The sequence below is a fragment of the Furipterus horrens genome, unplaced genomic scaffold (assembly GCF_987537825.1).
Source record: "Furipterus horrens unplaced genomic scaffold, mFurHor1.1.pri manual_scaffold_20, whole genome shotgun sequence".
NCBI classification, from domain to species: domain Eukaryota; kingdom Metazoa; phylum Chordata; class Mammalia; order Chiroptera; family Furipteridae; genus Furipterus; species Furipterus horrens.
In genome coordinates this window covers 2624015-2744758 of record NW_028327190.1, presented here as the reverse complement: position 1 = coordinate 2744758, position 120744 = coordinate 2624015, and the positions used below count along the sequence as shown (strand labels likewise).

At 42.5% G+C, this 120744-nt stretch overlaps 1 protein-coding gene across 1 annotated transcript; it reads left to right on the top strand.

Moving 5' to 3' along the window:
- Positions 1-14593: 14593 nt before the first annotated feature.
- Positions 14594-101496, top strand: LOC149990255 (A-kinase anchor protein 4-like). Its single transcript, XM_090265509.1, has 6 exons — positions 14594-14653; positions 93211-93306; positions 94599-94649; positions 95176-95277; positions 98454-100589; positions 101225-101496. The coding sequence occupies exons 1-6, from the start codon at positions 14594-14596 to the stop codon at positions 101378-101380; spliced, it is 2601 nt and encodes an 866-aa protein (XP_090121635.1). The 3' UTR covers positions 101381-101496.
- The last annotated feature ends 19248 nt before the right edge of the window (positions 101497-120744 follow it).

Genomic DNA, 120744 nt, shown 5'->3' with positions numbered 1-120744 from the left:
AGAAAAAAAAAGTCGTGTTTCTTAATCAGATATATCTGAGGCAAAAGAGGGGAGTGGGTCTAAATCCAAGGATTAGTGATACAGTGTTGGGCTTGGGTCTATATCTGACCTTAGGTAATTTTCTGAGCACCCAAGACATAAAGATATAACTCATGTCCAAATCTCTAAGTAATATGGTTTGTCCATTATGATCCAGAGGTTTGCCACCTGTGGACCCCCTGTTTCTGCCACATTACACATATAACTTGATAATCTCCCCTCTAATCCCGAGGGTACGGTTTTCTCGGTCTTTGTCAGGAATTTGCAGATGGACTACTGTGCTGCAGGAGCTCAGCTCCAGGCAGGTTAACTTTGGATTAAGTGAGACCAAAAAGTGACAGTGGAGTGTTTGAGAGGGAATTCATTCCAAGTTTATTTATTTATTTTTAAGTATATTTTATTAATTATATTGTTACAATAGCTCCAATTTTCCCCCTTTGCTCCCCTCTACCCAGCAGCACCCCTCCCCCAGCAACCCCCCCAACCCAGTCCATGCCAATGGGTCGTACATACAAGTTCTGGCTTCATCCTTTCCTATATTGTTCTTTTTTAAAATTAATTAATTAATCAATTAATTAATTATTCTAACAATAAAAAATAACAATCCCCCCTCTCAGACTTAAGACCCTTTATAATCTTATAAAGGACAATGGGTGACGGTCTGGAGCTCCTCTAGCTGCTTCTGGACATGGCCGTCGGCCTACCTACCCTTGGGTCCAGACATCGCTAATAAGAATGGGGGTGTGGAGGGGAGGGTGGTCTTTTCACATGGGGAAGGGTCTTGCAGACTCCAGGTCCGTTGGTTGTCCCCGGACAATGGCGTGCTTGGTTTAACGGGCTGGCATCCTTGTTGTATTCTCGGGACAACAGTTTTGGCAACAGGGTTAAAAGACATCATTCAATCCATAACCACTAGATGACAAAAGGCAGGTATTAATTTTTCAATGTCCCACATTAGAGGAACAAAAGGGTTTCTTTGGAGGAAGGTGCCAAGTTGATTTTTTTAATTAAGTATATTTTATTGATTATGCTGTTACAGTTGTCCCAATTTCTTTTCTCTTTGCTCCCCTCCACCCAGTATCCTTCTTCCTTCCAGCAGTCCCACCCCCCTTAGTTCATGTCCATTGGTTGTGCATACCAGTTCTTCAGCTTCACCCTTTCCTATATTATTCTTAATGTCCCCCTGCCTATTTTGTACCTACTAATTATGCTCCTTAATCCCTGCACTACTTCTCCTCCTTCCCCTTCCCAGCCGATAACCCTCCAAATGATCCCTATGCCTATGATTCTGTTCCTATTCTGGTTGCCTGTTTACTTTTATTGGTTTGTTTTTATTTTTTAGGTTCTGTTGTTGATAGTTGTGACTTTGTTGTCATTTTAATGTTCATAGTTTTGACCCTCTTTCTCTTAAATAAGTGCCTTTAACGTTTCATATAATAAGGGCTTGGTGATGATGAACTCCTTTAACTTCACATTGTCTGGGGAGCACTTTATCTGCCCTTCCATTCTAAATGATAGCTTTCCTGGATAGAGTAATCTTGGTTGTAAATCCTTGTTTTTCATCACTTTGAATACTTCTTACCAGTCCCTTCTTGCCTGCAAAGTTTCTTTTGAGAAATCAGCTGATAGTCTTACAGGCACCCCTTTGTAGGTAACTCTGCTTTTCTCTTGCTGCTTTGAAGATTCTCTATCTTTGACCTTGGGCATTTTAATTGTGATGTGTCTTGGTGTGGTCCTCTTTGGGTCTAGTTTGTTTGGGACTCTGTGCTTCCTGGACGTGTATGTCTCTTCCCTTTGCCAAAGTTGGCATTATTTATTTATTTATTTATTTATTTATTTTTACATAAGGTTCAATTTCTTGCTCTTCCTCTTCTCTTTCTGGCACTCCTATGATTCAGATGACGGCACGTTTCAAGTTGTCCCAGAGGTTCCTAAGCCTGTCCTCATTCTTTTTTTTCAATTCTTGTTTCCTCCTTCTACAATGGTTGACTGTTTATTTCTTCCTTATGTCCCAAGTCATTGATTTGAACCCAGACTTCCTTCCCTTTACTATTGGTTTTGTGTGGATTGTCCTTGGTTTCACTTAACTTAGCCTTCACTTGTTCCCTTCTGCATTTGCCACACTCCAGCATATCTGTCACATCTGTGAGCATCTTTATCACCAGTGGTTTGAACTCTCAGTCTGTTAGGTTGCCTATCTCCTCATCGCTTAGTTCTTCCACTGGAACCTTGATCCGTTCTCTCTTTTGGGCCATACTTCTCTGTCTCATTAACTTGAGAGGCTTCTGTGTTTGCCTCTGTGTTAGTAGAGCTGTCACAACTGCTACATTGTGAGGGGCAGAGCCTTAGGTCTTCGTTAGTATGGGGCGACCCATTTTGCCACGTTGTGGTGCCATATGAGGGAGAGGAGTCTGAGAGGGAACAAAGCTGCTTGCTCAACCCTCGCCCCTTTTCCAGGCACTTCTCCCACTTCCTGTGTGGAACTGGCTGTCTCTAGCTATTTCTCTGGCTGTGGTTCCCAGAATGGGTGGGTTTGTGGCATTCTAGGACTATGAGGGCCTCTAAACAAAGGAACTCTGCTGAGAGACCAGCAGCTTCTACCCATGCCCCAACCCCCACTGGCTTTCAGTCACGAGCAATGGGTTTTATTTTCCCTGGTGCTGGAACTGTGAGCTGCACTGTCTGGTCTGGTGCTGAGAGCTCTCCCCAGGTGTTCCTCCCTACTTTTTTTAAAGGTGTGACTGCGTTTTCCACTGGTCTGCCACTGCCGATGCCACAGCTGCCACTGCCACCTCACTGCTTCCTCTCTGCCCCGGCTCCATCCCTCCTGCCTCTCTGGATGAGTTTTTCTTCTTTAAATCTGTGTTTGTTGAACTTCCATGCAGCTCGACTTTCTGGAACTTCTGGGTGTCTCCAGTTTTGAGGTAGTTGTATTCCTTTTCAGTTGTGGAAGGAGATGCAGCGTGTCTACCTATGTCTCCATTTTGGCCAGAAGTCCCAAGTTTATTCTTGTGGCAGCAGGTGAGACAGGAACAAAGGATCCACGCTCTCCATGGTAAGCCGGTGGCAATTCTGCTTGGCGTCTCTGTGCTGACACTGCATGCCAAGGCATTTGCCACCTCAGCAAAGGGTGTATGCCCAGTCCATGTACACATTGCTACAGACTGACCCTAAGGGTGATTTTAAAAATAGGTTTTAGTGGTACTAACAAGGGTAGGTCTTGCTCGTCCGGTAGGCTGCATGCTAAAGAGATATCTTGAGATAACACAATAGCAGGTATCAGGTCCCTCCCTGGTTTTGTATACCACACCTTTACTCCCCTCCCCAGGGTAGTTTCTGTTGGGTCTGAATAACTACTACAGTGCAGTTTGTAGGACCAAATCCCTTATTCTCGCTGTGAACCCTTCTTCATCCAGGCCATGAGTTTTCAAATTACAGTATAAATAGCATCCTTCAGTCCCAGTTCTCCTAATAGCTGCTGTAACCCAGTATACAACTGCCACCTGCTGGACGTAGATGGAAGATCTCCTGGGTTCGGCCACGTAATGCGATCAGCTGCCTTGATCCAATCTAACAGGGAATGATTGCCTGGAGTCTCGTGTGCATTCTGCAGCTGCTGCCTCAGCACTGGGTGCGTGGGGTTGGATACAAGCTTACCCATTCCCTGGCCAGGAAGTAAAATGCCACCCGCCCCTACATCCCATAATCTTAGCAACCAAGCCGCCAAAGATTCTGACGCCTTTTGCCAGAAGCAGCTCCCCAAATCCACCAGCTCTGCTTGCAAGTACGGATGCACTGTGGAGTGCTCTGTGACTGGCAGAGGGGGCTGGCTTGACCCTCAGTCATTCAAGGACATTTAGTCTTAATCTTCTGCATTACCACCACCGCCACCCCAGGCATGGCTGAAATGGGTGAGGTCTAGCCCTCCCCAACATCCTCCTCCTCATCCTCATCCTCCGAGGAGTCTATGACCTGTACCTCTGATCCTGTCACAAAACCAGTCCTGATCCAGGCCCTCAGGGTGGCCACTTCCACCTCTAATAGCTCCCATGTTTTCTCCCAGGCAGCCCTCAATTCCTGCTCCTGAGACAGGTCCTCTTTCAACTCTCGGACCTGGGCTTCCAATTCAAGCAACTCCCTGAATGCTTTATGCAGAACAGAGAAATAGCCAGCCTACAGCACCAGCCCCTACCCAGGCACTTTTCTTCCCTAGAGAGCCCCCTATCTTCAGCAGAGCCTCTTCTCTCACCTCAGGAGTCACTTCTACCCTCTCCCAATCTTGCAGGGGCACCGAAGCCTCCAACACGGTCACCACCATGAACCACATATCCATGCAGGCCAACCCGATAGCCCACCCTGAGTGGCCGTGCCCCGTGGCTGACCCCTGCTCCATAGCTTTCGTTTGTGGCAAGTCCTGCTGACTGTACCAAGTGCCGCAGGAGCTCAGCTCCAGGCAGGTTAACTTTGGATTCAGTGAGACTGCAAAATGACAGTGGGGCATTGCAGAAGGAATTCACACCAACTTTATTCTCGTGGCGGCAGGCAAGACAGTAACAAATTATCCATACTGCCTGGACAACAGGGACTCATATATATAAGAAATTAAACAGAAGTAGCACAGGGACTTCTACCAACAAGAACTGTGAGATAGTGTGGCACCTGCATACTAAGGCACTCTTTTATGTAAGGATAAGCTGGAGAAATACATGGATGTTGAGGCAGGGTTCTTGACTACAGTCATCATGACAGGACAGCTAGCTTAGACAAAAAAAAATTGATAGGTATATTACTCAAGGACATTGTGACCACTTGCCACATGCACGCGCGCGCTCGCGCACGCCCCCCCCCCCCCACACACACACACACTCCATATCAACTGCATGTGGCTATTTAGTACTTACTATTTAGCCATGGCTATTTAGTATTTACTGACTGAACTACAATGTGTTCTGATCCTCCCCCCTGTGTGAATAAAGTTTCCTTATAAGTCATTTCCTTCAATTGATGAGATTTCCTTGTCTTCTACCAGTCTGAAAGGAAATTTTTCTGAGAATAAACTACAGAATGGTAAATTCCTCATAGCCATGCTATGCGAATTCCATTGAGACTAGCACTAAGTTCCTAGATTTGTTGTATGCTTCTCAGAAGTCAATTATAATGCTAGAATTCATTGCAGATCAGATGAGATCAAGATAGTGGTTTCGACCCTGTGGTCCTCTACTAGCTAGTTTGCTGTGGCATACCTTAGCACCTTTGAGGTGCGAGTGGCTTTGTAGAACAAGCACAAGATGTGGCATCCTTCTGAATTCAAAAGTCAAAGCTTTTGCCTCTTACTAGCTACGTGGCCTTACAGAGTCACCTAGACTGTAAGCCTGTTTATTCACGTGTAAAATGTAGCCAGAAATTACCCTCACTGTTTAAGCTGGAGGAATGGATGTGATGCTTTGCACAAGGTGAATCTTATAAATGTGGCTATGTGAAGGAAGCTGTATGTCTCAAAGCCCATCCTAACACATTTGCAAGTGTTCTTGATATATTTTAAAATAAAAACAAAATTCTCTGACAATGTAACCTAGAGAGACACTTTACGGGGTGAGGGGTGGGGGATAAGAGGCATGGAGGCAAACTTTACCTTCACAGTGCCTGGACCTGTCAGAAGGAAAGGCAGGCCCCTTTAAAGCAGAACCTTTAAAGCTCCGCAACTCAAATGAAAGCTAGTCAAATCTTTTGCAGTCCCATCCCACCCCATGAAGAGCTTTGGAGTTGAGCCACTACAGATCCTTGTCTCTGTCCTTAGGAAAATCCTTAATAAACAAGTTACAGGGCCAGGGCTGCATTTCTGATGACTCAGATCTCCCTGAGCATAACTGGGGCCCATAGTAGTTTACTTCCTTGATTAACTTGGCTCTTGACTTGCTCCTGATTTTTATTATGAGGCAGCCTTAGGGATTCCTGGGACTGTGGAGATACAGCACAGGAAGTTATATGTGCTGTTAAGTGGAAGGCATTGGGGTAAGATTCTCCTTGAGGGCTTTTTTACTTCTGATATTTCAGGATTATAAGAGTTTCTTTTCCATATTTTCTCAGGGAAACCTGTGTAGATGAGGTAAGATCAGGGTGAGGAAACTTGATTTTTGCCAGAACTAATTGACAAACTCCAAGAGAGAAAAGAATGCTTTGGGCCTCAAAGGGCCCTGGCAAGTGTCTGGAACAGCTCTGCAGTCTTGAGGTTTATCCCTGGAGGGTGGGACCCTGGCCTTTCACCTCTATAAATTGAGAAGTGCTCCCCGGCACCATATTAGCAATGCGGCCTTCCTCAGTGCCAACAGTTGGAAATGGGCAAAGATTTCTGCTGAGCCGCGAACCCAACGTGTAAAAAGGGAAGACAGGAGAAGAAGGAGGGGAAAATCACGATTATCTCCTGATAGGTGGTGTAATTAATTGGTTTGCTATCTCTGACAGTTTTAGTCTATCTGAGCATCAGGCATCCATTGTAAAAGGAAGTTGTGAGCATAACTCATCTAGAAGGTTACTGCAGGTCTAGGGCTGTGTTGAGGTGAAGTGTTAGAAGCACTTGCTTCAGGGTCACATTTTAAGGGGGTACCAGAAAACTCAGTAATCAAGATAAATAATATTTCAATGTACTATTTTTATTTTAATATGCTTTCAGTTTTTTAATTTTTAATTTTATTGTTGTTCAACTACAGTTGTCCTAATCCTTTTCCCATTGCTCTCCCCTGCCCCGCCCACCCCCACTCCCACATTCATAGTCAGTTCTTACCTTTTGCTCATGACCATGGGTCCTTTATACTTGTTCCTTGACTCGACCCTTCCCTTTCTTTCCCCCATTACTCCCCTTCCCCTTCCCCTTCCCCTTTGGTCGCTGTCAGTCTGCTCTTTGTTTATATATCACTGGCTCTATTTTGCTCATTTGTCTGTTTTATTCATTAGGTTCCTGTATTAGGTGAGATCGTATAGTATTTGCCTTTCACCGCTAGCTGATTTCATTAAGCATAATATTCTCCAGGTCCACTCATGCTCTTGTGAAGGGCGAGAGTTCCTTCTTTCGTTCTGCTGTGTAGTATTGCACTGTGTAAATGCATCACAGTTTTTGATCCACTCACTTATTGATGGGCACTTAGGCTGTTTCCAGCCCTTAGCTAATGTAAATAACACTGCTATGAACATTGAGGTACATAGGTTCTTTTGAATTGGTGTTTCAGGGTTCTTAGGGTATAATCCCAGCGGTGGAATCAATGTGTAAAAAGGCAGTTCCATTTTTAGTTTTTTGAGGAAATTCCATACTGTGTAATGTTTTTTTAAGTCAAAATTAATAGCAGTCAGAGAAAGACAAGTACCATATGATTTCACTCATATGTGGAATCTAATGAACAAAATAAACAAACAAAACAGGTAGAGAACAGACTGACAACTGTCACAAGGGAGGGAGGTTGAGAGGCTGTGTGGAAAAGGTGAAGAAATTAAGCCAAAAAAGAAAAAGGAAAAAAAAACCCACCTCATAGACATAGACAACAGTATGGTGATTACCAAAGGGAAAAGGAATTGGGGGAGGCAGAGGATAAAGGGGAGAAAAATGGTGATGGAAGGGTGAGAAACGCTCACAATAAATCACTGGTACACAGGACTTGAGCAGCAAAGCGAGGCATTTATTCGTGAGTCTGCGGAGCTGGGCGCACCACCAGCCAGGAGCATGTGCGCGCAAAGTAGACAAAGTAAACTGGTTTTATACTAAGGCGATGAGCTCTCCTCCCCTCTCCTTCTCCCCGGTTTCTCCACTACTGGTTAATCCGGGTTCACAATCTATTCTAATGTGATTAACTACTTAACTCAGGGTGTGATTAACTAAGGGTAATCTAGTTATAGGTCTATGTCCAACTTACTGTACTTGCCAAGTTATCTAGCTACATCTTCCCATTTCTCTGTGTTTGGTGACAACAGTCTTTCTCCTTTTGAGCCCAGAGATATGTGTGAGGAGCTGCAGAATGTCGTTCCCTCGCCCCTTTTCCATGATTCATCTGTTAATTTTCTCCTGCTGGTTTGAGAGTCACTGGCTTGCTTCTTTATCCCTAACAGAAGGAGATATGACTAGGGGTGGTGAACACACAATACAATATACAGAAGGCTTATTATAGAACTGTACGCCTGAAACCTATAGATTGTAATTTTATTAACCAATGTCACCCCAACAAATTCAATAAAAAATTAATGCAAAAAATTCCTTGATTGTGATACAGAAGATACAGTAACAGTGCCATGCCAAACCATAATGGAACTTGAGGAAAAGCAAAAATGGGTAGGCATTATATTGCCAAGGCAGTACTTAGAGAACGTCTTGTCCTAAAAACGTGTATCAGTACAAAAGAAGCCAATGCATTGGCTCCTGCTTAAAGAACGTAGGGAACAAATCAAACAAGTTTAGGAAAGGGGAAATAAAACTTGGAGCAAGGAAAAAGCAGAGAAATCAAAGTTTCACTGAAACCTTACAAATATCAGGGAGAAGGAGAAGGATGTCTGTAGTGTTTCCTCTCTTGCTTAACATAGGAGTACATCTTCCCAACAAAGCTCATATTGCATTAATTGTGCTTGAAAACAGGGACAACACAAAATCGACCTTTCAAAATTCTGCTTTAAAATAGTTCTAATACGGAAAAAAGACAAATAAAAATGCTACTTTTGCAAATGATATATATTTGTACATCCATGAAAATCACGTCCCCTAATACCAGAAGTAATAAGTGAACTTTGCAGAAGTATAAGATAGAAAATACTAGTGAGGTGTAAGAATTTGCCATCAACTAAAACAGTTCCAGATTCTTTCTCCCCAGCGACTCAGAAACATGTAAAAGGTTGAGCACTACCCCTGCACTAAAGTCTTTGTGCTGTCAGAACATGAAAAACATCTAAAAATTGATTGTGTTTCTATATCCTAGAGCCACCCAGTCAGAGAAAGACAATGACAATATTAAACACTGGCATATTAAGGAAGGCAAGAAATGGCATTTACAGAGCACTTACTGAGTGCCAGACACTACTAAGTGCTATAATTCTTCCTAAAACCTTGTGACGTGGTTTGTTATTAGCCATTTTTACCGATGAGAAACTAGAGGCTTAGGTTTAAAAGACTTTTGCAAGGTCATGTGATCAGTAAGTGGGAGAGTTGGTATTCAAATCCAAGTTTGCTTCTCTATGTTTCTTTCCATTCTTCTCACACTGTTTTCCTATTCATTCAGAACCCGTGTTTATTAAAAAAACAAAGCCATAAAACATGAACGAGGAAAATAGAGGAAAGCTGATAAATACAGAAACAGCCTATGCTTCTACTATAACTAAATAAAACAAAACAATATTCTCTAATTCAACACATAGGTCTCATACAATGCCAGTGTAAATCTTTATGGGATATCACTCCTCCCACAAAATATTTATTAATTACAAAGGGAAAAGGAGTAACTACAATAGATAAACCCCATCAGTCACATTTTAATTAGGTGATCAAGGTTAACATTGCCAGTAAAGACATTGACACCACCTACCTCCAGACATGATGTCAAGAGAAGGGCACATTACCTCTACGGCATTTTTGCAAAAAAAAAAAAAAAAAAAAAAAAAAAGCATGACTCCGGCGTAATCATGAAAATGATTCGGTAAACTCAAATCGAGGGACATTATACAAAATACCTCACAATAATTGACTGCAAAGATTCACAAGGGAATGTTTTAGGGTTATGGAAATGTCATCTATGCACCTTGATAATAACAGAGGGGGGTGGTTAGTGCAGGTTTATGTGTACATTTCTCAAGGCTCAGCAAACTATACACTTGAAATTAGTAAACATTATTCTATCTGAACATTATTCTATCTAAATTATATCTCAGTAAAGTTAATTGAAAAATATAGACTTAATAAATACTTGTAAGGAAAATGCCTTGCACTATTCACGAGTTTCTTTGCTTTTGTGCTTCTCCAGAAAGTCTCTAATTCTGACTTTAGGCCCTGAGCCACCCTTAACTTGCAGCCCTCCCTCCTGCTTCTTCCACTTGTCTGTGGAGGCCCAGAGCAGGAAGTTCCTTTCTGTGAGAACTTCCCTCCCAGATCCCAGTCACATATCAAATGTGAAAAGGGTTCCAAGCCCTGGCTGCTGTGGCTCAGTGGATTGAGCATCGGCCTGAGAATCAAGTGTCGCTGGTTCGATTCCCAGTCAGGGAACATTACCAGGTTGCACATCAGGTCCCCAGTTGCGGGCGCGAGTGAGAGGCAACCACACAGAAAAAAAAAAAAAAAAAGGAAAAGAAAAGAAAAGAAAAGGGTTCCAGCTTGTCTTCTTGTCATGAAAGTCTCCTCCTCAGAAAAGCCTTCCTTCCTTCACCGAACTCTCACAGTTATTCTTTAAACATCACCCTGTTTTATTTTCATCATACCAATTGATATGTCATTTATATTCTTATTTGTTTGGTTATTGACTGTTTATTCCCACTAGAATGTCAGTCTTGCTCACTACTGTATCCTCGGTGCTTAGCGCAATATCTGGTACATAGTAGCCATTTAATAAATTTTTATTGAATAAATAATGCTCCACCTATTTCAGTGTTCCCAGGTGGGGAAAATGACAGAAAATAGGGAGTCAAAAATGTGTCATTCACCACTGCCACTTAATGTCACTTAATCCCTTAATATAGCTGAGCATCAGTTTCTTCCCCTTGGAAATTGGCATGCTAATCAATGTCTTTCGTACCTACATTTGTGGAGGTGTTGAGCCACTCGAAAAGGCAAGCAAGGTAAAACTATTTGAAAATATGCTCAATGTGCCCATTAAAGCTTCGATATAAAATAATAAGAATAGTAACAATAGCAATAATAACATTTACTGAGCTTTTCCTATGTACCAGGCATTCTTCTAAGTGCTTTTCACTACTATGTCTTTTAATTTTCCCCAAAGCCCTATGAAGTACATATTAGTATTATCTGATTTTGCAGGTGAGGCAACTGAGGCCCAGAGAAGCTGAATACCCTGCTCAAGTTCAGAGAGTTAAGAAATGGTAGAGCTGGGATTCAAGGACAGATAGCTCTGGTTCCAAATCTCTCACTTTGTATTCTTTCATAGATACCAGGACATGTTCCTAATGCCACATGTCATGATAAGTCCTAGCGTACGTAGAGCTGGTAATACCGACAGAATGGATTGGGTGCCTTTAGGAGGCAACAGAAACCTCTCACGTGGGGTAGATAGATGGCTAGAAGGAAGCCAGGCTGGTGGATAGGCACAGGTTTCCAAAGAGTATTGCAGGCATAGGCCATGGCCCAAAAGAAGGCCAAAAGCTATCCTAAGACAACAGGCGTCTCAACAAGCAAACAGAGACAGCTCCTAGGACTCATAGAGCAGGCGGTATCCCCAAGTGCAAGCCAAGGTGATATCCAAATGAATGCTGGCTTGAACAAACTGGTAATTCCCATTTGCTCACAGTGCCTAGAGTTGCTACCATCGGGGTGGGGTATGAGAGCAAAAGAACAGTGTCGGACAAGCTGCCACACATGTGCCATAGGGGGAACGAGGGTGGACGCTGATGGTGTCCAGTCAGTGCTCCCGAGAGCCAGAACACTTCAGGTGCTCAGGGCATTTGCTAAGCAATATGAAAGTATTTTGATATTTTAACAGGCAGTAGGACTATGCCAGTGCCTAAAGTTCTAATGCCAGCATTAAATTGGAAATTATTTACTTTTCTCAAGCCTCAGGGCCTGGCTAAAAGTTGAATTTGAAGTAACACCTTTGATGAATGTAGCTGAGGGAAGGGTGCGAGGGAGGAAACCCACGAGTTGTTCCCTCTGGCTCACACAGCTCTATCCTCACTTTGATCACAACGTATGATAATGTCCTGTTTACATGTCTGCCTTTCCTCTAGGTGAGAAGTAGCATGGGATAAATGGACGTGACAGGCAGTCAGCCAATCATTGTTTGTTGAGGAACAGCTAACATGTATTGTGTGCTGACTTTGTGGCAGGCCTCTTATCTGATCCTTAAAGCACCTCTGTTGGTAGCCTCGTTTTGTCACTGAAGAAATGAAGGCAGAGAGGATCAGAGTCTTGCTCACGTCTGAGATTAAGGCCTGGTAGCCTGACTCTGGAGTCTGTACTCTTAACTACTGTGCTTGATTTCAGTGGCCATACAGATACAAAAGTGGTAACTGGAGTGTAGAGTGTGTGAAGAGAAGTGATGGGTGACAAAGCCAAACGTCAGCTAGTATCAGAAAGGCCTTGTGTGTCATTTACAATTTTGGACTCTTTTCTGAGGTCAATGGAAAACCACTTAAAAGGTCTGAGCCTGGCATTTTCAGGGTGAGATTTGTGTTCTGGAGCAGTTGCTCCGTCTGCTATGGGAAGAATGGATCAAATGGACCGTTGTCCTGACCAACTGTTCTTTACTTCCTTTGTTAACTTCTGTTTGTATCCTTCTTTCATTTTACATTTTTAAAAATGCCTCACTGAGCTCCACTGAAAGTGAAGAGGATTTATCCATACCTGGGTCCACACACGTCTTAGCGGGGCAAGTAAGAGCGAGAAAGGGTGCCCCTTATGACTGGGGCTGTAAAACCCCAGCTGTGATGGAGTCAATTGGTGAAGGAGTGGTAGGTTTTTACTTCCCTTCATCAAGTCTCACAGCTTGTATTTAACACTCTCACTACCACCCAATTCTAGGAGCCGTAGATTCCAGGCTCCATGATCCCCAACCGCTTCACTCTCAAATGTCAAACAGGAGTATTTTCTGTGACTCTGAGGTGGTTTTGTACACTGCCTCCCAAGAACTATAAATCCCGTCCCAGAATTCAGCAGGAGGAAGAAGCAAAGGAAACCCCCCTTAACTGCTAAACTTTCTCTCTGGGGCTTGATAGCATCTCTCTCCCAGAGACCTTGCTTTTTTTGGAAAAGAAATTTCTCCCGTCTGAGATATCAGGTGGCTCTGTCAGCCAGTCCCACGGCACATACTGGCAACTGGAAGGAAGAGAGGGCTGGCCAAGAAAATCTACTCTGGCATCAAATGACCCATTTCTGAACTGATGTAACAACTTAGTTTTCCTCATCCTGATGCAACTTCTAGAGCAGGCGCACCTAGAATGCCTTGTCATCTATCTCTATCCTCTTTTGAAGTATATACGTGCACTCCTGGCATTTCTACCATCTTACTTCCCTGGCCCTTCCTTGTTGATGTCTCATGGAATTCTCCTTGTCTGCCCATCTTAAAATACTGGAGTGCTCCCGAACATATCCTCAGTTCACTGCTCTTCTCACCACCCCCAATCCCTAGCTGCACCTGCTTTCAACATTGTCAAAAATAACTAGTGTCAAGGTTTAAGTTCTGAAGGAAATCCAGGACCAGAGGAGGCAGAGGCGGGTCTGAGATGCAGTTTCACAGGCGTGTTTCTTACTTGGGGCGCTAGGACTTTTAAAATGCAGATTCCCAAGTCCCACCCAGGAAAAGTCTTGATTCCTTGGTTTTGGACTACAGCAGAAGCACGTGTATTATGAAAAACATTCTTCAAGTGATGTTCTATTAGCCCTTTATATTTTGGGAAAAAATAAAACCCAAAGGAAAATCAGTACAATGAGTACTCATAGACCCTTTATCCAGTTTTACCCATTATTAATGTTTTGCCATCTTGCTTTATCTAAAATCTATCTAGCACCCAACTGACTAAACTTATGAATATGTAGTTATTATATAAAATAATCCTTATTTTGCTGAACCATTCGGAAGTTGGTTGCAGACACCATGATATTCAATCTTAAATACTTCAGTATGCATCTCCTAGGAACAAGGACATTCTTCCACATGCAATTCATATTCAATTTTCCTTAACTATCCCATAATGGCCTCTACTGCCACTCGTTTCTACCCTATCCACAATCCATATATTTCGTTTTGCCATCTTTTAGTCTCCTGCAATCTAGAACAGTTCCCCAGATTTTTTTATTGCTCTTTCATGATACTGACATTTTTTAGTAGTTTTGCTCTGTTTAAGAAATGAATGTGGGGTAAAATGAAATATCTATGGATAGAATGGGGGTGGAGGTGGGGGTGTATGGGGAGTGGTTAGGAGTGTAGTATCTTCTGGGAAAGGTCAGGTATGGAGTGAGGCTGATAAATCAGTTGGGGGCTGTTGAAATATCTGCCTTAGGGAAGAGGCCACATCAGGGGAGAAGGACCATGAGAAAAATAGGGGTAAGTAGGAGGGAGAAAATGCCAAGGGCCTCCTGGGTAAGGCAGAACAGACAGGTCTAGAGTAGATATGTTTGAGGTAGAGCAGTTACTGGAGTACTACGAGTATGTGGACTATAGTGCCATGAGTGTGTGTGTATATATTCTGTCTCTGGGTGGAAGGTGTTCAGAGTGGTAAGGTAGATTCACTGGCCCAGGGACTCAGATGCCACCTATCTTGTAGCTTCATGCTCCCTGATTTGTTGCCTTGGCCCACATGGACCAAGATGGTGCACCACTGTACCGTCACAGCCAGTGGGAAGAGAAGTATGGGAAGCCGTGGCATGCCCTGTTCCTCTGAGGTAGCGTTTGCCCACCTGGGCACAATTTACATTGGAAGCTGGGTAATTCTGTGTTTGGGGGGCTGTCCTGTGCATTGTAGGATATTTAGCAGCATCCCTGGGCTCTACCCACTACAGGTTACTAGCATCCTCCAGTTGTGACCATTAAAGATGTCCCAGGCATGGCCAAATGTCCCCTAGGGGCAAAGTCACCCCCCCCCCGTTGAGAACCACTTCTTTAAGGGTATTACCCAGAAGTCTCCAACAACACTTCTGCTTAAATTCCACTTGTGGCCAGAGCTTTGTCACTTGACCATCCTAAGGGTACTGGAGTCTTGGAAATGTCTGCTAGCCAGGTGCCCAGCTAAATGTTAAGCTAAAAAGAAGGCAAGAAGCTAGCAGATTCTCCCGCAAATTCTGTAGCTGATCGAGTAGGTGGCCCTGTTCTTTTTATGTTCCAGGCTAAGTTTTAGTCATTAATCATTTTAATTCACTTGCATGAAAATACTGGTGGTAGGGAACACTAGGCACAAAAAAGTGACAAGCCCTTTAGAAAAAGGATGGGCTTTTGTTACCCTAGAAAGCTGACCAGGGTGAGTGAGAAACTGCATTCTGAAATGGAGGCTGGAGAAGATTGAATTTTCGTCTGTGTTTCAGTGCCATCTTGTGGACATTTATAAATCCTACCATTCGTCACTCTCATCTGGCATTTTCTTTGATTTATTTTAGACACTAATTTCAAATTAAAAATAACCCTTATATGGGTTTTAGGAAGACTTTAAAAAGGTCCTTGCAGCCCTGGCTGGGTGGCCCAGTTGATGGAGTGTCTCCCCTGCACCAATAGGTTGCAGATTTGATTCCTGGTCGGGGTGCATACAGGAGGCAACCAATCAATCTCTCTCCTTCTCTCCCTCTCCCTCTCCTTCTCCGTCTCCCTCTCTCATCACTAAAAACATATCCTGGAGTGAGGATTTTAAAAAAGAAAAGGTCCTTGCAGATAAGGAACTCTTTAAAGCAGGGTTTCTCACCCTCAGCACTATTGACATTTGGGGACAGATCATTCTTCGTTGTGGAAGCTGCCCTGTGCATTGTAGGATGTTCAGCAAAATGGCCGAATCTCCCCTTGGCATGGAGGCAAAATTACTCCCAGTTGAGAACCATTTCTTTTAACAAAGCACCTAAAAATTCCACGCTCTATTAAGACCATATGCTAACAATGATCTCATATCAGCGTGTCCTGGGGGTGGACAGGTGTGTCCGGGAGAGCTAGGAGAAAACGAGGCTCCACCTGCAGCATGATATGCCCTCTTTTTTATACTCTGGAGAAGTCCCAGCAGCTGGAGATCAGATTGAGATATGCCAGAAGACCCGGCGAGAGGTTGTACAGCTTCTTGAAACCCCACGGCAAGGCAAGGAAATCTTCAGACACCGTTTCCTAAAGCAGGAAGTAGCACAGAATAATCCCAGACTGTGATACTGAGTGCCCAAAAGCCCCGTGGAGATGTACAGGTGTGGCTGATCCTGCCAGGTGGGCCTTTTAGAGCCCTCCGGGAGCCCTCTGCCACCTGAGTGTTGTAGAGAAGCGCTGGTTGGGAGCCCGTTCCCTGGCCTCGGTGATGTCGGTAGTGCTAACACTCCTGAGATTTTACTTTGAAACTGGGTAAAGGAAAGGTAAGTTTCCTAGGAGCATGCCCTCTCAGGCAGGGCTTTGGGTCGCTCGTTTCCCTTCCGTTTCACCTTCCTGGCAAACTCCTGTCCCGCCACCCAGACGCTCTTTCAGTGGACGACCTCACCTCCTACTGAAAAATTGAAGATGACCAGTTGCAGAATTTATCACTTCAAAATGTGTTGCCATCTGAACTCCGTAATGACCGTGCGTCTTGTTTTAGAAGAAGAGGGCTCTTGGCTTCTGCCTGGGCCAATCCATTCTTGTGTTCTTGGCATCCAAACCCACGCCCTCACACGCACCTTGCCCAATTACACACCTCTGTCTTACATCAGCACATGTCTTCTCCCCAGCCCCTTTTGCGTCTGCATCAATCTCGTCCAGGCTCTGATCTTGGCAATCGGTTTGGTCGACTTTTCATCTCCTGCACCTTACTCTTCTATTCTTCAACTTCTCTTTGTGGTCCTACTGCTGTAGAAAACGACCTACTTTGATTCCCTCGCCTTCTACAGCCACCTCCCCGAGGCTCTCTGCTGGCTTCTTCCTAGCTATTATCTGGCATTATTTGGCCTCTCTGCAATGTTTGATACTATTGGCCATGCCCTCTTTCTTTGCAATTACCCCACTTTCCCTCCCCAAGTTGCAAAAGTAACATGTGCTCTCTGCACAGAACAGATCACAAGAAGAAATACACAAATCTCAGAAACCAGGCACTTAAGCACAAAAGGAAACAAGACACAGTCCCATTACTGTAAAATACCGGCTCTTCATCTTTAGAGTATGTCCTTCCAGGTTTGTGTTATACTAATACATTTCAACACATACATGCCACTCTCTTGCTTATATACACACATATAAAACCAAAATGGGTTCTTGTTATAGATCCTTTTGTAACCGTTCCTCCAAACGCTGACTCAACAACGGAATTTAGTGTGCAGGATGTTTATTAAGGAATGACCTCGGGGCCAACACCTATGAAAGGGAAATGAAAGAAGCAGGACTGGGTAGACAGGATTTCTCAACTGCTGGCATATTGACCTAGATGGGTAATGCTTTACGGTGGGGCTGCTAATTGTGGACGTTTAGCAGCATCCCTGTCCTCTACCCTCTGGATGTCAGTAGCACCCACACACCACTCTCCTTCCCCAAGTTGTGACAACCAGAACTGTTTCCACATTGCCAAGTATGCGGCTGGGGGAGGGGGGCTGCAAAATCACCCCCAGTTGAGAAGCACTGGGCTAGAGAGAAGAGTTGAACTTGGATGTGGCCTAACAACAGCCTCTGTGGAACCCGCAGGCATCTCAGGAGCTAAAATGGCCTTTCTCAGTTGTCCAAGTTAGACTGAGATGTCAGGGCCTTTGTTCTCTCATAGGCAGCAGTCACTGGACAGGAGCCCCGGGAAGGGGGCATGGTGTTGGGTGAGGTGGCTTTCTGAGGCTGAAGCAAGTCCTTCAATGAAGGGGCATCTGAGCTATGCCCAGTGTTCATGACGTGTGTTACTCCACAATTGTCCATTTCCTTCTCAGCATCTTCTGTTCCATGGTAAAACTCCTGAGAACTGGGGCTATGCCTTATTTGGTTCTGTGTCTTTGAAACATAGCATACCACCTGGGAATGAACACTTGCTTAATGGCCCAATGAAATTAAATGGGATGATACTTGTGGTTCTTTGGATATTTGCAAACTTAAATACTCTAATGAGAGGCTTCATGATGCATTTTCTTGAACCACGGGAGACTCCAAAAAGATTAATCTGTATTTATGTTATTATATTAATTCATGAGTACTTTTTTTGGAAGTAACAAGTCAGTATCAGCAGATAAACAGTACTGACCTAATCGTTAACAGTATTTTGAATCTTCAGTAGATGAGATTCTTTACCGGTAACTTATAAAGATGAGTGAGGAATGGCGTGGGATGGAGCCAACTAATTTATGAAATATTACTCAGACTTCAAGTAATGAAAATTTCTGCCTAAATAGATGGAATTATAACACACCACATCTCTGCACAGCTCCACAAAGTGGTACCCATTTCCATCCAGCAGAGGGCACAGCTATACAGAGTTATTGCTGGAGAAACACTTTCAAAAGCAAATAGGAAGTGAATTCATCTCACAGCCATAGGCTGCAGTGACATATCATCACATGGAAATGAGTGTAACTACACATCTGAAGTTCCATAATGTGTTGTTTGGAGACTGCATTTCCAACTCGATTCTTTCACGTTGTTTTTTATGTTAATCTCTAAGTATTACCATACGATTTCACTCTTATGTGGAATGTAATGAACAAACTGAACTAACAAGCAAAATAGAGACAGACTCATAGATGGAGAGCAGGATGACAGCTGTCTGGGGGTGGTTGGGTGGCTGGGTAGAGGGACTGAGCAAATAGGAGAGAGGAAAAAACCTCATGGACACCAACAACAGTGTGATTTCCAAGGGGGAGAAGGTCTAGGGAGGTGGAGGAGGGCAAAGAGGGTACCTGGTGATGGAAGGAGACTTGACTTGGGGTGGTGAACACACAATACAGTGTACAGATGATGTGCTGTAGAACCGTGCGCCTGAGACCTGTATAATTTTGTTAACCAGTGTCACCCCAATATATTCAATGAAAAGGAAAAGAATAACACTGTTAATTTCAACTGACTAAAATTATTTGAGCCCAATAATGTGTAAGGGTGTTTTGGAGCATCATTTCACATATGGTATGTTTTCTGTTTTCACAAGATATTTTAAAAGTTATGATACAGAAGCAGACCTATATATATGGTACAGTGTGTCCCTCACAGTTAAAAAATCAGGTGAATAGTGCCCCCCCACCAATATTTTCAGATTTTGCTTGGCATGATGAGATCATGTGATGAAATGGACAACGGTTTGTTTTAGGGGATGAAACATTTGCCTTTGTCCCTTACTGGTTGTGACGCCTTGGTCAGGGAACCACTTCTCAGAGCTTCTCTGTGTTCTTCTGTTAGTAGAGGAATGCTAATGCCCACCGGGCCCCCTTCACAGGTGGGCAAGGAGTGTTCCCAGTATAAGAGCCGTGCATGTTGCCCATGAGGTGCATGGGGTCGTCGGGGCCACGGTACAGGACTAACTGAAGCAGTGTCACGAAGTGTCCGCCAGATGGTGGTAAGTACCTAGTTTTCTCTCAGTGAAGAATTTGAATGAATCCCCAGGATCTTGGGCAATGCAGAGCAGTGGGAGAACAGATCTCCAGGGGTTAGATTACTGCTAATCTTAGGAGGAGGGCTTTGATTAGTGTTTTGACCTTATTTTTACCACAGTCTTGTAAAGCTGGTCACTCTTCAGGTACGTTTCTTACTCTACCTTAGGTACATTTGTAATTCAGAACTACAAAAGCACATAATAGCTATATATGTATAGATGTTTATTTATTACACTAGTTCTTATGGATAATTAGTGAAGTTGGAAGCAATTTAGGAACATGGCAGCCATCAAAACGAAAATTGTGACTATTATGGAGGTACATGGAAAGATAAGTCTGGTGGATAGTAAATAAAATAAAAGCAGAATGAATTAAATATTGTGTTAGTAACTATGTCAAAATGGAAAGCACATGTGGCTGGAAAAGAAACGCAAGGAAGATGGAACTGTAATAACCCTGACAGAACTTGGAATCTCTGTCTCTCTGTATCTCTTTCTCTCTCTGTCTCTCCTTCCATTGCTGTAATGGTGACACTTCGTAGAACACGACACTTCTAAAGAGATTTTCATGCTTTGCTCGAAATACAGTAATGCCTAATGTATCCAGCATGTTACGGAGGATGTGGCATATTTAAATGACTTATTTAAATCATTTAAATAAGAATGGGTTTTTTGTTAAAAACTGTTAACTGGTTAAGAATTAAGATATCATTTCCCCCCATGATCTTCGCTCACTTAAACACAAAAACAACTGCAAAACGATGTTGGCTATAGATCTAAAGCATATTGCATACTTTTCTGCCCCCTCCAACAGTTTCCTGGGTGTATCTTACTCTTGGCTTTCTCAGTTTTGTCACCATGACTCAATCTCTCCCCATTAGAATACAATGTTGCCCTTACATGCAGTCCAACTATAGGGTTATTTGCCTCTACAAGGCATGATCAGATATCTGAGTTTTGATTCCTTGATTCTTGTTTTGTCAGGTTTTCTATCTTGTTGCTGTTGTTTGGTCTTTTTCTCTCTTGCTGTCTCTCAGGTGCCATTTCGTGGTTGCCAGTGTCTCAGGCTTTGGCAGCCTTATTCTTGCGAACCTCCTAACAAATGTGCTGCTTCTAACATGCCTCGTTAGAAACTCACACAGTTCAGTTTACGAGAATTACGTGCAGGGAGCTCTAAAGGGCTTACCACTTTATGTAAGGTTTTGGACAGTGGGGAAATGGCCATATCTATTTTGGATGCTCAGAAGTGTTCAGACTTATTTCCTAGCTCTTGACTGTTTCCTGGATACTTGAGGTCTCAGGGAAATGACCTATGCACGAGGGGCATGCTGCTGCACGGAAAATAAAATGCTCACTCTCAGAAACAAAGCATAATGGTAGTCAATCCAGTCGACCCCAACCAATCGATGGAAACTGAAAGCCAGAGTCAAGTAATCAACAGTCATCAAAAAACCCACGCTCACATCTGCACCATTCTTTTTCCTTGTCACTTCATCCTTTCCATTCATAGGCTTTATCCTGGTCTAAATTTCTCTCTAGTTTAGAAGGAGCAATGGAACAAGGAAAAGCAGAAATTAGAGAATAATCATTTGTGATGCAAGAATCATTTACCTCTGACAACCAAGAAATAGCACGTATTTTGAACACAAAAGCATATTTTAAACATAGACCAGGTTAATAGATGCAATGGAGACTCAAAAGAAGTAAGCATTTGTGCTCTCTGCCCTCATCTGTTTTAAATGAAAGAGTTAACTGCAGGATATAGTGGACCGTTTGTATAAGTAAAACAGAATTAAATGTAATTAAGTTACACATAACTCTCTGGGAATCTAGGTGTTAGATAAATTCAGATATTGCTGCTACCCAGAGTCAGTGCTATTTTGAGTTCTGGTGTCTAAAGTAAGGCTCCAATGTAATGGTAGCCATTACGGAAGTATAGACTCTTTTGAAGAGCATTTCTACCATAGCTTATTGAGCTCCATCCAACTCTTGAAAGGTATTTATAAACTTACAGGGCTGGGGAAAGGTTTTTATACTTCCCAGCCTTCTTCTTACTCCAAAAAAGCCCCAACAAAATGGGCAAAAACCACAAAACAGAATAAGCAAACCCACCCCTTAATCTTCAGAGTAGTGATTGAAAGATAACTTGTAACGGGACATAATTTTTGGTTTCTTTTGTTTAATTCTGAAGAACCTTGCAGATTCCATGGATCAGTATGTGAGAAATGACCTACATTTAGATGCGTGTTTGAGAAATGACCGTCTTCTAAGAATCAATGCAAATTGCTAGACAAGTTTTTGTCCAGTGTGATTAGAAAAGGTCATCGGTATTGGAGAAATGATCAGAACGCACACACTGTTTTATTGCTTATGTGCAGGTGTAGATTGCCCAGGGAAGGAAAAGAAGTATACTTGGAGTGAACAGCAGGGTTATGTTCATATTAGACAAGATTCCCTGGTCTTTGTGACAGAAAGCTCGCTGAGAAAAATGGTTATCATTTCCATAGTTTGAAGACTATCTTAACGAAAACCTATAAGGCCCTATTGTCATCTGAATAAATCACATATTAGAAACTGATGCATCTACTGAGTTCTAGATTATTCATGATAGTAGAGACAAGGTTAACTTTTAGAAAAAACCACTCAGTCAAACATATTGGAATAATAAAAAGAATGTTTAGAGCCTCAAAACCATTCTAAACCAGATTTTATCCAATAACTAAAATTTGTTTTTACGATGTTGTAAAAATTATGAAATAACAAATATCCTTTCCAAGATTTTTTGGTCATTTTCTATTGCAAATAATGATGGGAGGCTAGATGGCCCAAAGGTTAGGAACTAGAGAATACTTCCCTTCTGGCTATAGAATGCTATGGATGTCTACAAATTTGATGATCAGTAGCTCAATGGATGTTGAGAATAGTGTACATAGTCAGTTTATTAAGTAACCATTTGGTTTTCTATTAAGCTAAAGAAATATAATCAATTTAATATGCATAATTGATAAGGTTAGTTTAATTGTTTATAGCAGTGGTTCTTAGCTTTGGATTCATGCGGGCAACACATGGAGAGCTTTAAAAATCCCTAAACACTGGCCACATCCTAGACCAATTAAATGAGAATCTCCTGGGGCTGGGACTCATATCAGTATTTTTAAAGCTCCCTGGGACGTTATAATACACAGCTGAGTCTGGGAAACACTGCTTCATAGAATGTTCCTGCGTACTCTTAGTTAAGTTTAAGTACATTAGAGACTCTTTTTCTTAAAACAATCTTTGACAGTCTGTTTCTTTAACAGTCTTTAGGGACTACTTCTGTTCTCTTTCTTTTGCTTTAAACAAAAGCAAATCATTTGAAAAGAATCATCTTATTTATTTTCTTTTATTCCTCCTTTCTTTCTTTTTTTGGGGGGTGGTGGTGGAGGAGGCTCTTGTTTTTTCTGCCATATTGATTAATATGCCATAATATATGGCATCAAGTCATGCTAGGTTTGAATACAGGTTGGACTCTTTACTAGTTATCATTGATCGGCAACTTATTTAATCTCTAAACTAGCCCACTCCCATCTATAGCAGGGATTCTCAATGGGAGGTAATTTTACTCCCTAGGAGGCATTGGGCAATGTTGGAGACATTTTTGATTGTCACCACTTGGGGTTTGCTTTTGACATTTAGTGGGTAGAGGCCAGTGGTGTTGCTAAACATCCTACAGTGTACAGGAGGTCCTCCACAGCACAGGTATCTGGCTCCAAATGTCACTCGTGCTGGGGTTAAGGAACCTTGATGAACAGAGTGAGGCTCTGGAGTATGACAGTACGTGTTCATATTCTTGTTCCTCTACTTTCTAGCTGTGTAATCTTGAGCAACTTTTACTATTCCAGCGTGAACCCACCTGAAAATGTGACTATTGTCAGCACTCACCTTGGAGTTGATAATGATGTTTAAGTGGGTTAAGGCATGTGGAGCCTTAACAAAGTGCCAGGTAGCTATTTATCACCAGAATATGTCTCCTGTTCTGGAGCATTTGTAGCCTGTTGTCAGGGTCCTTGAGATCACATGTTTGACCACACTCTCAACAATCCCAGTGTTCATGACTTGGTGGTAGGAAGGTGATAAGGGTTGAAGGGTAGAGCTATCTTTGAATATACACCTGCTTTGGATAACAAGCAGAAATTCAGAGGCAGTCCTACACACACTGTTAATTTCCTTCCCCAACCTTTCATGTTCCTCTCCCAGTTTACAACTAGAGCTGGACACCTGTGTTGAAGTGGACTGTTCAAATAAGTAAACTTGGACTGGCTCAAATAAAAAGTCAAGAACATTCTTGTAAGTGCTGCTTCTAAGGGAAGAGGGCTTATTAGCAATCAACATGGTTTATTCATAAACTTTATATTTATTATTAACAAGGGACATATGGCTACAGGAATGTGAAACTCAGGAAAGAGTTCCATGCTGCAAATACATTTGGGAATTATTACAGAAGAAGTCAAAGTTCTGGGAGAGAATAGAAGTGAGAGGAAGGGTGTAGGGAGGAGAGAGAATTGGGCTCAGGATACAGCCCAAGAAATCCTGCTTGGCTAATATTTATTGCAGACCTACTGTGTGCTTGCCAGGCACCTTTCCAATCTGCTCACCTCCTACTCCCTTAGTCCTCATGCCCATGTGCTGTAAGTAAATGAAATAAATCTTTACCGAAGACAATTTTTCCATGTGCCACTTTAGGAAAAAGAAAAAGGCTTTTTTCACAGAGGGTGTGCAAGACACATCACACCTGTCCGGAGCCCTTTTGTCCACTGTACTAATTTTGGGCTGAGGGGAGTATTTTAGTCCCCCCCCCACACACACACCTCTGGGCCCTTTATGTCCAAGCCATTAGGATAGAAAAGAGAATCCAGTTTTAAAGTGAAGCCCGAAGACCACCCCATATTTCACCAACCCTTATAAGTTCTTTATATATTTTGGAGATCAAACCCTTGTCTGAGGTAACATTGGCAAGTATGTTTTCCCATATGGTTGGTTCACTTTTCATCTTGCTGATGTTTTCTTTTGCCGAGCAGAAACTCTTTAGTTTGATGTGCTCCCATTTGTTTCCTCTTTGCTCTAGGAAATATGTTGGTGAAAATGTTGCTACATTGAGTATCTGAGATTTCCCTGCCTATGTTTTCCTCTAGGACTTTTATGGTGTCACGGCTTACATTTAAGTCTTTGATCCATCCTGAGTTTATTCTCGTGTGTGGTGTAAGTTGGTGGTCTAGTTTCATATTTTTGTATGTCCCTGTCCAGTTCTCCCAGCACCATTTGTTGGAGAGGCTCTTTTCACTCCATTTTATGTTTCTTCCCCATATGTCAAATATTAGTTGACCATAGAGACGTGGGTTTATTTCTGGGCTCTCTATGTTCCACTGATTTATATTTCTGTTCTTATGCCAGTACCAGACTGTCGTGATCACCGTGGCTTTGTAGTACAGTTTGATATCAGGCATTGTGAGTCCTCCTACTGTGTTCTTCTTCCTCAAGATTGCTGCAACTATTTGTGGTCTTTTTTGGTTCCCTATAAATTTTAGAAGTAGTTATTCTAGGTGTGTGAAATATGTCGTTGATATTTTAATAGGGATTGTGTTAAATCTATAAATTGCTTTGGGTAGTATGGACATTTTAATGATGTTGATTCTTCCCATCCGTGAACATGGTATATGCTTCCATTTATCAGTATCTTCCTTAATTTCTTTCTTCAGTGTTCTGTAGTTTCCCGAGTACAGGTCTTTTACCTTCTTGGTTAAGTTTATTCCTAAGTACTTTATTTTCCTTGTTGCTATAGCAAATGGGTTTTTTTCTAGTTTCTATTTCTAACATTTTATTGTTGGTGTACAGAAATGCCTTTGATTTCTGAATATTGACTTTGTACCCTGCTATTTTGCCAAATTCACTTATTAGGCAGAGTAGTTTTTTGGTGGAATCTATAAGGCTTTCTATGTACACTATCATGTCATCTGCAAATAATGATAGCTTTACTTCCTCTTTTCCAGTTTGGATGCCTTTTATTTATTTTTCTTCTCTGATTGCTGTAACTTGGACTTCCAAAACTATGTTGAATAAGAGAGGAGAAAGTGGACATCCTTGTCTTGTTCCTGATCTTAGGGGGAATGTTTCAGTTTTTGCCCATTGAATACGATGTTGGCTTCAGGTTTCTCGTATACGGCCTTTATTTATGTCGAGGTATGCTCCCTCAATTCCCATTTTTCTGAGTGTCTTCATCAAAATGGGTGTTTTACTTTATCAAATGCTTTGTCAGCATCTATGGATATGATCATGTGATTTTTTTTTTTTTGTCTTTCGTTTTGTTTATGTGGTGCATTATGTTTATTGATTTGTGAATATTAAACTATCCTTGCATGCCTGGGATGAATCCCACTTGCTCGTGGTGGACGACCTTTTTAATGTGCTGCTGGATCCGGTTTGTCAATATTTTGTTGAGGATTTTAGCATCGATGTACATCAGCGATATTGGCCTGTAGTTTTCTTCCTTTGTTGTGTCTTGACCTGGTTTTGGAATTGGGGTAGTACTGGCTTCATAGAAAGATTTTGGGAGTCTTCCCTCTTCTTGGATTTTTGGGAGTAGTTTGAGAAGGATAGGAGTTAGTTCTCCCCTGAATGTGTTGTAAAACTTACCTGTAAAGCCATCCAGTCCAAGGCTTTTGTGTGCCGGGAGTTTTTGGATTACTGCTTCAATTTCACACTTGGTTATTGGTCTACTTAGGCTTCCTGTTTCTTCTTGATTCAGTTTTGGAAGATGATATGTTTCCGGACATTTGTCCATTTCATCCAGGTTTCATATCATTCCTATCTCTTTTCACATAGTTGTTTGTACTAATTTCTTATAATCTTTTGTATTTCTGTGGTATCAGTTGTGATTTTTCCTCTTTCAGTTTTGATTTTGTTCATTTGGGTTCTCTCTCTTTTTTTCTTGATGAGCCTGGTTAAAGGTTTGTCAATTTTGTTTGTCTTTTCAAAGAACCAGCTCCTGGTTTTATTGATGTTTTGAATTGTTTGTTGAGTCTTTATGTCATTTAATTCTGCTCTGGTCTTGATGTTTTCCTTCCTTCTTCTCACTCTGGGAATTGTTTGTTGTTGTTCCTCTACTTCTTATAGGTGTAGGGTTAGATTTTTTATTGGGGATTCCTCTGTCCTTTTTCGGTAAGCCTGTATTGCTATGAACTTCCCTCTCAGGACTGATTTTGCTGTGTCCCATAGGTTTGGGGCTGTTGTGTATTCATCATCATTTGTTTCCAGAAACTTCTTGATTTCTTCCTTGATGTCATTGTTAACCCATTCATTACTTAATATCATGTTATTCATTCTCCACGTGTTTAAGTGTTTTTGCGTTTTTCCCTTGAGGTTGATTTCCAATTTTAAGCCATTGTGATCTGAGAAGATGCTTGATATAATTTCAATTTTCTTGAATTTGTTGAGGCTTGTTTTGTGTCCTACCATGTGGTCTCTCTTTGAAAATGTTCCATGTGCACTTGACAAGAATGTATATTTTGCTTCTCTGGTGTGAAAGGCTCTATATATATCAACTAAGTTCATTTGACCTAGAGTGTTGTTCAATGCCTCAATATCCTTGGTGCTTCTTTGCTTGAAGATCTGTCCACTGGTGATAACAAGGTGTTAAAATTCTCTACTATGACTGTGTTGCTGTTGATACTCTCCTCATAGTCTTGCAAGATTTTCTTTATATATTTGGGTGGTCCTATGTTGGTGCATATATGTTTACCAGGGTTATATCTCCTTGATGTGTTGTTCCTTTAAGTATTATGAAATGTCCTTCTCTGTCTCTCTTTATGGCCTTTGTTGTGAAATCTATTTTGTCTGATATAAGTATTGCTATCCCCGCTTTTTTTTTTCATGTCTGTTTTCTTGAAATACTTTTTTCCATCCCTTCATTTTTAGTCTGTGTAGATCTTTTGTTCTGAGGTGGGTCTCTTGTAGACAGTATATATGTGGGTCATGTTTTCTTATCCACTCAGCTACCCTATGCCTTTTTATTGGAACATTTAATCTATTTACTTTTAAGGTTATTATAGATAGTTACTTATTCATTGTGCTCCCCCCCCCCTTTGTACCTTTCTTCTTCTCTCTTTCTCTTTTTCTTCACCTTCTTAAAGCAGTCTCTTTAGCATCTCTTGCAATGCCAGTTTGGTGGAAGTTTATTCTTTTAGTTTTCTTTTGCCTGGGAAACTCCTTATTTGACCTTCCATCTTGACTGAGAGCCTCGCTGGGTAGAGCAGTCTTGGTTGTAGGCCTTTTTTTTCATTGCTTGAAATATGTTTTGCCATCCCTTTCTGGCTTGTAGTGTTTCTGTTGAGAATTCCACTGATAGTCTTATTGGAGCTCCTTTGTGTGTTATTGACTGTTTCTCTCTTGCTGCCTTTAGGATTCTCTCTTTGCCTTTGAATGTTGCCATTTTAATTACGATGAGTCTTGGCGTGAGCCTCTTTGGGTTAATCTTCATTCGGACCATCTGTGCTTCTTGGACTTGCATGATGTCTTCCTCTCCTTAAGTCAGGGAAGTTTTCTGTCATTCCCTTTTTAAACACGCTTTCTATCCCTTGCTCCCCTTCTTCTCCCTCTGGTATCCCTATGATATGGATAGTGTTATGTTTCATGTTGTCCTGAAGCTCTCTTATACCTTCTTCATTCTTTTTCAGTGTTTTGTTGTTGTTGTTGTTGTTGTTGCCGTTGCACTGTCTGGGAATTTTTTTCTACCTTGTCCTCCAGCTCGCTGATCCAATCCTCTACTTCCTCTAGCCTGCTTTTGATTCCTTCTACTGTGTTCTTCAGTTCATAACTTGTATTCTTCATTTCCTCCTGGCTCTTATAACTAGTTTCTATGTCCTTTTTAATGCTGGCGTAGTTCTCAGTAAGTTCCTTATAGCTTCCCTGGAGTTCTTTATAGTTTCCCTGGAGTTTTTCTGCAATTCCCTTGGAGTTCGTTGTAGTTTTCTCTGAGTTTGTCAAGTTTATTGAGCTTCCTTATAACCATTCTTTTGAATTCCATGTCTGATAGTTTGCTCGCCTCTGTTTCATCTAGCTCTTTTTCTGGCTATTCCTCCTTTATTTGTTCCCATTGGGGGTTTGTTTCTTTGTCTCCCCATTTTAGGTGCCTCTTCTTGTTTGTTTTTATTTCTTAGATTTGTCTGCTTTGACTTCCTGCCTTCATGGTATGACCTTCTGTAATAGGAGACCTGGGGGATTCAGTGTTGCAGTCTCTTCGATCTCCTGAGCTTGATGCTCTTGGAATTCCCTTTATGCTGTGTGTTTAGGCTGTCTGGTGGTATTTCAGTGTTTGTGGTTGTTCTATTGCTCTTTTGGGGAACCTTTCCTCTCACTAGTTGAGAGTCACTCTTCCCACCACATGTTCAATTCTTTTGTGGAGATGATGTTAAAACACAAACAAACAACCCTGGCAAGAAACCCATGCCCTCAAAAGATCCCCCACCCATAATCACTGTAGCAGCAGCAAATGAGGTAGCATTAACATAGATGTAAAGAGATTAAGACTATTATACTAAAGGAAAAGCAGATAAGAGTTGGCTAACTGAAAGGAAGATGACTTTTGAGAGGGAAAGTGGAGGAGTAATAATAGTAGTGAGTAGGGACACGGCAATGTGAGACAGTAAGTAATATTTACATTGTATGTTGAAAAAGGGACAGAGAGGGTAGAATGAAGTGAGAGAGTGGAAGTGTATAGTATTACGTTTATACAGAAGTTATATGTTATATATTTAGTGCAAGAGGGAGCATGAACAAGGCAAACAAAAACCATAAAGAAGAATAAGAATAAGAGGGAGAGAAGGTAGGAAACAGACCAAAGAAAGAGCTTTCCCCCAGTACAACCTTTGGGCTATGGTTGATATAAGTGGGATGGGACTAAGAGGGTAAAAAGAAAGAAAGAAAAGTTTAAGAGATGCCCAAAGGTGAGGGAAGTGAATCTGAGATGATATACTAAGAATGAGGAGTGAAAACCAGGCTAAGAGAGGAAAATTTTTTTTTTTCATATTTAAGCTTACAGAATGAGAGAAATAGGAGAGAAGATAGAATTTAATACCAAAGTAAGAAGAGGAGATCGGAGGTTAAGGTGGGGTAATACAAGGGGGGAGCAACATATGATGTTTGGAATAAACTATAATATAACAACTGATATAGTGACTTAAAATGCATAAACTGAGAGGACAAAAAATAACTCACGAAAAATACCATGGTGGAATTTTCCCCAGTAATATCTGGTTTTTACTGCTTTCATCTCTTTCTGGATCTGGCCCTGGTCAGAGTTCCATGGGTTTCATATCTTCCTTTCCAGCTCTCTGTCTGTGAGGAGATATAGCTAAATTCTAGGGCTGCTATTCTCTCGCTCGTGAGTCTGCCACAGCTCTCTGCTATGACCTGCACTGAGTTGGGGTCTCCCCCTCCACTGGTTCTGTGGTACCCTGTAGTGCTCTTCATTTTTGTTTAGCAACTCTACTCTGCCGATGAGCTGGTGTGCATGCCCATAGTCCTTGCCCAGTCTTGGGCCTTTTTTCCTCTCCTTTTCCAAAAAAGTCTCTGTGTGGCTTCCAAAGTGCAGCACTGGTCTGTCTGTGTTTTTTCTGGCAGAACCTTTGTGTGTGCATGCTCGTGGGTACAGGGCTGCCAGACCATGGTCCCTACCAAATCCCAGGTTGTCCCTCAGGTTTCCCCCATGTGCATCCCTCTCTGTAGCTCAATTCTGCATTTGTGTCTGGCAGAGCCTCTGTGCGCATGCGCCCATGGGCGCAGGGCTGCCAGCCCCGGGGGTCCCTACCAAGTCTTAATCCACACAGTTCCTTGCAGTCAGGGCTGGCCTCTGTGTTCCTGTGCCTCCGACTGTTTCACCAAACCTTCTGGCTGACTCCATTCCCGGATGTCGCTGGTCAGGACGCCTACGGTGGTAGTGCAGTTTCCAAGCAGCTCCCGGCTAATGAGCCGGTCAGCAGCTGCCCCTTTTGGTACATCAGAGGTGCTGGGCTACGAAGCCCAGTGACTCTGCTTGGAGAGTGCAGGCCATGGTTACTGGCCTCTCCCACGCTGTTCCCACACTCCCATCCCTGTTCGCCCTCTCTGAAAGCTGCTCTCACTCACTCTCTGCTCCATGTGTATACTCCAAGTCCTTCCGCGATGGGAGCAGGCAGACCACACTGCTATTTACTCTGCCACCATCTTTCTCTTGTCTCTCCCACATCTTTTTTAAGAGATAAACTGGCACGACCTGCAAACCTGTTAAAATTTTGTTCATGGACATGAAGCTCCTCAGGGTCCTGCACTCCTAAGGTGGAGGGGTGTGGGATGAGCTGTGAGGTGGGGAGTTGGGGCTCTAGCTTCAGGCCCCTCTATTGACACCCCTCCTCGGTGAGACAGATGCTCAAGGTGGGTCTCTATTGTATATTTTTAGTTCAGCTCCCCTCCAGGATTTATTTTTGATTCTATCTTACATTTTCTGTTTCTTTTGAAAATTTCTCATTTTGTGTATCTTGTTTTCCTGAGTTTTAGTTATCTACCTGTGTTCTTTTGCTGCTCACTGAGCTCCTTTATAAGTATTGTTTTATTATTGAAGCAGTTCATGGGTCTCCATTTTAGTTTAGTATTGATTACAGGAGCTTCATTAATATTCTTAGGGCATTATGGTTGCCTGATGTTTGAGATCCAGGGAGCCTTATGCTGATGTAACTTTGAAAGAACTGAAACATCATCCAGTCTGCGCAGAATGATTGTAGCTGGCGAACACCTCTCTTGCTCAAAACTGAAGTGATTGCCTCCATAATTGCTGTCCCAGAGGACTGAAGCCTGTTCACAGGATTGCTTCATGTACAACCCTGTCTGAGGTCTACATCCCTGTTATGGGAACACCTATAGTTGTGATTTCTACTGGGTCTCTTGGGTGGTCCACTGTGCATACAGTATTGACTTGTGATTCTGAGAGAGTGCTATTACACTCAAGTTATGAACTGCTTTAATGAACATAGTTGGGTCCACGATTCTCAAGCCTATTACCGATGGTACAGATGGTCACGGCTCCTCCTGGTTGGCAAAGGGATCGCATAAGGGAAAAACTACACCTGAGTTAAGAGAAGGGTAGGACTTCTTTCTGTCCATAGCAGAGTCCATGGTTCGGCCTACCATTGCTGTGTGTTTTTCCCTTCAGAAAGCAGTCATCCTTAGTCTTGGGTTCCGCTGGGATTTCACAACCTTCTGCATAGATTTTAAAGCTACCACAAAGTCATTTTGGTCTATGGATGGCTGAGAAATATTTGTTTCTTTGGGGGATGCGGGCTGGTGATCTGCTATTCTGCCATCTTGGTGACATCACTCCTCAATTTTTAAAATTTTGCCTATGATGTAACTTATCAGAGATTTATTAAGTTTATCTTGTTTGGATTTCCCTAAACTTCTTTAGTCCGTAGACTTAAGTCTTTTAACAAATTTGGAGAATTTTCAAGCAATATTTTTTGAATGCTTTCCCAGATACTCTCCATTACTCTCCCTTTGAAGAAATAAGCCAAGTGCAAAAACATTAGATCTTTTATTACAGTCTTCCAGGTCCCTAAAAATCTGTTCGATTTCTAGAATATTTTTGGTGTAGTATTCAGATGGCTAATTTCTCTTGAGCCAATCTCAAACGAAAATATTTTAAAAATTCAACTAACACACAGGTAAGCAGAGGAGATTTAACAGAACAAAAAAGGAGCCAACTAAAAGAAAGGTAATAGTAAAGTGGCATAATTAAATCTTAAGTTATAAATAGTTGTATTTAATATAAATGGCCCATCTAACAGAGACTGTCAAATTAATACCAACCAAAATCATCCCATCTATATTCTATGAGAAATTTACTTCATAAATAATGATGTAGATATGTAAAAAATAAAATAGTAGAAAAAAGAATTCCATGCAAACTAAGAAGAATAAGCCTGATTTTGGACAAGACGGCAGAGTAGGTATACTATGAGCTCACCTCTTCCAATAAGCACATTGAAATTGCAACTAAATTATGGAAAAACAGACATTGAGAGCTACTTGAAGAGGAGCTGAACAGAACTCCTGTAACTAAGAATATTAAGAAGAAGCCATGTTGAAACTGGTAGTAGAGGCAAATATGTGGACCCTGCAGGTCCACACCCACAGGGTGGTGATTATAAAACAGGAGAGGAAGCTCAATAGTGAATCCCCCCCCCCCCACTGAGAAGTGGGGGATCCCAGGCCCACACCCAGCTCGCCAGTCCAGGTAACCAGTGACATGAAGAGGAATCCCCATAATATCTGTCTGTGAAAACCAGCAGAGATTGCATTTGAGAGACAAAAGCTGTGGGAGATAGATACGCTGCTCTTACAGGATCCAAGCACAAACTCACTCCTTCTAAGTTCCAGTGCAGCTCAAAAAGTGCCAGGAACATAGGAGGTAGACCTTAATTGAATGTCAAGGGGAGGACTTAAAGGCAGGGGTTGGGGCAAATCTCCGAGGAAGGAAGTTCTGGCATGTGTCATTGTTACTTGGTTGAATTCTCTTGCCACTCAGCTGGCCCTGCACAGGTGGGTACCAAACGTGTTCTCTCCACTAACCTGGTTAACACTTCTCCCTGCCCTGGCGACTCCCTGTGATTCTGCACCACCCTCCTTGCTCCCCTGGCCAAACATTTCATGGCAACTTCTCCAAACAAGCAACCTGCCTAGCCCATGAGGCGGACTTTCTCCCAAATTTACAAACCTCACACAAGTGGTGGCTGCCTACAGTTTGCACTGCAGACTTTCTCAGAAGTTTGCAAACCTCGCACAGATGATAGCTACCCTGGGCTCATGCTACAGTCTCTCAAAGATCCACAAATGCCACACAAGCAGTAGCCATTGCAGGTATTTTAGCTCCTGCCAAGTGTCCCAAAGCCCAGAACAGCCAACTACCAGTTTTAACCTGTATTGTAAATCCCATCAAGTAGCTCACAGCTTGTTGTAAGAGGCAGCCAGTCGTGGCCTGGAGTATAGTTCTAACCAAGCATATCTGAGCACATCACGACTGGCAGCTGGAGTCTTCTCGCATGGTAGTGTCCACTGAAGACTCTCAAGCCTGGCACAAATGCCAGCCCGTCTCGGTTCACGCTGCAGCTTCTCCCAAGAACTTCCAAACCTAGCCTAAGTGGCAACCAACTGAAGATTACTTTGTAGCATCTCCCAAGTGGCTCTGAAGTTTGGCATAACTGGTGGCTGCCATCAGCTAGTGCCTCAGACTCTCTTGAAGGTCGGCAAACCTCACACAAGTGGCAGCTGCATTTGGCTCACATTTCAGACTCTCTGAGAAGTCCAAAAGCCACAGACAAAGAGTGGCTGCCCTCAACTCATGCTAAAGAATCTCTCAAAGTTCCACAAACCCCCCACACAAATAGCAAAGTTCCACAAAACTTCCACACAAATAGTAGTCAGCCTCGATGTACATTGTAGCTCCAGCCAAGTGACCTCAAGCCCAGCACAAGCAGCGACCAAGCTTGATTTGCATTGTGAATCCCACCAAGTGGCCCCAAGCTTGGCATAAGTGGCAACCGGTCTTGTCCTTTAACAGCTTGAACTAAGCAACCACAAGACTAGGGAAAGTGGCAGCTGGCCTCAGCTTTTAGTGTATAGCCTCTTCCAAGTACCTCCAAGTCCAACACGAGTAGCAAGCAAACACAGATCACCTTTTAACTTGTACAAAGTGGTCGAAGCCTGCCAAAGTGCCAGCTAAGTTTGACCCGCACTGGAGATGCTCCAAAGAGTCTCCAGGCCCAACACACAGATGACCACTTTCAGACTGCACCAGAGCTTTAATCAACCAGTTCTGAAACCAACACGCCTGAAGGGTGGCATCAATGGCACCAGAGGATCACTAAAAATAGTCTTGCACTATAGATCAGCCCGTGCACAACAGCTCTTCTTTTGTACCACCTGGTTTTAGGACTTATTATATAGTTACATTAACACTTACAGTTAATAGTTATAGATATGAGACTCACTGTCAAGATCGTGTATATTGGCATAGGAACAAAAACCTAGCTCAATCAACCATAGTGGAAAGTTTAGAATATGTCTCAAACAAGTATAGCCAACAACTTTTGACAAAGGTGGAAAAGTAGTTTAATGAAGAAAGGATACTCATTTCTACGAATGATGTTCAGAAATTGGAACTCCATACATAAATTAATGAATCTTGACCTTAATATCTTATACTTTAAACAAAAATTAACTCAATATATAACTTTTAGAATAAAATAAAATCTTCAAAACTTGGGTTTAACAGTTTTCTTAAACATGATACCAAAATCATGATTCACAATTAAAAAAAAAATTACATCTCGTTAATGAGGCTGTTACAGTTGTCCCCATTTCTTTTCCCTTTGCTCCCCTCTGCCCAGTACCCCCCTTCCCTCCAGCAGTCCCAACGCTCTTAGTTCATGTCCATGGGTCATGCTTGTATGTTCTTTGTCTATTGCCTTTCCTATACGACTCTTAACATCCCCTGGCCTATTTTGTACCAACCATTTATGCTTCTTAATCCCGGCACCATTTCCCCATTTCTTCCCCTCCCCCTTCCCAGCTGATAACCCTCCAACTGATTCCCATATCTTCGATTATGTTCCTATTCTGGTTGTTTGCTTAGCTTGTTTTTGTTCTTATTTCTCAGATCCTGTTGTTGATAGTTGTGAGTTTGTTGCCATTTTAATGTTCATAGTTTTGATCTTCTTCTTTTTCTTAAATAAGTCTCTTTGACATTTACTATAATAATGGCTTGATGATGATGAACTCCTTTAGCTTTACCTTGTCTGGAAAGTACTGTATCTGCCCTTCCATTCTAAATGACAGCTTTGCTGGATAATCTTGGTTGTAGGTCCTTGCTTTTCATCACTTTGGATACTTCTTGCCAGTCCATTATTGCTCACAAAGTTTCTTTGGAGAAAACACCTGATAGTGTATAGGGACCCCTTTGTAGGTAACTATGTCCTTTTCTCTTGCTGCTTTTAAGATTCTCTCTTTATCTTTAACCTTTGACATTTTAATTATGATGCGTCTTGGTGTGGTCCTCTTTGGGCCTAGCTTGCTTGGGACTCTGTATGCTTCCTGGACTTGTATGTCCATTTCCTTCACCAAATGAGGAAAGTTTTCCTTCATTATTTTTTTTTCACATAAGTTTCCAATTTCTTGCTCTTCCTCTTCTGCTGCTGGCCCTCCTATGATTTGGATGTTGGCACGTTTGAAGTTGTCCCAGAGGTTCCTAAGCCCCTCCTCATTTTCAAAAATTGTTTCTTCATTCTGTACTGGTTGACTATTTATTTCTTCCTTATGTTCCAGATTGTTGCTTTGAACCCTGGTTTCCTTCCCTTCACCATTGATTTCATGCATATTTTAATTCATTTCACTTAGCCTAGTCCTCACTTCTTTCCTTCTGCATTTGCAATAGTCAAGCGTATTTGTCAAGTCTGTGAGCACCTTTTCTTTTTTAGAACTTTATTTATTTTTTATAATATTAATTAATGAATTAATTTTTCACAAGGGTGACTTTATTTATTTTATTTATCTGTTTTAGAGAGAGGGGAAAGGAGAAAGAGAGGGAGAGAAACATCAATGTGCGGTTGCCTCTCACGCATCCCCAGCTGGGGATCTGGCATGCAACCTAGTCATGTGCCCTGAATGGGACTCAAACCAGCGACACTTGGTCCGCAGGCCAATGCTCAATGTGAGCACCTTTATCACCAGTGTTTTCATCTCTGCGTCTGTTAGGTTGGCGATCTCCTCATCACTTAGTTCTCCCGCTAGAACCTTGATCTGCTCCCTCTTTTGGGCGATACCTCTGTGTTCTCAATTCACATCTTCCTGTGTTTGCTTCTGTGTTTTAGGTGGAGCTGTTGCACCTGTCACATTGTAAGAAGTGGAGCTTTAGGTATTTGTCAGTGACAGGCGACTTGTTTCACCGCATTGTGGTGTACGTGGGGGAGGTGTCTGCGTGGTAACAATGCCACTTGCTCAGCACTTGCCCCTTTTCCAGGCACTTGCCCTACTTCCTGTATGGGACTGGCACCCTTCTAGCTGTTGCTCTGGTTGTGGTTCCCAGAGTGGGTAGGTTTGTGGATATTCTAGGACCATGGAGGCCTTCTAAAGAAATGGAGTCTGCTGAGAGACCAGCAGTTTCTTCTGCCACCCCACCCCCCACTGCTTTGCACAGTCAGAAGCAATGAGGCTTTGTTTTCCCTGGAACCAGAACTGTGAGCTGTGCAGCCTTGTCTGGGGCTCGGACCGTTCCCCAGATGTCCCTCCCTACTTTTTTCTTAATGTGTGACTGTGCTTTCTGTCGGCCAGTCACAGCTGCTGTCACTGCTGCCAACACACCACATTCTCTCCACCCCAGCTCTGCCCCTCCTGCCTGTCTGAATGAGTATTTCTTCTTTATATCTTTGTTTGTTGGACTTCCATGCAGCTCGGATTTCTGGAACTTCTGGTTGTCTACAGTTTTGAGGTAGTTGTATTGCTTCTCAGTTGTGGAGGGAGACGCAGCGTGTCTGTCTACCTACACCTCCATCTTGGCTGGAAGTCCCGAAACATTTATTTATAACTACTCTTTTTTTCTTTTAAAATTATTTTTAAGTATATTTTATTGATTATGTTGTTCCAGTGGTCCCAATTTTTTCCCTTTGCTCCCCTCTGCCCAGTACCCCTTTCCCTCCAGCAATCCCACCCCCTTAGTTCATGTCCATGTGTCATACATATAAGTTCATTGTCTTCACCCTTTTCCATATTGTTCTTAACTTCCCCCTGTCTATTTTGTACCAAACAAGTATTCTTCTTAATCCTTCCACCATTTCCCCATTTATCCCCCTCCCCACTCCCAGCTAATAACCCTCCAAATAATCCCCATATCTTTGATTCTGTTCCTATTCTGGTTTGCTTAGTTGGATTTTGTTTTTACTTTTTAGATTCAGCTGTTAACAGTTGTGAGTTTGTGTCATTTTAACGTTCATAATTTTGACCCTTTTCTTAAGTAAGTCCCTTTGATATTTCATCTAATAAGAGCATGGTGGTGATGAGCTCCTTTAGTTTTAACTTGTCTGGGAAGCACTTTATCTGCCCTTTCATTCTAAATGATAGCTTTGCTGGATAGAGTAATCTTGGTTGTAAGTCCTTGCTTTTCATCACCTTGAATACATTTTGCCAGTCCCTTCTTGCCTGCAAAGTTCCTTTTGAGAAATCAGCCTATAGTCCTATAGGCACCCCCTTGTAGGAAACTCTTTGCTTTTCTCTTGCTGCTTTCAAGATTCTCTCTTTATCTTTAACCTTTGGCATTTAAATTATGATGTGTCTTGGTGTGGTCCTCTTTGGGACTAGTTTGTTTGGGACTCTGTATGCTTCCTGGACTTGTATGTCTGTTTCCTTTGCCAAATTTGGAGAGTTTTCCTTCATTATTTTCTCACATAAGTTTTAAAGTTTTTGCTCTTCCTCTTCTCCCTCCAGTACCCCTACGGTTTGGATGTTCACATGTTTAAAGTTGTCCCAGAGGTTCCTAAGCCTCTCCTCATTTTTTTTCTTAATTGTTTCCTCATTCTGTACTGGTTGACCGTTTTTCCCTTATGTTCCAAGTCATTGATTTGAACTTTGGTTTCCTTCCCTTCACCATTAGTTTTGTGTGGATTTTCCTTCACTTCATTTAGCATAGCCTTCACTTCTTCCCTTTTGCACTTGCTTGCCATACTTAAGTATATCTGTCAAACCAGTGAGTATCTTTATCACCACTGTTCTAAATTCTGATTCCATTAGGTTGGCTACCTCCCTCCTCGTTTGTTAGCTTGGCTATCTCCTCGTCACTTAGTTCTCCCACTAGAACCTTGATCCATTCCCTCTTCTGGGCCATACTTCTCTGTCTCCTCATCTTGGCAGGCTCCTGAGTTTGTTTGCCTCTGTGTCTTAGGTAGTGCTGTCACTTCTGTTATGTTATAAGGGGCGGAGCCTTAGGTATTTGTCAGTACAGGGCTACCCGTTTCACCACGTTGTGGTGCTGTTTGTGGGGGAGGGGTCTGAGAGGGAACAATGCCACTTGCTCAGCACTCGCCCCTTTTCCAGGCACTTCTCCCACTTTGTATGGGACCGGCGCCTCTCTAGCTGTTGCCCTGGCCATTGTTCCCAGAGTAGGTGGGTCTGTGGACGTTCTAGGATTGTGGGGACCCTTTCAACAAGTGTACTCTGCTGAGACACTGGCAGTTTCTTCCTCTGCCTCAATCCTCACTGGTTTGCAGAGTCAGAAGCAGTGAGGCTTTATTTTCCCCAGTGCTGGGACTGTGAGCTGTGTGGTCTGGTCTGGTGCTTGGAACGCTCCCCAGGTGCCCCTCCTGACTTTAAAAAATGTGTGACTGTGCTTTCTTCTGGCCTGCTGCTGCCGCCACCGCCGCCGCCGCCGCTGCCACGACACCGCATCCTCTCCACCCTGGCTCTGCCCCTCCTGTCTGGATGAGTATTTCTTCTTTATATCTTTGTTGGACTTCTATGCAGCTTGATTTTCTGAAACTTCTCATTGTGTTTAGTTTTGAGGTAGCTGTATTCCTTCTTAGTGGTGGAGGGAGATGCAGCGTGTTGGTCTAGGTCTCCACCTTGGCCAGAAGTCCCTATTTATAACTACTTTTAACCATCACTTGAGCTATTACTTAAAGATTGTTTTTAGCTAATCAATCACACATATTTAGTATCGCCCCTGGCTCAGTTAGATTTATAGGGCTACAGTATCGATTGTCCCTGTACTAATGATTGTTATGGAAGAGAAGGCATGCCTTTTTTATACTATATCCATTTCCATATAGCAAGGACTTTGTGTAATTCAGTAGAGAAAACAATGCTCATAGCTCAACTTTTAAATCTAAACCAAGCATTCTGAGCCCACAATGAAATATACTAGTTATACTACCGATTACAAGCCAAAATTTATCTCATACATTAAGTATTAAAATAAATAAATTCAATAGAACATTTCATAATTCAAAATTGTCCATCATATTAGAAAGTGTTACTAATTTGCATTTTTATAAACCACTGTGAAGTGAAGAGCCCCACATTAAGAGTTATTTTATTTTCTTTGTTATTGGTGAACTCAATATATTGATAAAAGCTGGTTCATAGGAGGCCACTATCATAAGTCCAATCGTTACATAGGAAGAAATCTTATGAAGAAACGAACTATTATATCATCACGTCCCAAACCACAATCCTGACTAAATGACTCAAAATTACAAGTTCATGGTGTAAAAAAAAATAATAATAATAATAATGAGGAGAATAAAAGCTAATAACTTAACATACATTCAACATTATATGCCTAAACATTTCATTATCATTATTACATATCACCTTCAGAATAATACTATTAAAACTACAATCATTGTTCTCTGTTTTTACAAATAAACTACAATAAATCTGTTAAGTAAACAGACTTAAACCGAGGGTTATAAATTTAGAAACCTTAATATCTTTCTTTTCAGTGCTAAGAGGTTTCTGATTCACGTGAATTCAAATGTGGGAGCATTTCTGAATCCATTGAGATATTGCTTCCTGGCCATCAATTTGGCTCAAATAAACTCTCCAAAAATTCTCTGTATTTTCAAATGTTTCTTACATCGATAACAACTTGACAGAGTCAGCAGGATTCCGAAGAATCTTACCCCGGACCACGTTGCAGACCCAGACTCATGCTATGTATCAGCAGAGGCCCATTGTGCCTCACTGGCTCTTCGTTTTCCAAAGGGTGAACTCGGGTGAGTTTCAACTGGAATTCCAGACCTCCCTGTTTTAAGGTATGAGACCCTGACTTTATCTGAGTTGTCTTTTTAAATCTTCAAAGTGGAACTAAGATTAAAGGTTGACAGAACCCAGGTTAAGGCAGGGCTGGAGGGGAAAAAATGAGTGGGTGGTTTTTTAATTTTGCTTTTCAATTCGTATTGCTTTCTGTGAATGTGAAGTACAGACTGTACAGATCTCAAAATCAAACTAAAATTAACATGGTAAACTGTGCCTCCAAAGCCAGAGAAACTCCCACCCCCCAGCCCTCATTAATACTCCTGGTAGAAAGCCTTGACTTGTACGTGCATTAAAGAAAGGGGAGGGTTTAACCAGAAGTGTTACCAACTTAAAATGGCCAAACTACAGTTTTCTTTTGGAGCCTAATTTTTTTTTGCATGCAAAATTAGAAAATACTGGCTCTAAAACTAAACTGAATGAATGAGAAGCTTATTGATTTAGAAATTAAAAGCCTCTAGGAGGAGCACAGATAACCTTTTCAAAGGTTAACAAGAAAATTTAGAGACTATCTCTGAGCTAAAGAAGACTTCTGAAGCTAATAAATGCCATCCCCTCACCTCGCGCCCACAACTCCAAAACCAAAGTTTGCCTTTGAAATGCAAATGCCTGGTGTCCAATAACTCTTATCTGGACTATCTTAATGTGCAAATTTCTGGAAGGTAAATCTTATGAAAAGTGTTGAAAAAAAAAAACTCTGAGCCACACCTGATCACCTTGATTTAATTTACTTCACCTATTCCTCTCTAAATTAGTGAATTTTGGTGAAAGTTATTGGATATCTAGATATTTTGAAATGCTAAAACGTTGATTGCTAGACAAGTCTTGGGTTTGCCTGCTTTGGCTTTTGTTGCAGAGGCTGTAGAATGGATTTGGAGCTGTTAATGAGTGCCTTGCTGATAAATGTCTTTGTTAGAGGTGTGATTCTTGAAAGCGAGTGTATTTGCCAATAGAAGAAACTATGTTTCTACAGGTTGTGAAATGTGTTCATAAGAGTCAAACTAGACTTCCCTCTGGTGCCAGCAGCCCTGGGCGCGTGCCCAGGTGAGGTGAGGTGACTTCAGCGGGGAAACAGAGGCAGAGGTGGACCTCCACCGGCCCCGGACACTGAAGGGGTGAGGGATGACGGGCCCGAAGGCCAAAAAGCACGTGGTGCTGCCCACTCGCCCAGCGGCCCCCACGGTGGAGCAGACCCTGGAGGATGTACACGGGGCGCCCGCTGAGGACCTGGTCTTTCACTGTCCTGGCCCTGGAAGACTCGTCAGACCCCCTAGGAGGGCTGAGAACCCTGAGGCCCAGTAGGAGCAGCTCTACCAGCACGGGCTGATCAAGTGTTTACTGCATGCTGAGATCTCATTTACTCACAGGTGGGCTATATGCAGATGATCCCTTCACTTGGTCTGGATTTCAGATTGCCTTTCCAAGAACCATCTGATGGTAGTGATAATATATAGAAAAAGATCTCTGTCATTGGTCTCACATCTCAGGGATGTTCCTGCCCCCTTCCCCCAAAGGAATACACATAGCAGGGGAAACTCAGGAGTTATATTGGGAAGGAATTCAATCGTTTATATGAATGTATCACAAAAAGAACGAGCAGCTCATGTGACGTTTCTGTAAAATACGTCTCAGAGTTTGAAAGCAATTGTTGCTTAGTACCTGTTACCAGGGCTCTTTCAGGTAGTGACAGAGTGTGTGTCTTATAAGAAAATACAAACTATATACGGTCAAAAGCAACTTTATTAAATGACCTGGAGAGTCACACATCTGAGCAAGCAGAGGCAAGTACAGGTGTCAGTGATATTTTAACAAATTAATTTGTGAACAAAAAATGATGAGGACCGTGCCACCCACAACTGCCAGAGAAAGATCTAAAACAAACTTATCACATTCTCGAATTTCCAGAATGTCTTTATGTGTGGTAAAGGATGGAGGGATCACACGTTTCGTGCAGTCGGGGTTTCTTACTAATGCTACGAGTGAGAGGTCTCTTGGCTAAGGTGTGGGTGCAGGGGGAGAGTTATTTCGCCTTGCTCACGATTGCCGATCTCTTTTTTATTTCCCTTAAGATATTTTTATCAAATAGTTCTTTTTCCCGGTAATGCACAGGTGGCCCTTGCAGGTACTTTACTTCTGCCTCCTTGTAATCTAGCCCATCAAGGGCAGCAATTGAACAAATTATGGCTTCTGGCAGAAGGACTTCCAGAACAAAACTTACTTTGTCATCCCTTGTCAGAGACAGCGCCTTCTTGTCTATTTGCTTGTAGAGCTCTTGTAAATGCCCTACCACGTCATCCAACTGGTCTTCATCCTCCAGGTATGTCTCAACGCAGATCACATATCTGGCTGATTTCATAAATGACACCAGCCACCTGGACTGTTTCCTGCCTTTGAGGATGTCCAGAAGATGGGAGTCGGCTCCCTTTCTCCTCACGATGAAGTCCACGAGCTTCTGGTTTTCTCGGTCCCAAGCAGCCCTCATCTGGTCAGGGAGCGTTTTCTTGCAGGGCCCCTTCCCGCCTGGGGAGCTCTCCTCCTCGGAATCTTCCAGGTCGGCGTAATTCACCTTCGGGAAATCAACCTCAAGATGCGCCTCTTGGATGGCTTTCCTAATTGGGTAGCTGATGTCAGCGGCATAGTAGTCCAGGAAAGAACCCACAAAAGACCCGTGACTGAGCTGTTCTCCGTAGTGGGAAATCAGGGAGAAGCACCAGTTCACACCATGCTCGTACACTTTCTTGGCTCTCTCCATTAGTTTCTCCTTCTCCTTACAATGCAGATGCTTTAACCTGCGAAGAGGCACTCGAATGCCGCTCCATGCTGCGCACATGTTTGCATCAATCAGAAGCACCCTTGCAGTCTTCTCTGGGTGGCTGACAGTCTTCACCACTGCTGGCCAAAACGGGTGGTTTTGAAATTTAAACCAGACCACCATTCCTCTTTCAATGGGGCCGAGCTCCTGTGGGACAGCCTTGCTTATCAGTTGTGGCACATCCTTGGCGCCATGCTTCCTCATAGCGGTGGTGGGGTTCAGAGCCTTTGAGTCAACAAAAGGTTGAGGTTCCTGCCGTGTTCTCTGAAACTCTGGTGCCCACCGCTTCCTTGGTTTGCATGCCAAACGGCGTGAACACCGCAGCTCTGGGTTAGGGGCACTGGAGGGTGCTGCCGCACCTTCAGAGCCTGGCTTCCAGGCACCCTGTGCAGGGTCCTTGATGTTCACGGAACAGTCAGAGGAGACAGTTGGGGTCTTTGGGCAGGTGCTACGTGATGCCTTTCTTTTCGGAGCCTTGGGCACAGTGACTATGGAACTGTGTGGCAGAGATGGAAGGATGGCTCCCCTTTCAGCCCCTGCACTGTTCTTCCTGACGATCGGTTGTCCCACATCCTCAGCAGCAACCTTCTTCATAGCGGTGGTGGGGTTCACAGCCTTTGAGTCAACAAATGGTTGAGGTTCCTGCTGTGTTCTCTGAAACTCTGGTGCCCACCGCTTCCTTTGTTTGCATGCCAAACGGCGTGAATACCGCAGCCCTGGGTTAGAGGCACTGGAGGGTGCTGCCACACCTTTGGAGCCTGGCTTCCAGGCACCCTCTCCAGGGTCCTCGATGTTCCCGGAGCAGTCAGAGGAGACAGCCGAGGTGTTTGGGCAGCTTCTGCATGGTGCCTTTCTTTTCAGAGCCTTGGGCACAGTGACGATGAAACTGGGTGGCCGACATGGAAGTACGCCTCCCCTTTTAGCACCTGCACCGTTCTTCCTGACTATCGGTTGTCCCACATCCTCGGCAACATCCTTCTTCATGGCGGTGGTGGGGTTCATAGCCTTTGAGTCAACAAGAGGTTGAGGTTCCTGCTGTGTTCTTTGAAACTCTGGTGCCCACCGCTTCCTTTGTTTGCATGCCAAACGGCGTGAATACCGCAGCCCTGGTTTAGAGGCACTGGAGGGTGCTGCCACACCTTTGGAGCCTGGCTTCCAGGCACCCTCTCCAGGGTCCTCGATGTTCCCGGAGCAGTCAGAGGAGACAGCCGAGGTGTTTGGGCAGCTTCTGCATGGTGCCTTTCTTTTCAGAGCCTTGGGCACAGTGACGATGAAACTGGGTGGCCGACATGGAAGCACGCCTCCCCTTTTAGCACCTGCACCGTTCTTCCTGACTGTGCAATTCCGGGACCTAGCTTTTGAGGTGTTTGTCTTTTCCTTGCCCTCTTTCTCATGGTTGTCTTCTGAAAGCAATGGGGAGTTTGAGCACATGCTGAAACTCTCTGAGGACTTTGTTTGCTTTTTTCTTGGAACAGGAGCGACACATGTGTGTACCTGTGATTTGTCACCATCAGGGGTGTCTTCATCCCCTGAATGTACCAACAGTGATCTGGGGGTTTTCCTTTGGCTAAGACATCTCAGTGAATGCCCTTTGGGCTTCCGAGATTTTTTATGAGACTGTAGCCATGGCCCCTTTGGAGACATTGTAATGGTCTCTGGATCATCTGATGCTCTGGATGGACCCAACTTTGCTCTCTTTTTCAGAATCTTCTGTGCCAATGTCAAAGCTCTCCTGTAGGCTGCTCGCTCTCCTGGTGGGACGCTGGCCTTTGGCTGGGCCACTATCGAAGAGAAGATGGATTCAACTTGAGACTCATTTAGGATCTTTACTTCCCTGCGTTTCACTTGAATATTTTTACCTACTGAGAGTATTTCAACTTGTAGATAACATGGCTTTTTCTTCTTATTTTTTGGTGAGCGTCCGGATCTGGACAAAACCCTTGCTGGCCAGAACTGGCCTTTCCAACTGCACAAGACATATTTGGAGTCCATTATGACTGGTCTTGGGTATTGAAAGGTAATTAACAGAAGTCTAGGGGTGCAGCTGTCCCACAGCTACAGCAGGATTGTCCTCAGGCAATGTGTTTCACCACATGTTTTTGCCTAGGACTTGAGAGGGATTATTGCTTGTGTGACCTGTTCTTCTCCACCTGAATCTCCCAGAAATGCTGGAACTTGTGTTTTGATAGACTGAACTGAAGAATACTGGAATATGGAAAAGGAAAAGAAGAAGAGTGTCAGAAAGAACTTTTTTGGTGTGTAACAGGCAGAGTTGGGGGAGGCCGAGTACAAGGCAACTATTTGGGAAAAAATATGAAAGATACCAGAAGAATTCCACAGCCCTCTGAACCCACTTTGTGTCCTGTTGTCACTACTGCATAATAAAGATCACTTGTGTGTGGAGGTTGGCGTCATGTCCAGGATCTCATTTGTGCCATTGGACATCCAGTGCCTTTTGTGCTCCTCGGGGCTCATCCTAGGGGAATGCTTCAGGGTCTCTTTTCTGGTGTGCGAGCATGGCCCTGTGCACCCAAGGAAGTCAGAGATGACCTCCGATCTACAGACATGGGTATCAGCATGATAGCATGTCCAAGAGTGGGAACATAGAAGCCAGGGGTTCATGAAGTTCTTGTGGGTGTTAGAGGTATTCCCGCTCATAAGGATCGCTGCAGGCACAGGCCACTGGCTGGGACACACACCTCTTTGCTTCTCCATGGTGGTTTAAATGGATCCCCACCCCCACCCTCAAGCACCAAATCAGTGTGAAGTAGTGACTGTGCAGTGAGGAGCAAAAATAAAACACATGCCAAATGTCAACATGAAACAAATGATTGCAGATGAGATGTGTAGTACAATGGGAAAGTCTTACCGAATGCCAGGTGGACTGTGGTAGGCGAGGTTCTGTGAGCAGGATCTGTTGAACTCCAACTGCTTGTGGGACAGGCCCTTTACCCTTCTCTGGGCTTCTGAAGTGCACTGCTCTTCCAGGGATAAAATGGTACCAAATGCACCTCTATATTAATCTAGGAAATCCAAGCGAGTTAGTTAAATGGGGAATGAGAGAAGAGGGTGTACTTCCAGCCAAGATGGCAGCACAGGTACACATGCTTCCCCTTCCTCCACAACCATAAGAAGGAATACAGCTACCTCAGAACTAAAAACACCCAGAACTACCAGAACATTGCACGGCATGGAAGTCCAACGAACAGATACACAGAAGTAATACTCATCCACACAGGTAGGAGGGGCAGAACTGGGGTGGAGAGCAGGTGGTGTGGTGGCGGTGGCAGAGGCAGCGATGGCAGTGGCAGCAAGGCAGTGGCTGTGGACGGCCAGCAGAAAGTGCAGTCACACATTATGAAAGTCTAGAGGACAACTGGGGAATATATCCCAGCTCCAGACCAGACCACACAGCTTACGGTTCCAGGGCTCGGGAAAATAAAGCATCGTTGCTTCTGACCGTGAGAACTAGTGGGGATTGGGGTGGAGGAAGAAGCCGCCAGTCTCTCAGCAGTCCTAGAACATCCACAAATCCACCCACCCTGGGAACGACGGCCAGGGAAACAGTTAGAGGTGTGCCAGTCCCATACAGGAAGTGGGAGAAGCTCCTGGAAAAGGGATGAGTGCTGAGCAAGCAGCATTGTTCCCTCTCAGACGCCTCCCCCATATACAGTGCCACAATGTGGTGAAACAGGTTGCCCTGTACTGAGAAACACCTAAGGCTCTGCCCCTTACCATGTAACAGGTACAACAGCTCTACCTAAGACACAGAGGCAAACACAGGAGCAGGTCAAGTTGGGGAGACAGAAATATGGCCCAAAAGAGGGAAGGGATCAAGGTTCCAGTGGGAAAACTAAGAGATGAGGAGATAGCCAACCTAAGAGATGCAGAGTTAGATACTGGTAATAACGATGCTCACAGACTGGAAAGACATGCTTGAGTATGACAAACTCTTAAGGGAAGAAGTGAAGACTATACAAAGTGAAATGCAGGAAAATCCACACAAAACCAATGGTGGAGGGAAGGAAACCAGGGTTCCAATCAATGGTTTGGAACATAAGGCTGAAATTAACAGTCAACCAGTGCAAAATGAAGAAAAAGAATAGAAGAAAACGAGGAGAGGCTTAGGAACCTCTGGGACAACTTTGAACGTGTCAACATCTGAATCATAGGGGTGCCAGAAGAAGTAGAAGAAGAAGAAGAAGAAGAAGAAGAAGAAGAAGAAGAAGAAGAAGAAGAAGAAGAAGAACAGCCAGAAATTGAAAATGTAGTGAAAAAATGGTGAAGAAAAACTTTCTTAATATGACAAAGGAAACAGACATACAAGTCCAGGAAGCACAGAGAGTCCCAAACAAGCTGGATCCAAAGAGTTCCACACCAAGACACGTAGTAGTTTAAATGCCAAAGGTGAAAGACAGAGAGACTCTTAAAAGCAGCAAGAGAAGAGATGAGTCTTCCACAAATGAGTTCCTATAACTCTGTCAGCCGATTTTCCAAAAGAAACTTTTCAGGCAGGAAGGAACTGGCAAGAAGTATTCAAAGTGATGCAGAGCAAGGACCTACAACCAAGATTACTCTATCCAGCAAAGCTATCATTTAGAACGGAAGGGGAGATACAGTGCTTCCCAGACAAGGTAAAGCTAAAGGAGTTCATCATCATCAAGCCATTATTATATGAAATGTTAAAGGGACTTATTTAAGAACAAGGAGATCCAGACTATGAATATTCAAATGACAACAAACTCATACCTATCAACACAGAATCTAAAAGCTAAGAACAAAAGCAAGCTAAGCAAATAACCAGAATAGGAGCATAATCGTCGGTCTGGGGATTAGTTGGAGGGTTATGAGCTGGGAGGGGGAAGAAGGAGAATGGTGGAAAAGGTGCAGGGATTAAGAAGCATAACTGATTGGTACAAAATAGACAGGGGGAAGTTAAGTATAATATAGGAAAGGGTGAAGCCAAAGAACTTACATGCACGACCCATGGACATGAAGTAAGGGGGGTGAGATAGCTGGAGGGAAAGGGGGTACTGGGTGGAGGGGAGCAAGGGGAAAAATAATTGGCACAACTATGACAGTATAATTAAAAATATATATTTAAAAGAATAAATGGGGATAGAGTCATCATTTTCCCTTCCCCAACCTTGGAACGCATGCCATTCTTAAACAGAAATGTTAGTTAAATCTTATTTATAATGTAGATGCCATGCTTCTTTTCTTCCTTTTTTGCATTTCAATCTATTTCCAACTGAAGCTACTCCATTGATGCCAGTCCCTCCTACTCCACAGGAGTGGGCACTACTGCTTTCATGACAGTCCTCCTTTTCCTTGGACTCATAGTCTTTCAGAGCAGCAGCATGTGTGTGCGTGGTGTGTGTGTGACACAAACATTGGGTCTGTAATGCTAGTGTGTGTTGTTTTGTCCATCTAAAGACACATCACATGGGCTTGTGGAGAATGTAAAACGTGCAGAGCAATGTATGCAGGAGATGACACATTGTAGATGCTCGCTCTCAGTATGATGGCGAATGGGCTTCCCACACATCTCCCGTGCACTCGTATGCACATACCTGCACCTATGACCTACCATTGCATTTCCTCACTCAAGAGCATCTTGATCACCGTTTCATGTGAGTGCCTACTTTCACACCATTCTTGTGAATCTCTTGACAATGTGGACCTTCCGAAATTTAAGAACTTGAAGTAAATTTCAGACATTTAGTTGTATGGGATGCACATGCAATCCTTTTCTTAATCCTCCTCTTCCCACCCAGAAGTACCATGTTCATAGGTTCTACTTTTCTGTATTCACTGTACAGATAGGCATTATAATTCACTTATAGATTTTAGCTCATCCGTTATCAGTCTCCAATGATGCTCTTTAGAAGATGGAATATGATTTCGGTAGTAAATGCCTGCATGTGCAGCTTTGTTCACACACACTCATAGATATATGAACTATACCGTGACTTAATGTGTATAATTTGGACATAACATGGTCATGCAGGTTTCAGGTTCTCTGCCTTAGAGAACTTAGTGTACCTGCTCTGAGCACAGAAAGAAAGGAGGAAGGAAAAACAGGTAACTCAGTCCTTGCAGCCTCTCTGCAACAAGACTTGCCAGCCTGTCACACAAAGCAGGAGTGCCTGGGTGACCTCAACTCCAACCAGAGAGCAGCCAGCATCCCAAGGCACATGTACATACACACACACACACACACACACACACACACACACACACACAAGCAAGCGCGCGCGCGCAATCACCCAGAATCACATTAGAGACACAGATGCCTGATATTGATACACGTAATCCTTGCTCTCTGCCTCCACACACGCATGCACATGTTTCTGCTTCTAGTATAGATGTTATTTGCAGTTTCTTTTAGTTCCTTATTTCAAAAACGCACATAGAAAACCCAAAATGATGTTTCAAATTAGAGAGTGGGACAAATACTAAGCGTCAATAATCTAATCTAACACCTAGGAATGCTTACTGCAAATGTGTAATGCATGGACTCGAGACATTTTATTCTGTTTATACATATATTATATAACATAGAAAACCACTTTTGAAATTGTAGAAACATTTTGAATATTCTCTCATATTCACATGTGTGTACATCTTTTCAAGTGTCAAACCCTTTAGTGGACCACTTTCAGGAGACAACCAAAATATCAGCCACAGTTAACTTTCCAACTAGTAAAACAACACCTCCTTAAGTGAGACAATCACCAAATGGAAGGGTGTTGAATGAAAACAGTAAATTGTCCTGCCATCGTATGCTTTGATCCATGGTTCAAACATCTTCCATTAAGGGTTGGTACATAATGTTGCAGATAATTTTCCTCTCCTATTTTGTACTAAGATTGCAACTCAATTCTCTCTCTAAAGGTGTGTGTGGGAAGTGGATACATGATTGGTAGATAGATAGACAGATAGAATAGTATGTAAATCTCGATCCTCTTTTGCACACCAGTCACAATGTGTTAAAACCAGAACTCTGAACAACACAAACTAACATTTAAAGTAACCCCAGGGCAAAAGTGGAGGTGTAGGTGGACACATCATACCTCCTTGCACAACCGTAAGGATTACATCTACCTCAAGACAAAGAACCACCTAGAACTGCAAGAGAATTGAACCGCATAGAAGCCCAACAAACAAATCTATAAAGAATTAATACTCATCCAGATGGTGGGAGGGGCGGAGACTAGGAGCTGGGGCGAGAGGATGAGGTGTAGCTGCAGCGGGGGCGGCAAAGCAGTGGCTGCAGCTGGCGAACCAGTGGTCATACATTATAGAAACTGAGAGGGACACCTGGGGAGCGACCCCACTCCCAGTTCAGACCGCAAAGCTCATGTCTCCAGCACCGGGAAAATAAAGCCTTTCTGTTTCTACTGTGAAAACCAGAGGGATTGGTGTGGCAGAAGAAACTGCTTGTCTCTCAGGAGAGTTCAGAGGGCCCCCACAGTGCTAGAATGTGTGCAAACCCACCCACTCTGGGAACCATCACCAGAGCCACGGCTACAAGGGTGCCGGTCACATATGGGAAGCAGGTGAAATGACTGGAAAAGTGGCAGGTGCTGGGCAAGCACCATTGTTCCCCCTCTGACTCCTTCCCCACATACAGCATCACAAGGCGTTGAAACAGGTCGCGCAGCACTGACGAAAACCTAAGGCTCCGCCCCTTAAAAGTAACAAGGTCAACAATTCTACCTAAAGTGCAGAGGCAAACAAAGGAGGCTGGCAAGTTGAGCAAACAGGAGTATGGCCCCAAAGAAAGAGTAGATCAAGGCTCCAGAGGGATAACTAAGCGAGGAAGACAGAGCCAACCTAATTGACACAGAGTTCAAAACACTACTAATAAGGATGCTCAGAGAAACAACTGAGTATGGCAAGTGCATAAGGGAAGAAGCGAAGGCTACACTATGTGGAATGAAGAAAAAGCCACATGAAACCAATAGTGAAGGGAAGGAAGCCAGGGTTAAAATCAATGTATTGAAACATAGGAAGAAATAACCAATCAACCAGTACAGAATGAAGAAACAAGAATATTAAAAAAAAAAAATGAGGAGAGGCTTAGGAACCTCTGGGTCAACTTTAAGCATATCAACATCTGAATCACAGAGGTGCCAGAAGGAGAAGAGGAAGAGCAAGAAATCGAAAGCTTATTTGAAAAAATGATGAAGGAAAACTTCCCTAATTTGGTGAAGGAACTAGATATACAAGTCCAGGAAGCACACAGAGTCACAAACAAGTTGGTCCCAAAGAGGACCACACCAAGATGCAAGATGTAGCAAGGCAGGGGAGACATCCCGAAAGTCCCCACAGCCCATGGTTGGAGGTTGGGGAAGTACTTTTAAGGTACTTTGCATGCCAATGGCAGGCTGGGAGCTAGATAATAGCTGTGCTGCTGCCTGGGTGAAAGGGCAGATGATAAGGCTTAAGATACTTTTCATAGCAATGATTTATGGTGGATAGGGTCAGCATTGAAAATTAGGGGAGCCGTCAGGAAGGGGGGCATGCTGTTTGAAAAGATGTAGAAGGGCCCCTCCATTGACCATGAGGTCTGGTGTGAAAGAAGGGGCCATGCGGTTTTGGGCTAAGAGCTGGAGTAAGAAGGAGCATGGAAGAGAAGTGTAAAGGAGTGCCTCATGACGTGGTGGAGCAGGTTGTAGGAGCCATGTGACAAGAAACAGCTGTGCAGTGTGCAGTCAGGAATCAGTCATGTGACCTGAACTAGTAAGGATGCAGGCATGCTGCTGCTTTGAAGGTGCCCGCTCCAGCTCACTCCGAAGCCACCAAGGACGCTGCCTTACAGACCCAGACTCTATATGGACTCCTGAAACTTGGGCATCCCAAGAGCGTCAGGCTCAGGAGATCGAAGAGACTATACCACTGAATCCCCAAGGACTCCTATAAAAAATCTTATACCACAAAGGCGGGAAATCGAAGCCATCAATTTTAATGAACAAAAACAAACAAGAAGACTCCAACATGGGGAGACACAGAAACATCCTCCCAATGAAAGGAAAGGAGGGATCCCCAGAAAAGAGAGAGAGATGGAATAGACATAAGCCAACTATCAGACACGGAATTCAAAAGAATGGTTATAAAGAAGCTCCATGTACTTGACAATCTCAAAGAAAACTACAAAAACCTCCAGGGAAATTACAAGGAACTCCAAGGAAACCACAAAGAATCTCAGGGAAGCTACAAGGAACTTACAGAGAACTACAACAGCATAAAAAAGGACATAGAAACTATTAATAAGAACCAGAAATAAATGAAGAATACAATTTCTGAACTGAAGAACACAGTAGAATCCATCAAAAGCATGCTAAATGAAGCAGAGGATCAGATCGGTGAGTTAGAGTACAATGTAGAAAAAAATTCCCAGACAATACAACAAAATGAAAAAAGATTCAAAAAGAATAAAGAGGGTTGAAGCGAACTGCAAGACAACATGGGACTAAAGAGCATTAGAATCATAGGGATACAAAAAGGAGAAGAGGAGGAGCAAGGGATAGACAACCTGAGAAAAAATAATGACAGACAATTTTCCTAACCTGATGAGAGAAAAAGTCATGCAAGTTCAGGAAGCACAGAGGGTCCCAATGAAGATGAACCCAAAAAGGCCCACTCCAAGGCACATCATAATTAAAATGGCAACATTCAAAGACAAAGCGAGAATCCTAAGAGCAACAAGAGAAAAACACCAAATAATATACAAGGGAGCTCCGATAAGGCTAGCAACCGATTTCTCAACAGAAACACTACAAGCCAGAAGGGAATGGCAAAAAATATTCCAAGCAATGAAAAACAAAGGCCTGCAACCGAGACTACTCTACCCAGCAAGGCTCTCCTTCGAAATGGAAGGTGGAAATAAGGAGTTTCCCAGACAAAGGAAGACTAAAAGAATATGTCTCCACCAAACCAGCATTGCAAGACATGCTAAAGGGAATGCTTTAAGAGAAAGAAGAAGGAGAGGGAGAGGAACACAGGTACAAAGGGAAATGAATACATACATGTCAATAATAACCTTAAATGTAAATGGATTAAATGCTCCAACCAAAAGGCATAGGGTCTGAAAAGGATACGAAAACATGACCCACATATATGATGCCTACAAGAGACACACGTCAAAACGAAAGATTTACACAGACTGAAAGTGAAGGGATGGAAAAAGTATTCCAAGCAAACGGACAGGAAAGAAAAAGCTGGGGTAGCAACACTTACATCAGACAAAACGGATTTCACAGCAAGGGCCATAAAAAGAGACAAAGAAAAACATTTCATAATACTTAAAAGAACAATCCATCAAGAAGATGTAACCCTGGTAAACATATATGCACCCAACGTAGGAGCACCCAAATATATAAGGAAAATTCTAGAAGACTACCAGAAGGATATCAACAGCGACACACTCAATAGACAGATCTCCGAAGCAAAGAAACACCAAGGATATTGAGGCATTGAACAACACACAAAACCAAATGGACTTAACTGTTATATAGAACTTTTCACCCCAAACAAGCAAAATATACATTCTTTTCAACGGCACATGGGACATTTTCAAAGATAGACCACATAATAAATAGGACACAAAACAATCCTCAACAAATTCAAGAAAATTGAAATCATATCAAGCATCTTTTCGACCACAATGCTTTGAAACTAGAAAGCAACCTCAAGGGAAAAAAATCAAAGACTTCCAAACTCATGGAGAATGAATAACAGGATATTAAGAAATGAATAGGTTAACAATGACAGCAAGGAAGAAATCAAGAAGTTTCTGGAAACTAACGATAATGAATACACCACAGCCCAAAACTTATGGGAAACAGCAAAAGCAGTCCTGAGAGCGATGTTCATAGAAATACAGGCTCACATGAAAAGTATAGAAGAATCGCAAATAAAAAATCTAACCCTACATCTACAAGAACTAGAACAACAACAACAAACAAAGCCCGGGAGAGTAGACAGAAGGAAATCATCAAGATCAGAGCAGAATTAAATGACAGAGAGACTAAACAAACACTTCCAAAGATCAACAAAAGCAGGAGCTGGTTCTTTGAAAAAACAAACAAACAAAACCAAAATCGACAAGCCTTTGGCCAGGCTCATCAAGCAAAAAAGAGAGAGGACCCAAATAAACAAAATCAGAAATGGAAGAGGAGAAATCATGACTGATACCACAGAAATACAAAGGATTGTAAGAAATTACTACAAACAACTGTATGGCAAGAAACTTGACAACCTAGATGAAATGGACAAATTTCTAGAAACATACAATCTTCTAAAACTGAATCAAGAATAAGTAGAAAGCCTGAACAGACCAATAACACAGAGTGAAATTGAAATAGTAATCAAAAGTCTCCAGGCACACAAAAGCCCTGGACCGGATGGCTTCACAGGTAAATTTAACAAAACATTTAGGGAAGAACTAACTCCTACCCTAATCAAACTATTCTAAAAAATCCAAGAAGAGGGAAAAATCCCATACTCTTTCTATGAAGCCAGTATCACCCTAATTCCAAAACCAGGTCAAGACACAACGAAGAAAAAAATCTACAGACCAATATCACTGATGAATATAGATGCTAAAACCCGAAACAAAATATTGGAAAACTGGATTCAGCAACACATTAAAAAGATCATACACCACGATCTAGTGGCATTCATCCCAGGGATGCAAGAATGGTTTAATATTTGCAAATCAATAAATATAATACACCACCTAAACAAAATGAAAGACAAAAATCACATGATCAATAAATGCAGAAAAAGCATTTGATAAAGTACAACACCCATGGATGATAAAAACATTCAGCAAAATGGGAATAGAGGGAGCATACCTCAACATATTTAAGGCTATAATTGAGAAACCTGAAGCCAACATCATATTCAAGGGACAAAAATAGAAAACATTCCCCCTGAGATCAGGAACAAGACAAGGATGTCCACTCTCTCCACTCCTATTTAACATAGTGTTGGAAGTTCTAGCCACAGCAATCAGACAAGAAAAAGAAATAAAAGGCATCCAAATTGGGAAAGAGGAAGAAAAACTGTCATTATTTGCAGATGACATGATAGTGTACTTAAAAAACCCTACAGACTCCACGAAAAAATTACTCGACACAATAAGTGAATTTGGCAAAGTAGCAGGGTACCAAAATAAATATACAGAAATCGAAGGCATCTCTGTACACCAACAATGAAATATCAGACATAGAAACAAACAAACAAAAATCCCATCGACTATAGCAACAAGAAAAACAAAGTACCTAGGAATAAACTTAACCAAAGAGATAAAAGACCTGTACTCAGAAAACTATGTAACACTGAAGAAAGAAATTAGGAAGGTACAAATAAATGGAAGCAAATACCATGTTGGTGGGTAGGAAGAATCAACATCATTAAAATGTTCATACTTCCCAAAGCAATATACAGATTCAACGCAATCCCTGTTAAAATACTAATGACATATTTCACAGACCTAGACGAAATACTTCAAAAATTTAGATGGAACCAAAAAAGACCCCGAATAGCCAAAGCAATCTTGAGACGGAAGAACACAGCAGGAGGAATCAGAATACCAGGTATCAAACTATACTCCAAAGCCTCTGTGATCAAAACAGTCTGATACTGGCATAAGAACAGACATACAGATCAATGGAACAGAATAGAGAGTCCAGAAATAAACCCGGGTCTATATGGTCAACTAGTATTTGACAAAGGGGGAAGGAGCAGAAAACGGGGTGAGAAGAGCCCCTTCAACAAATGGTGTTGCGAGAACTGGACAGGGACATGCAAAAAAATGAAACTAGACCACCAACTTACACCACACATGAGAATAAACTCAAGATGGATCAAAGACTTAAATGTAAGTAGTGGCACCATAAAAGTCCTAGAGAAAAACAGGCAGGAAAATTTCAGATATCCCATGTAGCAATATTGTCACTGATACACCTCCTAAGACAAGGGAAATAAAAATAAATAAATAAACAAATGGGACTACATCAAACTAAAGAGTTTCTGCTCAGCAAAAGAAAACATCAGCACGATGAAAAGGAAACCAACCATATGGGAAAACATATTTGCCAATGATACCTCAGACAAGGGGTTGATCTCCAAAATATATAAAGAACTTACTCATTAAAAACCAAGAAGACAGACAGCCCAATTAAAAAATGGCCAAAAGACCTGAACAAACACTTCTGCAGGGAGGATACACAGCGGGTTCATAGACACATGAAATAATGCTCAACGTCACTAACCATCAGAGAAATGCAAATAAAAAAAATCACAATGAGATACCACTTTACACTTGCCGGAATGGCCATCATGAACAAATCAACAAACAAGTGCTGGCGAGGATGTGGAGAAACGGGAACCTTACTGCACTGTTGGTGGGAATGCAGACTGGTGAAGCCACTATGGAAAACAGTATGGAATTACCTCAAAAAAAACTAAAAATGGAACTGCCATTTGAACCAGCGATTCCACTGCTAGAATTATACCCCCCAAATCCTGAAACCTCAATTCAAAAGAACTTATGCACCCCTATGTTCATAGCAGCCCTGTTTACAATGGCTAAGTGCTAGAAACAACCTAAGTGCCCATCTGTAGGTGAGTGGATCAAAAACTGTGATACATTTACACAATGGAGTACTATGCAGCAGAGAGTAAGAAGGAACTCCTGCCGTTTGTGACAACATGGATGGCACTAGAGAGAATCATGCTTAGTGAAATAAGCGAGGCAATGAAAGAAAAATATCATATGATATCCGCTAATACAGGAGACTAAAGAGCAACACAAACAAACGAACTGAATAGGACAAAGACTAGAATAGCAGTCAGTAGTGGGGAGGGGGGAGGGAGAGAAGGGGGATAAGTAACGGAAGGGTTTAATCAAAGAACGTGTATAAATGACTCATGGACATGGACAATGGGGTGGAATGTGACTGTGGGAGAAGGGGTGGGCTGGGTGGGGCGGGGAGCAAGGGGGGGGGAGAATGGGACAACTGTAATTGAAAACCAATAAAAAATAAAATAAAATTATATATATGTATATATATATATATATATATATATATTCAAAAAAATAAAGTAACCCCAAATTCTCGGAGACTTGGACATGAAGATGCTTCTAATGTTTTAGTTCACAATCACATCTGACATGCCCGAAGAGAGAGGATACACAGAAGAAGACAAAACAACAGGGGGCACAATCAATAGCAACTCCGTAACCTCTAGCTTCATAGTTCATTTCAGGCCATTGGGAAATCAAGTTCTCAAATGCACTAGCTTTGATATTTCAGGTCCTGGTATAACTTCTGTTCTATCCCATCTGCTCTTTGCTTGAGCAAACAAAGAAGTGGAAGACAGAGCTTTCGTGTCCCCAATCAACAGCCACGAGTTTTGGAAGAACTATTTGGAAGCTCTATTCTCCTTTCCCCTGTGAGGGCTGTAATCATTTCTGAAGGAAAAAGGGAGGAGGCAGTGCTCTGAAGGTGGTGTCTCCAAGAGAGAGCCCCCAACACCGCCCTCAGCACCACCCCCAGAGCCAGACGTTCTTTCATGTTCACCCCAACTCCCCCTCCCTACAGTGACTAGAAGTTTCGTGGAGCTTCTTTGAAATGGCAGGTTTTGTGATTTGAACTGTCCCCCAAACTTGTATTTCCATAAAAACGTGACTTGGCAGTTCCCTTTGTTATAACAGAGCAACACTCTCAATGTTCTGTTATGAAGAAAATACATTCTTGCCTATTTTTGCACCCCTCATTCCCAGATGAATTCAGCATAAACCTTCTCACTGCTTTTTTTGAAGCTTCTCATACAGTCATAGGGCAGATATTGTCATAAGAAATTTAAATATGAACAAGCAGAAGAAATGGTTAGGAGTCTGGAGCCAAATTAAATAACCATGGACTGTCTAAGCTGCATCGTCTGAATACTTTAAGCATTGTTTTATATATCCTTTTAACTGAAATGTTATTTTGAGATCAATATCTACAGTTGGCTGTAAGAAATAATAATAAAAAGAACAATAAAGATTTCATTGGGCTTAAATTCTATTTGTAGAATGATTGAGTGAGATGTGATATCTTGGAACATTTTTTCTTATGTCATTCACTAGTTTCACAAATGCATAGATGGCACGCCTACCTGGAGATGTGGGTTGTTCTTATACATACTATTTAAACGAGAACTACTACAAACTGGAAAAGCATGAACTGTCCTCAGTTTTCTCAAAGGAATAAAAAAGTTAGATTTCTGTCTCACCTGCAAATAATCAGATCTGACTCTAAAGATACATGCATCAGCCAATTACCAAGCTCTGTCTCCCAATTTCTCCTTAACAAACAAGCAGGAACTCACTTTTTGGGCCATCTACTCAGAGAAGGAGAAGCATGAGCACTTGAGCAAAGAAACACACAAAGATAATTATAGCAGTCCAAGCAGAGAGAGGGGTGTTGCAGAATGTGTGAAAGAGCAATAGCCAGCAATTTTCCAAGATAAAGAATCATTTCATGTGGTATAGTTCGTGTGTCCAAACCACTATCTTCATTCATTCACACACACACTCACACACACACACACACACACCCCTACACAAGCACAGTTATGCAAGCACATGTACAAACACATATAGGCTCTTCATAGTAAAACTTCTAGGAACCAAAGCAAAATGCAAGACCTTAGAAGCGAAAAGAAGAAAAGCCAACCTGCTTATTGGCAGGGCCGTCTTATTGTTTAATAGAATGATTTGGAGTCCAGGAAAAGCAAAGAGGGAGCAATGGGACACTCAGAAGGGTGCCACGGTTGGTACAAAATAGACAGGGGGAAGTTAAGAATAATATAGGAAAGGGGGAAGCCAAAGAACGTATATGCACGACCAGTGGACATGAATAATGGGGGTGGGATTGCTGGAAAGAAGGGGGGTACTGGGCCGAGGGGGAGCAGAGGGGGTAAAATTGGGACTACTGTAACAACATGATCAATCAAATATACTTAAAAAATAAAGAAGGATGCCATGGTAGGCAGAGTGGGCACCTGTAGGTCTGGAAAAACCAGGGGAAGCAATGGTGGTTCTGAGAACTCATGACCCTAGAGGAGGAGGCCTCAGAGCTTGGGCTCAGATTTGTAAGGAAAAGGGGCTGCCCAACTCTGTGTGGTTTCTCCAGGAGGTCAAGGGAAGGATGCTCAAACCCAAGACCCCTCCCACTGTTGATGGGGAAAAGTGAAGCATTCCAGCCGCAGCTCTGGGATCTGAGAGGGGCCACCCCCGCCCTTGACCTGGGACTCCGATGTGTCAGGAGACTGTTCACCAGTCTGTCGGTGCTGGCCCCTACTGCAATCACATGCCCTGCCCCTGTCATATGAAGGGCCGTTATTGGGGTGGCCCCAAGAGGAGCAGGAATGGAGAGGAAGGTACAGCTGCTTGTGTCACTGTGTCATGTCCAGACTGCCCGTGGCCCCCTGGTTGAGCCTCACAGGCAGCTAGAAGGCAGAGGGAAAATGGAATGGGCAGAGTGCAGTGTCAGGATCATACAGCAGTGTACAGGACTGAGCTGAAAGGCATGGGTAACCTTTACCTGGAACCTGCTTCTTCTGGAGGCGCATCCCTGATAAAGAACGCAATGGTACATACTACAAAAGCTGTTTTTCTTTAGAAACACAAATAAACATATACAAACTGTAACATCAGCAGCATTCACTTTCCAACACATAACCAAAAAACACAGAGCCTTCAAGAAGGAACTTGTATTTATGCTTGTACAATAAAGAAGGAGCCATTAACTGATCTGAATTGTTTACTTAACTGTAATTAATGGTATGATACGAGGACATTTGACTGGTAGAGAACACACTTCTTTGTGTGTGTGTGTGTGTGTGAGCGACTCAGGGTGAGCACAATATCATCCCGCAGGTTACACAAAGTTACCTTACATCTTCCAACCCTGCCTATTTGTCTTGTTTGCAGGCTTCAAATCCTCTCTCTCACATCACACACATAATAGCTCTTTACTATGAGCAGGTGTAAATGAATAAGCTTATGGCTTTAAGGGTTCATGTGACAATCACTGTAAGTAAGCAGAGGTGTAAAAGAGAAATACTTGGGGATCTCTGCTTTCAAGAACTCAGGTGACAATACCCTCATGCAACAGATGTCACTGAGGACACTGACATGGGGATGGGGTATGACAGGTTACTCAACCACCCTAGCCCACAACAAGAGGAGCTGCCATCCTCTCTTATAAAACAGGAAGGATCAGAGCTCTTAATGTCCAACTAAAGGCCAAACACTGGCAACACACACACACACACACACACACACACACACACACACACAGGACTCACATTGATTGGAGACACCGACTAGTCTTGATGTTTCTACCGTTACTGCAGCTCTCCAGTCTGTAAATGTTTCTGCCACCAGAAAAAAATGGCTTACCCTAGTTGCCATGGAAACTGGAATGGAATGTCAACAAACCGTTCTCTATGGAAACTGGTTTCCATAGATGCACAGCATTGATCTAGCTCTCAGTCAGTTACACCCCAACCAATCCAAGGAATGAATGGATGAATAAATTAATAAATGAATATAGAGAGAATACCTGATGTTCTCATGGAATAAGCATTGAGGGGCAGGAGAGTTTTTAACAAAGGGTGCCATGGAAAACCAAAAGGATAACAGCTCTGTCCTCCCTTGATTGAGACACATACACACACACACATCAGACACACAATCACACACATGCAAGTTTGTGCACTCAGACACACAATTCGGTTCCACGTCCTGTTAAGGACCTCTTCTCAACCTGCCAGGACATATGAGGCATGATATGTTTGTGCAGGTGATATCCAAGGAAACTCTGTCAATTGAAAATGACCTAAAGAGCCCTGGCCAGGGTGGCTCCGTTGTTTGGAATGTTGTCCTGTACACCAATAGGTTGCAGGCTTGATTCCTAGTCAGGGCACATACCTGAGTTGGGGGTCTGATCCCTGTGTGGGCCATGTTTGGGAGGAGACCGATCCATATTTCTCACATCGATGTTCCTCTCTCTCCCTTCCTCTCTCTAAAATCAATAAACGACATATCCTCAGGTGAGGATTTTGAAAGTAAATAAAAATGAAATGAAATAAAATAAAGTAAAACAGAGGGGACAAACTGAATGGATGAAGCACCTGGAAGCCAGAGGAAGGCAAATCAGGGACCCAGGGTCCCGTGGCACGACCAAGGACCTTGGGTCTACCCTCAGACAAATGTGTATTGACAGGGTCATCAGCACAACATGCTTCCTGGGAAGGGATGAGCCCACAAAGAGCCCTTGACCTAGGATGATCGGAGGTCAGGATGAACCTCTCCCATGTGGAATCTGAGCTCAGTGTGTATTGCTCTAAGCACACTCACTGACAACGGACATTATGTTCAGAGACAGGCTCCTGTCGTCGGGGCAGAGGGCACACACTTCCTCTCTCATAGTCATTTACAGTGGGGGGCAGAGCTGCCCTGTGATGTAGCTCTCCCTTCCGTTAATGAGCTCCAGGTGACCTTCTGTGGTCAGTCCTGGGCAGTGACGTGCTGGGGACAGGCCCTTGGGAGGGGAGAGTGCAGGTCTGATTTCTAGGGTCTTCTTATTTTCACGATGTTAATTCTCCCATCATGGCCGATTTCAAGCCACCAACATGGGGTCCACTGGATGCAGAATTGGCAACTGATGCCCCAGATAAGCCTTCATGGGCTGATGGCTCCAGACAGACCCAGCACAGCCCAGGATCCCAGCCTCTAGGGCCAGACAAAGCCATCCCACTCCACATGCAATCCACAAGAGAAGGCCAAGCTGGACTTTTCTATAACTGTAGGCTTTCAACAGGTTGTTAGTGTGGAGGAGAGGGAGAAAGATATCAAGACCTACCCTCTAGCCTATCCAGTTTTGGGGGACGGTAAATAGTGTGGTACATTCACAGTCAATGTTTGTAAATCAGAGAGGCTTTCCAAAAGACGGATATGGGTTTGAGTCTGAGCTCTGCTTCTCTTCAGCTGCGTGACTCTCATATTGTGACCTGACATCTCTGTTCCCTAGTCTATAATTTTGACAAATCAATTAATAGCGCTTCTTCTCTCAAGAGGCTGCTTAAACACCATTGTTGATTTATTGGTGATAGCCATTCTGATAGGTGAGAGGTGATATCTCATTGTGGTTTGAATTTGCATGTCTCTGATGATGAGTGACATTGAGCATTTTTTCATAGGTTTCTTGGCCGTCTGTCTGTCCTCTTTGGAGAAGTGTCCACTAAGAGCCTTTGCCCACATTTAAGTCAAAACCACACTTTCAGTACTTATTTTATTTTCAAAAAGTAGAGTGATTTTGACCTGGCTGGTGTGGCTCAGTTGGTTGGGTGTCATCCCACAACCCGGTCAGGGCATTTCCTTGCCTCCCTCCCTCCTTCCCTTCCCTTCTCTCTAGAATCAATAAAAGGAATGAAATATTAGAAAGGAATAGAGTGATATTTTTCATCAAGCACGTTTACATGGAAGCAACAATGGGCTTCCTATTATTTTAAATTGATGCATTAAAATCAATAGCTTAGTTTTCCCCAAATACTGGACTATTTTATGACAGTGGACTGAAAAGTGTTATTTTTATAGTTAAAATTGCTTGAAATCAAAACTGACACATTGTAAAATTAATCATTGTAAAGTATTCCATTCGGTGGCATTGCGTAAGTTCACCGTATTGTGAAACTATCAAGCCTGTCTTCTTACAAAACACTTTGCCAAGTCCTGAAAGAAATCTTTTACCCAGTAACAACTCTTCATTCATTCCTCCTGCCCAGAATCCCTGGCAACCACTGAACTACTTTCTGCCTTTACGGACTGGCTTATTCTGGACACTTCATGTACATTGAATCATACATTATGTGACCTCTGGTGTGTGGTTTCTTTCACTTAGAATAATGGCTTCAGAGCTCATCCACATTTTAACACTCTTTCTTATGGCTGTATACTGTGCCATTGCATGGATAGTCTGCAGGATGTTTATCCATCCGTCAGCCCATGGGCACTTGGGTTGCTTCCATCATTGGCTGTTTTGAATGTTGATACTTCCGTGTTTTTAAATGTTTTTATTAGGGGGGTGGGGGTGTATCCCTGGGAGTGGAATTACTGAATCATGTACTTATTATATGTTGAAGCTTTTGATGGAACACCAAACCATTTTCAACAGCCACTGTAGCATTTAAAAGTACCACGAGCAATGTGTAAAGCCTTTGTTTACTCCACTCTCCCCATGACACTTGTTATTTCCCCTTTTTTCTGAGGGGTCATCTGGAGGTCATGTGATAGCAGCCTGAGAACGACATCTCAAGGGCGTGAGGACAAGATGGTCCCCATGCAGGAAGGCTGCCCTAGAAATTTCCTTCCTGTTTTGATTCAAGAGAAATTGTTAACTGCTTTTGTGGGGCCAAATGGAAGGTTCACCTGTTCTGCTCATCGGCCAACATAGACAAGGAAAATCTTCATTCTTTCACATAAAACAGAGCATCTGCACTTATTAAATATTATTGCTATTCTGACACAATTTTTTGTTAGTATGTCCTATTAGACTGAAGGCAAACATTTATAAAATATGGGAAATTAATTTTTAACAGAACTCCAAAATTACTTGTACTCAGACAAAGAGAACAATGATTTTTAACCATTAACAGTTTCACCTGCTGTGTTAAGAACATGAACTCTTCCAGAAGCACACCAACGACCATTGACACTGTGGTCTTCACATGGGCAATTACTGACGATGCCTATTCGTTAGCTTTCTGCCTGGGAACTCGGCCATATCTTACACAGCTGTATAACATGCTGGGGGCTGGGGGGGGGGCAGGTGAGGGACCAATGAACAAAGTCTTTAAGCAAAGAGGACATCGACTGTTGAAATTACAAGACATACTTAGACTTGGGCATAGCACTCAAGCCTCTGACTTGACCTTAGAAACCTGGGTTGAGCTTACTGCTTTATGGTACTAATTATTCTATGTGAGAACCAAAAAACGATGTTTTTCTTGATGCAAAAAATGTCCGACTTCGGACTAAAAATGTACTCTCTGTTTGGGCAGATGGAGAGACACGTTGCAAAGGGCTTGCTTATCTTTTGTCATTGAGTGCGTGTATGTTGCAATGCAGTTCAACATCGTTCACGCGAAGATAAAGCTTGCAAGGAGGCGGGACCAGCAAAAGAAGAGAAATAACTTTATCTTTGACTTACTGAGTGGCTTTCTGAAACCTGAGTCACCAGTTTAGGGTTGTCCTGTGCGAAAGGGCCAGGAAGCGATAAACAAAATAAATGACAGAATCCTAATGGAAAAGCACTGTTCTGTGAGCTACCAGTCGGGAAAGAGGAAGACTGGATACAAATGTTTATGCTAGCAACACGTCCAGTACTTGGGCAAATCAGTTTCAAGACTGAAGATAGAGCTGTGTGATGTTTATGACACCATAAACTTAAAGTGATTAATAAACTTGTTCTGGGAACTATAACCCTGGCCACGAGCCAGACTTGCCCCTACCCCCGGGGTTGTCTTTAAGTCTCAACAGGACACTGGAAGGCCATCAGGGAGACATGACTGAAGGCCATTCAGAGGGTTTCCATGGGAACTGGGTTGAAAGAATGCTTATTATGCTTTGGAGCATGCTCTGCTTTTCTTATCTCTTAGTTAACTATAAGCAATCTCTAGCAAGGAATGTATGAAACCTTGCGCCTAATGCCACAGTGCTGTCAAGATGTTTAATAGACCCTGACACGGACTGGTCACTGTGCCCTCTGTACTGGTCCACGTATCCTGTAATTGTCAACTGTAATCCAAACACCTAAAAGCTATTGATGATTTATGAGTTTTGACTTGTATCTCCCATGCGTACCCTTCTCAATAAAAAGCATGAGGGGTGGAGGTCTTGCCCTTTCTCCATTAGAGGGAACAGCCACCTCCCTTACCCCCACCCCCCGACAAAATAACAGTGTCCTGGATGGATTTGTTCCGCTGTGGTCGTGGACCTCTGCTGGACAGAAGTTTCCAACCAAGCCTAGGGTATTGGAGGCAACTGCACCTCACCTGGTGCCCAAACATGGGGCAGGTCAGCCTCATCTGGCTCCTGAATGTGGGGCCTCATCTGGTGCCTGGGCAAGGGGCACTCAAGAGAAGTGACGCCTGGAATGGCTGTGGGACCAAGAGCCTAACCATGGACAACCGCACTGCATGGACAGGAATTTTGGTGCCTCTGCCCCTGGTAAGGGCTTGCAGCCCCCAGGTTCCCTCTGGAAAAGGCTGCCTGTGTGGTTAGGAAAAGGGAGGGGGGTCTTTCTTCTTTCTGCCACTCTCTCTGGCGGGAGTTTTGGTTTCGTCTTTGTCTCCTCTCACTCACTAAGGGACCATTTTGGCTTCTCTCATTCAATAAGTCAGCACAATCTTACGGGCACAGGACAAGCACTTATAAGCCAATAGGCTACTTGCCATTTGTAAGACTCCTGTGACAGGATAAGCTGGCACGTGGACCGGGTTAGAGCACTAGGCACCTGCCAGCCACAAGCCAATGTCCGTGCAACCCAGGAACACAGTCACAAGCACTCACTGCCCGACCCCTGTGGTGTTTCCCCCTGAATAGGATTTTGTGAGAGCCAGAGAAGCTTTAGGACAGAAATGGGATTTGTATGAGGGCTCCGGCGATGACCGAGCTCTGAAGTAAGAGGCACTTCCTCCCTCTGGCCCGAATTCTCGGGTGTCCCTACGTGAGTTGGGACCTAGCAGAGGTGTCGGGGGGTCAAACCATGAGACATGCAAGGGCCTCGTAGGACATTCTACTCACAGTCATATCATTCGTGGCTCATCTGGGGACGTGCGAAATAAGAACTGGTCATTCAGCACGCCGAGACCTTCCAGTTGTTCTAGACGACTGGGAGGGAAACCGAGACACGTAAGAGAGGTTGGGATGACCATGGTGTGACACCCTTGGGAGCCCTTTTCACAAGCAGCACACTTCGACCCACTACACCAATTAATCCCTAGTTTAGAGTCAGAAAAAGTATGGTCCACTTCAAAAGAGAGGCAGGATAAGAGGGCAAAACCAAAACTGACAAAAGGGGGCCCACTACCCATGAAAGAATGGGGTCAGGGTTATCCGAAGAACAATAGCTTTACTTTAGATTACTCCAGCAACTAATACAAGGAACTGGATGCCAGATGAAGGAAAGGCATCTGATTAATTTACTGCATACTGCCGTGGCTCAAAGCACTGTGGTCCCAGAAAAACAAAGGGAAACTAAAGGAAATAACTCAGGTTTAAGAGGTGCCACAGCTGTGACAGAAGTAGGAAAGGGGGAGGAAAAGGGGAATATGTGGAGCACTGCCAAACGATCGACACTGCAGACCCCTTCCCTCTGGGATCCTGGAAAGTCATCATGTCTCTTGCTCCCTCCACTGACTGACCCATGTCCGCCTACTCCTGCTTGACCGAGACCTTAACAGAAAAACTGTAAAAATGTTTTTCCTCTAATTGCCTAAAAACTAAGGTTCTGTTTAGTAAAATAATTATATAGTGTGGCATATTACTCAAATATTCAGCTACTATTCAAAAATTCATGTCTCTCAACTGAATTTTTGTCAGTCTATATTAATATTATAAACCTTTTATTATCACTTTAAGTAAATAGTCAAATATCATTTCATAATATATATACCGTAGTTGACAAGATTTCAAAGATTTAAAATGTGAAAGACTTCCTTAGAGCCTCAGGGGTTTCAAAGGGCCCTTGAAATATCTCAAAGATTTATTATTTTCTTCTTACCAGAAAGAAGAAAACTCCAGGCCAATCAGGCTTAATACATTTTGAAATACTTGGATAGCTTTGTCAAAGAAGAAAATGTTACAAAAAAGCTCAGAAACAATTGGCTAATACCTTTGCTCATTTCCAGCAATCTACAGCCCAGGCAGGCTTACAAGCAGCTCCTAAGGAAGTACAACAGTTGAAGCCTTGGCAGCCTCAAATGCTCCAAATTAATTCTCCAAAGTCTTTAACTCGCAATAATCTCCAACAATTGTTAGGTGTTATCAATTGGCCAAGGCCTAGCCTCGGTATGACTACTCGCCAGCTTATTTATCTTTTCAACACCCTTACCTCAAATTTATTTACAAGCTTTTTGTCAACCCTTGAAATTTCAATGCACAATAACTGATTCTATCAAAAAGCTCAAGATCAATCTTCCTTCAGATAAACTTTTATAAAATATTCCTCAATTAAATTTACATATTAGAAGTAAAATTAGTCCTACCGCAATATCTGGAGCAAAAACTATTTATGTAAATGAATCAGGAAAAACTGGAAAAGCAGCCATCACATACAGGGAAGGACAGAGTTGAAAAAATTGTGTACCTCACAACTGCTCATCCACCCAGAGAGCTGAACTCTCTGCAGCCATTACGGCCCTCCAACAATGGCCAAATGAACCCCGGAATCTCGTCTGTGATTCTGGGTATCTGGTGTATACTATACTCCACATAGATCAAGCTTTACTTAAGGGGTCTATAGACCCCCACTTACTTCGTTTATTCCTAACTTTACAAAGTTCGGTTGATAGGAGTGCGCATCCCATATTTGTCACCCATATTCGCTCTCATTCAGGCCTCCCAGGCCCTGTGGCAAAAGGCAACGAACATGCTGATGCCTTAGTCAGTGTATTAACTACCTTCCAAAAGGCAGTTGCCTCTCATCAGTTTTACCACCAAACTTCTCAAGCACTTCTCAGAGAATTTGGCATTTCCCGTTCTCAAGCTAAGCAAATTACCCGGGAATGCGCAGACTGCCAGGGGCTGGGTGCAGCAACACCCAGCAGTGAGACCAACCCTCGAGGATTGGCCCCGCAAGTAATTTAACAAACAAATGTCACTCATTACCCCCTACTTTAAAAATGTAAATACCTCCATATATCAATAAGTACTTACTCTAAGGTGTTGCATGCCTCCGCTCTTGCAGGAAAATCAGCCAAACATATTCGAGCATATTGGCTCCAGGCGTTTAATTTCTTAGGTCGACCACAGCAAATAAAAACTGATAATAAACCAGGCTACAAAGCCCAACATACCTTTAAAAATTTTCCTAAAAAGCTAAAAAGGGGGAGTATGGAGTCCTCCCCAAAGAATCGAAATAATTTAGCAACCTAATTAGATGTAAGTTTTAAAAAATTCATTATGTTTCTTGTAGAATGCTGGGTCAAAAAAATTACATATGTTGCAGAAAGTCCGAGTTAGTCGTAGACGGTGTGCGCAAGTTAAAAGAGAATTGTGTAGGGGGAAGAGAGGAAAAAATAAAGTGAGGGAAAAGGAAGAAAAAAGAAGGAATTAAGAAGGTAAAGAAAGGGTAAAAAGGCATAAAGGAAAGAGATTGTGCGTGGCATGGGAAGAAAGGACATTTGAGTGGGTAACTCGAGAATAGAAATAGAAGCGGAAAAGAAATAAGAAGTACAAGTAAGCATGTATGTCTTTGAAACATTGTAAATTTTAGACCTAGAAGCTGCAGTGCCAGGAACGAGCAGTGCTAAGCTTGCTATCTCCCCTGCCTTCTCTAGCCTCTGTGAAGATTATCAAGGTCCTTAAAAAATGAGAATAGCCCACTTTTAAGCACATTAAAGGAATGCAGTAATCACCAAAAATAAAATTGTTTCTCTTTGTCTAGTTTCAGAGCAGGAACAGGGAGGCACGCTACACTCCCAACTCCCTTCCAGGGAATAGCTGCCACTGTTTAACCCGTTAATTACAGAAATAGGCTGGTCTCCGCTTTATACTGAGGACGTCCTGGTTTGTAACATCATCAAAAATACTATCATTCCAGCAAAGGCCCTGTGACTGGCTAGCTCCACAGTCTTATAGACCTAAAGTCTGGTTTATAAGTTATTATGTAAATTAACCATTTTGTACAAGTTTGCTCATTGCAGGTTTATCTATCCACCTGACAAGCCCCCACACCCACTCCGCCCAGGGGCCCAAGTCTTACTGAAGACCTGGAAGGCTCAAGGCCCTGAACAGCCCCTGGCTAAACAACAGACTGGTCCCTAAGATCTTCTGTTGCAGAGCCATGTTAATCAGGAAATCCTGGCCCAATTCTCAGCCACGGAATCAGCCATACTCTGGCTGGAGCAATGACAGGATGCCCTGGTCACCCGACAACAGCTTGCCTGCAACCCTGGATTCTTAAGACTATGTGTCACTCCAGTAAAATGTAACTCTAGTCAGCATTCTAGGGCTGACAATACATCATCTATGGGATGCCTTTCCCACCAATCTAAAAGGCCCAATTGATTGGCTACAATTTAAACTTATGGACATTAAGCAGCTTGCTGAACAAAAAGTGTTTCAAACCCTAAGTAATAATCTTCAATGGCTTAACCCTAAAAATTGGTTGTAAGGACTAAATTTACATAGATGGATAATAGGAGCAGCTGGACATTTATTGGTCATTGTCGTACTGTGTCCTCCCATGTGTCTACAAGTAATTTACCCGTGATCGTATCTGAGAAAAGCAAGTAACAAGCTTTATAGGCCTTTCTACTATGGGTATTACAAAAAACAAAAAAGGGGGAGATGTGGGGAAATGATCATTGTGGCTTCGGGAATTGTAACCCTGGCCGTGAGCCAGACTTGCCTCTGGCCCCTCTGGGTTGTCTTTAAGTCTCAACAGAACACTGGAAGGCAATGAGGAAGACAGGGCCAAAGGCCATTCAGAGGGTTTCCATGGGAATTGGATTTAAAGAACGCTTATTATGCTTTGGAGCGTGCTCTGTTTTGCTTATCTCTTAGTTAACTATAAGCAATCTCTGGCAAGGAACGTATGAAACCTTGCACCTAATGCTAACGTTGTGTCAAGAGGTTTAATAGACGCTGACACAGACTGGTCACTGTGCCCTCTATATTGGTACTTGTAATCTGTAATTGCCAACTGTAATCCAGGTGCCTAAGAGCTATTGATGATTTATGAATTTTGACTTGTATCTCTCATATGTACCCTTCTCAATAAAAAGCCTGAGGAATGGAGGTCTTGCACTTTCTCCACTAGAGGGAACAGGTGCCTCTCTACTCCCCAGATAAAATACAGTGTCCTGGATAGACTTGTTCCACCATGGTCATGAAACCTCTGCTGGACAGAGTAGTTTCCAACCGAGCTGGGGCGTTGGAGGCATCTCTGCATCATCTGACACCCAGGTGTGTGGCCTCATCTGGTGCCCAAATGTGGGCAGACCAGCCTCAATAAACCTAGTGAATTTACACTATGTCACTCAACTTACAGTCTTGTACTGAGAGCAGAAAGCATTTTAGTACTGTAAAGCATCAGGAAAGGAACGGTGGAGACAGAAACTGAACTAGATAAATCTAATGGCCCTGGTACCACTAACGTTATTCCTTCCTTTCCATTAGTATGAGGAAAGTTAACCTCCAGTTCCAATGTATTCAGTTCACTTCGTTGGCAAGATGTTACCCTAATCTGGGAAGACAAGCACAGAAAAAAAAAAAAAAAAAGAAGAAGCTGCTAATAAGCAACAGAGGGATTAATCACCTTATTGAACATGAAGAACTCTTTATGATTATCACAGGTGTGTGCAATTTCTTTAAATATTCCTCAGATACTCAAACTAAAGATAAAAGTGTCTATCCCAGTCTATTGCTGTCTTTGTTTAATGGGTCATTGGGAAATACACTCTTCAGCGTCAGAACCACATGCTTCTTTAATATATAAAGTCCATTAAAAATGTTAACCATTAATAAAACAACTGCCATTTATTGAGCGCCTATGAAAGACTGAGTAAGTATTAATGTTCCCTAAATCCAGCAAATATTAAATGTGTGACTATCCTGAGTAAGGTACTTTGATTTTCTTTTTAAAAACCTACAGCTGAGTTCTCCAAAATAACTACGTATGGAAGCGGTGCGCATTATGTTCTGTTGCTTAAACTATGTGAAAATCCTGCGCACACAGAGCCTTCAATGTCAGGTTAGAATCAAATAGTATTTGTTTATTTTAAATTTAATATTGTTTTGGTTCAAAATAAATGTTTTTCACATGGACTCACCTTTTTTTTTTTTAAGGCAGGTTTTTTAAAAAACTTTATTTATTTGTTTTTAGAGAGAGGGGAAAGGAGGGATAAAGAGAGGGAGAGAAACATCAATGAGTGGTTGCCTCTCACACACACCGAAATGGGGGCCTGGCCCACAACCCAGGCATGTGTTCTGACCGGGAATTGAACCAGTGACCCTTTGGTTCTCAGGCCAGCGCTCAATCCACTGAGCCACACCAGCCAGGGCAGTGTTGCTTTTGGGGGGCAGAGGACAAGAATAGGAAATATTTCCTGGGAGGGGGCCAGTGAATGGACTTGGGAAATATCATTGCCAAGCATCATTATGGGCCTAACTTAGGTTAGTGTTATAGTGATTATGAGTCCATTGGGAGACTAGCATGCAATGCTGTGGCAGAGCAGCTGGCGGGTTGGATTTTTCACGGTGGGATTTGTACATGCACATGGACAGAATGAGAAGGGGACAAGGAATATACAGCAGGGATGTAGGTATTATGATTGACCATGGAATTTAGCTGGGAAGGAGGAAAGTAAAGACATGTGACGCAACAGGGGGCAGTGAAAAGTGATTGATTCAATCGGTCTTAGGTATTGATAAGTACTGAGCTGTAGTATGAAAGGGAGTGAGCAACAAACATAGGGAGGTAGAGGACAAATGTTGGGAGACATAGAGAGAAAGCATATTGTATGGAGTGGTCAAGACCCTGGGCTGTGGAGCCATAATGTTAGAGATCCATTTCTGATTGACTAATTGCTAACTGTGGAGCCACGGGAAGATTATGTATCTCTGCGTCTCAGTGTCCCTCATCTATGAAGGAGTGTAATAAGAGTACCTACATCATAGGTTTGTTCTGAGGATAAATGAGGTCCTATATATAATAAGGTCGTTGAAAATTTTTCTACAGAAGATCTGACACACAGTTTCTATATAAGGCTGCTCTCCTTCGTATCATATAGATGTCACAGTTGTTGGGGACGACAGAATCTAGGGTACAAACATGTCAGTAAACAGTTAAACTAGGGAAGGAGACAAAATTGTTTCAAAGATTAGGTCAAAGAACTCAAAGGCCTGCATTATTGGAAAAGTCACCTGTGTGGATGCTGAATGACCAATAATTATTACGTGCTTTGAATATTGTTAGGAAATAATTTTTCTCACCTAATTACTAAGTAAGATTGTTGCATGGTTTTCACTTACTTTTTGCTAAAGCATTGATTGTAAGGGCCATATGTGGATTTTGAAACTACCTGGAATTATTGTATTTAATAACTATGTATGGTGTAGGATTGGAAATTTTCTTCTCAAGGACTGATGTATACTATTATTATATTTTTTGTATTTTACTGGGGAGCACAAATGCTTGAACTTTGTTATAAAAGTTAACACAGAAACTGTTAAAAATGCTGACTTAAAAAATGATCCTTTTGCCGGGAATACAGAATTATGTTTTGCTAGCTGTTAAACTAACCACATTTTATCTCAGCTTTTTTTCTTCTATACATGTAGATTTTGTTCAACAAGCAACAAAAGCTTTTTCAACACGCTAGAACTGTTCAGAGCCAAAGACTGGAAGAAATTGAAAAATTTCGATGAGCAGTTCTTTAAGGTCTGTTGTATTTGGTAACAGTACATTCTTATAAAACATAATGGCTATTCTGAAGCAGAAGTTAAACCGTTTCATAACTTATGAGAACAATATTTTAATTACACATTTTAGATTCTTACCTATTTTCCATTTGGACTTGCTGTTCTCAGTTTAATGTTAAGTGCTATATTTATTTTTATTAGCAGGGTTTATTTCAAGGGCTGTGATATTATTAAACAAGAGATGGTAAAATGGGAATATTACCTAGAAATAGACACATTGTGATTTAAAGTGATGCTTTGATCGTCATTTTGTATTCAGCAATCAGTTCTCAGGAGATTAGCAATGACCAGATTGTGGATCCTAAAAAGTCTATGATCAGGTTCCAATGGCTTCCACGTGTGCTGTTGCACTGGTTTATGTAAAACAGGAAGCAGTAATTGTAATAATTGAATACCTTTTTTATTTTCAAATATATTATGTGAGTGTCGTATGGCGCACTTGTTGCTGGAATAACTATAGGGACTGAAAATTGCTTTACATGCAAACTTACAATCACAGGAGAAGGCCTGGATGCATGACAGTATGAAAAAACTTCAGGAGAGCAAAAAGCTTAGGAATTGAGAGTCACGTACTGTCTCATTCTCACACGAGCAGATTGTCCTCGTGACATTATCCTCTGCTTCGTATGGATACACACCTATTTCGGAGGTGGTCGAATCCTGGATATACCCCTTCTTTTTTGGATAGGATGCCCCTTTTATTAATCTTGCTCAAGTATCTGTCATATGTCACTCTTCTAAACTAATTGAGGTGGCTTAGGTAAAGCAGTAAAAGAGTTTTAAAATCCATATTCTTTGAACACTTTAGAATTACATATATGAAATAGCTGTCTTACGAGTGTTTCCAAGGACACAGTGGATTGCTCTAATGTTCCCTGGGAACCAATTATTGATTGGTGTGAAGATTTGATGAAGTACTAAGGAAGATTTCTTCTAAAGTTTGCTCCTACGTGTCAGCCCTTGGAGTAGGAACTTTAGTATCATGTTTGACTCATCCAGAGCCCCTTATCCTTCCCATCCAGTTATTATTGCTAGGCCCTGCCTTTTTTACCTCTTCAGCTGTACTCTTTTTATTTTACTGATTTAATACATTTTTATTTTTCAAAATGTATAGCTGATGGGACCTGTTGTCCACTCATCTTCACCAACAGCTGGGACAGCTGGTGTAAATTACTTGAGCTCTGTGCTTTGAAACTAGTTGGATGAGGCCTTTACTGAGGATCCCCTGAAGGGTGGCGGCCCTGGCCAAGGAACTGCACATCTTCAGTCTCTCATAGACAGCAGCTGGGGTTATAAGCTTGTACTTAGGAAGTTCCTAACAGTTTTTCACATGTTGCTTTGTCAAACAAGACTTGGTTATGGAGCTTGGCCTGAAATTTGTCTTTGGGCCACTTCTTCTTTTTGGCCTTGTCCCCAGGTTGTTCACTGGATCTTTTGTCTTTTTAGCTTTCTCACATCTTTCTTCTTGTTGTCATCCTTGGGCGGCAGAGCGAAACTAAAGGAGCAGCTGCTCTCACTGCTGCTTGAGAAGATGTCACTGCAATTGGACTTTAATTTCTTTCTTTAAATTCCTACTGCTGCTCCCCTGTTCAGGACCTCATCATTCCTAGATCATACTATTCAATTCTTACCTGATTTCTCTCTTCTCCAATCCATTCTTGGTAGTTCTGCAGCATCATCTTCCAAAGTGTATACCTTCCATCCTGAAAACCTGTCATGAGCTATATTGTGCCCTCTGTGACCTGGACTCCAGTGACCTGCCCTAGGAACCTGCTGTGTGTGACATGCTCTCTGAAACCTTCATTCTTTGACTAGCCTCCTGGATCTCCCCTCCTTGACCTGCATTCTATGACCTCCCTCAGTAACATGCTATGACCGCAGTCTGTGACCTGCCCCCTGGGAGCATCCATCTGTGACCTGGACTCAGTGACTGTCCACTGTGACCAGGCCTGTGTGTCCTGCTCTAAGCTCTGGCTTCCTTCATGTGGTATTTGTGGCCTGCTCCCCATTACCTCCCTCAGTGACATGACTTCTATGACTTGCCCTGGTGACCTACCCTTGGAGACTTGGCCCTAGGTCCTCACTCACTACCCTGCCCTCTTTGACCTCCATCATGACCTGCCCATTGTGACCTGCCTTGGTGACCTTCCCTCTGTGACCTGTCCTATGCGACCTCCCCCACTCAGTTCTTGGCCCTCTGTGACTTCACTTCTGTGACCTCTCTCGGTGAGCTGCCCCAGTGACCTTCCGTCAGTCCTGCCATCAGTACCCGGCCCTGTGTGACCAGCCATCAGTAACCAGCCCTCACTCACCTGCCTTCAGTGACCTGCCCTCTGATGCCTGCCCTCTGTGACTGCCTCAGTAACATGCTCTCTTTGGCCTCCCTCAGTGTCTTGCCCTGTATGCTCTCCCTCACATCTGTGACCTCCTTCATGACCTGCCCTCTGTCATCTGTCTTTTGTGAGCCACCGCCCTGTCACTCGCACTCTATGACCTCGCTCAGTGACTTGCTCTAGTGACCTTCACTCAGTACTTCCATCAGGACCAGCCCTCTGTGACCTACCCTCAGTGATGTGATCTGTGTGTCCTGTCCTCAGTTCGGCCATCCGTGACCCGACCACGGTGATCTGCCCTGAGGCCTTGCTTCCTTCGCCTGGGATTTGGGATCTGCCCCATATTACGTCCTTCGGTGACATGCCTTCTATGACCTGCCTCTGTGACCGGCCTTCAGTGACCTGCCTTCGGTGACCCACCCTATGGGACCTCACTTAGTGCCTGAGCCTCTGTGACTTCTGTAACCTCCTTCAGAGACCTGCCCTGGTGAACTTCCCTCATCCTGCCATCAGTGCCCAGCCCTGTGTGCCCAGCCCTGTGTGACCAGCCTTCAGTAACTTGCCTTAAGTATCCTGCCCTCTGTGACGTGACCTCTGTGATCTGCCCTCTGCGACCTAGCCTCTATGACTTGCCCTAAGACCTGGCTTCCTTCACCTGGGCTTTGGGACCTGCCCCCTCTTACCGCCTTCAGTGACATGACTTCGAGGGCCTGGCCTATCTTACCTACCCTGGGTGAAATGCCTTTGTGACCTGCCCTCTCTGACCTTCTCTGTGTTACCTGCCTTCTGTCACCTACTGTCTGTGACTTGCCCTCTGTGACCCTGCTCAGTGAGCGGCCCGAGTGAACTTCCTTCATTCCTGCCATCAGTGAGCAGCTCTGTGTGACCTGCCTCAGTCACCTGCCTTCCGTGTGTGTGGCCCTCTCTTACCTGCCATCTGTGACATGCCCGGTCTATTGTACCCTCTGTGACCTGGGCTCCAGTGACCTGCCCTAGGGACCTGCTGTCTGTGACGTGCTCTCTGAAAGCTTCATGCTTTGACTAGCCTCCTGGGACCTGCCCTCCTTGACCTGCATTCTATGACCTCCCTCAGTAACATGCTATGACCGCTGTCTGCGACCTGCCCCCTGGGAGCATCCATCTGTGACCTGTACTCAGTGACTGTCCACTGTGACCAGGCCTGTGTGTCCTGCTCTAAGCTCTGGCTTCCTTCATGTGGTATTTGTGGCCTGCTCCCCATTACCTCCCTCAGTGACATGACTTCTGTGACTGGCCCTGGTGACCTACCTTCCATTACTTGGCCCTATATCCTCACTCACAGACGTGCCTCTTTGAACTCCCCCATGACCTGCCCTCTGTGACCTGCCCTGGTGACCTTCCCTCTGTGACCTGTCCTATGCAACCTCACTCAGTGCTTGGCCCTCTGTGAAAGAGGAGAGAAACATTGGCGTGAGAGAGAAACATCGATCGGGTGCCTCTGTCACAGGTGCCCCAATGGGGACCTGGCCTGCAATCCAGGCATGTGCCCTGAGCAGGAATTGAACCAGTGACTTCTCACTTTAATGGATGATGCCCAACCAGCTGAGCCACACTGGTTAGGGCTCTCCTTGGCCTCTTGACCTCTTGTATATCTTACTCTGAATGCCAGGACTAAAACATTTTTATTTTAATCAGAGTTTCCCTCAACTCCAAAATTATTATGTATATGTTTTCAGGGATTCCTTGAATCTCCATGTTTATTCCCAAGTAACTTATTGAACTCCCTTACTTGCTATTAAGTTGAAACCTGAGCCTGCCAGTAGTACCTGCATGTAGGTATCCCTTCCAGATTTTTCATGAAATTTACCCTGAGGGCCCTCATGGGTGGGCTCCCTTCCTCTTTTGAATGCTGATTCTTACATTGGTTTGGCCATATCTCTGCAGGGCTTTTCTTAAGGGACAAAGAAAGCGTTTAAGGCCTGTCTCTGAAGTATTGTTATTTCCAAACACAATTCTTTTATTTTTTACTCTTTTCAAAGCAGCAGAAATGCATATGTTTTTGCCAAGAGATGAGAGGTTGTTTAGCTATTGAACTATACTTTGGCTATTACAATAACTAATGATTAGACGAGGGGATTACCCTGGAAAGGGCTACCATTTGAAAACTTCACCTTTTTCATAAAGTAATTAAAAATGATTGCAGACAAGTTTCCTCTTCTTCTCTTCCCCCAGCTCCCTACTATTCTTTTTGCTCACTCCTCTCTCCCTCCCTAACCTGAACTTGATTGACTAATTCATGAGGTATCTTGACCCCCTTCTTCCTTGCTGCCTCTTACCAAAGGATATGGGAAGCCAGAGTTTCTGGTGGCCAGGGCTGGCCACGTGACCCAATTATGGCCAAGGAAACATAAATGGAAATGTGTTAGGGGGCTTCCGGGACAGACCTCGCTTCTCCATGAAAAGGACAGAGAAGGGAGATCATCGGTAGAGCCTATTTCCCCATCTTCCTGTCTTGAAGGCAGACAGAATCTCTGGGTTTGCAACAGCAATCTTGTCCCCGCGACACAACCAGCATTCAGATGAAAAACGCAAAGATGGCAGAGTAGAAATAGTGCAAGAGCCTGGTCTTTGACGACCTTTTTTTCCCAGCTGAGCCAGTGTTGGCACACCACCCCCATCGAACTTAATGTCAGTGATAAAAGCAAAGCCCTGGTTCAATACTCTGTGAATTACTATGACCTGCAGAGGAAGCCATTCAAAACTGATACATACCCTTCACCCTTTTTTCCTTCTTTTCATCTGCCTCCCCTTTTGTGTTTTCTTCTTTCCCTGTATGGGCTGAATGCTCCCCCCATTCATATGTTGAAGTTCTAACCTCTAGTACCTCAGAATGTGACTGTATTTGGAGATACTTAAAGAGGTAATCAAATTAAAATAAAATCAAAGTGGGCGTGGATTTAAAAAGAGGAAATTTAGACACAGAGATGGACAGAGAACAGACATGTACAGACACAGGGAGATGGTCATCTATACGCTTAAGAAAGACACCTCTGAAGAAATCAACCGTGATGATACTTTTATCTTAAGCAAGCCTCCAGAAATGTGAGAAACTACATTTCTTTTGTTTAAAAAAGTAATAAGTAAAAAGCAGCTGAAATTCATTCTCTCATAGTTATAGAGGCCAGAGAAGTCTAAGATCAAGGTGTTGGCAGGTTGGTTTCTTGTGAGAGCGTCCTGTTTTGCTGGAAATCTGTGGTACACCTGACCCCCAACTTTGTCTTCGCATGGTTTCTCCCTGTGTCCAGGGCAGCAATCATAATGAATCGAGGCCACCCTAATAACGTCATTTTAACTTGATCACTTCTGTAGAGACCGTCTCCAAATTAAGGTCATGTTCTGAAGTTCTGCACATTAGGACTTAGGCATGTGAATTTGAAAGGGACACAATTCAACCTACAACACTACCCAAGCTAGAAACCCTAGAGTGAGCTTTGAGTGTTCCCTCTCTCTGCTCCCTGACTCCAATCTTGAACCAAGCTCTGTTGCTTCTCTTCTTGTCCGCTCCCAAGTCTGCACTTTCATCTTCAGGTGACCTCTGTCCCCGACACATCTTCTCCAGTAAGCTTTTCCTGAAAACTGCTGTAGTCCTAATGTCACACAGTACTAGGTTTGTTACATTGCTCTAGCTGTTCGAGGACACACAGTGACTCTCTAGCACTTCTGAAATCAAATTGAAAGGCCCCTTCCTTGTTCCAGAGCTCTCCATACCTCCCTCAAAAATCACCACTCCCTGGGGAGGCTGCCTCGTTCTCAGGAGACACCACGTCCTATGTGTTTCTTCTTCCAAGCCTTTATGCAATTTCCATTGCTTAGAATACGCTTCTCTGACTGTTCTAAACTTATAAAGACCAGCCTAAGTCATACTTATTAGTGGCAACCTTTCCCGATGGTTCCCTTCTTAGAATCTTACTAGGTTGTACTATACTCAATATCTTACCATTCTGTTCTTCCTTCCTTCCTTCCTTCCTTCTTTCCTTCTTTTCTTTCTTTCTTTCTTTCTTTCTTTCTTTCTTTCTTTCTTTCTTTCTTTCTTTCTTTCTTTCTTTCTTCCTTTCTCTCTCTCTCTCTCACTCTCTCTTTTTATTTGTTTCTCTCTCTCTCTCTCTCTCTCTCTCTCTCTCTCTCTCTCTCTCTTTCTCTCTTTCTTTTACCATTTTAATATGTGAGTCTGTTCAAGCAAGCTGGGTTATCAAACTAAAGAGGTTCACCACTTGAGGTGCTCTAATCAAGAAGGAGGCATGGTAGTTTTATTTTGAGGTAGATGGAATAGACATAGTCCAAATGTCAGACATGGAATTCAAAACAATGATGGTGAAGAAGCTCAATATACTCGACAACCTCAAAAACAACTACGACAACCTCCAAGGAAGTTACCAACAGCTGCAAGAAAATTACAGGGAACTTGCAGAGAACTACACCAGCATAAAAAAGACATAGAAACTATCAACAAGAACCAGGAAGAAATGAAGAATGCAATCTCTGAACTGAACAACACAGTAGAATCAGTCAAAAGCAGACTAAACGAAGCAGAGGATCGTATTAGTGAGATAGAGGATAATGTAGGAAAAAATTCTCAGACGATACTGCAAAATGAAAAAAAGATTTAAAAAGTATGAAGAAGAGATAAGGGAGTTGCAGGATAGCATAAGGAAGAGCAATATAAGAGTAATTGGAATCAAAGAGGAATCAGAAGAACAAGGAATAGATAAACTGATAGGAAAAATAGTGACAGAAAAATTTCCCAACCTGATGAGAGAAAGAGTTATGCAAGTCCAGAAAGCACAGAGAGTTCCAATAAAGAGGAACCCCCCAAAACCCACTCCAAGGCACATCATAGTTAAAATGGCAACATTCCAAGACAGAGAATCCTAAAATCAGCAAGAGAAAAACAGCAAATAACTTACAAGGGAGCTCCAATAAGGCTGTCGACCGATTTCTCAACAGAAACACTACAAGCCACAAGGGAATGGTCAAAAATATTTCAAGCAATGAAAAACAAAGGCCTACAACCAAGAATATTCGACCCGGCAAGGCTCTCACTCAAAATAGAAGGGGAAATAAGGAGTTTCTCAGACAAAGGAAGACTAAAAGAATACATCCCCACCAAACCAGCATTGCAAGAGATGCTAAAGGGAATAGTCTAAGAAAAAGAAAGAGAAAAAAAAAATATATATATATATATAATGTATATAAAGAGTAGAGGAACAGAGCTACAAAGGGAAATGAATAAATACATGTTGAGAATAACCTTAAATGTAAATGGATTAAATGCTCCAATTAAAAGACATAGGGTAACAGAATGGATAAGAAAACAGGACCCACATATTTGCTTTCTACAAGAAACACACCTCAAAACAAAAGATTTACATAGACTGAAAGTAAAGTGATATAAAAAAGTATTCCAAGCAAACAGACCTGAAAAAAGAGCTGGGGTAGCAGTACTCATATCAGACAAAACGGATTTCAAAGCAAGGGCAATACAAAGAGACAAAGAAGGACATTTCATAATACTTAAAGGAACAGTCCATCAAGAAGATATAACACTGATAAACATATATGCACCCGACATAGGAGCACCCGAATACATAAAGCAAATACTAGAAGACCACAAGAAGGATATTAACAACAACACACTCATAGTAGGGGACTTCAACACTCCATTATCAACAACAAACAGATCATCCAAGCAAAGAAACACCAAGGATATACAGGCATTGAACAACACACTAAACCACACGGACTTAACTGATATATATATATATATATATATATATATATATATATATATATATATATATAGAACTTTTCACCCCAAAGAAGCAAAATGTACATTCTTTTCAAAGGCACATGGGACGTTTTCAAAGATAGACCATATGATAGGACACAAAACAAGCCTCAACAAATTCAAGAAAATTGAAATGATATCAAGCATCATTTCAGACCACAATGCCTTGAAACGAAACATCAACCTCAGAGAAAAGAATCAAAGACACCCAAACTCATGGAGAATGAATAACACGCTACTAAATAACGAATGGGTTAACAATGACATCAAAGAGGAAATCAAGAAATTTCTAGAAACTAATGACAATGAACACACAACAGCCCAAAACCTATGGGACACGGCAAAAGCAGTCCTAAGAGGGAAGTTCATAGCAATACAGGCATATCTGAAAAGAACAGAAGAAGCTCAAATAAAAATAAAAATAAAAAACTAATCCTAAAGCTACAAGAACTAGAACAACAGCAACAAACAAAGCCTAGGGCAAGAAGAAGAAAGGAAATCCTCAAGATCAGAGCAGAACTAAGTGACATAGAGACTAAACAAACACTCCAAAAAATCAACAAAACCAAGAGCTGGTTCTTTGAAAAAATAAACAAAATCGACAAGCCTCTAGCCAGGTTCATCAAGAAAAAAAGAGAGAAGACACAAATAAACGAAATCAGAAAGGAAAGAGGAGAAATCACGACTGATACCTCAGAAATACAAACAATTGTAAGAAATTACTACAGACAACTGTATGGCAAGAAATTCGACAACCTAGAAGAAATGAACAAATTTCTAGAAACGTATAACCTTCCAAAACTGAACCAAGAAGAAGTAGAAAGTCTCGACAGACCAATAACAAAGGAGGAAATCGAAACAGCGATCCAAAAGCTCCCTGCACACAAAAGCCCTGGACCGGATGGCTTCACAGGCAAATTTTACAAAACATTGAGGGAAGAACTAACTCCTACCCTAACCAAACTATTCCAAAAAATGCAAGAAGAGGGAAAAAATCCCAAACTCTTTCTACCCTAATTCTAAACCAGGTCAAGACACAACGAAGAAAAAGAACTACAGGCCAATATCACTGATGAACATAGATGCTAAAATCCTCAATACGATTTTGGCAAACAGGATCCAGCAATACATCAAAAAGATCATACACCATGATCAAGTGGGATTCATCCCGGGGATGCAAGGATGGTTTAATATTCTCAAAGCAATAAATATAACACATCACCTAAACAAAATGAAAGACAAAAATCACATGATCCTATCTATAGATGCAGAGAAAGCATTTGATAAAGTACAACACCCATTGATGATGAAAACACTCAGCAAAATGGGAATAGAGGGAGCATACGTTAACATAATTAAGGCTATATAGGAGAAGCCCGAAGCCAACATCATACTCAATGGACAAAAACTGAAAGCGTTCCCCTGAAATCAGGAACTCGACAAGGCTGTCCACTCTCTCCACTCCTATTCAACATAGTGTTGGAAGTCCTAGCCACGGCAATCAGACAAGACAAAGAAATAGAAAGCATCCAAATTGGGAAAGAAGACGTAAAACTATCACTATTTGCAGACGACATGATAGCATACCTAGAAAACCCTATAAACCCCACTAAAAGACTACACGATATAATAAGTGAATTTGGCAAAATAGCAGGGTACAAAATAAATATACAGAAATCTAAGGCATTTCTGTACACCAACAATAAACTATCGGAGACAGAGGCAAAAGAGAAAATACCATTTACTATAGCAGCAAGAAAAACAAAATACCTAGGAATAAACTTAACCAAAGAGATAAAAAGACCCGTACACTGAAAATCACGCCACAATGAAGGAAGATACAAAAAAAAAATGGAAGCAAATACCATGTTCTTGGATGGGAAGAATCAACATCATCAAAATGGCCCTACTACCCAAAGCAATTTACAGTTTCAATGCAATCCCTATTAAAATGCCATTGACATATTTCACTGACCTAGAACAAATACTCCAAAAATTCATATGGAACCAAAAAGACCCCGAATAGCAAAAGCAATCTTGAGACAGAAGAACACAGCAGGAGGAATCACGATACCAGACATCAAACAATACTACAAAGCCACTGTGATCAAAACAGTCTGGTACTGGCATAAGAACAGACACATAGATCAGTGGAACACAATAGAGAGTCCAGAAAACAACCCAGGCCTCTATGGTCAACTAATCTTTGATAAAGGAGGAAGGGACATAAAATGGAGTGAGAAGAGCCTCTCTAACTAATGGTGCTGGGAAAACTGGACAGGGACGTGCAAAAAAATGAAACTAGACCACCAACTTACACCACACACGAGAATAAACTCAAGATGGATTAAAGACTTAAATGTAAGACGTGACACCACAAAAGTCCTAGAGGAAAACGTAGGCAGGAAAATTTCAGATATCCCACGTAACAATATCTTCACGGATACATCTCCTAAGGCAAGAGAAATAAAGGAAAAAATAAACAAATGCGACTACATCAAACTAAAGAGTTTCTGCTCAGCAAAAGAAAACATCAGCACGATGAAAAGGAAACCAACCATATGGGAAAACATATCTGCCAATGATATCGCAGACAGGGGACTGATCTCCAAAATATATAAGGAGCTTATATGACTCAACATCAAGAAAATAAACAACCCAATTAAATAACGGGCGAAGGACCTGAACAAACACTTCTCCGAAGAGGACATACAGAAGGTCCATAGGCACATGAAAAAATGCTCAACATCATTGGCCATCAGGGAGATGCAAATAAAAACCACAATGAGACACCACTTTACACCTGTCAGAATGGTCATCATCAACAAATCAACAAACAACAAATACTGGCCAGGATGTGGAGAAACGGAAACCTACTGCACTGTTGGCGGGAATGCAGACTGGTGCAGCCACTATGCAAAACAGTATGGAATTACCTCAGAAAACTAAAAATGGAACTGCCTTTTGAAACAGCGATTCCACTGCTAGGATTATACCCGAAAAATCCTAAAACCCTAATTCAAAAAAACCTATGCACCCCTATGTTCATAGCAGCCTTGTTTACAATAGCTAAGTGCTGGAAACAGCCTAAGTGCCCATCTGTAGATGAGTGGATCAAAACACTGTGGTACATTTACACAATGGAATACTATGTAGCAGAAAGAAAGAAGGAACTCCTGCCATTTGCGACAACATGGATAGAACTAGAGAGAATTATGCTTAGTGAAATAAGCCAGGCAAAGATAGCAAAATACCGTATGATATCCCCTAATACAGGAAACTAAAGAGCAACACAAACAAACGAACTGAATAGGACAAAGACTAGAATAGCAGTCAGTAGTGGGGAGGGGGGAGGGAGAGAAGGGGGATAAGTAAGGGAAGGGACTAGTCAAGGAACATGTATAAACGACTCATGGACATGGACAATGGGGAGGGATATGATTGTGGGAGAAGGGATGGGCTGGGTGGGGGGAGCAATGGGGGACAATGGGACAACTGTAATTGAAAAACCAAAATAAATAAATAAATAAATAAATAAATAAAAGGAAAAATAAATAAATAAAACAAACCAGCAAACATAAAACAAGCGAAATTATCATTGAGTGTTACCTCTGACCACAAAGGAATCGATAACAAAAGTAACAGGAATATCCCCAAATACTTTGAAACTAAACAATGCACCTCATTGATCAAAGGGGAAATATTAAGGCAAATAAAAACGCATTGAACTGAATGAGTATGAAAATACAATACATCAAAGTTTGTAGGACACAGAGCAGTGCTGCAAGAGAAGTTTATAGCCCACTGTCTATATTAGAAAAGAGGAAACGTCTAAAAGTCAATCTAAGCTCCACATCAAAACTAGAAAAAGAAGAGCAAAATAAATCCAAAGCAAAGATAAAGTAGGGAATATTCAAGATAAAAGCAAAAATTGATGAAATAGAAAATAGAAAAATCAACAGAGAAAATTAATGAAACAGAACGCTGGTTCTTTGCAAAGATCAATAAAATTGACAAACCTCTAGCAAGACTGACAATTAAATACAAATTAACAATAGCAGAAATGAAACAAAGGATATCATTACAGACCCTATGATAGATATAAACTTGACAACTTAATTGAAATGGAAAAATCCCTTGGAAATCAGAAACGACCAGGATATACTCAGTATTTAATACATAATTTGAATAGTTCCATTGTTTTAAAGGGATTACATTTGTAATTAAAAAATGTCTTTCGGCCCAAAATATTTCACTGGAGAATGAAACTAAATGTTTAAAGAATAACTAACATCAATTCTATACCATCTCTCTAAGACACAGAAGAGGAGGAAATACCTTACAACAACTTATATGAGAACACTTTTACCATGATACCAAACCATACAAAGACAGTATGAGAAAAGAAAACTACAGACCGATATCCCTCATGAAAATAGACTCAAAATCTTTAGCAAGCTGTTGCAAACAGAACGTATCCAAATATAAGAAGTATATTATATGCCATGACCTAGTGAGGTTTATTCTAGGGATGCGAGGCTGGTTCAAAAAAATCAATCCACGTTAATAGGCCAAGGAATCCATGAGCACAAAAAGAAAGCTATGAGAGCTAATAAACCAGCTCAAGGGTACAGGACATAAGATCATACAAAACTCAGTTGTATTTCTATTGAATTGTATTTCTATTTCAATTGTATTCATTTGCAAGAAACAATGTGAAAATAAAATTAAGACAATTCTACTTACGATGACATCAAAAATAATAAAAGATTTAGAAAATAAATGTAATCAAAGAACTACAAGACTTGTACACTGAGACCCACAAAATATCGAGAGAAATTAAAGACCTAAACAAATGTAAAGACATCCCATGTTCATCAAGTAGGATACTTAATATTGTTAAGATGGCAGCCCTCAAATTGATCTACAGAATCAATACAATCTGTATCAAAATCTGTGCAGAGAAGAGTTAACATAGTGGGCCTGACAATGCTATCGTTTTTGAAAATCCTGCTTGCAAGGTTGGCCCTTGGCTGGGATCTAGGAACTTGGATTTGGTCGGAGGGAAGGGCTCCCACTATCCCAACTGATGAGAGTAGCTTATTGTACCTTAACTGTTTGTGCAAACAATATGATTTATGGTGAACAACAGCTTTCCCCCTGGGACTCTGGGATTTTGGTATGTGCTAGGCAGAGGGTGCCTGGAGGACCAGCCCCTAATGAAAGCCCTTGGCACTGTCTCTAATGAGCTGTCCTCATAAACAGCATTTCCACACAAGTTGTCACAACTCTTCATTGCAAAAAGCTATACTAAGTGAAAGCAGTCACAACAGACTACCTATTATATGGTTCCATTTATATTAAATGTCCAGAATAAGTCAATCTATACATCCACAAAGCAGATTACTGGCCGCCAACAGCTGGAGAGGTATAGAGTTGGGGGAGTTACGATAGCTAAAGGGCATGAGGTCTCTTTTTTTGGTGATGAAGATGTTCTAGAATCTATTTTGGTGATGACTGCACAACTCTGTGAGTACACTGAAAGTCACTGAATTGTACACTTTATATGGATGGTATTTGAATTAGGTGTCAATGAAGCTGTTATACAATTACAGTGGGTAATAAAATATATTGGTTCTTTAAAAAGTCTGTTGAAGAGTGACAGGAAAGACTCCATGGAACCAGTGAGGAAGTTGGTTCAATAAGCCAGGCAATTTGTACCAAAATAGTCCAATGTTCTTTGTCACGGCCAAGCAGTTCTACATGGTTCTGGGCACAGCAATTCTTGAACAACCGTTATCAGTAATTTTCTTTCTTTAAAAAAAAAATTGCGATATAACAGACATATAACAAACATATCAGTTTTCGATGCACACACTGATTTTGAATTATATAAGTAGCCTTAAGCACTTACTAATATATATGAACCTAATAGTACCCCTGGCAGGAGAAATGACAATGAGTAAAACACACTCATTCTGTATTTGGAAAGGTAACGCTCATAATGAAATAACTACCAACACACGAAAGAACATGATACGTGCCAAAGCAAGGCTAAAATACAACTGCTAAGGATTTCAGAGGACATGTTGTTCGGCACACCATTATTGCCAGTACAGTCACTGTTGTCATATTCAGCCCAACATCACCAAGAATGATTACTGAGTGTCTAAGTACATGAGCAACTCTTAAGAGTCTATACAGAGAGTTAGGCGAAGTTCTTCCTTGAACCTAACACATCTTTTTGATGGGACTACTAAGGAAATAGTACATTAATGTTATAAGTGTGTCATCTCTATTATAAATAATTATGAAATATTAGGTTATAAATGTAACATACATAAAACGGCAGGTTTTCGGATGCAAGTTATTCTAGAGGGGGGATTCGCCGAGTTCCCTTTTAATTTGAGGAATGCCTTGGCAAAATGGGTTTTTGTATGGAGTGATCTTGTACCGTGTGGAAACACGTTTCCCAAGCAGCTGCGAACTCCTAGTGGCCACACGAACTCATTACCATCTAGCTTTGAGAGCAACAGGCACAGAAAGGTTAAGTCTGACATCCCTGCGGGGCAACTACCTGACAAAGCTGAAGACTAGGGCAGTCTTCATCCTATTTAAATGTCCCTAAAACCAGGGGCGATCCTGAAGGGTGTGTGGGCGGATCGATGCCTATAAGCACTATGAGGGAACCTGAAGAGGTTTATGCTTCCAGATCCCCTTTCTTTCCTCCGAGGCCTTTGTTTGAAACATTTATTGACAAATAAAGACACTCTCTGGAGGGAAGGAGAAAAACTGTCAGCAACTAATATTACATTTAAATACTTTTCTGTCAGAAAAGTTTGTTGGTCTGATAAAAAACGAAAAAGAATCCCGACTAACAGCCTAGTTTCCTCAGCCACTTCTCCAGCTCTGACATAAACATTTTTTAAAGCACCATTAACAAGCCATACATGGATTGAAAGCTAAAGCTACACACGGGAGAGCCGCTCCCCACCAGTCAGTAACGGAAAAAAGACGAAACAAAACAGAACATAACAAAACAAACAGATGAGGGGCAGAGGGATAAGGGACTAACCGCCTCGGAATTACCACGTCAGACCAGCGGCCTCACGACCGACGGTTTCAGACCAACCGCCTCACACTAACGGCCAACAGGTGGTGCGCGGACCCTAGCATGCTCACCGGCAGGGCGAGATAACCGATCAACACTTTTCAATCAGGCTTGAAACCACCAGAGAGGGCCAAAAATTCAGACTAGGTACCTTTTACCCTTGCTTTTTTTGCTATGGGGATTCCTCTTCTGCATCTTCGGACCCTAGAAGAGAGTAAACGCGTGCTAATCTCTGAGCACACACACGTAAACCCCCGTCCCCAAGATAATGGAAGCGGCTCGTACTGGAAGTGGCTCATACCGGAAGTGGCTGAACCACCAATCAAATGGCCTCTCTGGGCTCCATTTTGCCGTTAATAAAACCTGGATTAAAATAGTACCCATATCATACAGCTGCGTGAGAAATAAATGAGAAAATGCATGCAAAACACAGCACCGGGCAAATGTTCAGACCTGCAGAGTTAGAAACGCTGGGAGGGGGCCCAACTATCTGTTTCAATACGCTCTCCAGGTGATTCTGAGGCATGCCTGAAGTGTGAGTTTTTGCTTTATGAAGAACGCTGCCCACTCAAATAGCTAACCAAAATCTTTGTTATTATTTCAGATTCCATGACTCCATGCTTTCTGAATTATGTTTCCTGCCTGAACTTTCAAAACCGTTATTTGTTTCTTGAGCCCAACTCTGTAGCCCGTATCACCACGGATACGAAGAGAAAGAGAGAACCTGTCTTCAAGGTTTCAGTGTAGGTGATCCAAGAATAGGAAAAGTTGATTAAACCTAATGGTCACAGTATCATTGCATAAACTAAATTAGGGAGGCTAAATCTGAGCCTGAAAGATACTTGGTGGCACTGACAGGCAGACCAGTTTCATGAAGGCTGATAGTTCGGTTCAGTTCAACTTCATGTTGCCATTATTCATAATAATTACATTACAAACACAGGTTCCATTTTTATTAATAGCTCTTTCAAATCAAATACAAACTGAAAGCATAGTTAAAGTGTGATTTGTATGGCTATTCACAAGTTTGTATGGAGGAGAAGATATTTGGATAGAATAAACAAGGCTAGAAAATGAATGATGGTCTTAGGGGGAAAAAAAGGTGACCAAAGCTTCTGGGTTTAACATATTTATGTTTGTCTCTTAGAGGATAACCTAAGTGCATACTACTTTACACATATCCACACACTAATGTAGCATGTTCCTTTTTTTTTTTTTTTTTTTTGACTCTGAACATCCTTTATTCCCCATCTGTCAGTACGGGACACTCTGAGAGCCTCAGCAGCTTAAGAGAAAGAAGAGGCAGTACCATATGACTGAGCCTCCTTGCATTTTCATTACTGGTTTATCATCCAAAAACTGCTCTTGTTAGCCTCCAGGATGACAAGGTTGGGGTACCATGGGACAGGGCTCTAATCATCAATAAGAGTTCTCTCTTTGTCGTTTGGAGGATTTGATAAGACATTTTTCCAGGCCCAGATCACAGATTTTCCCTTCTGGGCTTGGAGACACAGAGGGTTTTTTGTTTGTTTGTTTGTCCGTTTGTTTGTTTGTTTTGTTTTTTTAACCTTAGGGATATACATTCTTGTGCTTGGAGAATAAATAAACATTTCCTTTCTTTGCTTCTTATTCCATAGACATGAGCCAGACACAGGAGCTCCAACTTAAATATCAGAAGTTCCCCGTGACAAAAGAGTGGTAAAGGAAAAACAAGTTCTATACTGTGGATTTTAGCCCATCGCTATTGACGAAAGCTCCCTTCTTGACCAAAATTAAATTTTAATAAAAGCTGTGTGTATTTAAGGTATATAACATAATGGTTTGATATAGTCAGGCTTATCTGAACCTTCTTCTCAATTAGGCCTCACCTTTGGCTTATAAAAACTCCAACTTTCGGTTTTTATGAGCTCAAGGCATGTCCTTAGAATGATGATCCCAGCCTCCTTAATATACCGGCCTGAGAAAGCTCAACATTGCCAAAAGAATTCCCTGTCTGTTTCAGCCAAAACCTGACCATGGGCCCCTGCCTCCCCTCCCTTTTCATAGAGCATTTACAGAACTTGTAATTGTAGATCCTTTCTCTGTCCCTTTGAGACATATCTTCTACAACCCAGAAATATCTGTTTCCAGGACCTGGGAGCCATCCCTTCGAAATGTAATCATCAAGAAAGACAGAGCCTCTGTTTCCCAATCTCTATGGAAGGATAGGAGTTCAACTTTGATAAGTGCCAGTTAGCAAACGCAGAGGCCCTGATCATGGTGATCAAACTCCGTTGGCCCCCAAAATGTCCCTCAATACTTTTCCTTTAGCACACCCCAGCATTTAAAGGGCTCCTGCCTTTTGTTGCACTGGAGTTGAGCTCTAGTTATCTAAAGTCTCTCCTCTACTGCAGTAGCCTGAATAAAATCTACCTTGCCACCTTTAACAGATGTCCAGCTCTGTTTCTCTTCGATGCCATGAACTAAAAAGATCAGAACTGGACAACAAGTTTAAGACATGAAATCCTAGAGGTAACAGGGAAAGTAACAAATGAAGTCAGACCAAGACTATGAAACCCTAGCGTTTAGGAGAGTCATCTCAACCGATCTTTTAAAACTTCAGATGCAGTTCTTCTCATGTAGGAGGTTAAAGTGGAGACATGTGGAAAAAATAAAAGGAGAGAACAAAATAATACTTGAGCGCCCTGCAAGTCATTTGGTTGTGGGCGAGTGGTTCCACACTGGGGATAAGCTAAAGGCACCCCAAAGTGTAATGGATGACCTTCTAAAGAATACCGTACCAAGAAACCCAGCACTGGCGATAGTGGAGAATAATAAAGAGGGGCTTGAGGAGCCTCTGAAAGGCTGACCCTGTCCCAAGACTATTGGCTTTTATTCTGGGCTAATAATGTTTCATGATGAATGTTAGAGCTTGTTGGACCAGTTAGGCACCCAGGATCCTAAGGACACTCAACTTTGTGCTGTTATTGTCAGCTATAGAAAGAAACAGCAATGTCATGAAGTAGAAGTCCTAGTACTAGCTGGTGGTCAAGGCTTTAGGAGAGTATGGGGAGTTGAGGAAAGAACGAACATCTTATGTCAGACTGGAAGGATTATCATAGCATCCAAATGCACGAGAAAAGAATTATTTCAAGTTCTTATGAAATAACCTACTCCAATATTGCACAAGTCTTCTGAACTTCTTTTTGACTAAAAGTGTCTTAATGGCGAGATAAAACCACAGAAGCTGCTAAGGAAGTCTCCAACTTTCTATTTTCATACCTTCATTCAGGATACCCAGAAAGGACTTTGATTAACTCTGTCTCTAACTCTGAACCTTCAGGGGGGAAACCAAAGAAAATTAAGCTAAGATGTGAAAATCAACACTGCTCTGTGAAAAATAGACTCTACTGGTAACGAGTATGATTAGATTGTTCTGGAAGTCCAGCAAGAAGAAGAAAGAGAAAGGAGGTTTCAAGGTGTTGTGAACTGGACAAAACATGAAAGGATTATGTGTACCCTTCTAGAGAGAACAGAAGGTTGTCATACAGAAGGCAGCTTGAGGTGGTTTTCATATGAAGAGATGTTGAGTTTGCCAGCCTGCTACACTTTTGCTGCAGTTGCTATGGTTTCAGGCATTGTGACCCAACAAACTCTGGTGTCATGTCCCAGGGTCATAAGCAGCAGGAAAGGCTTTGGCCCTTCAGTCTTGTCCAACTGCTGACAAGGGCAGCAGCCAGCTGCGGGTACCCGAGAACTTGACACTGCCCAGATCCATCTAAAGGGACACATCTCCTTTCTTGGTGGCACATTTTCAGCCAAAAGAACTTCATTATCAAGGTAATGAGTTTATATATTTTGTTGTTGTTGTTGTTGTTGTTGTTGTTGTTTTTTACAGTTCTTTAGAATCTGGACACGAGAGACCTCTTTGCCTCCCTCTCTTTGTTTCTAGGCTAGTGATCTCTAGTTCTGGGAAAAAAGAAACCCCCTCTTTTGAGGGTATGGGAAGCCTTTTCCTAAATGTTTGGGAGACCCTCAAAGATCTTGGAGGGTTGGGGGGGTCATAAAGGGTAGGCATGTAATACTATCCGGTGAAAGGATAGCTGAGTATAGGAGGGAGAGAGGGAGAGAAAAATGGAAGAAGGTAAAGGGAGGAAGGGAGGGGGAAAAAGAGGGGAAGAGGAGAAGGGAGCTAGAGGTTAAAGGGGTCTAAATTTTGAAGGAAGTTGGAGGAGAGGAATTCAATAGCCCTCTACCATTTGGCAAAAAGTTTCTCTTGTTAGTTAAAAAACAAAGTCAAATCCAAGTACGAGGTACCAAAACAATTCTACTGAACCCATAACTGTGTCTTCCTGTACATGGGTCTAAGGTCTTACATAACAAACATTATTTAGGGCTTTTTCCACTTTCTTTTTACTTTTAATTCCAGGCTGGGGTGGGAGGTGGTGGGGAGTGGTAAGAGAAGTTGGCAGAGATGATTATTCTTTCAAAAATAAAATTAAATATGGTTCTATGGGATCGGGGCCTGGTTTTTATAGCTATTAGACCGAGTTTTCTCAGTGTTCAGAATCTTGTTCTATTGTGGGATCTCATATGTTGTTTTAATTAAAAAGGTTATTTTTTCACTCTACTAGTGTTGGCCTTAGTCTTCTCCAATGGCTCTATGTGGTAAGTGTTACAGCTGTTTATCCCATTTCACTCCTTATATCATGAGAAAGGCTCTGGTTGAACTGGGGTTAACTAAAATTCAATTAAGGGGGATGAGGTATGCTTGATTCCTTGAAGGTGCTTAAGAATGGCAAAGGAAGTAGAGGCAGGTGAGATTTAGTGGAGTTTAGTAGAAATAAGTCTCTAAAGTTAATCTCCACGTTCTCTATACTTCCTTTTAAATTTGCTTCCCAACGAAGTATGCTAAAATGATCCTGATAATTTCAGAGAATCCCTTTCCCACTACTCACCCCACCAGTTTCTAGCCTAACCCAATATGAACTACATAGCTGAGTTCCAGGGCTTCTTATCCAAACTGAGCCAGTTTCTAAAAACCATATATAAGCCTTTCGGATTCCTTTTCTTTTGTCTTTCCAGAGGCCTGATAATATTGAGTGGTTACACAGCGCCAGGGGTGTGTGCAAGGTCAAGCTCCATAGCCCAAAAGGACAGCAAGAACAGGAACGGAAAGTGGTAAGATACTAAATTACTCCTACTAAGGGGTGGAAAGGATTGCTTTATGGATACAGATATCCTGGAACCCAGAATAGACTAATGGAGGGTGATAGTGTCGTTTCTCTAAGATATCAAGTTCAGTAAAGTTTGTGGGCTGGGGGGTGGGGGTGGGGGCGGGGGCGGGGCGCAGTATGCTTATACATCACAGAGGGACACGTGAAGGGAGGGGGAGAATGAAGAGTAGCTGGGGAGGGGGGTGGGGGGAGCCTCAGGGGAGGGAGGAGTGGTGGTTGCCTAGTTTTACCAGCCTAATGGAATCATAATATCAGCTAGCTACAAGTAAGTTGCACTCAAGTGGGACTCCCACAGGAGGGCAAAATGTGTAATACTTCACATTTTTTATCACGTTCAAATGCCATTCATACTGTTATGTATTTAATGCTTTTTTAATTGACTGACATTTAAAAATTACCATCAACCTAAGCAATATTATCCATAATGTCACAGGTTTTATGTTTTAGTATGTATTTTTCCTACTAAACAACAAAAAAGTACATATATTAAACACAGAAATGTTTATCCATGTATCACTTAAAGTTTTCTATAACATCAGTAGCAAAAACACCACTTTTGGGGAACGCTACGGTAGTTGAAAGTGCTCTAACTGAAAGCCAGGGAATTGGTTTCTTTTTTTTTTTTTTAATGTTTATTTATTTATTTATTTATAATTTTATTTTTTGGTTATTCAATTACAGTTGTCCCATTTCCCCCCATTGCTCCTCCCTCCCAGCCCATCCCTTCTCCCACAGTTATATCCCTCCTCGTTGTCAATGTCCATGAGTCATTCATATACATTCCTTGACTAGACCCTTCCCTTACTTATCCCCCTTCTCCCGCTCCCCCCTCCCCCCTACTGACTACTATTCTAGTCTTTGCCTATTTAGTTCGTTTGTTTGTGTTGCTCTTTAGTTTCCTGAATTGAGTTCTAATGTAAGTTTCAGCTTTGAGTTTGCGTCAGTTGGGCAAGGCACCTTTCTTCTTACTTTTTTCAGTAAATGTAGGTATTGTAATTTGGGCATCTCTGACAGGTAGGTATTCTTATCTAGGAAATACAATAATGATAAGATTCTCTCTGCCTAATAGCATTTATTGAGTACTTACTATGTACAGGTACTCTGCTGAAAGCTTTGTATTCACTCTCAATCAATCCTCACAAGAACCCCTATGCGGTAGGTGCTTTATCGTCTCAAAGAGAAACCGCAGTCTTTTCTCTAGAATTTTCCTCAATACGCTGTCCTAATTTGGTGCAGATATGCTTTGTCGATGTGTCCACCCTGAAAGTGGAAGATAAAGGTTCCAAGGTGAGTATTCTCTGCTCCCCTCAGAGTTGGAATGAGTGAGAAACTGCTGAAAGAGTTATCAGTGGCAGCATAATAAAAGGGAAAGTCTGTGCCAGAGGGTGGAAGGATGGAGGAGATTCAGGTGGGCAGCCATCATTTTTGAAAACCCCAAACCCCCGGTTGAGAATATACTGTCACTCTTGATGCCAAATCTCATTCTAGAAGGAACTTAATTTGCTGGTAGGCCTGAAAGAATTACAGCATGGAAGGTAGCATGTCAGAGCAGTGAGAAAACTGTCCAAAAGTTTGACGATTCATGAAATATGATTCCTAAGATTTATGGATTTGTGAATGCCTCTGGAGGGGTAGTAATTTGTGAGGAGAACAATATCTCATTCTTCAAACATTAGCTAGCATCACAAGCCTACTTATCCTTCTCCATTGAAAGGAAAAGATAAGAGATATGACATACAGGTTTTGGAGAGGGCAGCTTGGAGAAGTCTCAAAAAGCAGTTATTCATAAGAATCTCACCACTTCATCCCATAGGATGCTGGTGGTTCCTGTTCCGGAGGTGACCTAACGCAACACCATCTGAAAGAGAAAGAAATTATTATAATCAAGGCTACTGAGAGGCAAAACCAGTCTAAGGTATGCTTAGCTTCCGAGTCCACCCTTTCTAATTCCCAGAGTCCAGTGCTGACACCGAAGACTCTGGTTCACAAAAGGTAAGAGAAATATTTCCAAACAAGGCCCTACATTTGGCTACTATGATATTCCAGAGTTCACAGGCCTAAGTTCAAAGTCAGGTAAGTTTAATGTCCAGGTATCTAACAATGGCACTAATCACAGAGGTTCAGAATGCCCTTCCCTGATTGCAGGTCCCTACTCCAAACAGAATCTTGCTACCCTTATCCTAACAAAGATGTGGAATGAAAGCATGATCTTTTTCAGTGCTTTCTGTTGTCTTCTAATGGGCTTGTGTGCTCCACATTGCCCAGTGTCCAAAAAAAAAAAATAATAAAAATAAAAAAAGAACAAACATATATGGAACAGAGAGAATCCACAATGACCAAGAACTGTAGTGGCTTGTTCCCCAAACCTGTTGCCTAAGAGATTACAGACTGTTAGGTAGCGTAAAGTTAGAAGCAATTCGATTTGGATACCACTGTCACATGCAAGTCCTTTTGTTTTTCTGTAACTACCTAAATTATATCTGTTGGGCTCCTGGCCCATGACAAGTCACCTTCACAGTCCTACAAACCTGGAGTAGTTGATATTGAAATAGGATATTTGGTTTTATCTCAAAGGAGTCAATTTTTTTTTTTTTGTTCTGCATCTCTATGCCTTTCTTATAACCAGGAACAACATTTCTGGCCTCAGACACATTTGGAGTGATGAGAGTGGCTCCTAAGGAAGAAAAAAAGTTTAAAAATATTCTTCAAAGAGTTTTGGGTTTAGTTGGAAGGAGGACTCCATTTTGAAGTCTTAAGAAAGGGATAAATTATACCTAATGTTTATTCTTAAAAGTGCAGCACATATTTCCTACACATAATGCAGGTGTCCTTGATTGTAACCTAAACCCATTTTCAAAATGTTGAACTTATCATGACCTCAAACTTCTAGGGATTCAGTAGAAAGTAAGGAGATGAAGCAATGGAAGGGGTAAAGAGGACGATGGTACTTAGCAAGGAGTGGAAGACATGTATAATACATATACACATATCTAGACATGAGTATATGCACATAATTTACACTGACACACAGCAATATATACAAAATAATTTATACGAGCAGTGACACACACATCCCTGGCTACGTGTCTACATATGACACTGGTGAACACACACAAGCATTGAAACAACACATGTGTGTGTATATTCATAAACAATGACTCACCTACACAAAGGTATAGAGTCAGCTGCATTGACATACCCACATGTGACACATCAACATCTATATATGCATCCATGCACACTATGCATAAACATGCACACTACACATAAACATACACACATGAGCCTCGATCAAAACACAGTGACTGTACAAATTCAGGTGATAGGCATGCACTCTTACACAGGGTGGGGCAAAAGTAGGTTTACAGTTATGAGTATGTGAAACGGTTTATTCTTGAATTATTACTTATTATTTTCCATACATACAACTGCAAACCTACTTTTCGCCCCACTCTGTAAATATACCTCATGTTGATACGCACACATACAAACTTAAGCAAAGTGACACTAACAACATTTGAATGCACTGATACATACCTTGACACAAATACAATGACATCCCCACTCACGTATTCACACAAGTACTCAAATACCCAGGGTGTGTGCAACACTGACACACATTCTCAATCATTCACGTAGCATATAAATATAACATAAACTGATACCCAATTTATTGACATACACAGTCATTATATTAGCACCGATCCACATTGAACATAAACATTTATTGATGTATTATCTATTATCTATTAATTACTATATATGTTAACATGTGAATTTATTCTTTTTTTATTCTTTTTTTTTAAATAAATAAAAGATTAATTAGTTATTTTAACAATAGGAAATAACAATCCCTCCATCTCAGACATTAAGACCCTTTATAATCTTATAAAGGACAATGGGCGAAGGTCTCAAGCTCCTCTAGCTGCTTCAAGCTGGACATGGTTGTCGTTCGTCCTACCTACCCTTGGTCCAGACATCCCTAATAAGAGTGGGGGTGTGGAGGGGAGGGTTGCCTTCCCACATGGGGAAGGATCGTGCAGACTCCAGGTCAGTTGGCTGTCCCCAGACAACGGCGTGCTTGGTTTAACAGGCTGGCATCCTTGTTGTATTCTGGGGGCAACAGATTTGGCAAAAGGGTTTAAAGACATCTTCAATCCATAACCACTAGATGACAAAAGGCAGGGATTAATTTTTCAATGTTCCACATTAGGGAAAAGAAACGGGCTTCTTTGGAGGAAGGTGTGCCAGGCGCATCTCACCTGTCCAAAACCCTTTTGCCCATTCTACTTAGTTTGGGCTGAGGGAAATAGTTTAGCTTTCCCCATTCTTAGACCTCTGGGCCCTTTCGGTCCAAGCCATTAGGATAGAACAGAGAAACCAGTTTTAAAGTGAAGCCTACAAACCACCCCATTCTTCACCAACCCAGCCACTTAGTTCAGCCAAACCGTTGAGTCTCAGGAGGCCGCGCTGCAGACAGGATTAATACACATATAGGTATAGCTCCATGATACATTCTATTAGATTTGTATTATAAACAAACATGCAGATCACTCAAATAGACACTTGTCATTTACATATTCAGACACACTGACATACACATTCATTTTTACATTCACACAGTGTACAAAATGTACACGCTATCATGCACACGTTGGCCCGTACAGGAAACATATAAAATCGGTATTGATGTCAACACATTGTTACACAGGCTTACACACAGGCAGGCATACATGTGCACTGACATGTGCACACGGACACACACGCTAACAACACAGACTGAACATTCTCACATCTACTGAGATGTCCCCACTTATGAATTGCTATACTGTTATTCACACACACACACACATGACAGACACATTGATACATTTTTGACACATGTTGAGATAAGCACACGTGCTCATGTGAAATTGACACGCTACCACTTGTGCTCAAAGGGATATAATTATGTATTATGTTTCCATGCAAATCCTAAACGGTAAACCCCTAATGTATGCAGTTTAGAAAGATATGTCTTCTAAATAAAATAAGGGGGGAAAGTAGCCTCCCCAAACTCTTAGGTGTTCTTTTTTTTTTTTTTTTTTTTAGATGGACGGATCTATATGCCTTTTCACACAAGCTCCCTCTGATCCTATAACTGTTGTAAATTGGCTTCTAAATGATATCCAGAAGTATGCCTTGGGTTTCGAACATGCACTAAGTCCCTCAGCCTCTAGCTGCAAACATAAAATAGGAGATGAAGATGAACATCACAAATTACCCTCTGCAAACTGCTACAGCATCTATGATGATAAACTGAATATTGATTACATGGCCAATAGACCTCAAAGCCCACATGTAGACATGACTGCAGCCAAGAATACCAACAAAAATCAGAGTCCTTCCACCTCTCCAGCAAAATCTTCTAGCACTAACAGGGCAGTAATCTCTCCTGAGGGAGAATGTCCCATGGATGACCTTTCCTTCACCATCATCCGGCTATCTAATCTGGTAATGGAGATGCCTTGTAATGAAATCAAGAAGTTGGAAAATGGAAGCAAATGCTTTCGTCATTCAATCTATCCACCCTCTGGGAACAAAGGGAAAAACACTCCCCGCAGCGCTGTGAGCAAGATCGTTTCTGACATGGCCCATGATGCTGAGGAAATATCCTATGTGGAAAGGCGGGGCACTGGAGAAGAGGGCAGGGAAGGTGGCAGGAAAAAGTTTATGTATAGTGAATTATCCAACAAGAACAAGGGGGTAGACAAAGAGATGTGCCAACAAGAGAGCAAAGATTTTTCACACTCTATCAGTAAAGGACTCACGGTTTATGCAAATCAGGTGGCATCTGACCTGATGGTCTCCATTTTGAAGACCTTGAAAGTGCATGCTCCTGGGAAGCCAATTCCCGCTTGTGTGGTCCTGAAGAGGGTGTTGTTAAAACACACCCAGGAAGTTGTCTCTGATTTGATTGATTCCTGCTTGAAGAACCTGCATAATATCACTGCGGCCCTGATGACTGACTGCGACTTTATCTCAGCTGTCAAGAAGAGTCTGTTCAACCACGGAAAACAAAATGCTACACATATAATGGAGGCCATGCTGAAGCGCCTGGCTACTGTTCTGCTTGGAGAGAAGGAGTCTAAATCACAGCCTCTGTTGTACGCATCCTTGAAGGCCGGCTCCCACAGTCCCAAATACGATAACCAAAGTCAAAACCAAAATCTTGAATTCTCCACCATGAAAACTGAATTGAAGGGGAAGGACAAATGCAAAATAAAACCAGAGGAGTGCAAGTCATTGATTAGCGCTGAAAAAGTTGGTGAACACATCCTCAAGGAGAGCCTGTCCATGTGGAACCAAAAACAACGAAACCAAGGCGAGATGGCTGGCAAAGCATGCGTGAGTAAGGAAGAAAAAAGAGAGAAGATCAGCCCTTCCACAGAGTCACTGGCGAAGGACTTGACTGTCTCTGCCCCTATGCTGATTCAGTACCACCTGACCCAGCAGGCCGAGGCCAAAGATGCACTTGAAGATGACTATCCTGGTTCCACCATAGGCCATAGGACTCAGAGTGCCCAATTTGAAAAGAATGCAAGTGACCAAAGTGCCAAGGCACTTTCAGTGAAACATCTAGAATCTTGTGGAGCTCCTGGGCCATCTACCTCTGTAAAGGAGACTCAACAACAGGCGGAGTGCCAAAAGTCCGATATGTCAAACATCATTCTATCACTGATTCAGAAACTGCTCAGTGAGACCTCCTTCAACAGTGAAGAGCAATCTGAAGGGGAGAGCAAGCCTTCTGAGCCCAGGCCAAACAAAGCAACTTCAATGTCCAAGAGAGGGGAAAAACAATTCCAGGAGAATTTAGACCTTGATTTTGCCAGCGGGATGATGCAAATGAACTGGCAATTCATCAATCAACTGGTAGAACCTGTGAGGAAGCTGTGCCTTATCATGGCTAGGTATCACAACAACAGGGAAGCCCTGGCCGAATTGGAAGAACAAGCAGCCTTGGTACACAACCCAAGTTTCCAAGTTGGTGGCCCCAGATGCAGTCACAGTAGTGCAATGTCACAGAACTATCGAGAGTTTTCTGGGCCGGAAGTCATCATCAATAATTGGTGCTCAACAAGTAGCTTGCAGAAACAGCTCCAGGCTGTCCTGCAGTGGATTGCAGCCTCCCAATTTAAGGTGCCTGTGCTCTGTTTCGTGAGAGATGATGATGGACAACTGGAGAAGGTAAGCAATGGCAAAGCACAAGAAGAAAGATGGTTAGACTGGGCAGGGGAAGGGAGGCAAAACTGTACTTAGGGCTCACGAGCAGTCCAAATTTTTCTCAAGTATGCTCTTTACTATGTGCTTTATGAATTACTTTATCCTCATAAAAAGACACAAAAGCAATGAACCATTAATTGAGGCTGTAGCACCTTGGGGTCTGCACATTTCAGCCAAGAGGAGGCGAGAAAGATTAGCTTTTTTTTTTTTTTTTTAAATTCAGTGACCCTTTAAACAAACTACTTGGTAAAATATGTTTTAGGAAGGTGGGGGAGATGGCCACCCCTAACCTTGACCTAGCAATCAGCACAGACTAACCAAAAGACCCAGGCCTTGGAGAGAAGTATTTAGTAAAGACAACTGATTCCAGGTTTTGTTTTTTGATGCTCAAAATGAAGTTATGTTTTTCATTTTGATCTATGACATTAGAGGAGGGTCAAGGAAAAAGGAGAGGGAAGGCAGTCCTGGATCAGCGAAAGCTTTTACTCTAATCTTAGTCATGGGCGGAAAGGTGGGTGAGGGGGGTAGTTCACTTTATCCACCTGAGACCTTTCTTCAAAAGTATCACATGACTCAAGCTATCTCTGCTCCCTCCACAGCTTCCAGAAGTTTCAGCTAAGGCAGCAGAGAAGGGGTACAGTGTTGGAGATCTCCTTCGAGAAGTAATGAGGTTTGCCAAGGAACGACAACTGGATGAAGCCATGGACAACATGGCTAGAAAACAACTTCTGGACTGGCTGCTCACTAACTTGTAAACTAACAGTCCCTTCAACAACTCTGTAGCTAGTCACCCCATCCCCACAGCAGCATTCCATGCCATCTGGGCGCCCCTTCATTAGGCAAGTTGAACAACACACTACACGACTGTCTTTCCCAATACGTCTGAGCAGTTGGACTATGCAAGTACAAGGTGTTAAATAAGCTAGGCAACAACATGAATTAAAAAATTTAAAAAAAAAAGTCGTTGTGTTCTTTTTTTAAAATATACGTTCTATTGTTAACTTTTTTATTATTATTTAGATTTTATTTATTTATTTATTTCCAGAGTGAGGGGAGCGGAGGGAGAAAGAGAGGGAAACATCAATGTGTGGTTGCCTCTCACGAGCTCCCAACTGGGACCTTGACCTGCAACCCAGGCATGTGCCCTGACTGGGAATTGAACCAGCGACACATGGCTCGCAGGCCGATGCTCAATCCACTGAGCCACAGCAGCCAGGGCTAGAAAAAAAAAGTCGTGTTTCTTAATCAGATATATCTGAGGCAAAAGAGGGGAGTGGGTCTAAATCCAAGGATTAGTGATACAGTGTTGGGCTTGGGTCTATATCTGACCTTAGGTAATTTTCTGAGCACCCAAGACATAAAGATATAACTCATGTCCAAATCTCTAAGTAATATGGTTTGTCCATTATGATCCAGAGGTTTGCCACCTGTGGACCCCCTGTTTCTGCCACATTACACATATAACTTGATAATCTCCCCTCTAATCCCGAGGGTACGGTTTTCTCGGTCTTTGTCAGGAATTTGCAGATGGACTACTGTGCTGCAGGAGCTCAGCTCCAGGCAGGTTAACTTTGGATTAAGTGAGACCAAAAAGTGACAGTGGAGTGTTTGAGAGGGAATTCATTCCAAGTTTATTTATTTATTTTTAAGTATATTTTATTAATTATATTGTTACAATAGCTCCAATTTTCCCCCTTTGCTCCCCTCTACCCAGCAGCACCCCTCCCCCAGCAACCCCCCCAACCCAGTCCATGCCAATGGGTCGTACATACAAGTTCTGGCTTCATCCTTTCCTATATTGTTCTTTTTTAAAATTAATTAATTAATCAATTAACTAATTATTCTAACAATAAAAAATAACAATCCCCCCTCTCAGACTTAAGACCCTTTATAATCTTATAAAGGACAATGGGTGACGGTCTGGAGCTCCTCTAGCTGCTTCTGGACATGGCCGTCGGCCTACCTACCCTTGGGTCCAGACATCGCTAATAAGAATGGGGGTGTGGAGGGGAGGGTGGTCTTTTCACATGGGGAAGGGTCTTGCAGACTCCAGGTCCGTTGGTTGTCCCCGGACAATGGCGTGCTTGGTTTAACGGGCTGGCATCCTTGTTGTATTCTCGGGACAACAGTTTTGGCAACAGGGTTAAAAGACATCATTCAATCCATAACCACTAGATGACAAAAGGCAGGTATTAATTTTTCAATGTCCCACATTAGAGGAACAAAAGGGTTTCTTTGGAGGAAGGTGCCAAGTTGATTTTTTTAATTAAGTATATTTTATTGATTATGCTGTTACAGTTGTCCCAATTTCTTTTCTCTTTGCTCCCCTCCACCCAGTATCCTTCTTCCTTCCAGCAGTCCCACCCCCCTTAGTTCATGTCCATTGGTTGTGCATACCAGTTCTTCAGCTTCACCCTTTCCTATATTATTCTTAATGTCCCCCTGCCTATTTTGTACCTACTAATTATGCTCCTTAATCCCTGCACTACTTCTCCTCCTTCCCCTTCCCAGCCGATAACCCTCCAAATGATCCCTATGCCTATGATTCTGTTCCTATTCTGGTTGCCTGTTTACTTTTATTGGTTTGTTTTTATTTTTTAGGTTCTGTTGTTGATAGTTGTGACTTTGTTGTCATTTTAATGTTCATAGTTTTGACCCTCTTTCTCTTAAATAAGTGCCTTTAACGTTTCATATAATAAGGGCTTGGTGATGATGAACTCCTTTAACTTCACATTGTCTGGGGAGCACTTTATCTGCCCTTCCATTCTAAATGATAGCTTTCCTGGATAGAGTAATCTTGGTTGTAAATCCTTGTTTTTCATCACTTTGAATACTTCTTACCAGTCCCTTCTTGCCTGCAAAGTTTCTTTTGAGAAATCAGCTGATAGTCTTACAGGCACCCCTTTGTAGGTAACTCTGCTTTTCTCTTGCTGCTTTGAAGATTCTCTATCTTTGACCTTGGGCATTTTAATCGTGATGTGTCTTGGTGTGGTCCTCTTTGGGTCTAGTTTGTTTGGGACTCTGTGCTTCCTGGACGTGTATGTCTCTTCCCTTTGCCAAAGTTGGCATTATTTATTTATTTATTTATTTATTTATTTATTTTTACATAAGGTTCAATTTCTTGCTCTTCCTCTTCTCTTTCTGGCACTCCTATGATTCAGATGACGGCACGTTTCAAGTTGTCCCAGAGGTTCCTAAGCCTGTCCTCATTCTTTTTTTTCAATTCTTGTTTCCTCCTTCTACAATGGTTGACTGTTTATTTCTTCCTTATGTCCCAAGTCATTGATTTGAACCCAGACTTCCTTCCCTTTACTATTGGTTTTGTGTGGATTGTCCTTGGTTTCACTTAACTTAGCCTTCACTTGTTCCCTTCTGCATTTGCCACACTCCAGCATATCTGTCACATCTGTGAGCATCTTTATCACCAGTGGTTTGAACTCTCAGTCTGTTAGGTTGCCTATCTCCTCATCGCTTAGTTCTTCCACTGGAACCTTGATCCGTTCTCTCTTTTGGGCCATACTTCTCTGTCTCATTAACTTGAGAGGCTTCTGTGTTTGCCTCTGTGTTAGTAGAGCTGTCACAACTGCTACATTGTGAGGGGCAGAGCCTTAGGTCTTCGTTAGTATAGGGCGACCCATTTTGCCACGTTGTGGTGCCATATGAGGGAGAGGAGTCTGAGAGGGAACAAAGCTGCTTGCTCAACCCTCGCCCCTTTTCCAGGCACTTCTCCCACTTCCTGTGTGGAACTGGCTGTCTCTAGCTATTTCTCTGGCTGTGGTTCCCAGAATGGGTGGGTTTGTGGCATTCTAGGACTCTGAGGGCCTCTAAACAAAGGAACTCTGCTGAGAGACCAGCAGCTTCTACCCATGCCCCAACCCCCACTGGCTTTCAGTCACGAGCAATGGGTTTTATTTTCCCTGGTGCTGGAACTGTGAGCTGCACTGTCTGGTCTGGTGCTGAGAGCTCTCCCCAGGTGTTCCTCCCTACTTTTTTTAAAGGTGTGACTGCGTTTTCCACTGGTCTGCCACTGCCGATGCCACAGCTGCCACTGCCACCTCACTGCTTCCTCTCTGCCCCGGCTCCATCCCTCCTGCCTCTCTGGATGAGTTTTTCTTCTTTAAATCTGTGTTTGTTGAACTTCCATGCAGCTCGACTTTCTGGAACTTCTGGGTGTCTCCAGTTTTGAGGTAGTTGTATTCCTTTTCAGTTGTGGAAGGAGATGCAGCGTGTCTACCTATGTCTCCATTTTGGCCAGAAGTCCCAAGTTTATTCTTGTGGCAGCAGGTGAGACAGGAACAAAGGATCCACGCTCTCCATGGTAAGCCGGTGGCAATTCTGCTTGGCGTCTCTGTGCTGACACTGCATGCCAAGGCATTTGCCACCTCAGCAAAGGGTGTATGCCCAGTCCATGTACACATTGCTACAGACTGACCCTAAGGGTGATTTTAAAAATAGGTTTTAGTGGTACTAACAAGGGTAGGTCTTGCTCGTCCGGTAGGCTGCATGCTAAAGAGATATCTTGAGATAACACAATAGCAGGTATCAGGTCCCTCCCTGGTTTTGTATACCACACCTTTACTCCCCTCCCCAGGGTAGTTTCTGTTGGGTCTGAATAACTACTACAGTGCAGTTTGTAGGACCAAATCCCTTATTCTCGCTGTGAACCCTTCTTCATCCAGGCCATGAGTTTTCAAATTACAGTATAAATAGCATCCTTCAGTCCCAGTTCTCCTAATAGCTGCTGTAACCCAGTATACAACTGCCACCTGCTGGACGTAGATGGAAGATCTCCTGGGTTCGGCCACGTAATGCGATCAGCTGCCTTGATCCAATCTAACAGGGAATGATTGCCTGGAGTCTCGTGTGCATTCTGCAGCTGCTGCCTCAGCACTGGGTGCGTGGGGTTGGATACAAGCTTACCCATTCCCTGGCCAGGAAGTAAAATGCCACCCGCCCCTACATCCCATAATCTTAGCAACCAAGCCGCCAAAGATTCTGACGCCTTTTGCCAGAAGCAGCTCCCCAAATCCACCAGCTCTGCTTGCAAGTACGGATGCACTGTGGAGTGCTCTGTGACTGGCAGAGGGGGCTGGCTTGACCCTCAGTCATTCAAGGACACTTAGTCTTAATCTTCTGCATTACCACCACCGCCACCCCAGGCATGGCTGAAATGGGTGAGGTCTAGCCCTCCCCAACATCCTCCTCCTCATCCTCATCCTCCGAGGAGTCTATGACCTGTACCTCTGATCCTGTCACAAAACCAGTCCTGATCCAGGCCCTCAGGGTGGCCACTTCCACCTCTAATAGCTCCCATGTTTTCTCCCAGGCAGCCCTCAATTCCTGCTCCTGAGACAGGTCCTCTTTCAACTCTCGGACCTGGGCTTCCAATTCAAGCAACTCCCTGAATGCTTTATGCAGAACAGAGAAATAGCCAGCCTACAGCACCAGCCCCTACCCAGGCACTTTTCTTCCCTAGAGAGCCCCCTATCTTCAGCAGAGCCTCTTCTCTCACCTCAGGAGTCACTTCTACCCTCTCCCAATCTTGCAGGGGCACCGAAGCCTCCAACACGGTCACCACCATGAACCACATATCCATGCAGGCCAACCCGATAGCCCACCCTGAGTGGCCGTGCCCCGTGGCTGACCCCTGCTCCATAGCTTTCGTTTGTGGCAAGTCCTGCTGACTGTACCAAGTGCCGCAGGAGCTCAGCTCCAGGCAGGTTAACTTTGGATTCAGTGAGACTGCAAAATGACAGTGGGGCATTGCAGAAGGAATTCACACCAACTTTATTCTCGTGGCGGCAGGCAAGACAGTAACAAATTATCCATACTGCCTGGACAACAGGGACTCATATATATAAGAAATTAAACAGAAGTAGCACAGGGACTTCTACCAACAAGAACTGTGAGATAGTGTGGCACCTGCATACTAAGGCACTCTTTTATGTAAGGATAAGCTGGAGAAATACATGGATGTTGAGGCAGGGTTCTTGACTACAGTCATCATGACAGGACAGCTAGCTTAGACAAAAAAAAATTGATAGGTATATTACTCAAGGACATTGTGACCACTTGCCACATGCACGCGCGCGCTCGCGCACGCCCCCCCCCCCCCCACACACACACACACTCCATATCAACTGCATGTGGCTATTTAGTACTTACTATTTAGCCATGGCTATTTAGTATTTACTGACTGAACTACAATGTGTTCTGATCCTCCCCCCTGTGTGAATAAAGTTTCCTTATAAGTCATTTCCTTCAATTGATGAGATTTCCTTGTCTTCTACCAGTCTGAAAGGAAATTTTTCTGAGAATAAACTACAGAATGGTAAATTCCTCATAGCCATGCTATGCGAATTCCATTGAGACTAGCACTAAGTTCCTAGATTTGTTGTATGCTTCTCAGAAGTCAATTATAATGCTAGAATTCATTGCAGATCAGATGAGATCAAGATAGTGGTTTCGACCCTGTGGTCCTCTACTAGCTAGTTTGCTGTGGCATACCTTAGCACCTTTGAGGTGCGAGTGGCTTTGTAGAACAAGCACAAGATGTGGCATCCTTCTGAATTCAAAAGTCAAAGCTTTTGCCTCTTACTAGCTACGTGGCCTTACAGAGTCACCTAGACTGTAAGCCTGTTTATTCACGTGTAAAATGTAGCCAGAAATTACCCTCACTGTTTAAGCTGGAGGAATGGATGTGATGCTTTGCACAAGGTGAATCTTATAAATGTGGCTATGTGAAGGAAGCTGTATGTCTCAAAGCCCATCCTAACACATTTGCAAGTGTTCTTGATATATTTTAAAATAAAAACAAAATTCTCTGACAATGTAACCTAGAGAGACACTTTACGGGGTGAGGGGTGGGGGATAAGAGGCATGGAGGCAAACTTTACCTTCACAGTGCCTGGACCTGTCAGAAGGAAAGGCAGGCCCCTTTAAAGCAGAACCTTTAAAGCTCCGCAACTCAAATGAAAGCTAGTCAAATCTTTTGCAGTCCCATCCCACCCCATGAAGAGCTTTGGAGTTGAGCCACTACAGATCCTTGTCTCTGTCCTTAGGAAAATCCTTAATAAACAAGTTACAGGGCCAGGGCTGCATTTCTGATGACTCAGATCTCCCTGAGCATAACTGGGGCCCATAGTAGTTTACTTCCTTGATTAACTTGGCTCTTGACTTGCTCCTGATTTTTATTATGAGGCAGCCTTAGGGATTCCTGGGACTGTGGAGATACAGCACAGGAAGTTATATGTGCTGTTAAGTGGAAGGCATTGGGGTAAGATTCTCCTTGAGGGCTTTTTTACTTCTGATATTTCAGGATTATAAGAGTTTCTTTTCCATATTTTCTCAGGGAAACCTGTGTAGATGAGGTAAGATCAGGGTGAGGAAACTTGATTTTTGCCAGAACTAATTGACAAACTCCAAGAGAGAAAAGAATGCTTTGGGCCTCAAAGGGCCCTGGCAAGTGTCTGGAACAGCTCTGCAGTCTTGAGGTTTATCCCTGGAGGGTGGGACCCTGGCCTTTCACCTCTATAAATTGAGAAGTGCTCCCCGGCACCATATTAGCAATGCGGCCTTCCTCAGTGCCAACAGTTGGAAATGGGCAAAGATTTCTGCTGAGCCGCGAACCCAACGTGTAAAAAGGGAAGACAGGAGAAGAAGGAGGGGAAAATCACGATTATCTCCTGATAGGTGGTGTAATTAATTGGTTTGCTATCTCTGACAGTTTTAGTCTATCTGAGCATCAGGCATCCATTGTAAAAGGAAGTTGTGAGCATAACTCATCTAGAAGGTTACTGCAGGTCTAGGGCTGTGTTGAGGTGAAGTGTTAGAAGCACTTGCTTCAGGGTCACATTTTAAGGGGGTACCAGAAAACTCAGTAATCAAGATAAATAATATTTCAATGTACTATTTTTATTTTAATATGCTTTCAGTTTTTTAATTTTTAATTTTATTGTTGTTCAACTACAGTTGTCCTAATCCTTTTCCCATTGCTCTCCCCTGCCCCGCCCACCCCCACTCCCACATTCATAGTCAGTTCTTACCTTTTGCTCATGACCATGGGTCCTTTATACTTGTTCCTTGACTCGACCCTTCCCTTTCTTTCCCCCATTACTCCCCTTCCCCTTCCCCTTCCCCTTTGGTCGCTGTCAGTCTGCTCTTTGTTTATATATCACTGGCTCTATTTTGCTCATTTGTCTGTTTTATTCATTAGGTTCCTGTATTAGGTGAGATCGTATAGTATTTGCCTTTCACCGCTAGCTGATTTCATTAAGCATAATATTCTCCAGGTCCACTCATGCTCTTGTGAAGGGCGAGAGTTCCTTCTTTCGTTCTGCTGTGTAGTATTGCACTGTGTAAATGCATCACAGTTTTTGATCCACTCACTTATTGATGGGCACTTAGGCTGTTTCCAGCCCTTAGCTAATGTAAATAACACTGCTATGAACATTGAGGTACATAGGTTCTTTTGAATTGGTGTTTCAGGGTTCTTAGGGTATAATCCCAGCGGTGGAATCAATGTGTAAAAAGGCAGTTCCATTTTTAGTTTTTTGAGGAAATTCCATACTGTGTAATGTTTTTTTAAGTCAAAATTAATAGCAGTCAGAGAAAGACAAGTACCATATGATTTCACTCATATGTGGAATCTAATGAACAAAATAAACAAACAAAACAGGTAGAGAACAGACTGACAACTGTCACAAGGGAGGGAGGTTGAGAGGCTGTGTGGAAAAGGTGAAGAAATTAAGCCAAAAAAGAAAAAGGAAAAAAAAACCCACCTCATAGACATAGACAACAGTATGGTGATTACCAAAGGGAAAAGGAATTGGGGGAGGCAGAGGATAAAGGGGAGAAAAATGGTGATGGAAGGGTGAGAAACGCTCACAATAAATCACTGGTACACAGGACTTGAGCAGCAAAGCGAGGCATTTATTCGTGAGTCTGCGGAGCTGGGCGCACCACCAGCCAGGAGCATGTGCGCGCAAAGTAGACAAAGTAAACTGGTTTTATACTAAGGCGATGAGCTCTCCTCCCCTCTCCTTCTCCCCGGTTTCTCCACTACTGGTTAATCCGGGTTCACAATCTATTCTAATGTGATTAACTACTTAACTCAGGGTGTGATTAACTAAGGGTAATCTAGTTATAGGTCTATGTCCAACTTACTGTACTTGCCAAGTTATCTAGCTACATCTTCCCATTTCTCTGTGTTTGGTGACAACAGTCTTTCTCCTTTTGAGCCCAGAGATATGTGTGAGGAGCTGCAGAATGTCGTTCCCTCGCCCCTTTTCCATGATTCATCTGTTAATTTTCTCCTGCTGGTTTGAGAGTCACTGGCTTGCTTCTTTATCCCTAACAGAAGGAGATATGACTAGGGGTGGTGAACACACAATACAATATACAGAAGGCTTATTATAGAACTGTACGCCTGAAACCTATAGATTGTAATTTTATTAACCAATGTCACCCCAACAAATTCAATAAAAAATTAATGCAAAAAATTCCTTGATTGTGATACAGAAGATACAGTAACAGTGCCATGCCAAACCATAATGGAACTTGAGGCAAAAGCAAAAATGGGTAGGCATTATATTGCCAAGGCAGTACTTAGAGAACGTCTTGTCCTAAAAACGTGTATCAGTACAAAAGAAGCCAATGCATTGGCTCCTGCTTAAAGAACGTAGGGAACAAATCAAACAAGTTTAGGAAAGGGGAAATAAAACTTGGAGCAAGGAAAAAGCAGAGAAATCAAAGTTTCACTGAAACCTTACAAATATCAGGGAGAAGGAGAAGGATGTCTGTAGTGTTTCCTCTCTTGCTTAACATAGGAGTACATCTTCCCAACAAAGCTCATATTGCATTAATTCTGCTTGAAAACAGGGACAACACAAAATCGACCTTTCAAAATTCTGCTTTAAAATAGTTCTAATACGGAAAAAAGACAAATAAAAATGCTACTTTTGCAAATGATATATATTTGTACATCCATGAAAATCACGTCCCCTAATACCAGAAGTAATAAGTGAACTTTGCAGAAGTATAAGATAGAAAATACTAGTGAGGTGTAAGAATTTGCCATCAACTAAAACAGTTCCAGATTCTTTCTCCCCAGCGACTCAGAAACATGTAAAAGGTTGAGCACTACCCCTGCACTAAAGTCTTTGTGCTGTCAGAACATGAAAAACATCTAAAAATTGATTGTGTTTCTATATCCTAGAGCCACCCAGTCAGAGAAAGACAATGACAATATTAAACACTGGCATATTAAGGAAGGCAAGAAATGGCATTTACAGAGCACTTACTGAGTGCCAGACACTACTAAGTGCTATAATTCTTCCTAAAACCTTGTGACGTGGTTTGTTATTAGCCATTTTTACCGATGAGAAACTAGAGGCTTAGGTTTAAAAGACTTTTGCAAGGTCATGTGATCAGTAAGTGGGAGAGTTGGTATTCAAATCCAAGTTTGCTTCTCTATGTTTCTTTCCATTCTTCTCACACTGTTTTCCTATTCATTCAGAACCCGTGTTTATTAAAAAAACAAAGCCATAAAACATGAACGAGGAAAATAGAGGAAAGCTGATAAATACAGAAACAGCCTATGCTTCTATATAACTAAATAAAACAAAACAATATTCTCTAATTCAACACATAGGTCTCATACAATGCCAGTGTAAATCTTTATGGGATATCACTCCTCCCACAAAATATTTATTAATTACAAAGGGAAAAGGAGTAACTACAATAGATAAACCCCATCAGTCACATTTTAATTAGGTGATCAAGGTTAACATTGCCAGTAAAGACATTGACACCACCTACCTCCAGACATGATGTCAAGAGAAGGGCACATTACCTCTACGGCATTTTTGCAAAAAAAAAAAAAAAAAAAAAAAAAAAGCATGACTCCGGCGTAATCATGAAAATGATTCGGTAAACTCAAATCGAGGGACATTATACAAAATACCTCACAATAATTGACTGCAAAGATTCACAAGGGAATGTTTTAGGGTTATGGAAATGTCATCTATGCACCTTGATAATAACAGAGGGGGGTGGTTAGTGCAGGTTTATGTGTACATTTCTCAAGGCTCAGCAAACTATACACTTGAAATTAGTAAACATTATTCTATCTGAACATTATTCTATCTAAATTATATCTCAGTAAAGTTAATTGAAAAATATAGACTTAATAAATACTTGTAAGGAAAATGCCTTGCACTATTCACGAGTTTCTTTGCTTTTGTGCTTCTCCAGAAAGTCTCTAATTCTGACTTTAGGCCCTGAGCCACCCTTAACTTGCAGCCCTCCCTCCTGCTTCTTCCACTTGTCTGTGGAGGCCCAGAGCAGGAAGTTCCTTTCTGTGAGAACTTCCCTCCCAGATCCCAGTCACATATCAAATGTGAAAAGGGTTCCAAGCCCTGGCTGCTGTGGCTCAGTGGATTGAGCATCGGCCTGAGAATCAAGTGTCGCTGGTTCGATTCCCAGTCAGGGAACATTACCAGGTTGCACATCAGGTCCCCAGTTGCGGGCGCGAGTGAGAGGCAACCACACAGAAAAAAAAAAAAAAAAAAAAAAAAGGAAAAGAAAAGAAAAGAAAAGGGTTCCAGCTTGTCTTCTTGTCATGAAAGTCTCCTCCTCAGAAAAGCCTTCCTTCCTTCACCGAACTCTCACAGTTATTCTTTAAACATCACCCTGTTTTATTTTCATCATACCAATTGATATGTCATTTATATTCTTATTTGTTTGGTTATTGACTGTTTATTCCCACTAGAATGTCAGTCTTGCTCACTACTGTATCCTCGGTGCTTAGCGCAATATCTGGTACATAGTAGCCATTTAATAAATTTTTATTGAATAAATAATGATCCACCTATTTCAGTGTTCCCAGGTGGGGAAAATGACAGAAAATAGGGAGTCAAAAATGTGTCATTCACCACTGCCACTTAATGTCACTTAATCCCTTAATATAGCTGAGCATCAGTTTCTTCCCCTTGGAAATTGGCATGCTAATCAATGTCTTTCGTACCTACATTTGTGGAGGTGTTGAGCCACTCGAAAAGGCAAGCAAGGTAAAACTATTTGAAAATATGCTCAATGTGCCCATTAAAGCTTCGATATAAAATAATAAGAATAGTAACAATAGCAATAATAACATTTACTGAGCTTTTCCTATGTACCAGGCATTCTTCTAAGTGCTTTTCACTACTATGTCTTTTAATTTTCCCCAAAGCCCTATGAAGTACATATTAGTATTATCTGATTTTGCAGGTGAGGCAACTGAGGCCCAGAGAAGCTGAATACCCTGCTCAAGTTCAGAGAGTTAAGAAATGGTAGAGCTGGGATTCAAGGACAGATAGCTCTGGTTCCAAATCTCTCACTTTGTATTCTTTCATAGATACCAGGACATGTTCCTAATGCCACATGTCATGATAAGTCCTAGCGTACGTAGAGCTGGTAATACCGACAGAATGGATTGGGTGCCTTTAGGAGGCAACAGAAACCTCTCACGTGGGGTAGATAGATGGCTAGAAGGAAGCCAGGCTGGTGGATAGGCACAGGTTTCCAAAGAGTATTGCAGGCATAGGCCATGGCCCAAAAGAAGGCCAAAAGCTATCCTAAGACAACAGGCGTCTCAACAAGCAAACAGAGACAGCTCCTAGGACTCATAGAGCAGGCGGTATCCCCAAGTGCAAGCCAAGGTGATATCCAAATGAATGCTGGCTTGAACAAACTGGTAATTCCCATTTGCTCACAGTGCCTAGAGTTGCTACCATCGGGGTGGGGTATGAGAGCAAAAGAACAGTGTCGGACAAGCTGCCACACATGTGCCATAGGGGGAACGAGGGTGGACGCTGATGGTGTCCAGTCAGTGCTCCCGAGAGCCAGAACACTTCAGGTGCTCAGGGCATTTGCTAAGCAATATGAAAGTATTTTGATATTTTAACAGGCAGTAGGACTATGCCAGTGCCTAAAGTTCTAATGCCAGCATTAAATTGGAAATTATTTACTTTTCTCAAGCCTCAGGGCCTGGCTAAAAGTTGAATTTGAAGTAACACCTTTGATGAATGTAGCTGAGGGAAGGGTGCGAGGGAGGAAACCCACGAGTTGTTCCCTCTGGCTCACACAGCTCTATCCTCACTTTGATCACAACGTATGATAATGTCCTGTTTACATGTCTGCCTTTCCTCTAGGTGAGAAGTAGCATGGGATAAATGGACGTGACAGGCAGTCAGCCAATCATTGTTTGTTGAGGAACAGCTAACATGTATTGTGTGCTGACTTTGTGGCAGGCCTCTTATCTGATCCTTAAAGCACCTCTGTTGGTAGCCTCGTTTTGTCACTGAAGAAATGAAGGCAGAGAGGATCAGAGTCTTGCTCACGTCTGAGATTAAGGCCTGGTAGCCTGACTCTGGAGTCTGTACTCTTAACTACTGTGCTTGATTTCAGTGGCCATACAGATACAAAAGTGGTAACTGGAGTGTAGAGTGTGTGAAGAGAACTGATGGGTGACAAAGCCAAACGTCAGCTAGTATCAGAAAGGCCTTGTGTGTCATTTACAATTTTGGACTCTTTTCTGAGGTCAATGGAAAACCACTTAAAAGGTCTGAGCCTGGCATTTTCAGGGTGAGATTTGTGTTCTGGAGCAGTTGCTCCGTCTGCTATGGGAAGAATGGATCAAATGGACCGTTGTCCTGACCAACTGTTCTTTACTTCCTTTGTTAACTTCTGTTTGTATCCTTCTTTCATTTTACATTTTTAAAAATGCCTCACTGAGCTCCACTGAAAGTGAAGAGGATTTATCCATACCTGGGTCCACACACGTCTTAGCGGGGCAAGTAAGAGCGAGAAAGGGTGCCCCTTATGACTGGGGCTGTAAAACCCCAGCTGTGATGGAGTCAATTGGTGAAGGAGTGGTAGGTTTTTACTTCCCTTCGTCAAGTCTCACAGCTTGTATTTAACACTCTCACTACCACCCAATTCTAGGAGCCGTAGATTCCAGGCTCCATGATCCCCAACCGCTTCACTCTCAAATGTCAAACAGGAGTATTTTCTGTGACTCTGAGGTGGTTTTGTACACTGCCTCCCAAGAACTATAAATCCCGTCCCAGAATTCAGCAGGAGGAAGAAGCAAAGGAAACCCCCCTTAACTGCTAAACTTTCTCTCTGGGGCTTGATAGCATCTCTCTCCCAGAGACCTTGCTTTTTTTGGAAAAGAAATTTCTCCCGTCTGAGATATCAGGTGGCTCTGTCAGCCAGTCCCACGGCACATACTGGCAACTGGAAGGAAGAGAGGGCTGGCCAAGAAAATCTACTCTGGCATCAAATGACCCATTTCTGAACTGATGTAACAACTTAGTTTTCCTCATCCTGATGCAACTTCTAGAGCAGGCGCACCTAGAATGCCTTGTCATCTATCTCTATCCTCTTTTGAAGTATATACGTGCACTCCTGGCATTTCTACCATCTTACTTCCCTGGCCCTTCCTTGTTGATGTCTCATGGAATTCTCCTTGTCTGCCCATCTTAAAATACTGGAGTGCTCCCGAACATATCCTCAGTTCACTGCTCTTCTCACCACCCCCAATCCCTAGCTGCACCTGCTTTCAACATTGTCAAAAATAACTAGTGTCAAGGTTTAAGTTCTGAAGGAAATCCAGGACCAGAGGAGGCAGAGGCGGGTCTGAGATGCAGTTTCACAGGCGTGTTTCTTACTTGGGGCGCTAGGACTTTTAAAATGCAGATTCCCAAGTCCCACCCAGGAAAAGTCTTGATTCCTTGGTTTTGGACTACAGCAGAAGCACGTGTATTATGAAAAACATTCTTCAAGTGATGTTCTATTAGCCCTTTATATTTTGGGAAAAAATAAAACCCAAAGGAAAATCAGTACAATGAGTACTCATAGACCCTTTATCCAGTTTTACCCATTATTAATGTTTTGCCATCTTGCTTTATCTAAAATCTATCTAGCACCCAACTGACTAAACTTATGAATATGTAGTTATTATATAAAATAATCCTTATTTTGCTGAACCATTCGGAAGTTGGTTGCAGACACCATGATATTCAATCTTAAATACTTCAGTATGCATCTCCTAGGAACAAGGACATTCTTCCACATGCAATTCATATTCAATTTTCCTTAACTATCCCATAATGGCCTCTACTGCCACTCGTTTCTACCCTATCCACAATCCATATATTTCGTTTTGCCATCTTTTAGTCTCCTGCAATCTAGAACAGTTCCCCAGATTTTTTTATTGCTCTTTCATGATACTGACATTTTTTAGTAGTTTTGCTCTGTTTAAGAAATGAATGTGGGGTAAAATGAAATATCTATGGATAGAATGGGGGTGGAGGTGGGGGTGTATGGGGAGTGGTTAGGAGTGTAGTATCTTCTGGGAAAGGTCAGGTATGGAGTGAGGCTGATAAATCAGTTGGGGGCTGTTGAAATATCTGCCTTAGGGAAGAGGCCACATCAGGGGAGAAGGACCATGAGAAAAATAGGGGTAAGTAGGAGGGAGAAAATGCCAAGGGCCTCCTGGGTAAGGCAGAACAGACAGGTCTAGAGTAGATATGTTTGAGGTAGAGCAGTTACTGGAGTACTACGAGTATGTGGACTATAGTGCCATGAGTGTGTGTGTATATATTCTGTCTCTGGGTGGAAGGTGTTCAGAGTGGTAAGGTAGATTCACTGGCCCAGGGACTCAGATGCCACCTATCTTGTAGCTTCATGCTCCCTGATTTGTTGCCTTGGCCCACATGGACCAAGATGGTGCACCACTGTACCGTCACAGCCAGTGGGAAGAGAAGTATGGGAAGCCGTGGCATGCCCTGTTCCTCTGAGGTAGCGTTTGCCCACCTGGGCACAATTTACATTGGAAGCTGGGTAATTCTGTGTTTGGGGGGCTGTCCTGTGCATTGTAGGATATTTAGCAGCATCCCTGGGCTCTACCCACTACAGGTTACTAGCATCCTCCAGTTGTGACCATTAAAGATGTCCCAGGCATGGCCAAATGTCCCCTAGGGGCAAAGTCACCCCCCCCCGTTGAGAACCACTTCTTTAAGGGTATTACCCAGAAGTCTCCAACAACACTTCTGCTTAAATCCCACTTGTGGCCAGAGCTTTGTCACTTGACCATCCTAAGGGTACTGGAGTCTTGGAAATGTCTGCTAGCCAGGTGCCCAGCTAAATGTTAAGCTAAAAAGAAGGCAAGAAGCTAGCAGATTCTCCCGCAAATTCTGTAGCTGATCGAGTAGGTGGCCCTGTTCTTTTTATGTTCCAGGCTAAGTTTTAGTCATTAATCATTTTAATTCACTTGCATGAAAATACTGGTGGTAGGGAACACTAGGCACAAAAAAGTGACAAGCCCTTTAGAAAAAGGATGGGCTTTTGTTACCCTAGAAAGCTGACCAGGGTGAGTGAGAAACTGCATTCTGAAATGGAGGCTGGAGAAGATTGAATTTTCGTCTGTGTTTCAGTGCCATCTTGTGGACATTTATAAATCCTACCATTCGTCACTCTCATCTGGCATTTTCTTTGATTTATTTTAGACACTAATTTCAAATTAAAAATAACCCTTATATGGGTTTTAGGAAGACTTTAAAAAGGTCCTTGCAGCCCTGGCTGGGTGGCCCAGTTGATGGAGTGTCTCCCCTGCACCAATAGGTTGCAGATTTGATTCCTGGTCGGGGTGCATACAGGAGGCAACCAATCAATCTCTCTCCTTCTCTCCCTCTCCCTCTCCTTCTCCGTCTCCCTCTCTCATCACTAAAAACATATCCTGGAGTGAGGATTTTAAAAAAGAAAAGGTCCTTGCAGATAAGGAACTCTTTAAAGCAGGGTTTCTCACCCTCAGCACTATTGACATTTGGGGACAGATCATTCTTCGTTGTGGAAGCTGCCCTGTGCATTGTAGGATGTTCAGCAAAATGGCCGAATCTCCCCTTGGCATGGAGGCAAAATTACTCCCAGTTGAGAACCATTTCTTTTAACAAAGCACCTAAAAATTCCACGCTCTATTAAGACCATATGCTAACAATGATCTCATATCAGCGTGTCCTGGGGGTGGACAGGTGTGTCCGGGAGAGCTAGGAGAAAACGAGGCTCCACCTGCAGCATGATATGCCCTCTTTTTTATACTCTGGAGAAGTCCCAGCAGCTGGAGATCAGATTGAGATATGCCAGAAGACCCGGCGAGAGGTTGTACAGCTTCTTGAAACCCCACGGCAAGGCAAGGAAATCTTCAGACACCGTTTCCTAAAGCAGGAAGTAGCACAGAATAATCCCAGACTGTGATACTGAGTGCCCAAAAGCCCCGTGGAGATGTACAGGTGTGGCTGATCCTGCCAGGTGGGCCTTTTAGAGCCCTCCGGGAGCCCTCTGCCACCTGAGTGTTGTAGAGAAGCGCTGGTTGGGAGCCCGTTCCCTGGCCTCGGTGATGTCCGTAGTGCTAACACTCCTGAGATTTTACTTTGAAACTGGGTAAAGGAAAGGTAAGTTTCCTAGGAGCATGCCCTCTCAGGCAGGGCTTTGGGTCGCTCGTTTCCCTTCCGTTTCACCTTCCTGGCAAACTCCTGTCCCGCCACCCAGACGCTCTTTCAGTGGACGACCTCACCTCCTACTGAAAAATTGAAGATGACCAGTTGCAGAATTTATCACTTCAAAATGTGTTGCCATCTGAACTCCGTAATGACCGTGCGTCTTGTTTTAGAAGAAGAGGGCTCTTGGCTTCTGCCTGGGCCAATCCATTCTTGTGTTCTTGGCATCCAAACCCACGCCCTCACACGCACCTTGCCCAATTACACACCTCTGTCTTACATCAGCACATGTCTTCTCCCCAGCCCCTTTTGCGTCTGCATCAATCTCGTCCAGGCTCTGATCTTGGCAATCGGTTTGGTCGACTTTTCATCTCCTGCACCTTACTCTTCTATTCTTCAACTTCTCTTTGTGGTCCTACTGCTGTAGAAAACGACCTACTTTGATTCCCTCGCCTTCTACAGCCACCTCCCCGAGGCTCTCTGCTGTCTTCTTCCTAGCTATTATCTGGCATTATTTGGCCTCTCTGCAATGTTTGATACTATTGGCCATGCCCTCTTTCTTTGCAATTACCCCACTTTCCCTCCCCAAGTTGCAAAAGTAACATGTGCTCTCTGCACAGAACAGATCACAAGAAGAAATACACAAATCTCAGAAACCAGGCACTTAAGCACAAAAGGAAACAAGACACAGTCCCATTACTGTAAAATACCGGCTCTTCATCTTTAGAGTATGTCCTTCCAGGTTTGTGTTATACTAATACATTTCAACACATACATGCCACTCTCTTGCTTATATACACACATATAAAACCAAAATGGGTTCTTGTTATAGATCCTTTTGTAACCGTTCCTCCAAACGCTGACTCAACAACGGAATTTAGTGTGCAGGATGTTTATTAAGGAATGACCTCGGGGCCAACACCTATGAAAGGGAAATGAAAGAAGCAGGACTGGGTAGACAGGATTTCTCAACTGCTGGCATATTGACCTAGATGGGTAATGCTTTACGGTGGGGCTGCTAATTGTGGACGTTTAGCAGCATCCCTGTCCTCTACCCTCTGGATGTCAGTAGCACCCACACACCACTCTCCTTCCCCAAGTTGTGACAACCAGAACTGTTTCCACATTGCCAAGTATGCGGCTGGGGGAGGGGGGCTGCAAAATCACCCCCAGTTGAGAAGCACTGGGCTAGAGAGAAGAGTTGAACTTGGATGTGGCCTAACAACAGCCTCTGTGGAACCCGCAGGCATCTCAGGAGCTAAAATGGCCTTTCTCAGTTGTCCAAGTTAGACTGAGATGTCAGGGCCTTTGTTCTCTCATAGGCAGCAGTCACTGGACAGGAGCCCCGGGAAGGGGGCATGGTGTTGGGTGAGGTGGCTTTCTGAGGCTGAAGCAAGTCCTTCAATGAAGGGGCATCTGAGCTATGCCCAGTGTTCATGACGTGTGTTACTCCACAATTGTCCATTTCCTTCTCAGCATCTTCTGTTCCATGTAAAACTCCTGAGAACTGGGGCTATGCCTTATTTGGTTCTGTGTCTTTGAAACATAGCATACCACCTGGGAATGAACACTTGCTTAATGGCCCAATGAAATTAAATGGGATGATACTTGTGGTTCTTTGGATATTTGCAAACTTAAATACTCTAATGAGAGGCTTCATGATGCATTTTCTTGAACCACGGGAGACTCCAAAAAGATTAATCTGTATTTATGTTATTATATTAATTCATGAGTACTTTTTTTGGAAGTAACAAGTCAGTATCAGCAGATAAACAGTACTGACCTAATCGTTAACAGTATTTTGAATCTTCAGTAGATGAGATTCTTTACCGGTAACTTATAAAGATGAGTGAGGAATGGCGTGGGATGGAGCCAACTAATTTATGAAATATTACTCAGACTTCAAGTAATGAAAATTTCTGCCTAAATAGATGGAATTATAACACACCACATCTCTGCACAGCTCCACAAAGTGGTACCCATTTCCATCCAGCAGAGGGCACAGCTATACAGAGTTATTGCTGGAGAAACACTTTCAAAAGCAAATAGGAAGTGAATTCATCTCACAGCCATAGGCTGCAGTGACATATCATCACATGGAAATGAGTGTAACTACACATCTGAAGTTCCATAATGTGTTGTTTGGAGACTGCATTTCCAACTCGATTCTTTCACGTTGTTTTTTATGTTAATCTCTAAGTATTACCATACGATTTCACTCTTATGTGGAATGTAATGAACAAACTGAACTAACAAGCAAAATAGAGACAGACTCATAGATGGAGAGCAGGATGACAGCTGTCTGGGGGTGGTTGGGTGGCTGGGTAGAGGGACTGAGCAAATAGGAGAGAGGAAAAAACCTCATGGACACCAACAACAGTGTGATTTCCAAGGGGGAGAAGGTCTAGGGAGGTGGAGGAGGGCAAAGAGGGTACCTGGTGATGGAAGGAGACTTGACTTGGGGTGGTGAACACACAATACAGTGTACAGATGATGTGCTGTAGAACCGTGCGCCTGAGACCTGTATAATTTTGTTAACCAGTGTCACCCCAATATATTCAATGAAAAGGAAAAGAATAACA

Excerpts from the sequence above, each read along its gene's own strand:
- LOC149990255 (XM_090265509.1), top strand. The coding sequence starts at position 14,594 with ATGCCCTGTTCCTCTGAGGTAGCGTTTGCCCACCTGGGCACAATTTAC. Across the intron at positions 93,307-94,598 it reads AAGAACAGGAACGGAAAGTG|ATATGCTTTGTCGATGTGTC; the intron begins GTAAGATACTAA and ends AATTTGGTGCAG. Across the intron at positions 100,590-101,224 it reads ATGATGGACAACTGGAGAAG|CTTCCAGAAGTTTCAGCTAA; the intron begins GTAAGCAATGGC and ends CTCCCTCCACAG.